Source organism: Myotis lucifugus, unplaced genomic scaffold, assembly GCF_000147115.1.
Source record: "Myotis lucifugus unplaced genomic scaffold, Myoluc2.0 scaffold_3, whole genome shotgun sequence".
NCBI classification, from domain to species: Eukaryota; Metazoa; Chordata; class Mammalia; order Chiroptera; family Vespertilionidae; genus Myotis; species Myotis lucifugus.
This window is the reverse complement of record NW_005871051.1, coordinates 15,876,572-15,997,985: the sequence shown is the minus strand read 5'-3', so window position 1 is coordinate 15,997,985 and position 121,414 is coordinate 15,876,572. Positions and strand designations below refer to the sequence as shown.

Genomic DNA, 121,414 nt, shown 5'->3' with positions numbered 1-121,414 from the left:
TTCTGACTTAATGTCTACAATTTCTTCATTCTCAAATGTCCCCTTGGTCAGAACACATTGCGATATCTGGGGTCTAGGAACGAGCTTTTTTCTTCCCTTTCCAAAGAGCTGAAATAATTCTTGTTCGGCAAAGACTGCTAATGGGATTTGGGTAGTAGAATTCTCTCACTTGTCCTGGCCTCTTGTTATCCTTCCAACTCAGAAAATTACTGAAATACAAGAAACTACAAAATCTGTCTCCAGTATTAAAATAATTAGGAAGCTTCTGTTTAAATCAAATATCTTGGTAGTTATTTTTTCTTATTATTTTGCTTTTTTATAATTTTATTTTAGTTTTTAATTATTTTTACTTTCTCTTTTAAACAATTTTTATTTTATCTTATGAAAAGATAAATAGTACTACAAGATTTATGACAAACAACTGTTCTCATTCTGTTCCTCCACATCTTTCTTTCCACCATCACCTTACCTATACCCTAAAAACTTCCCTTCCTCCCTTCTCAATTCCACTATAATTTTAAATAAAATCGATAATCAGAGTTTATGTTACCCTATTCTTTACATTTTGGATAGTTATTTCTTACCCTTTGAATGCTTATACATATATAGATTACTACTTTTTTTATTCATATGATATATTTTCTCTCTTCAGTCACTGATTTGGGGTTTTAATGTTTTGTTTCTCATTTTCTTTTTTAAAATATGTTTTTATTGATTTCAGAGAGAGGGAGAAGGAGAGATAGAAACGTCAATGATGAGAGAGAATCATTGATCTCATTGATTGGCTGCCCTCTGTGTGCCCCCTACTGGGAATGGGGCCTGCAGCCCGGTACTTACCCTGACCACCGGGAATTGAACCGTGACCTCCTGGTTCATGTGTCCACATTCAGCCACTGAGCCACACTGGCCGGGCTGCATTATCTCTTATTCAGATCTTTTTGTTTTGTCTTCTGTAAATCCATTTTGATCTTTCTTCATATTAGAAACTGTCCTCAAATGTTTGCTGACCCTGGGCTGCCTATTCAGGGTTGGAATCAAGGCACTAAAGATCTGATTGGAAACTGTCCACATGGAGGAGCTTATAGACTGACTGGCATCGCTGTAGGAGATTGGGTTGGAATCCATCTGTTTTATTTGACCTACAGATCATTATCTCCAAAGAGACGAAGTCCAGGGAGAAACTGTCCAGTCTGCCACGTGGAGAGTAAATATGGAGAATGTCACCCTGTCCTCCTGTTTTGGGCACTGCTTCCCCCTTCCCACTGATGCCGGTGGATGAAACTCCCCTGTCCTTTGGGGGAGTGAGGTTCTTGGGGCGCTGCTAAAGGAAACATTTTTAGAAGCCCTCACGGGAGGATGGAATGTGGAATAAGGCTTTACTTGTGTAAAGTTACATTTCTTGGGTTCCAATGTCCCCTGCCCCTTCGCCAGCCTTGGAGGAGGGGCAACTAAGAGTTCAGCAGAGTCAGAAACAGGGCCAGCGTCCAGAATTTCCATTCCATGTTGCAGTGGGGCATAGTTCAGCATTTAGGGCAGATTAAAGTCCATCAGTCCATGTGTGGAGTCCAACAGGGCCCTGCACCATGAGGGCAGAGGGGAGAGCAGCCGCCTGCAGCAGGAGTCCCAAGACGGGGAGAGAGCACACTTTCTTTGTTTGGAAGTTTATGTATTTAGGTTTCCCATGCTTGCAGTGGCCATGGTCATCCTGGCTAGTGAATCACTCCCAGATTTGATTGATGGGCAAGTACTGTCCCATGTCATTCAGATCTTACTGGGCAGGCGTCTATCTGGTCTTCCCTTTCACTCCTTTCCTGTTAAATAATAACTAGGTTATTACAACAGTATCACCACCACCATGGTGAGACTTTTTCCGGGTTCCTGCCTGGTCGAGGTGAGGGAAGGTTGGTCAGTCCTTGGCTTGGTGGAACAGGAGAGAGATTAAAGAGGGTGTCTACTTGTTCCTTATATAGAAACTTCCAGACAGGTCTCAGCCCCACTTTTCCTCCCTCCTTCAGAGATACCTTGTGCCTCAGATTATTGAGCTTTTCAAGGTTTCTTGAATGTAAATCAACTTGCTTCTCATTGGCTTATTCCGCGACCTCAGTTCTCATTTCTCTGTCTCCTTTTCTTCTTCCAAAAATTTTGTTGATATCTCCTATTTGCTGTCTTTGCTCTTTCTTATTCTCTTTATTCTTGTAGCTTATACTTAGTTCTTCAGAGATGTTAAAAAAATATCAGAACAAACTTGATGTTCTGATTATAAGTCCATATTATATTTGCTTATTATTGCTCTTTTAAATGAAATGGGTTTATAATTTGAATTTATAAATATTCATATTATTTTGCTTCAAAATTTAATTGAGCAAAGAAAGTGGAAAAATTAATTGAATGTGTAAGTTGGTAAAGTATCAGGAATCTTTCAAGAATTTTGTATAAACTGACAAAAATGTGACCAATTTGCTGTAAAAAAAAAAAAATAGAGAATAAAGTATCAAGCATCTTTGCCTGACTGGTGTGGCTCAGTCGGTTGGAGCATCCTCTGGTGTGCCAAAAGGTCACAGGTTCAATTCCTGGTCAGGGTACATACCAGGTTGTGGGTTCCATACCTGCTCAGGGCTGTGGAAGAGGCAACCAATCAATGCTTTTCTTTCTCTCTCTTCCCCTCTCTTTTCCTCTCTCCCTAAAATCAATAAAAGCATGTCCTTGGGTGAGGATTAAAACAAATAAAGTATCAAGCATCTTCAAGATGTAAAAAAATTACTGATCACACATAGCTAATAATTGCTTTTAATTTCTGGATTAATCCCCAAATAAGTGGATTCTATAGTTTTCAAATAACGAGTAAAGCAAATTGAAAAATCAACAGAACACTAGGAGTTTCAAAGCATTTCAGAAATAGTGTGTTCCTAATAGTGTGACCATTCAAGACATGTGCAATGCAAGGAAAAATCACCAAGTAATATCAGTTGCTAAGTTTGGAAAAGAATTCATATGTCCTAAATCAATTTTGCTGCAATTTACAACCTAAAGGATAGCTTTACGTGAACTGTTCATATGTTAGACTGGCATGGTTAGATTGTCAGGGTTACAGCAAGAAATAGAATTCAAATTATTTCTATGAAAAGACTTTGGTGAAGACACTGTTAAAGTGGTGTGGACACAGCCACAGGATAAAGAACTATTGAGCTCCAGAGACCAGTAGGGGGGAAGTTTTCTCTCCATTAGGCTGCAGGTCATCATCACTGTCACTTGGAAGGAAGGGAGCTAATTCGAGCTGGAGCCTCAGACAGTAGCCTGGCACAGAGCAGGGCTCCTCCCCATTTCTTCTCAGTCATTATTCCCACCCTATACACCCTCAAAATCAAATCTAATTTAAACTCTACCTAATGAGATCATTAACAACTAAGGAGTAAGACTGTAGGGTTGAGTTTCTTGTTTGTTTATTGTTCTTAGTACCATATCTCCTGGGAAAGAACTAATTTTCACCCCCTTAGGGGTCAATATTGCCCCCCTTTGAGAATGTATGTTCTAGAGCAAGCATGTCAAACTCGTGGCCCGAGGGCCGCATGCCTCCTTTATTTGGCCCCTGTTAGCCTTTGAGTTTGACATGCTTGTTCTAGAGCAGGGGTGGGCAAACTTTTTGACTCGAGGGCCACAATGGGTTCTTAAACTGGACCAGAGGGCAAGAACAAAAGCATGGATGGAGTGTTTGTGTGAACTAATATAAATTCAAAGTAAACATCATTACATAAAAGGGTACGGTCTTTTTTTTTTTTAGTTTTATTCATTTCAAACGGGCCGGATCCGGCCCGCCGGCCGTAGTTTGCCCACGGCTGTTCTAGAGGGAGACAGCTGCCACCAGAACTGTGGACCTGAAGCCAGAAGAAGACTTCACAAGAATCACCCTGACCTCTTTGTCCTCCTGCCTGGACATGCTGGACAGTTCAAAGGTTCAACCCTAGGGTAGAGCAAGGCAGTGAAGGGCAGAGCATGAAGGTCAGGAAAACAAAGAAAATAACTACCAGCTCTTTTTTCCCAATTTCTTAGAATTTATATGGGGGGAAATCTCTTTAGGAAGCCTTGCATGTCATGGTGAAAAACATGCATTTTGTGTCAGGAAGACCTTGATTTAAATACCAGCTTTGTCCCTCTCTCACTGCATAAACTTATGAACCATTTTTAAACTCTGACCCTCAGAGAATAAATGGGGCTATTAATATCTATTTCTGGCAGTTACTTTGAAAATAAACTAAAATAACATTTGCAGAGCACTCAGTAATGTGCCTGGCTGGATAAATAATCACTAAATGTGAATATGCAAGTATTTCTCTTCTGCCATTCCATCCTTTCATTCACTGTGCCCAGTGCTGAGCATACAGAATACACAAGACTTAGACTCTGCCCACCAAGCTTGTGGTCCAGCAGAGTCAGAAGTAACAATCTTCCACATCTGACTCAAGATGCCAAAATACAGTCAGATTGTTTGAAAGAAATTGGTCTACAAAAGAATTGCCCTGCATATCACAGGTGAAACTGATAGCATATCAGTTAGTAAGGTTCTGTGACATCTTCTGAATAAATTAGGCGCATGTCCAAGAAGTCATCCACAAAATCCTTTAGCCACTTGCTTTGCCCATACTTTTGTTCCAGATGGAGATCATTAAGTGACACCACAATTTCTTTAAAGCTGGTGGTTCAGAAAACGCCATTCCAGTTAGTTTTGTCAGCTTTGTATCCTCATCTGTAAGAGCGAACAAATGATAGCACTTCCCTTAGAGCAGTGGTTCTCAACCTTCCTAATGCCGTGACCCTTTAATACAGTTCCTCATGTTGTGGTGACCCCAACCATAAAATTATTTTCGTTGCTACTTCATAACTGTAATTTTGCTACTGTTATGAATCGTAATGTAAATATCTGATATGCAGGATGTATTTTCATTGTTACAAATTGAACATAATTAAAACATAGTGATTAATCACAAAAACAATATGTAATTATTTATTCAATATGTGTTTTCCAATCGTCTTAGGTGACCCCTGTGAAAGTCGTTCGACCCCCAAAGGGGTCTCGACCCACAGGTTGAGAACCACTGCCTTAGAGGGTTGTTGATGGTTGTGTCATAGGCAGTTAGAAAGACATGAGCAGAGCAAGGACAATGGGCCAGGTACAGAAGGTCACCGGGGCAGAAAGCCCTGGGTGCCTACCAAAGGACAATTGTAGGGTGGGGCCTCGCCCCCAGGGTGACCTTTCCTCTCCTAGCCTACTACTGATCATGCAGTTTGGACCCCCTGTCTTTTCCTCCCTAGAGATAACTTCTTAGGTACAGTTGTACCTAAGTTCTTGGCCCAGAAAAGCAGCAAATCCAGACAAACAACACCAAGGCTGACCTGAGGATTAGCTGCATTGGATGATGATTCCCTGCCTTGGTGCTCACCAATCAATCAGTGGAGACCTAGACCCTGAAAGGACACACCTAGAAAGCTGCTGAATATCTACTGAGATCTTCCCCTGAGACCTACCCTAAAATCTCCACCCTTAAAAACCTTAGGACAGCCCTAGCCGGTTTGGCTTAGAGGAGAGTGTCAGCCTGTGGACTGAAGGGTCCTGGGTTTGATTCCAGTAGGGGGTGTGCAGGAGGCAGCTGATCAATGATTCTCTCTCATCACTGATGTTTCTATTTCTCTCTCCCTCTCCCTTCCTCTCTGAAATCAATAAAAATTTAAAAAAATAATGACAAATAAAACACCGTAGGACAGAAGACCCAGTGTGTCCTCCCTCCGGGGGGCACACTCAAGCTTTTCCTTTTCCCTTCCCCTTCCCCTTCCCCTCTGCCCAGGTACCTTACTCACTCCCAAGCTCCTAGGGCCCTTCCATTGCCTCTATAACTTGTTTTTTCAGCCCATTTATTCTATAAATTACTTCTACCTCTATGATTACAAAAACTCAAGGATTAAAAAAAAAAACAGCTAAAAGAAAGTCAGCCTCTTATCTTAAAACAAAGAGGTCTGGAATTCCAAGAAACTCACCCAAGTCCACCCGATGCAAAACGATGATAGGGGTACAATGGGTCCCTGCTGGTACCTAGCACTGGGCTGGGTCTGCAAAGCAGTCCTGGGTGGGTGTCTCTGGAATCCTGCCACACAATCCAAGTCACAATCTGAGTCACGGCACCATAATGTTGTGGGCAGCAGGAAGGGTCTCAGGTTAGACAGGTGAGGTCGGACCAGACCTGGGTTCAGCAACCTCGGTACTTGAGTTCTGGCTAGGAAAGAATTCAGAACCAAGACTCAAACTATAAGAGAACATTTATTTGGAAAATCAATCTTCCCAGGGAAGATCTCAGTAGAATATTCAGCAGCTCTCTAGGTCCTTTCAGGGTCTAGGTCTCCACTGATGGATTGGTGAGCACCAGGCAGGGGTCATCATCCAATGCAGCTAATCCTGGTGTTGTTTGTCTGGATTTACTGCTTTTCTGGGCCAAGAGCTGAGGTACAGCTGAGGCCTAGATGTTATCTCTAGGGAGGGAAGGTCCGGGGGTCCAAACTGCATGATCAGCAGTAGGCTAGGAGAGGAAAGGTCACCTTGAGGGCGAGGTCCCACCCTACAATTGTCCTTTGCTAGGCACCAGGGCTTTCTTCCCTGGTGATCTTCTGTACCTGGCCCATTGTCCTTGCTCTGCTCATGTCTGTCTAACTGCCTACCACAGTTGAATAAAAAAAAATGCATATAAAGCATTTAGTACCATGTCTGGCTCAGAGTAAGCACTTAATATAATCTAGCTATTTAAATATCTTTTTCTTCAGTAACTGAAATCTTTATGACCTTGTGCACTCACTTCAGCTTGCCTTAGTTTTTCATGTTTAAAATGAAATGATTTTAAATGTCCATTTCATCTCAGTCAAATTTTCATACCTAATGAAAAAACATACGAATTTTATCTGGAAAAGGGTTCAGCATTAATTTAATGATAGTTATATTTATACTTTAATTTTATAATTCAGGTGAATTTATCTTTGATTTATTATAACTAAATGATCAACAGAGTCAATAGAAAAAGTATCTGTTGACCACCCATATCACAGTAGTCTATTGTCAGAGTAAAAGTTTATTTATGATAAAACATAAAAGGTTACCATTTCAAAGCATTTGACACAATCTTCATGATTAGCTGTAAAAGGGATAGAAAACAATTTAAATACTGGTAGGGAATCATTTAAGTGTTTTCTTTTAAAATATATTTTTATTGATTTGAGAGAGGAAGGGAGAGGGAGAGAGATGTAAACATCAATGATGAGAGAGAATCACTGATTGGCTGCCTCCTGCACGTCCTCTCCTGGGGATTGAGCTCACCACCAGGACATGAGCCTTGATGGGGAATCGAACTGTGACCTCCTGGTTCATAGGTTGACGCTCAAGCACTGAGCCATTCTGGCTGGGCTAAGTATTTTTTAACGTAACCTTTCAAAACAAACCTTTAAAGCTACCAACATAAAATAAAGCAAAATTGGAAAAAGGCGCAACAACATTAAAAAATAAAATATATCTAAGAAACCGCTACCTACCTTAGAAAGCTGAAATGTTCTAACATAGTTGTGGTTGTGTTCCAGCTACACAGTAGTTAGTTCCATTTTACTGGGTGAATTAGACTCCTTTGCAAAACCTTTTGGGAGTTACTATCCTTTAATGAGAAAGGAGACCCCTGCTAAGAATCAAAGGGCATAGATTAAGACTTTTTAAAGTGCTGCTTAAATAATAAAGTAACTTAAAATATAAACAAAATGCTTATTAAGTAAAAACTGGCTGGCGTTCAAGGCATAATTTAAAGCCCTTATCAAGTATTTTCTCCATGGCGGCAGGTCTAGACAAACTGCTCAGACATTCTACCCATGGGGCTGCCCATGAGGCCTTTATTTTTCGTTCTTGCACCTGTGCTTAATCAGTATCAGTTTTGCAAGCTTGGCTGTTTTCAAGGGAAGAAGACGGGAAGGAGTTCATGCCAAAAAAAAAAAAAAAATCAAGATAAGAAATACAACTATTGTAATGTATCTCTATCCAATCTACACAGAGGAGCCCATGAATTAGAAAAAAGATACTCCAGGTTCTTAAGTCAGAAAGTTCTAAAGGTCACCTAGTCATTGGCCTCCGTAACAGGACTAAAAGAGATTAAGAACAAGATAAAAACCAAAGGTTTCCAGAAAAAAAAAAAAAAAGAAAGAAAGAAAAAAGCCCACTTACCTCAAAATGTAACCCATGGTGTCAAGAAATTATTTCTTTATCAGAAATAATTTTTTTTCAATAGGCAAGGGATTTGGCTGGAAGGAGTATTGTCTATAATGTGTTTAATTATTCTAAAAGAAAACCCCTTTTTTTAAGATGGAAATAATTGCCTTTTAAAACTTATCCCTTATATTGTTTTAATTCGAATCCTTTAAAATTGGCTAGATCTGATCAATTCTTTTTATGCTTAAACATAATCTTCAATTCAAATGAAGTAAGTTCAATTCAGATTTCCATAATTGCTCATGCTCCTCACTAACTTTCTCCAATAACAAAACATCCAAATAATATTCCCCCCGCCCCCGGATACATGTGCTCTTTTTTGCTACTGAAAATTTAAGTTGACTTAAATTCTGGGAAAATTCTATCGCCATGGCAATTTCAAGAAGAAACAACACACAGTCTTAAATGAACATTTGTTCTGTCTCTACCACATACATGCCATCACACCAATACTAGGTTTCGTAAGGAGGTACTAGTGTGGAAGAAACAATCCACTACTGTATTAAAGGCAAACTTCCTCTTAGAAAAGTTAAGAAATTAGGACACCTTGTATGCGCTGCTGCCACCTGGGAGTGTGATCTTGAACAAATTCAGGAGACGGTATAAGTAAAAAAGGATAAAAAAATACTACTTTTAAATCAATTATTTAAAAACGTTATGGAGGTATAATTTACACACCATTAAGTGTACTACTCAATGGTTTTTCATAACTACCAAGTTGTGCAGCCACCACCACAATCTAGTTTTAGAATATTTATTTCCATCACCCCAGTAAGATTCCTAGTGTCCATTTACAATTAATTCCTGTCCCCAGCCCTAGCCCCAGGCATCTATGAATCTTTCTGTTTGGTTACATACCCCTGTCCCTTCAAGATAAGAAAAAGAAGTCTAAGGATATTTCATACAAGCAGAAGCATACTGTTTACTAAAAAACCTACTCTGTCAAAATAGTCTTTAAGATTTTAAAGGAAATACAAGGGAATCTTGGACACGAGGCATGTCTGCTGAGTTAGAACAAAGTGTGGCCTTTAAGTTTTAATTATCTCTCTAGTTAGAGTGAATAGACTTACATAGTTATAAGGGATTTTGATAATGAAAGAATATTGGTCTCAAGCCTTGTTAACTTAACCAAGAATATGTTTCTATGTCCTAAGTTTAAACAAAACAAAAACTTTCAAGTAAAAGAGTAAACTCCCAAGCATTCCTATAAAATTGAGTTAAATATCATTAAGTTTTTGCTTAGGAGACATTAGATATATATACCGTTTCCTTAAACAAATTATATTTCAATGGGGTTGAAATATAAACATTTCTTCTGAAATGTGAGGTGGGCTTTTTTTTCCTTCCCAGTTCGCATGTGTATATTATTCTAATGTATTTTGAGTACAGTAAATATACCAAACTCTCATGTTTTTGGTTGACAACATACTTTTCTAAGCACTTATTTCCTTCCTCCAGAATCTATGTGTATTAAGAAACCTGTGTGTGTTAGCCCCAAGTCTATCTTGCTGACATCTGATTTCCAGGTATTCTTACCTCTGGAAGGAACATTGGCTTCCCAGACATTTATTAAGAATTTACAAGAGGCCCTTTTATATTTGAAAGAGAAAACTGTTCTGTTAAGTGATGATGAGAAATTTATAAAAAACCTTGAACCTAGACAGGACTCCACAGGAAGTTATTTTACACCTCTTGTAGGAAACTGCTATTTGCTGTTTTATTTTGAATTCCCTGCATTAATAAAACAAATGTTAGTTTTGCGTCTTTGATGTGTTAGGTATTTTATAGACCATGGAGTTGGAATTACCCCACGGCAGTTACCGAAGATGGAACTTTTGGGAAAAACAAGCCCTTATAGAAATAAACATATTGTTAGTAGCTTTCATAGGTTTTTCAAAGCAAACGAGAAGTCCGCACTACTAACAAAACTGGAAGGCAACGATTTGAGTTTGGGTCTCTCAGGATTTACTGAAGAAGGTCGTGGACTCCGCCTTTTTGAAAAATTTAAAAAGCAAGTGTGACTTGTGTCTGAAAAAGGACTGATTTGAGGAGTTGCTCAATGCCAGTCCGTGTCCAGCCTCTGAGTTTAGAGGGAAAGCCAGCCCCGGGAGATCTTAAATGGGAACCTTCCACATTCTTGGAGTAGATAATAACTGAAATTTAAAAAATCTGGCGGCGGGGCTGGCTGGGGGAGGGGAATCCTGTGACTTAACTGATGGCTACAAAAAAGAAAATGCCAAATTACAGCAAGGAAGAAACTGTAGGAAGGCAAGGCCGTAAATGGTCTTTTCTTAGCTTTCCGTGATTCATACCAGATCTCTGCTTTGTGTGTAACGGGCATGGAGAACATGAGCAAAGACATGGTCTTGCTCCGGAGCCGGTCAAACTTCCCAGGTTTCAGGTCGACCACGGCTGCTTGCACTTTCAGAGGAAACAGACCCCATGGGGGAGGGGGCGGAGGGGAGGGGGTTGAAAACAAAACCCAAAACCCAAAACTTCTTCCTGCATTTTTTTTCCCAAGCAAACGGCTGCTTTGTCCTTTCCAAAGAAACCTGGGTCCCTGAAGTCCCCCCAGACCAGCCCAGCGCCCCGCGGAACTCCAGGTCCTCAGGGAAGCTCATGAAAGGATGGATGCTCCCCTCTGCCCCGCGGCCAGCACCTCCTCCGAACCGGGCTGGTACAGCGCTTGCGAGGAGAGGGCTTGCACAGGAAGCTCTGAAGGCGAACTCTAGGGAATCCCAAACCGGTGCACATTAAATTAAACCGAAGAAAGGGAACAGGAGAAAAGCCAGCCCCGCCCTGGGACTGCGAAGGCTACTTTCCTACAGCTGCAAGGTGGTGGCCACTTCGTGGTTTTGTCCTCCCCCCAGAATATACTCCAGTGAACAGACTTTTTTTTTTTTTTTAAGAGAAGACGAAATGTCCTCACCCCCCACCCTAATAAGAAAGAAAAGGGAAGCGGAGGGGGGGAGGGAGGAGGACTTGCAACCCCTCCGCTTCACTGAACTCCAGCCCCTCCCTTTCCTCCCGTCTACCCTTTCCCAGTCGCTTCCCATCCCTCCCCCTCGGCCCCCAAAAAGTTGGACGACCGCAAAGGAAACCGAAAAAAGTTCTCTAGCCCCAATCCTGGCGGAGGATCAGCATCTCTTTTGTTCGCGGCGAACCCACAGTCCCCCTGACGTCACCCGGAGCCCCGGCCAATGGGCGCGCGGTCGGCGGCGGCAGCGGCCGCGGGAGGGACTGGGGGAGCCGGGCGGGCCCCTCCTCCCCGACGCCCGGGGCCTCGCGGGGGGCGGGAGGGGACGGTCCCATATAAACCCCCGGCCGTCCAGGCTCGGCCGCTCGCGCCGGCAGCTCCGTACCAGGGCAGGAAAGGGAGCCCCAAGCGCGAGTCGGGACCCGCAGCCACAAGTTCTCTCCATCCTTTCCTTCCCCTCTGTCCCTCTACCCGTCCCCTTCCCCATCCTCTGACCCTTACCTGCCTTAAGGCATCACCCCCCTGGGGGCCCTGGAAGGGATCCCCCGGTAGGTTTCTAAGAGAACTGAACTCGGTGGCAATTGCCTCGTGGAGAGGGCCTCTCCCCGCACCGTCTCAAGATGCTCAGGGGTCCGGGACCCGGGCTGCTGCTTCTGGCCGCCGTGTCCCTGGGGATGGCGGTGCCCTCCGCCGGAACCTGGAGGGGCAAGAGGCAGACTCAGCAAATGATGCTGCCCCCGTCCCCGGTGGCTGTCAGCCAAAACAAGCGTGAGTATGGACTGCGGGCTGGAACCGGCTGGCGCAGGGATGGGACCATAAAACCAACTAAAGTTGGGGATGAAGTTTTCCGCGCGCGCGCGCGCATGGAGAGTGTGCTCCCCTTAATGGGAAACCACTGTGGACGCAGGAGGCATCGGTTTGAGCAGGCTGCGTCTGCGGGCCTAGGATAATACATTGGAGGACAGGGGCTCCTGTGCTCTTATCAGCTCTACACGTTCAGGTCGTTTTCCTGTGAATGCATCAAAACTTACCTTTAAAGAGAAAAATAATGGAAGCCTTTACAGATTCTTTTGGGCTTAGTGTGGTCTTTCTTGTTTTCTGCGTTACTAAATAACTGGTTAAATATGTTCAACATGGGTGGGAAGAAGGTAGCTACATAGCTGTGTTCCTCACTAAATCTGAATGTGAGGTAATTTAGTTTGCATTGCCGAGGGGCCCCTCAGGACACTACTCCAAGAACAGAGATCAGAATTCCTACTCGAGTTTTTCAAAGACACACCCTCCTTTGGCCTCGGCTACAGGAAACTGCTTAAAACTGGCCTCTTGACTTACTACCCAAGAAGATCATGGAAGTTCCTTGCATATTTTAAAATGCAGTTGTAGTTATCTGCGTTTTAAAATGTTTCTTCTTCCTTGATGTCGACCCCTGGCCAGATGGAAATGACATCATTGTATACCATTTAGCTAAGTTAAAAGAAAGTGGGGGGAGGGGAGGGGAGGGGAAGGAATACCTAAATATCTACGTGTACAAACTGGTTGAATCTTTAGATAGCTAGTTTCTACCTCTACATTTTAGTGCAATATTGCTTTTCATTCTCCGCGAGCTCTGAAGATTAACTTATTTTTCTATGTTTGTTGCTTAGGCTTATCAATTTAATTGTGCAAAAAAATTCCCTAATCTGGAAAAAGGGGGGATGCAAATGTAACAACTTTTTTCTTCATTTACAGCTGGTTGCTTTGATAATGGGAATCACTATCAGATAAACCAACAATGGGAACGCACATACCTGGGCAATACCTTGGTTTGTACCTGTTATGGAGGGAGCCGGGGCTTTAATTGCGAGAGCAAACCTGAAGGTAAGTGGTGAGGAGTATCTTGTAACTTGGAGAAGTGGCGTTTGTTGATTAAATTCAGCACTGGTAGTAAAAATGTGTACACCAGTTTTTCAATAGAATGATCTATCATTTCCTCTTTAAAAACATTTAATAACTGCTGATATTTGCTTTTTACATGTTACTTTTGCCTTTGAAACAAGAGAACAAATGTATCCCCAAGTAATTCCTCAAGTCTTTCTGTTTTACTCTCCCAAAGGTTTTGATGAGAAAATAAAAGATTTGTGTATTCTTCCTCCAAAAACACTTATAAAATTTTAATTTATTAGAAAGTAATTTTAAATCTTAATAAGATTATGGGTCAGAAAACACTTTGGGCTTTATAATGTAAAGTGACTTTTTTTTTTGCACAAAACCACTAACCACTTCAAAGTTCTCATTCTTTATGACCATTGATATGTTGCTCTAACTTGCACAGAGCAGCACAGATGACGCTAAAGTGGAAACAGGATTAACAAGTGACTGCTGGTGGGGGTTGGGCTCTTCAAATTGTTTGCTTTTATGTGGACCTTGGTTGGACTCTCTGAGGTAGTACTGCATATGGCTTTCTCCTAGGGCCTGAGAATCCTTTACAATAGAAATTAATTTACAGGCTTTCTCCTAGGGCCTGAGAATCCTTTACAATAGAAATTAATTTACAGAAAATTAGGGAACTTGCCAAAGATCAAAAGTCAGGGCTTTATGAGAGCCTAAGGGATATTCTAGGTCTCCCACTTCCATCTTTAAAAACTTTTTGTGGTACCGTGTTGCTCATAGAGTGGAAAAGCGAGTGCTCCTTTGGATGAGGTTAGTGGAATAGAACGGCTTTTGCATATGTGAGGTTCATGTGCACTTTCCTTCTCCCCTCAGCTGAAGAGACTTGCTTTGACAAGTACACTGGGAACACGTACCGGGTGGGGGACACTTATGAGCGTCCCAAAGACTCCATGATCTGGGACTGTACCTGCATCGGGGCTGGACGAGGAAGAATAAGCTGTACCATTGCAAGTAAGATGATGCTGAAATACCATAAATATGAATTTCTCCATTATTGTCACTTTCTGTTATTAATGACTGGATAGTCCTAATTTTGGGATTTATTCTAGGTGACCAGGTACTGTTATGTTGTCACCCAACTGATTCCTGTGCTTCTGGGAGATGTCTCTAAGCACAGATAGAATCAGTGTGGTTTTAAGTGTGTGTGTGTGTGTGTGTGTGTATGTGTGTGTGTGTACAGTGTAACCAAGTGGATCTCCTGGGTTCCACTCCAGTAAGACGTACTTAGAGAAGTTGCCCATTTTACATTCCTGGGCGTCTTCAAGCCAGACTGATCATGTGATTATCTGCAATGATTGGAAGATGGTCATGAAGAGTGAACCTTCCATTGTGTGGCCTGCTCTTCTTGTTTGCAATGCAGAGACCTCTCACATCCCATACAAACAGTCTGGTTTCTTTGTGACCAATAGTTTATACCCAGGAATTGGATCTCTCTATTCCCAGGGACAATGTGGAATGATTAGCTTAATAGTGTTTCCAAGATACTTTGGGGACTGGGTTGACTCTCATCAATTGTAGTTTAGTTCAGGAGGTCTTTCCAGTATGATTCACTGTGTTATAAATGGATTCTATTAACATAGCATTTGCTTTTTTTGCTTTTTTAAATCCATCCTGTAAGTCACTTTAAAAAGTTATGTCCAAATGAACAAGACAGTCCCTTGTGAATAGGCCCAATCTGCTTTCCCCATACTTAAGTTAGGGTTTATCCAAATGTATTGGCAAATGATAAGAGTCAGTGGTCCATAGTGTTTACAATCTAGTGGGTAGATGTGCCAGCTTGTTTAACAGCCTAGAAAAGTACCTGGTTTTTCACACTTGATATACACACATCTATTTGCTTTCTGCCAAAATTATATGTGTAACCTAGGATAAAACACAGACTCTCCACACTCCCGAAAGCTGAAATACTATACCCAATATGGCTTTTCATTGAATTAGTCTCAGGCTCAGCCTGCTGTGTCTGTATGGAGGTCATGTCTGCCAGCCTTGCTTTTCTGCTTTAGGACCCAATTTCCTGCGATCCCTCTGGGAACTAGGATTTATGACCTCTTTCTTTGCCATTCATTTTTCTCTGTGGTTTCTCATTGTGCTTAAACAAAACATTTGATTGAATGACCCCAAGTCACCAGACCTGTTAACTTTTCCCCTGTCTCTGATGGGAAAGCTGTTCTCTGAATACTAAGTACCTACTGTGGGTAGAACATGAGACTACTTCTTTTTCTTTTTTAATGTTTTTTTTGTCCTACTCTCTTTAATTTTCTTTTTTTTATCTTGAACAGACCGCTGCCACGAAGGGGGTCAGTCCTACAAGATTGGTGACACCTGGAGGAGACCACATGAGACTGGTGGTTACATGTTAGAGTGTGTGTGTCTTGGTAACGGGAAAGGAGAATGGACTTGCAAGCCCATAGGTGTGTGACTATTAGGGACAAATGAGGGGTGGGAATGCATAGTCAAGATGTTGGGTTGAACCAAACTCCACATGAACAAGAGATCTGAATTCCAATGAAAAAAATAATGAAATGGGAACTTTATTGTAAATAATGGAATGTTTTGTAATCCACAGTCTTAAAGAATCAGGTAAAAAAATATCCACTGCATATAAGTCTTGTCTTAATTTTGTTTCAAAAGCAGAAGATAAAGTTGAAAGGTTTAGGAAGAAGTTTCTTTTGTCTAATGTCTAATCTCGGGTTTTCCTTGGTCAAGATATGTTATTTAAAAGAAAAAAAAATGATACTTTTGACATTTTTATTGGCCCCACTGGACTGAAACATAAAATTGTGTGTGCTCTGTCACACCTTAGTAAATTTTATTTTTCAAAATAAAAATTGTTGAGTTTCTTTTGGTCTCAATCCCAAACTTGAAAGTTTCTGTCTATAAGTTTTACTCACAATTGTTCTCTAATTCAGATACTTTTATTTTCCTTTGTGTTGTGTTTTCTTTTTTTTACAGAAATCCAAATTCCAAAGGCTTTCTTGTCATTTTTTTAGGCATTCATAATTGGTCACTCATAATTAGATTGGAATTTTGCATGTTTAGTGTCCTACAGACTGGGTACATACATAGATCCTTTTCACTTAAAATACTGGTGTGAAGAAGAATAATACCAGCTGAAAATATACAGTCCATATACTTATTTGGGGAACGGAATTTCTGCCTGCCAGCCCAACTTGAGCTTTCTTTTGCTTTGGTTACCATGTGCTTAGTTACAGGGCATGGTTTTCTTTTTGAACAGAGTACTACTTAAAACATGTGGCTGGATTTTTGCTTACACAATACACTTTAAATTACAGGGGAGATGGCACAATTTGAAATAGCTTTTTCCCCCTCTTTTTCCTCCACATTTTCCTACAGCTGAGAAATGTTTTGACCACGCTGCTGGGACTTCCTATGTTGTTGGGGAAACCTGGGAAAAGCCCTATCAAGGCTGGATGATGGTGGATTGTACTTGTCTGGGAGAAGGCAGTGGACGCATCACCTGTACCTCTAGAAGTATGTTTTAGATTTGCATGTTAAGATGATTTTCTGGATTCTTAGAAATGTAATGTGATGTCACTTAGAACACACCCAATACATCAATTTGTTTTGTAACTTTTGAATGTCGAGAAAAGTTCTATACTAAATTTATTCTGCTTCTTCCAAGAAGACTAAATTAAAAAAAAAAATCTTTGTTCATTAAAGACTGTCAGCTGCTAGGAACCTTAATATTCATATAAAAGCCAAATGTGTTGTGGGCATGAAGATTGGTTGCAAATGTTTAATCTAAGTTATCACTGAGATATTTTCAAAGTATTAAGAGCAAGGAAGTCATTAAAATAACATAGCAATGCATATTTGAGCATGTGAGTACTATTGACATAGAAGGGAGCAAAGCTCTAAAGTTTTAGGTTTCCTTATGTTTCACATTTAAATAAGGCCTATTCATAGGCAATACTGATGGAAATAAAAATGCTTATCCCATTGGTTAAAATGATGTGTCTATTGTGGGTTAAGGACAGTGTCTCTTGCTCAAAATCCTACATAAGCTTAGTAGTGCTAAAAAAAAAGCTGACTTCTGACAGCTTTACAGCTCCTTCTAGGGCTGCCTGACCTTACTTGTTGCCTTAAGGCAGGGATGGGGAATGTCAACCCAGGGCTGTACTAGGCCTGAGAAATCATTTGGTCTGGCCCTGCCAAGGCATTAGGGTTGAGTTAATTAAATGTTTGACCAAATATAGCAGGCTAATTTTCAAGTTTATAATTTTTTTTTGTTAATCCTCAACTGAGGATATATTTTTCCATTGATTTTTAGAGAGAGTGGGAGGGAGAGAGAGAGAGATAGAGAAAGGAAAAGATCGATTAGTTGCCTCCTGCATAGGCCCCGACCAGGGGAGGGCTGGGGATGGAGCCTGCAACCAAGGCATATGTCCTTGACCAGAATCGAACCCACGACCCTTTAGTCCACAGGCCAATGCTCTAACCACTGGGAAAAACAGGGCAGGGCTTAAGTTGATGATTTTGTATGGCCCAAAATGATGTTATAAATATCCAAGTGGCAGAAAAAAAGGTTTCCCACCCCTGCCTTAGCTGTTCAAAATGTGTTATGTTTTGTTTTGTTTTGAAGCTTCAAACTAATAGCAACTATAGAGTTTATAGAAGCAAAATAGCCATTAACCATGGGTGTTATAAATAATTTTAAAATCAAATCTAAATATTATGACCTATTTCATTTATCTAGCATAAAATGTTTAACTGTCTTAAAATGTTCATCATCCAAATTTAAATTCTTTGCTAACAAAAACTAAATCTCTCATGGAAAGTAATAACGATTATGACCAAATCTTTTCCAAAAACTTGATGGTTCATTAGATCTTTTGCATTTAAAATGTTATTATGATCATCAGACTTCCAAGACCTTGGTGGTAATGTTTTTGGCTTAAGACAAATTAGATGTCTGACTTAAACTCTCATCTGTTATTTAAAACTCTTCTAATCGCAAGTTGGGTAAAGTTTCTCAAAGAAAAGTCATTTGCTTTATGAAATAATTTAAGCCCCTACTTTGTACAAGAGGGTGCAGGGATGAAAAAATGAATTGGATATTAATTCAACTTTCAAAGAGGACTTAGCCAAGTAGGTCAAGGAGATGAGAGAGGCCTAGATAGTCATCTTCTATAAAGCACAATATTAAGACTTCAAGACAAATACTGAAAATAGTGCTATAGAGGTTGAAAGGAAGGTGATCCTTTCAGCTAGGGATTTGGAAAAAAGCTGTAACCAGCCATATCTTCATTCAGATCTCTGTTCTGGTGGTAGATCAATGTGGGTGTATATTTGTGTGAATTTACATCAACTGTCCAATTATTGTTCTCTCACCCAGTGCAGAAAAACACAAACAAATCAAATCCTCTATACTCACATTGCAGCATATGGGCAAAGCCAGATTATAATTGAAACAAACTATCAATCAGATAATTGAACACATAGACTGATGGTAATTTAGTTATAAAACATCCCTTTGCAATCGTAATCTCACTTTTCCATTGTAGAGTTAACACTAAGCAATTCAAAAGAGGTCATTTTATTAGTGATTTTAAATAGGTATGTGTGGGGGGTGGGTGGAGAACATAGTCTGAGAAGTTGGTAACCCCCTGAATTTTTTATATGACAAATGAAGAAAGGGATGCTGCTCTCTTTTTCAGGCTTCTTTGGGGCTTCTCTCCAAGACCATTTGAAACCTACTTGCCTCCCTACTGCTCCTAGTTTTGTAAAGAAAGCCCCCTATTGAAAGGCAGGTCATCTACAGCAATTACTAAGAGAGCCTGAAAAGACAAGGGAGATCAAAAGCCAGAGAATGAATTTGGTCAAAAGAACGATGTGAAAACTCTAAAAATAATAAAATAAAATAATGAATGAATGATGATGACAAAGTGTTTTGGCAAACAGAGAAATGGAACTAGGTTAAATCCCATAGCTCTCTTTCTGCTGGAACAAACGAAATCCCATTGTTTGGAAGTTTTGCTCTTGTGGCACCACAGCAAAATAGAAACATATCATCAAAAAATAACTTACCAAGCTTTATTTATTTTTTATTTTTTTAAAATATATTTTTATTGATTTCAGAGAGGAAGGGAGAGGGAGAGGGAAATAGAAACATCAATGATGAGAGGGAATCATTGATCGGCTGCCTCCTGCACGCCCCCTACTGGGGATTGAGCCCGAAACCCGGGCAAGTGCCCTTGACCGGAATCGAACCTGGGACCCTTCAGTCCTCTATCCACTGAGCTAAACCGGCTAGGGCAACTTATCAAGTTTTAGACTACTGTATATATTTTTAAAGTTTCAGTTGAGCATGTGCAAGCTTGACCTGATTCACATCTTTGAATGCTTTCTTTCTAACACAGACAGATGCAACGATCAGGACACTAGGACATCCTATAGAATCGGAGACACCTGGAGCAAGAAGGACAATCGGGGGAACCTGCTCCAGTGCATCTGCACAGGCAATGGCAGAGGGGAGTGGAAGTGTGAAAGGCACGCGTCCGTGCAGACCACATCCACTGGTGAGGAGCAGAGCGAGCTGGGTGGAAACGGGATAGTGTTACCAAAATTGTTCCTGCAAATCCATCTTTCCCTTGACATGCCATTCAAGGATGATTTGCAGTGTTTGGGCTGGTAAGCTGAGTTCATTTACCGATTGTTAGCTGTTAAAACTTTATTTAATGTTCAGTTTTAAATGTACATGAAGATGAAATAAAAATAGATCTTAGGGGGAAAACACACAACAGATTCACAAAATGTGGAAGGAGGGGCAACTTCTAGAGAACTGTGTGGCGGCCCAGGGCATGTTCTGATGAGCCCACAGCAACGCAGATGGCAAGGGTCCCTGCATAGTGGCAGGGATTTCTCAAAATAGGTCAGAAAGAGAAATGCCCAGATATTTTGAGCTATTTGAAGGACATGGTCAGAAGTGAGCTGGGATGAAGGCAAGTGTGAAGGGTTGTGAAGGCATGGACTATGAGCTTCCTGGATGAGTAAAGAGTTGTTGAAGGTACCCGCTCTGTTAAGTGGCAAAATAACGTCTGTGATTTAGAAATAATAATCCCAGTAGCTCCAGCTGGAAGGTGGAGACCATCTGGCATAGGCTGAATGCAAAAACTAATGCAGAATGGGAGAGCCATTTCTTTCTAGGTTTAGGTCAGAAACAACGTGGATTTCAAGAGTGATCTGTAGGGGACCCTACAGATCTCAACTTCAGAAAAAGAGTTCTTTTCTCTTGTCCAACGTGGTGACTTTTCTTTCTCATGTCCTTAGGATCTGGCACCATCACAGATGTTCGAACAGCCGTTTTCCAGCCTCAGCCTCATCCCCAGCCTCCTCCATATGGTCACTGTATCACAGACAGTGGTGTGATTTACTCAGTAGGGATGCAGTGGCTGAAGACACAAGGAAATAAGCAGATGCTTTGCACTTGCCTGGGCAATGGAGTCAGCTGCCAAGAGACAGGTCTGCCTTATCTTTTAACAGTACTGAAAACTTTCTTATGATTTAGTTTTTGAACGGTAGTACATTCATTTACCAAAAAAATAAAAAATAAAAACCTTAAAAAAATAAAGCAAACAAGACAAGCTTATAATCTTACCACTAGTGATAACAGTCAGGATTAGCATTGATACACTTTCTTCCAGTCTTTTTAATCTATGTATTTTCTTTTCTGTAGTGAGGATTAAGTGCTCTGTACTATCTTTGTTGTTATAAGAGGGTTGCTTTCTGAATTACGAATCATCCATATTATAAATCTCAGGTTTCTGGAGCTCTGTAAACTTCTTTTAACAACATCTAATGCATCTCTTCTGGGCTACAAAAGTGGTAGTTAGTAGCTATAGCAATTATAATTGATGCACTTGACGTTATCCCTAGAATAACCTCATGTATTAATACTTATGCCACCAACAGAGGCATGCATATCCCTCCAGTATCGTTTGAGCAGCACCCTTAATTAACCTGTGTTAATATAGCTTTACAAATGGGGAAACTAAGGCATGACAGCACAGGTGGTAACAGGATCTCAGCAGAGAAACAGGTGTTGTTCTATCCACAAAAAGCATGGCTTTCTGAGGAGTTGTATTTTGGCTGAAACTCACCAGATGATCATCTATATTTATAGCACAAGCTCAGTCTCTAATCCTATATAATAAAAGCCTAATATGCCAGTCGTCCAGCCGTCTGTTCAACCAATCAAAGCATAATATGCTAATGATATGCTAAGGCCGCTCAACTGCTCACTATGACATGCACTGACCACCAGGGGGCAGACGCTCTGACCAGTAGGTTAGCTTGCTGCTGGAGTCGGGCCGATTGGGACTGAGTGAGATGGGCCGGACAGGTCCTGGAGCCCTCCCACGGTCCCTCCCCGTCTGGCCAATGATCATGCATTGGTGGGGTCCCTCGGCCTGGCCTGGACCGTCTTGTAATCCAGGACCCCTTGGGGGATGTTGGAGAGCCGGTTTCAGCCCAATCTCGCAGGCCAGGCCAAGGGGCCCCACTGGTGCATGAATTCGTGCACCAGGCCTCTAGTTTAAGATATAAATAAGCAGCTACCAGTGGCAGATCCATGCAGCTCTATTTACCAAGACCTTTTTTGTTATGCTTGTAGCTGTCACTCAGACTTACGGTGGCAATTCCAACGGGGAGCCATGTGTCTTACCATTCACCTACAACGGCCGGACTTTCTACTCCTGCACCAGCGAAGGGCGACAGGATGGACATCTCTGGTGCAGCACGACTTCCAATTATGAACAAGACCAGAAATATTCTTTCTGTACAGACCAGACTGGTGAGTGTCCCAGGGGAAAACACACGATGAGAAAGAGCCATTTCTCATGCCCTCTTTTTATTAGTCAGCAATGTAGCCATTAATCTTGAGGCTGCATGAGAAGCGTCACTTTTCTACAGTCTGGACCCAAGAGACGTGGAGTAACTTGGCAGTTGAAGATCCTTCCATGATCCCTAGTCCCCTTGGGAAATGACACCAAGGGAAAGGGCCACCAGTTCATTTATTTCTGACACATCGGGCTTATGATGTGATTAAAGATACTGGTATATTAAAACCAGGATGTAATCCCACGGGGCTGAAGAATACGCAGGATGGACGACTGAGTGTTTTCGTTTCTCTTCTGGTTGAAACACTGTTTTATTCAAAGTGATCATTTAAATATTTTTTTGGCTGGGAAAAATGTGAGGGAAAATTGGACTTAAATCTATTTTGAATGTTAAGGTGAACACACTTCAAAAAATGAAGGAAACATAGAACACTATTATCAGGCAGCTTTTATTATGAGATGGACTCTTTATAAATTAGCTGCAGAGACCTGGCTGTCCCTGAACCTTTCTGTAGTCACTCCCCGCTGCCCATTGGAAAGCTCAGTGGTAATGTTTTCTTCCTATTTGTCTATTGTTCTGGGCAGTTTTGGTTCAGACTCGAGGTGGAAATTCCAATGGTGCCTTGTGCCACTTCCCCTTCCTGTACAACAACCACAACTACACCGACTGTACTTCCGAGGGCAGGAGAGACAACATGAAATGGTGTGGGACCACATCGAACTACGACGCTGACCAGAAGTTCGGATTCTGCCCCATGGCTGGTAAGAGGAAGCCCTTGTAGACACTATTTTTGGAGTCAGACAGAATAGTGGCCACTTTACACTACTTTACCCATTAACACTTAATTTTTGAGATCGCAGACAACTTTATGTGGTATAATACATTTATATGAATTATGTAATTATTTATATAATTTTAATATTCCATTGATACAGTTTAATGTCCAAAAACATACAAATACAATAAAAAATACTCTTTAAAATGTCTGTGCATTTAAATTTTGCACAAATTTGTCTTTTGTGTAGAGCACACAACTGAGTAACTTAAAATATATCAAATGTAACTGACTGAGAGTCACAGACCTGACAATATTTATGCATGATTTTGGCTTAACTGGCATAAGCTCTATCATTCATTAAATACTCAAATGACAAAAACTCTATGTTTTCTGACAAGTAGTGATCTTTTTTTAAAAGTAGGGTGGGGCTCTAGTTTGTATGAATAAAAAAAGAGGAACCAGTGCCTTTTGTTTTCAAATTTCAGGGGTCCCACAGATTACATTTGATTTTCCAGTTGTAGAACCAAAAAACCTGTACATTTCATTGTCAAGTTTGATAATGAGGCAACAAAACATAAGAAGAAAAAAACAGCTTACTTTTATTTCTCTTATTTCAATCAAAGAGAATTTAGAAGCAAAACATGCTGGAGCTTACAGTTCAATATTCATACACCTAGTGTCCCTTTGAGTTAGAATAAACTGGAACTAGAAAGTTATGGAGCAGTGGTCAAATCCAGGCTTCTAGAATAATGTAGACCCTTTGTGTGAATGTGTAGGGATCATTGTGGTTTAATGGCCACTTACCCTTCCTGTAAGTATTTCCTGCAACACGCCTCACCTTTGCATTATGCTTTCCTCTCTGGTACTCAAGGCTCTATACGAGCACAGAGCAGCACTGAGATTTCTTCGAGGCACACAAGACTTCTTTCTAAGTGAGAGCTCGTAGGATAACCAAATTAAACTGATAATACTGCATACCTGTTAAGAACTTGTGACCACTTATCACTTGTACATTTCTCATCCGTTTCCAAACAGCCCATGAAGAAATCTGTACGACCAACGAAGGGGTCATGTACCGCGTTGGAGATCAGTGGGATAAACAGCATGACATGGGGCACATGATGAGGTGCACATGTGTGGGGAACGGCCGTGGGGAATGGACCTGTGTCGCCTACTCCCAGCTCCGAGGTATGCTTACTTATGAGTGAAAACATTTGAGGCGATAAAGGGTACAGAGAGCGTGGCTTTGATGTGAAAAGTTGTATTTAACCAAAAGAAGGAGATGTGTAATACCATCCCATTAGTCTACTGTGCTGGATGAGTTTCACATTTTAGACAGCTAAGAAAAGCTGGCCCAGCGATTTGGAAACATTTCCAGGATTTAGGTTCTTAGGCTGAGCCAAAAAGATGACTTCAAAGGCTAGAGCACGATCATTTGACCCTTTAGTATTTAGTTATGCAATTGGATTCATATCTAGAAAAGTTTGAGTAATTTCTGTAAAGAAAAAATACTTTGCTATTCTAAGATCAGATCCAGATTTAAGGAGAAAAATACATAGAGAGGCCGATTTATTTTGCCCAGATAAGATTTTCCCCTTTAGACCCAGGTATAGAATATAGGGATATTGATTTATTAAAACTATTTTAGCCCTAACCGGTTTGGCTCAGTGGATAGAGTGTCGGCCTGTGGACTCAAGGGTCCCAGGTTTAATTCCAGTCAAGGGCATGTACCTTGGTTGCGGGCACATCCCCAGTAGGGGGTGTGCAGAAGGCAGCTGATCGATGTTTCTCTTTCATCGATGTTTCTAACTCTCTATTCCTCTCCCTTCCTCTCTGTAAAAAATCAATAAAATATATTTTTTTAAAAAAACTATTTTAGTTTTTCTATTTCTTTCACTTGAAAAGTAAGATACAGGGAGCACTGTGAGCTAATAAATAGTCCATGTAGCTCGTGTGTTGACATTGGCCTGAACTTGTTCTCTTTTTGTAGAAAACATTTTTGTGTGTTCAACGGGTAACACAACCCAGGAGTAATGAGAATGACATATGATGTTGCAGAGCTGAGAGGGACCCTCCTAGGAAGGCAGGCAGACCAGCTCCTCATTTTACAGATGGAGGAGCTGAGACCTGAAGAGAGAAAGTCATTTTCACAGGATCTCTTAGGGAGTTAGGAACAGAGCTCCCATGTTTTTTTTTTAACTTTATGAATGCCATTTTCTTTTCCAAACCCAAATATCTCCCACCCCCACCATCACACTATACGGGGTGCTGTATATGTCTGTTTAATCTTCCTCCCATTTATCCTAACAAACAGAGATCTAAAAGGGCATTATCAACTAAGCAAGAAATTTTCTGAAAGTAAGACATGCATTTGTTAAAAAATGGGCTTTCCACAAAAAAGTGTATTTTTACCACATTCTTTAGTTTATACGAGATACTTCTTTTGTGTGCAGAAATTGTATTACTGACTAAGCTTTAAAAAATGTTTATTCTCTGCCACTAAAAAAGTTATTTTAATGGGTGGTCTTGATAATTTAGTGGAAGGAACTGTGTGCTTTGAAAAGCATAGCTTTTTTAAATTCCATCATTGAAGCCTAAAAAACGTTCTCCAACCATCCCCCTGTTTCCTAAATAGATCAATGCATTGTGGACGACATCACTTACAATGTGAATGACACATTTCACAAGCGTCACGAAGAGGGGCACATGATGAATTGTACCTGCTTTGGTCAGGGCCGGGGCAGATGGAAGTGCGATCCCATTGGTAAGTAGCCTTGTCTCTCCAGATGGATTTGACCACTGAGAATAGTTGGCAGGTTTCAAATTAAGAGAGCGATTTGATGTTACATGATTGAAATTGGATTCAGACTTTGGTCAGTGGCTATCAACGAGGTTTGCAAAGTCTTCCCTCTAATCATGGACCGTATATAATGTTGATTTTGGTAGTCATCTCTTTTTGCTGAATTTGGTGACAAATACAGATTTATTTTAATTAAATGCAATTTGTTCTTTAGTTCTGAATCATAAAGATAGTCTGTGTTATGAAAGAGAACTGCCCTTTGCTGATGGTGCAATAACATGGGCAAATGATTAGGCCAGTAAATACCTCCCTTCAAGTACTTTATTTTTCTTGGCTGCCCTTTATAATGGAGCTAAGCAAAGAGTGAAGGTTGAGCCTTCAACGAGCTGTGTTACCAGCTTTGAGGTAATCCATTAATACTCCTTTACTAAGAGAGACAGGTTGCTCACTGAGAAAACAAACTGATCAGATACTCGAGTTTGTTCGACCCAAGGTTGCCAAAGCTGGGGGAAAAGCCCGAGAGTTTTCTTAGAAACTGCTCAGCAAGTGTTCACAGTGAAAATCTGGTTCATCGATTCACATGTAAAATTAAATCCTCTAAAGTCTGAGAAAGTATATAAACTGACATACTGCCCTTGCTATTCAAATGGGAAATCAGTTGTATTAATAAGGGTAAACTATATGTCATTTTTTACTCAAAATATTCCGCCTATCCATATATACTGAAATTTAAATCTTCAAATTTTTATTTAGAAATATTGTTCTTTTAGAAGACTAAATATCCCCCTCCCATGGGTACCTTTTTGTTTGTTTGTTTTTTCTACTAATTGTTCTGTACAGTAAAAGATAGGAACAAAGTATTTTTTAAACGACACGTATTTGTAAGAGCAGTTGCCAGTTTCTAGTGAAGCTAAGAATGAATTCTCTAGCACACTGAAATTAAATTTGTAGCTTTAAGTCTTCAAGGCTGCTTAACTTTCACTTGTATATATTTTAGACCAATGCCAAGATTCAGAAACCCGAACATTTTATCAAATTGGAGACTCCTGGGAGAAGTATGGGCATGGGGTCAGGTACCAGTGCTATTGCTATGGTCGCGGCATTGGGGAATGGCATTGCCAACCTTTACAGACCTATGCAGGTGAGTAGTTCAGTTCCTGCAAAGTGAGAACTGTAGGCTGGGCTATAAAAACAGGGCAGCGTCAGTGTTTATTAATATTCTGATGCTTAAGTTAAAATCTCCTTCCTTTTCCATCCTTTTTTTATATCACTGTCTAATAATCAGCTGAATTTTTGACAAAAATGATTTTCCTTTCTCCCCAATCAAGTGAAAGGTGTGGAGGTTTGGAAATGTGCCTGAATGTAATTTTTTTCTTTTTAAAAAATGTTATTTTTATTGATTTCGGAGAGGAAGGGAGAGGGAGAGAGAAATAGAAACATCCATGATGAGAATCATTGATTGGCTGCCTCCTTCACACCCCTACTGGAGATCAAGCCTGCAACTCGGGCATGTGCCCTTACCAGGAATTGAACCGTGACCTCCTGGTTCATAGGCCAACGCTCAACCACTGAGTCACGTCGGCTGGGCTATAATTTGTTTCTTAAAACTGTAGAACATTCTATTAGGTTAAAACATTCTGACTGATTTCATCTCATATCCATAATAGGGACAGAAACCAGTGAGCTGTTCTGAGAGTAAGTTAAGGGGGTTAGCATTTTATGTCATGATTCTTAACAGAGAAGTTGTATAGAGAAGTTTCATGAAATACAATATAGGGTTTGTTTTCATCCTACTTTCCATCTAGGCTTTTTGTCAAAATTTTCAATTTGTTTGATCAGTTTGCATGTGGAACAAAGTCTCCTGGGTCAAGAGTTGAGTAACGAGGTCAATTTTCCACCCACACAGTTCAAATACCCTCAAGTGTTTATTGCTGGGGTTTTTTCAGGTCACAGGGCATTATTAAAATGAACGAATACTGGTTTTGTTCATTCATTTTAGGAAAAGAAAATTTGAATTTAGTTTCCACTGAGTGATTAATGATAATAAAATGTACTGAGTTATGAAAGTCTAATTGCTAGGCATCAGTTATTTGAGCAACTACTGAAGTGCAAAGCCTCCTCCTCCTAGACCTCTGTTACCTTTAGACATAAAACATGGCCTACACTCAGAAATAGAAAGAGATTTCCAGGGTCTCAGAATATACCTGTAACAGGAATTAGAACTAAGTTAACTGAATCCCTCCATCATATGATCAGAAATTCACTGTCCCTGACCACAAGATATGAAACACTCCAGCGAAAGGCAGTGCTCACCAAAGCATGGGTCCCAGCTCTCTCTGTGCTTCTGAAGAGACATATACCACGCTTCACTCATTATTCTTTCATCTGTAAAATGAGGCGATTGTAGCTGATTGCCCTTAACGTTCCTTCCAGACAGACTTAACGTTCTGACTACCACCCACGCAGACACACTCTTCCTATGACCTTTGAAGTGATCCTGCTCTCCCCACACCTTACACACTATCAGGGCTGCCCAGGTGACTTTGCTTTGGGCAGGCTCAGAGCACAGATTGACCTGGCTCTAGATTGTATTTCGTGGTTAATTTGAGTATAGGAATCATTATGGTTTTTTTTTTTTAGTAATTTTTAAAAATTTGGCTGCAGAATTACCGTAGGTTCAGAAAGTACAACTGGGTTTTCTTTTCTTTAATTATGCAGCCGAAGGGTAGAACATTCTAAATGGTAATGCTTTCTACTTTCTATGTGTATGGCTGTTGTTGGTGTGCTGTGACAATCTGTTGAAAGTCATTTCCTCCTCCATGGTTTTGAGGGAACTTCACCTCGCTGCTGGCTGGAAGCATTTTGGTGGACATGTCAGAGATGAAGCTTAGATGGGAAGGAGCCCTTCTGTGTTGCAGTCTTACATGTCCACCTTGTTCCTACTCTTTATTATTCTTTAAATATATTTTTATTGATTTCAGAGAGGAAGGGAGAGGAAGAGATAGAAACATCAATGTTGAGAGAGAATCATTGATCTGCTGCCTCCTGCATGCCCCACACTGGGGAACCAGCCCACAACTTGGGCATATGGCCTGACCGGGAATCAAACCGTGACCTCCTGGTTGATAGGGCGACGCTCAACCACTGAGTAACACTGGCCAGCCTGTTACTACTCTTTAAAAAAGAGTAGAGGTCCAGTCCAGCCCATTGACCATAGGGGCGAGGAGACTGGCATTTCCTCTCAGTACACAGCTTATCCACATGTCTAGTTTGCTCAGTGATTCGTGACTTGCATGTGTGACTCCAGGAATATGGGGGAAGAAAGGAACAGCAGGTTACCAATAGATTGTCTCTGAGCCTTGCCCTGTCTCTTCCTCCGACCAAGGACCTGTTGAGTCGTTTAAACTAATAGAAGATAAGAAGCAGTTGGTGTGTCAATAAACAACTAGGAAGGCACAGAGCTTAGCAAACTAAACAGGAAAAAAGAACTGAGTCGCAAACCCATAAATGTTTAACTTCTCCAGGGTCACCATTACTGGAAATTATTCATTTTGACCTTATTTTAAACTAGTTTTTAAAGTATGATTTGTATCATATCTTTACTTAACTATTTTATTGCTAGGCCAATCCTATTGAGTAAGAGAAGGAATAAAGTTTTCTCCATAGTAATTGTTCAGTTTGGATAATTTTAAAAGTTTTACGGACCTACTAGTTTTGAAAGGATTATCAGAATTTTAAGTTTAAATGGTGGAAATGGTTTTTTGTTTTCCAATCATATGTAGAATAAGGTAGAGTATAGTGATAATAGGAATTTAGTTGACCTTACAGATAGTGGACAGAGGCTCTCTACTTCCTGGACAAGAATGTGCTAAATGCGTGACCTCCCCTTTGTGTTCAGAGCAGTTCCCTTCAAGGGTGCTGTGCCACAAGCCTGACATTGAAAACAGAATTTCAAACCAGTGCTTGTAGTTTTAGAAAGAAAAGAAACTTCTGCCCTCGCTGGTTTGGCTCAGTAGATAGAGTGTTGGCCTGCGGACTGAAGGGTCCCAGGTTTGATTCAGGTCAAAGGCATGTAGCTCGATTACAGGCTCAATCCCTGGTTCCTGGTTGGGGCACATGCAGGAGGAAACCAATCGATGTGTCTTTCTCATCATTGATGTTTCTCTCTCTCCCTCTCCCTTCCTTTCCGAAACCAATAATATATATACCAATAACATATATATAGAAAAGAAACTTCTGTAGGTTTGCTCCATCACTGAGTTGAAAATCACTAAGTCACCTTTACTCTTCCCTCCCTTCTCCTTTATTAGCCTCTTGGTCAGTGGTTCTCAACCTTCCTAATGCCGCGACCCTTTAATACAGTTCCTCATGTTGTGGTGACCCCCAATTTCATTGTTACAAATTGAACATAATTAAAGCATAGTGATTAATCACAAAAACAATATGTAATTATATATGTGTTTTCCGATGGTCTTAGGCGACCCCTATGAAAGAGTCGTTCGACCCCCAAAGGGGTTGCAACCCACAGGTTGAGAACTGCTGCTCTTGGTGGATATGGGCGCATGATTAGGCTTAAAGGTGGGCAGGAAAGTTTATTTCTGTTGCCTTTCTAAAACTTCATCTTAATAGACACTTAATCATCATCAATTTTTTAAAATTAAAGCTTTTTTAGGGCTGTATTAGGTTCATAGCAAAATTGAAAGGGAGATTTCCCTTATGCTCCCTGCCTCCACACATGCATAGTTTATTGTCAATATCCCCACCAGAGTCATGCATTTGCTACGGTCAGTGGACTTAACGTGGACATATCATTGTCACCTAAAGTCCATGGTTTAGGCTAGGGATCATTATGTATTTCCATAGCATCATAAACTTTTCCCCCTCAGAATCATGATTGCCAAACTAAGTAAAACACCTACCAGGTGTCTCTTTATATGAGGAAATTATAGTAGGATTCCTGGGAAGGATCAATATTTAAACAATCTTATGCTAATTATTGTAAATAATGTAAGGACACAATATTCCTATAGTTACTGATTTGCATGGAAGTAGTACTTTAAATCATCACATCTCTAAAACTTTGCTTCAGTGTTTATCTTTCAAAACTCATTTACATTTGTGAGCATCTTTTTTTAAAATATATTTGTATTGATTTCAGAGAGGAAAGGGGAGGGAGAGAGAGATAGAAATATCAATGATGAGAGAGAATCATTGATTGGCTACCTCTTGCACACCCCCTACTGGGGATTGAGCCTGCAACCCAGGCATGTGCCCTTGACCAGAATTGAACCTGGGACCCTTCAGTCCAAAGACTGATGCTTTATCCACTGAGCCAAACTGGCTATGACAAAGATATTTTATTTTTTGATAATCCTCACATAAAGATATTTTTTCCATTGACTTTTAGAGGGAGTGGAAGGGAGAGGAAGTGACAGAGAGAGAAACATCAATGTGAGAGAGACACATCGATTCGTTGCCTCCCACATATGCCCCTACCAGGGCCAGGAATCCAGCCTGCAACTGAGGTACAAGCCCTTGACCAGAATCGAACCCAGGACCCTTCATTCCGAGGGCTGATGCCCTATCCACTGAACCAAACCGGCTAGGGCTATGAGCATCTTCATGAACAGAAAGAGTGACTGAAAGAGGGACATGCTATTGGCTTCTGCCAACTGATTAGAACAAACATGCCATGTTCTGGGAAATACATACTATTTTAGAATGGAAAACTGAGAATTTTGTACATGAATTGTGGAATTCACATGGCTTGGAAATACTTGCAGTAAATGAATTTAAGATTCAAAAAATACTTGTTAGTCTTTAATCAATATTGAATTATTCCCAGTGTGAAAGTAAATATATTATTCTAGAACTTTTGTGTCTACACAGATTTGCAAGTTATATATTTTTTTGGCTAAAGAAAACTTTATTTTCAAAGAGCATTTAAAAGCAGAGATAATTTTGTAATCAACATATTATTTTCTAAGAGCTTTCAGAAAACCTACATCTGTTGATCTGGTGAAGTGTTTTATTAAACGCCCAAATTTTTGCTCTGTTTGACAGAATGGCTGTTAGAAATTCTTAGAAAGGTTATCATAAGGAACTTAACTTTTATTTCTAATAAGTTGAACATTGATTCATGTCATAAGAAGACAAAATTTAGGAAAAAGAGTGTTCTGTTCTGCTAGCGTAAGTTATTCAGCTAATTTATTATTACCCTGAAGTGAGTCTACACTATTAAGACATTAATTACACTTCCCTTATTTTGCTTTACAAACAGAACTAGAACCATACTTTAAATCAATATGTGGAAATACTGAATTTAGTGTATCCTGCAAAATGTCATTTCAGTTGATAGCTGCTCTAGAAAAAAATTTTCTCTTAATAATTTGACCAAACAATAGTATAATTTGTAGAGGGTAATTATTGCATAACAATAACAATTTTCCCCAAAATGATAAGAAGTTTACAGATAGTTTGTGCACTTAAAGATGAGAAATAAAACTGTCTTTAACTAGTACTTGTGTCTATTTGTCTAAGAGTCTACCCTATTTAGGAATGTGTTTGTTTTACATCATGCTGTATGGCCTTTGGAATGCTGTGTCCTTCTTAGGTGGCAGATTCATTCTTGATGAAAGCTTCCACAAACCAGAATTTGCTTCAAGGAAGCTAAATATAATACGTAAACGAAATCTGTAGGTAGTCCGTATTACGTTGTTTGTGTTATGACAGTTCCACAATTTCTTATAATTCTTACTTTGAAAATGGAGAAGAAAGCAAGCTAAGAGGCATTTTTTTTAAATGTATTTTATTTGTCATAAAAAGTTCTAATTGCAGTTCTCATGATAAGCAATAATTTACTATCTAAAAAAGGACTGATGCTCTGTTTCCAATGTCAATATGTGAAAGGTTGATTCCAGATCATTCTTATTTATATTCACATTTACTGATAAGCCAAACTATTTTTAGTGATGCCGTCCATGTGCACTGAATTTTAAGTTGAAGTGAATGAACAGCTAAGATAACCAAATCTCACATTTTCATCTTCAGGTGGGTCTGGTCCTGTCCAGGTAATCATCACAGAGACCCCCAGCCATCCCAACTCTCACCCCATCCAGTGGAATGCACCTGAACCATCCCACATTACCAAGTACATTCTCCGATGGAAACCTGTGAGTACGCCACTCCGAAACTTGGACACTGAGTCTCCTGAAATTGACAAATGCTGAAATTATTTTCCTTCAGATTTTGAGCTGATAGATCTGATTAACTATCCATATGACATTTATATTTATTTTGTGACAAAACAATATGTGATCAATTGACATACAGACTTAGCTTTTCTGATATTTAGAAAAATTTATTTCTTTATGTTAAAAAGATCTTAGCAAGGACTTAGGAATAATCATGCTTAAAATTATCCTTCCCCAACATGGGAAGAGAATTTAAAGTTTTCATACATTTTATAACTGTATCAAAGGATAAAAACGATTGGTGTCATTTTCATCATTTGGAGAAAAACAACAGCTAAGTTAATATCTTTCTCTTTTATTTTACTTTCTAAGTGATCATTTCTTAAAATCTGACTTTTGACCCTCTGAAGTTCTTTAGATAGATTATGCCACATCATCTCTGAATATTCTTCCTTGTGAATATTTGTGTGATTTTTTAATTTTTATTTAAATTTTTAGAAAAATTCTCCAGGCCGTTGGAAGGAGGCCACCATTCCAGGTCACTTAAACTCATACACCATTAAAGGCCTGAGACCTAATGTGGTATATGAGGGGCAGCTCATAAGTGTCCAGCAATACGGCCACAAAGAGGTGACACGCTTTGACTTCACAACCACGAGCTCCGTGACCAGTACGTACCCCAGCCACCCTGTCTGTGCCTCATTGTTTCGGAAGCTTTTCCTCTTGATTCATACTCTTCCAAGGATCACACTCACATTTTAAAAAATTATATTCTAGCCAAACCGGTTTGGCTCAGTAGATAGAGCGTCGGCCTGCGGACTGAAGGGTCCCAGATTCGATTCCGGTCAAGGGCATGTGCCTTGGTTTTGGGCACATCCCCACTGGGAGGTGTGCAGGAGGCAGCTGATCGATGTTTCTCTCTCATCAATGTTTCTAACTCTCTATCCCTCTCCCTTCTTCTCTGTAAAAAATCAATAAAAATAAAAAAAAAAAGAACAGCGGTTCTCAACCTGTGGGTCCACTCACATTTTAAAAAATTATATTCTAGCCCTACTGGGATTAGCTCAGTGGTTGGAGGGTCTGACCGTGGACTGAAGGGTCCCTTGTCAGGGGCACATATCTTGGTTGCAGGCTCGATCCCCGGCCCCAGTCGAGGTGTGTGCAGGACGCAACCAATCAATATTTCTCCTTCACATCGATGCTTTTCTCTCTGTGTGTCTTTCCCCCTCCCTTCCACTCTCTCTGAAAATCAATGGGGAAAAATATTCTCGGATAAGGATTAACAAAATAAAGTTATGTTCTACAGGTGATAGTAGATTTTCTCGATGGCTAAGGCTGTCTCTCCCCTTTCTGTGACTCTAGGCAACACCGTGACGGGAGAGACAACACCCCTTTCTCCTGTCGTGGCCACTTCTGAATCTGTAACTGAAATCACAGCCAGCAGCTTTGTGGTCTCGTGGGTCTCAGCTTCAGACACTGTGTCAGGATTCCGTGTGGAATATGAGCTGAGCGAAGAGGGAGACGAGCCACAGTACCTCGGTAAGCTGAAGTGTTGTGGTGACAGGTTGGGAGTGGGGAGCCCTGCTTAGGAGATGGCGCCCAGGCAGGGGGTCTGTTAGCTTCGGAACTAATTGACAGCTCGGTCTGAACAATACCTTCCAGTATGAGAAAGGGAAATGACCGACCCTTTCTAGGACTGCCCTGGGCTTTTCCTGAGCCAGCTTCACGGCTTCCTGGTCCCTGATGTGAGCTGCATTACGTGTTTGCCCAGGATGAAGACTATGGTAGAAAATGTTAGCTTTGGGGGTGTACAGTAACCTCCTTTGTGCTTTTCAAAAGTCTCATGTTTAGGGGCCTTTTAAAAACTTGATTGTAGAATAATCTATCCACTAAAAAACACACAGATCATAAGTATAGAGCTCAGTGAATTTTTATAAAGTAAATACACCCATCTAACTACACCCACCCCACTCCCCATCACTCCTACCCATACCACTGCTCTGACTTCTAGTTACTTTGCTTACAAGAGGACTATGGCCACACATTTAGGGGTGGATTACAAAAATTATGCATCTCTAGAGAACAAATTTGAAAAAATGAAAAAGTAGGAAGAAAAATTATCCCATTGTGCATTGATAATTATTAAGTATCCATGAGTACATTTCCTTCTAGTCTTCCCGTGCCCCATCATGAATGTATCACTTTTAAAATATTCTTCTCCTGGGCTGTGAAGTCATTTGAGGGACTGGTATCCTTGATTAGTAATCTTTCCTTTTTATTTCAAAGACCTTCCAAGCACGGCCACCTCTGTGAACATCCCTGACCTGCTGCCTGGCCGAAAATACATTGTGAATGTCTATCAGATATCCGAGGAAGGAGAGCAGAGTTTGATCCTGTCTACCTCACAGACCACAGGTACATGTATACCACCTGGTGTCAAATAGTCTTTTTTTGTAAAGCAGACCTATAGCAGTCTTTTCTGACTGTTTTCCTTCTTTTCTTTGTTAGCACCCGATGCCCCTCCTAACCCTGCCGTGGACCAAGTTGATGACACCTCGATTGTTGTTCGCTGGAGCAGACCCCAGGCACCCATCACAGGTCAGCTCAGCTTCCTCTTCTTGGCTGCCATGTTAATCATGATGGCATGAGAAAGGGGTGAGGGAGCAGATTCTGGTCTGAGGACCAGAGTATCACTGTAATCTCCTACATAATTGCTAGCCTAGGGTAGCGGTGTGTGTGTGTGTGTGTGTGTGTGTGTGTGTGTGTGTAATAATTAAGAATGTGATTCTTTTCAAGTCTTCCAGTTCTACTTTCTTTTGGATCATTTCCCCTCAAATCCATTTTATCAACCCCTACACATGCACACACACACACACACACACACACACACACAATCTCTAAAGCCACTTTATTGATTCTTGAAATCAGGCATTCCCATAGTAGAAGGGGGATAATTTTTCTGAAAATCTCACTCTAAGAATTATCCTTAATGAGGTAGCTGAATTGCTTTCGTACTTAGCTCATTTGGTGACTCTACTGTCTCTGAAGTTCCTAACGGCACAGACCGTACTGGGTGGTGCTGTGCTCGGGGTGGCTCCCTAATTGCTTCCATCTAGAGCGTAAAAAGAAGACCCGGTTTAACAGGACATTTATGAAAGCTCTTAGTTCTTCAAGAATATTTATTATTAAAGCGGTTTGCATGGCTGTTCCTATCTCTGTACTAAATGGTTCTTAAAAGGAGTGGCGGCATTGAAAGGGTCGACTTTCTGAGAACCACTGCTTCTTAGCTAACGGAGCTTACTTTTCCTTCATGGATCTGTAGGATACAGAATCGTGTATTCACCCTCAGTTGAAGGCAGTAGCACAGAACTCAATCTTCCTGACACTGCCAACTCCGTCACCCTCAGTGACCTGCAGCCTGGCGTTCAGTATAACATCACCATCTATGCTGTGGAGGAAAATCAAGAAAGTACTCCTGTCTTCATCCAACAGGAAACCACTGGCGTCCCTCGTCCAGGTAACTTAGAGACACTTCCCATGCTATCTTATCTCCTAGGATTTAACAAGGTAACAGCTTTAACCTTCATTTTGGTAGAGCAGCAATTTTTATCTCATGGCATACATAAACTAATTACTAAAATTCTGCACACCAGAAAATATCTTTTTTGTTAATCTGGCCAAAAAAAAAAAAATAGGTATAATTTTGATTTATTCACACCGGACAGCTATTGTTGTATTGGCTGGTGTCATTTTTTTATTTGACAGTCTAAGGGAAAAGGAGGTCAGTGCCGCTGCCTAAATAGTCAGGTATTGCATGTTTTAAAAATTCTTGTGGCACACAATTGGAAATCGCTGTATTAGAGGAACAGAGCCATCCTTGAATTGTGTTCATTCTGTTAGCCTGCTTGGGAGGACCAGGAGTGTAAGAAGAGAGAATAATTGTCTCGGGCGGGGGCGGGGGGGGGGGGGTTATCTCTGTCAGCAGTTCCTATATGTTAGTAATCATAGATTAGTGTATTCCTAAATTTAGGAAGTTTGGCTGAAATGTCCTTATTATAAAACAACATCAAAGCTGGCTATTGACTTTCCTGATTAAAAAAACTGACACCATGAAGCCTTTGTATTTTTCCCTAGTAACTTAGGGGGTCGGTTCATCTATTGCTCTTAGTATCATACAGTGATTCAGTAAAATGAAAATTACCACATATTTTTCTGTTATCTCAGGTGTTTTGTTTTTTTCTGTATGTTCATTGTAAACCCCTTAGTAAGACACTTCATGTGCTGGAACCTCACCTGCTTACTGACATATTTGAAATAAAACCTTCAAATGTCAGATGAAAGCAGTAGGACTGAACCATGAAAATATAAGCAAAAAAAGCATAGCCTCTGGCTAAGAGATGAAGCTTAGTGTTGCTCTGGGATGAGAGGCCCTTGAGTTGCCTCATGCAACTCAGGAAACTGGCTTTTTAAAAATAATCTTCAGCCGGAATTGTGAATGACCAGTTGGTTCTTGTCTGTCAGATAAAGTTCCTCCTCCCCGGGACCTGCAGTTCGTGGAAGTGACGGACGTGAAGGTCACCATCATGTGGACACCCCCTGATAGTGCAGTGACCGGTTACCGCGTGGACGTGATCCCCGTCCACCTGCCCGGAGAGCACGGACAGCAGCTGCCCATCAGCAGGAACACCTTTGCAGAAATCATGGGGCTGACCCCCGGGGTCACGTATCACTTCAAAGTCTTTGCCGTGAACCACGGCAGGGAGAGCAAGCCTCTAGTAGGAGAACAGACAACCAGTAAGTCCTGCTCCCGACCTCACCTCCACCTCAGTCTCCACTCTCACTGCCAACCTAGGATGTGTGTGCACATACCATATACTCCTCCATCTACAGTTAGAAAGAGGAAAATGCTCAGCCAATAAGGGACATCAGAGTGGACAGAAAGCACATTGAACTCCAAAACAAAACTCACCAAATGGTAATCCATTTCCCAAATACATGTACCAGTGAAATGGCACTAAGAGAGGGGAACTTACGAGAACCTAATTTTCTTGGTAATGGAGGTATGGATTGAAAATTTGAGTGCATTTTTGTGTAAGTAAATATATCTAGATCCAGCTCCACATGTAACCTAAAACTTTTGTAGTAGAGTTGTTTACAAATAATATCTATAAGTCTGCTTCTGTTCTGTTTATTTTGTTTTTTTAGATTTCACATGTAAGTGAAATCATCTGGCATTTGTGTTTGTCTGACTTATTTCATTCAGTGCAGTAACCTCTAGATCCATCCATGTTGTTGCAGATGGCAAGGTGTCATTCTTTTATTATAGCTAAGTCATACTACATTTTATATGTGCACCACTTCTTTATCCACTCATCTTTTGATGGAGACTTAGGGTGCTTCCATATGTTGGCTATTGTAAATAATGCAGCTATGAACATATGGTGCATATGTCTTTGATTTAGTGTGTTGGGTTTCTTCAGATAAATACCCAGTAATTGCTAAAACAGTTAGTGCTTTTTAGGCATCAGGTCCTCTGCTCAGTTCTTTAGGAGCTTTATTACCCTATTTAATCCTAGTGTTGACATAATGAGGAAGGTCTTATTGTTACCCTTTTTGGGTACATGAAGAAATTGAGGCTTAGAAAAAAATTCGGTAGCTTGTGAGGTCTCGGGTCTAGGAAGGGATGGAGCTGGATGGACAGGTTCATGCTTCCAATTATTACACCTAACTACTTTGTAGACATTTCCTGCCTCTTAAAAGTATTTTAAATCACTGCAGGTTAACTGCTACTTATCATACTCAAGAAGAGAACTCACAACTTACTAGTATGTGATTCTTCCTGTTAGCACAAACTCATCAGTATCCTGCCATGATTTGGAAGTTCTGAGTCTATGTTATAATTATCGTCTAACTAGAATCCTGTGAAAATTTACTTTTACTTCCCCATCAAAGGACTATTCATTTACTAAATGCAGAACATACTGTTTTTGTTCCATGTGGAGCTTTCTTCTTGCCCTGGTTTTATTGGGCTTATTCCTCTTAACTTGTTTGGCTCAGCAAATTGTTGTGTTTACAAGTGTTGTGTGTCTTTTTTTTAATGCCATCTCTATAATGTTAGTATCATTCCGGAGGGTAATGAGGAAGTCATGCTGGAAAATTAGACTTTCCACACAATCACAGCCACGTAAAAAAGGTCAGCAATTTCTCATGACTGACACAGAATTTTACAAAGTATGTAGCACTCACTCTCTTAATGGCTCAGTATTTCCAAGGTTTTGATGTATATTGTTTCAACCTTAAGAAAACTTTAGAAAGTTCAAACTATAGAATTTCAGTATGATAATTACTGAGGTTCAGATATGTCTTGATGTGCTTTATCCTTTTCTTCTAGAATTGGATGCTCCCACTAACCTCCAGTTTATGAATGAAACTGACTCGACTGTCATCGTGACCTGGACTCCGCCTCGGGCCCGGATTGCCGGGTACCGACTGACCGTGGGCCTGACCCGGGGAGGCCAACCCAAGCAGTTCAATGTGGGGCCCTCCGCCACGCAGTACCCACTGAGGAATCTGCAGCCTGGGTCCGAGTACACGGCCACCCTCGTGGCTGTGAAAGGCAACCAGCAGAGCCCCAAAGCCACTGGAGTCTTTACCACTCGTAAGCCCAAATTCAGTGTCTTTTCTTAGTGATACCATTGGTTCTCACCTACAGTTACAGTCTCTGTTCTTCATCCATTTTTTAAAAAAGCTAACTCAAAAAACTTAGTGCAAGATTTAAATAAGAAATAAATTTTTAATATATTTTTTATTTTTTTTATAGATTTTAGAGAGAGAGGAAGGGAGAGGGAGAGAGAAACATCAACGTGAGAGAGAAACATTGGTTGCCTCCCGCATGCACCCCGACTACATATTGAACCTGCAACCTGGGCATGTGCCGTATCTGGGAATCAAACTGGTGACCTTTTAGTGCACAGGACGATGCTCAACCAACTGAGCCACACCGGCCAGGGCAAGAAATAAATTTAAAATATTTTTTTTTAAGATTTAAAGTAGTGCTACTCATCACGTGGTCCATGAACCAGCTGCTGGTCCTTGAACTGTTTGTGACTGGACAGTAAGGAGCTTGTGCCGGAATGTAAATCGTCAAGCACACTGTTGAGTCCAGTTGACAATTTTTTTGAGGCAAAATTTTCTTGACGAGAGAAACAATGCGTTAAGTTACATATGTTGCCAGGCTCCTTATTTGCTCCAGGACTAACATGGAGTAACATGGTTTAAAGCACCCACTTATTTGAAAATTGAATTCTATTGTAGTAAGTGAATTTACCAAATACTAGTTAAGGCAAGAGAAGATCAGCACCTATGTCTACATGCTACTACTTTGGGTATTGAATGACAGCAGTAAGTGTAGGATAAAAATATCTACCGAGTGAACAATCACCAACAGAACAAAAGCAAGGAAATGATTTCTTTGCAAGTGTTGCTGCAGCAGATTAAAGTGCTCCTGCAGAACAGAATAGCTTTTTTAAAAAAGAATTTAATCTTTCTTAAATTTCTCTTGAAATTCCACAGAAGGAAAAATTCTGACAGTAATTTTTGGTCTGTCCTTTAGGTCAATTTTACAGAAAAGTGGCCTTAAATCTCTTTCATTTCACAATGAAAGCCTGTCTTCATAAACTGACTTCTACTAAACACATTCTCATTCAAACTACAAAGAATTATGAGAGCCCTTATTTCTAGCTGAGCATTATTTATTTTTAACTTGACATTTTGAATTATAAGAGCACCTAACATAACACTTTTTTTAGCATATATATATACAACTATGAACTAGTTTGCCATTTTCATAAAGCTCTCAACAAATTTTCTCTGACTAAAAATATAGATGTTAAAAAGCATTCAAAAGTGAATATAAGTTTAGTTCAAAAGCAACTATGGAATTTACCTCCCAAAGAAATTGTCTATAAATATTTCCCTATAGGAATTTATAATTTACCAAAAATTTACTTCCATTTAAATTTAGTGTATGGAGTTTGGCTAGTGAAGGCTTCTACTTAAGTAATTGCTATTCATCAGCAAGTAAAATCCGCTTTTTATTTGTAAGTTTGCCTTACAATTTTGCTATTTTATATTACATGTTACTGAGATACCCTAAAATCTATTAACATGAAACCAGTGTCTTGATATTCTTATAACTATAGGTTTCATATAGATGTCCTTCACTGCAATGCATAAAGGGCTCAGTAGATGTAGTCTTTTACTGACTACATATGATTCCACAATTATATAAGTATATCAGTAAATGTAGAATTAAATAGTTATCATTTTTACTCCTACACATAAGATGCATTTCATGTGGTCTCTTTCATTGGATAGGGTGCCGATAAAAGAAAAAGGATTTTTAATGATACTAACAATAATTGAGTGGGGTAGGATGGGTCAAGATGGGCTATTTTAAACCTGTTAGGAGACTTTGATATATAGGACGTGTTATTTTTTGCTCTGCACAATATATTTACATATTGTCAAGATTAATTTTACTAGCTAGAGGTTACCATAGTACCTTGTACATAGTATATTTTTTAAAAAGTATTTAATAAATGATTGGCTGAGGAAAGAATGATGAAAACAGCTCAAACAAGCTTAGTTTTTTTTTAAAAAACTCACGTAAGCAGGGAGTTTTACAACTTCTGTTGAACTTCCAGTACTCTCTGCGGCTATAAACATCAGCAGGGCTTGCAAATTTTTGAAATTGCTTTAAATTTCTGTAACTTTGTACTGTCTTACTAAGCTGAACCTTGGGAATAACTTTGCTAGGTTTTGCTAATTTTTTAAGAGCAACTGTTGGGGTGGGGAAGGTGTTTCTGGGGTAGGGGGGGGGAATTCCGTTTACTCCTTTATAAATCCGGTAAATTCATTCCTTTAACAGCCAGGCTGTTCTTCACCTAACAAGACCTGCCAGAACCATGGCTCCGACTTACAGTCACATCCTTTGTCTGACATCAGTTTGTAGGTTTGTGGTTTGGAGACTTTCCTGTAATGGTCTTCCCAGGCTGAGCGCATCATCTCCAACCCGAGGAGCTTCTTGCTGGCTGGCTCAGGCGATAGGAAATTCCCAGTCGTAAAGCCCAAGGCAGTTGAGGAGAATGTAATTTGAAAAAGTTGTGGCTTTCACAGATGTTCAGTGAAAGAAGCTGACTGCTGACCGAATCGTTTCTTGTGGCCATTAACCTAGTCACACGGGGCCGGCTGTGGCATTTCGGCCAAGTCAGCAGCAGCTTAAGTGGGGTAAGATTTAAGAGACACTGGAAAGGGACCACGGGTCACTCACCCTAGTTTCCCGCCCCCTCCCCTCCCCAAATGCCATCAAAATGATAGCATACTTCAGAAACAGCTCGCTATATGTAGTGAGCCGTTAGAATAGTCACTGCAGAGTGGCCCACACACAATTTATTTCCCCCTACACACAATATTTTTAAAAGATACTTTTAAAAAAATCGCACATTAAAATCCAAACTGGAAAAATAAAAAAGAAGAAAAAATTGTAATAGCGGGTCTGAATTCCCACATGACAAAGGCAAAATAATTGACTGAAGCTGAGTGGAGACGGGCACTTCTCAGTCCCCGTATAGGCGTGTAGTTCTGGAGGGAAACACTTGGCCTCGCCAGCCCTTCATAATTTAGTATAAAGTCATTTAATAGCTTTTATTCCTCCAGTAGGCACAGGATTTGGCTGGGCGGTAAAGAGGCAGCAACTGTAAACTAGCACCCAAACACGGGACCAGGACCATTAACACACTTAAAATCCTCGAATTTGACTCACTTGCTCAGATGTCTTGGTTTCTGAGGCCTCACCCTTCCCAGAGCAGCCAGTTATCATCTGTTCAGCCCATTCTACTTTAGAAATCTGAATTTATAAGAAGATCTCTAGGACTATTACAAATGTCTGTCTTAACTTTCTGTCCTCCTCTTTTCCTTCTTTCTTTTTTTTCTTTTTTTTTTAAAGTAATACTTTCACTAAGAGAAATAACAGTGGTTTCAGAATGCTAGACTATGTGAGTAAGCTTCTGTGATAATCCCTGATTCCAGTGGCAGAATATTGAATATCTGCAGTATTGTTATTCTGAATGCTCACATACTAGTATTTAAGGACTCTTTAGAATTTATAAGTGTATCCATGGTGGCCAGTTTTGTTTAACTTTCTAATGGCATCCTTACTGCAACCAAAAATAATTAGCCATCCTCAGGGAGTAATTCAGCGCAAAGCTGTTTTTAGATCACCATCTAAAATTTAACATTGTTCTCAAATTAGTGATTAACCAGTTAACTGCCATGCATCCAAAATGGAAACCATCCCCATTTCTTCCATATGTGCTGGGATATTTACAAATTGAAGTTACCATAATTTTCTTTACAAACCCAGAGATGTCACTAATAAGTCTGATTTTAAAATTGGGTGAGCAGAGTTGATATGTGAGGTTTGCGGCTATAGACGCTTATGGTGTACAAAGAGTTAAGAGCCAGAAGGATAATTAGTTGGTAGTGACCAGTTTTACATACTAAAACTATCGGGAAATTTATTGTCCTCAAACTTAAATCCTAACTATGATGAAAAGACATAAACCTGCCTTGCAGCCAGAGCTCAGATGATCTGGGTAATTCATGGAAGACTGGGAAGCCCTGACCTACTCCAGATCCTCACCCAGTGAAGGGGCAGGTGTTGTTTTCTGGATCCACCTGCTGATTAAACTGAGGTTCTGGATAAAAATACTGACTATCTGCATTCTGTGCAACCGCCCGTGAGTCCAAGGTTTTGACATGTGCATTGATCCCATTTCACAGTGCAGCCCAGGGGCTCCATCCCACCTTACAACACAGAGGTGACTGAGACCACCATTGTGATTACATGGACGCCTGCTCCCAGGATGGGTTTTAAGGTAAATCATAGATGTTCTCATCTCTTGTGATACAGCCCTGAGGTGCCCCATGTTTCTGGATGCAGCAGAAGTCAAGATGTTCAAAAGTCAGGAGATCTGGTTTTGTTTGTTTGTTTTTGATATGTATATATATAACATAGATAGATAGATAGATAGATAGATAGATAGATAGATAGATAGATATACATATATATTTATTTATTTATTTCAGAGAGGAAGGGAGAGGGAATGAGAGATAGAAACATCATGATGAGAGAGAGTCACTGATTGGCTGCCTCCTACACTGGAGATCAAGCCCGCAACCTAGGCATGTGCCCTGAACGGAAATTGAACCTTGACCTCCTGGTTCATAGGTCGATGCTCAACCACTGAGCCACTTTGGCAGGGTTTTGTTACCTGCTTCTGTTCAGACCTCTCTGACCACATTGTCAGGGCATAACAATATTTGTGTCTCACTGGCTAGAAAGATGGACGAAGGCAGAGAAAGTGCTTTGCAAAAGATAAAACATTAGCATGTAACTGTCACTGCTGTTATCTTATTTTCTCTATCCTTTCCCCCAGGGAACTACATTTAAAAATATAAAGGAAACTCCATTTGATGTTGCTCTAAATGGGTGTCAACAAGTTCATGAAAGCCCATTTAGAGAGACCAATTAAACTCAGAGTCATTTAAAAATCACATTATTATCCAATCGGTTTCATCTCAATTTGTTCTAAGCCCCTGTGGGTGAATCACTTAATAGAAGTTAAGATTAAGGTCTTCCCTGTAGATATACTAGTATGGATTCATGTTCTCTAAAGTGATAATATTAGGGGAGTGATGAATACAAATGAGTTGTTCAAAATAATTCTTTTTTTTTTTGCATTTTTATAGAGAGAAATATTTATTGGAAATCAAGACTAACTCCCCGTGGTTATTTGTTTAAGAAAATACACCAAAGTTTATTTCTTCTTTGAGCTGTACAAATGGTCATATTGATGATTAAGCTACTAAAATTTAGAGAAACCCTTTTTGAAGATTGCCAGCTTACCTTATAAATTTCCCTTAATAATGTCATGCTGACTTTCAGAAGCCTTATAACATACAAAGGATGTCTCTAGAGTTGAACATCGATGACACAATATTACTCAGGTTTTTGAAAGAAACTCTTAAAAGGATTTCAAATTATGGGCACATTTGTTTTAACTCTCCTTTTGTAACGTAAGATCCTGCAGTTGAAGCTCTGAACCTACTTCTATAAAAGGAGTGTTACAGGGGCTGGTACCCTAACTGGCAACTAAATGGTAATAACTCATTAAAGCAAGAGCTAGGGGATTCCTTCCAGTGAAAGAAAATAGTAATGAACTGCTGTGTGGCCCAAAACCCCTGTGTGTGTACTTACGGTTTGTACCGGGAGATGATTTATCTAGAAAAATAGTAGGTAATAACATTTTCCTGGAGCCTTTTATTACAACCACCTTTGTGCAGTTTAGAGGACACCGCCCCCACCCCAGCCCCCCAGTACAGAGAATCCCCAGCTAAAGTATTTTAACTAAGATAAGGCTCCAACTCATTCCCCAGTAAAAGCACATTGTGCCATTCCTGAGTTCACAGTCTATGAAACGTAACCACAACCTCTCGGAAGACACCCAGCTCTGGAAAGATTTGTTCTTGGTGTTTATTTTGCTTTTCTTCTTCTAGCTGGGGGTACGACCAAGCCAGGGAGGGGAAGCCCCGCGAGAAGTGACTTCAGAATCAGGAAGCATTGTTGTGTCTGGCCTGACTCCAGGTGTGGAGTACGTGTACACCATCTCAGTCACCAGAAACGGGCAAGAGACAGGCACACCCATTGTCAACAAAGTGGTGACACGTAAGAGGAGTTCTTTGCTCTTTTTTCTTTTAAGTGTTTAAAACTGTTCCACTTTCAAAGAATAGCTGACATCAATATCCCTCACCCCCTTTATTGTAGAGAGAGGGAGGAAGGCAGAGGGATAGAGATAGAAACATCAATGAGAGAGAAACATCATTGATCGGCTGCCTCCTGCATGTCTCCTACTGAGGATTGAGCCTGCAACCTGGGCATGTGTCCTGACTGGCAATCAAACTGGTGACCTGGTTCATAGGTGACACTCAACCACTGAGCCACACCCGCCAGGCCAATATCACTTTTTACATTATTAGCTGTTGCTAAATTTCGAGTAGCAAGTTCAATTCATGCCATATAGTCCATGGCATCAGAAGTGTTCTTTCCATGTCAAGAGTATTTATGAACTGGTAAGATGGAAAGGATTTCAATAGTATTGCAAAATCATTGATCATAAAAAAATTCTGTCAGAGAATTGCTTTCCACCTTGGTTTCATAGTACAGCTTCTATATTTTTACTGATTCTTTCAAAAAGAGAGAATGGAAGGAAGAAAGGAAACATAAGGAGGGAGGGAAGCATTCCATAGGTCAAGTGTTTTGTGTTAGCTTTAACTTTTAATTTTCAATTATTTTTCTAGCTTTATCTCCCCCAACAAACTTGCACCTGGATGCCAACCCTGACACTGGAGTGCTGACAGTCTCCTGGGAGAGAAGCACCACCCCTGGTAAGCCTTCGAGGTATCAGAGGGCACGTGTAAGCAATACCTTTCCAAGACAAGGGTTGTGGAAACTGGTCCTTTCAGAGAAATGCAGGTTGAAAATGATAAGTACCTATCCCTCCATAAAAAGCACGGGAGGACATGAGTATGCATCATAGAGTGACAGGGCGGGTGTTTTACTGCATGTTTACTTAAATCACAGGAAAGAGAACAAGGCAGGTGCCTACTGAGCTCTCTAGGGAGTCATGAGGGCTGTAGAAAAGCATTCTGGAAGGTGGCTTTTGCCCAGTGGCATTCAAAATCGCCAAGCAAATAGTTGAAATCATACTGCATAATTTTTCTTTTATGAGTTATCACAGGTTCAAGTTTATTATTCAGTGAACTTTCGCATATATTTTGTCATGAGTTGCACCACAAAAATCTAAGGGTGATGTAAGGTAGAAACGATCCACTTTGCAGAATGAAAAATTGAGACTAAGAAAAAACTGACCTACCCATGGTCACAAATTATAAATGTTACAAAATTGGGATTGTAACTAAAGTTTTCCAGACCCTTTCTCACACCCAGCATCACATATTTGGAACCTAATTGTTTGTGTGTTTTTTTATGTATAGTCAGTACCAAGGAATTGCTTTCATGGAGTTCCATGACTATTCTTAAAACTTTGAATGTAACTTTTGTTTAAACTCCTTAATCACATATATTGAAATTTATCGTGAAATAGTTTTAGCTATAGTAATGTTCAAGTAGCATGATGTATGTACTGTGACTATGACAGGAGAGATTTTAGATATTCCTGACCTTTGCCAAGCCCATGTGAAAGTCTCTTTAAAAATGAAAAATGTTACCCAAAATGTAATTGTATTAGTTAATATTGGGTATATTAAGAGAATCACTATTGAGATATCGGGATAGTCATAAATGAGAAAATTCTAAATTAAACAAAAACAGAAGTTCCAACTCACATTGATTTCACCCCTCTATTATACTTGTTACTTTAAGGGCCATATTTAGTTTAATATTTCACTAATTCTGATTTTAGAAATAGTTCTTACATTTGCTTAGGCATACAACTAAGAGAATTATCTCTGATTATCTGATCAATGTGTACAATCACACAGAATAAAACTAGCTCAACCTATCTTTTTTAATCTCCCTCTGAAATAGAGTGATTTTGGTGAAGTTTTCATTATCTGTGGAAACTTTGTTTCAGCCAAAGTGATGCTATTTCCAGCCAAGTGACTGAATTTGAAACTAAGTTGGCAAATTTCATGCATGTCAAAAGCTAGGTCCTTAATATTTAGTCTTAATGGATGTCCTTGCCTGCCTGTCTAGATGGTCACTAGCAAATGCAATGACCTCCGCATGTATTTCCCATCTGGTTGGATTTCCTTGTCTATACTTTTGTTTTCATCCTGTTTCTAATGGCAAAATATGCCATCATTTCCTTGCCCTTTATTAACTTTTACCTAAATATACTTTCTCATTTACTTTAGTCTGTCCCTATAGATCGCTAGTCATCACTGTTTTAATTTGTTGTTTTTTTTTATCTGACCATAAAGACGTTTTATTTTATTTATTTATTTTTTAATATATTTTATTGATTTTTTTACAGAGAGGAAGGGACAGAGATAGAGAGCTAGAAACATCGATGAGAGAGAAACATCGATAAGCTGCCTCCTGCACATCTCCCAATGGGGATGTGCCCGCAACCCAGATACATGCCCTTGACCGGAATCGAACCCGGGACCCTTCAGTCCGCAGGCCGACGCTCTATCCACTGAGCCAAACCGGTTTCGGCCCACTGTTTTAATTTGAATCTCTCCTCCCCCTCAACCCTCTTACTACCTAACTTCTATGATTCCTGAAATCTTCATCAATTAATATTCTTTCTCTAGAATAAGTAGAGTCACTTCTTTCTCCCACTTTTTCTCCTTTTTTATTCCCTTCCTGTAAATTCCATAGTTAGACTTTGTATGTTAGGAGAGCCCGCTTTGGGGAATGTGCTTAGGGTTGAGAGTCATTTCATACTAAGCAGGTAAAATGGAATATTCCTCAGGTGTCATGCAGATGATCCAGTAAGGACAATCAGGGTACAGGGTACAGTGGCAGAAGGATCATGGAATTTTGAGGCAGGAAAGCCTTTGGTAATCACTTTCCCATTCCAAGATTTTCTTTAAACCAAGGATATTATTGCCTGCCTCAAAGGGTTGTTATAAGCACTAAGGACAGTAAATCCTTAATAAATGCCAGGTCCTTTCCCCATTCTCCTTTGTGGGTTCATCATTGGATTCTGGTTTAAAATGCTCTGGGTTGCAAATCCTTCCGGCAGTCACTAACTTACTCCTTTCTGTTTGCTGCAGACATCAGTGGTTATAGAATCACCACCACCCCAACGAAAGGCCAGCAGGGATATTCTTTGGAAGAAGTGGTCCATGCAGATCAGAGTTCCTGCATTTTTGAAAACCTGAGTCCTGGCCTGGAGTACAATGTCAGTGTTTACACTGTCAAAGATGACAAGGAAAGTGTCCCTATCTCTGATACCATCATCCCAGGTAATGGAAAAATAAGCTGTTATCCTCAGAATGGCAGCTGCAGTAAGAGTGGGGATTAACATCTTAATCCCCAAGTGGTTGAGTGTGTCAGATAGAGGTGGGATTGAATGCTGACCTCCCAACCGAACTCTTCAAAACCGAGAAGTCAAAGCAACAATTTGGACAAATGCTTGCTGTTAACACTGCTCACTGCCTGCTTCACTGGGAAGCTGTCTGTTGCGATGAGTATGTAATGGAGTGGCAACCGTGGCATTAACTCTGTCTGCTCACGTGGAAATATTACTAAAATGGTGTCACGTGTCTGTACTCAGTACTGACAGGCTAAAAGTAATATGGTAAATGCATCCCCTCAGTCCATTTGTGCCTGGTCTCACAGTCAGCTGCTGGCTGTTAAATAGTACCTGTCTCCATATGTAAGCACTGAAATAGCACCTGATAGACACATCCAATTCTTTCTGTTTCAAATCCTTCTTTTTTTAAAAATTGGGAAAAAAAAAGAAAAAGAAAAAGAAAGACCACACCTTCAGGGCATTCTTTCTTGTGGATTGAAACACAGACCTGAAAAGACCTATCCAGGGATAGGCTTGTTGTTTGTCCAAAATGGGACTGTGACAGATGAAAGCAGACAGATTGTGTTCCCCTTCGCGCATTTTGGTAGAATGCTTTTAGTCGTGCTAATTAAATAACTTTGATTATGAATTAAACACAATATTGGCACTGGCCTTGGACTCAGGCCTATCTGTCTTCCACCTGACTCTGCTTTTAGATGGCACATTTCACACCATATATTCATAATGTGTTAATATTATGGCCATATCTTGTCATGAGTTTTTGTATGGGGAGAAAATGAAAAAACTCATCAATCAAATTTTTAAACAAATCTTCCTGCAAGCTTTATTTTCCTACTAAAAAAATTTTGGATTTTTAAGACAACATTGCTGATACTACAGGTATTATGTCCAGATCCTACGGATGGTTTTGACATCCTAAACAGGCCTATAATTTTTAGGAGCCTGAGAAGTTCCAATTGTACTGTTTAGAGACATTTTCAAAATGCAAGAGAATCCCTAAGATTAGTGTAATTTGTTTGATTCTCACAGGGAAGCAAACTATTCAGGATGCTCAGAAATATTTCAGATAATTTGGAACAGACTGCATATTACCATCATTGCTTTAACATTCCGTCAATTTTACTACTAGTAACCTGATGTACACTGCTTTATTTTTTCCTCTTTTTTGCCTCTATTTTCCTTTTGCCCCCCTCCCTCCCCCTTTTGCTTTGTAACTCAATAGAGGTGCCCCAACTCACTGACCTAAGCTTTGTTGATATAACCGATTCAAGCATCGGCCTGCGGTGGACCCCGTTAAACTCTTCCACCATTATTGGGTACCGCATCACAGTAGTTGCGGCAGGAGAAGGTATCCCCATATTTGAAGATTTTGTGGACTCCTCAGTAGGATACTACACAGTTACAGGGCTGGAGCCGGGCATTGACTATGACATCAGCGTTATCACTCTCATTAATGGCGGAGAGAGTGCCCCTACTACACTGACACAGCAAACGGGTGAATGTTGAAAACTTCTGTGTTTGAGACACGGATGGTGTTGCATGCTGCCACCAGTCACTGGTTAAATATGGATGTTTTCATGGGAAAGCCAGCAATTTGCCAAAGATTAAGAGAAGGTGGTTTGGGGAGTAAGGAATCCAATGCAGATGCTAAACTGATTGGGTGAAGACATAATCAAGCAGTCTTAAGTAGACTTTCATTCAAAGCACAAATATATAAAGCTAACAAAATGTAGATATCTGATCTACAAATACAAAATGGCAAAGATTAATTGAATTTGCAGACCTGTGATTTTTTTAAATGATCTAACATGAATGCCAAATTGTATCATGAGCACCAGTTATTAATAAGAAAGTACTTCCAAAATGTGCTTCCTTTTACTCTTTGAGCAACTCTACCATGTTCCTTCTTTGTAGCTGACTAAAAACCCATTGAAATTTAGGTAGAGTGGAAAGGGGTTGTTTTGAGGTAGAAAAACAAAACAAAACTTTGGCACACTCTAAGTTCTATTGCTGTGGCGAGGTAAAGAAACTCCTCTTTAACCTCAGTCTGGGACGAGCATGCAACATTATAAACGTTCTCTGCCCTGCATGGTAGGGAAGATGCTGAGAACCAATGTGCATGAACCCTCTTCACTCGTAGGTAGTAGTCACGGAATGGAATTGTAGCTCTCGTCCTCTCGTGTCAGGGGGACATCTAGGACCCTGTCTTCTTTTTGTCTGTGTGCATGTGTTTCTTTGGAAAGTACCGCTATGTTTCTCTTTGCTGTGTGGCAACTTGAGCCTCTTCAGCCTGGGATAAAATAATCTTCAGTGATGTTAATAATGTACTTAAAAGCAACATATTTGGATGTCAATTAAAATTATTGTTTAAGATATATTGATGGCAGAAAGGTTAAAGGGGCCTAACAGTATGAGGTGTAGTGTTTTATTTTTAACAGTACAATTGACCCTTAAACAATATGGGGATTAGGAGCACTGACTGCCACGCAGTTGAAAATCTATGTATAACTTTTGATACCCCCAAAACTTTATTACTAATAGCCTACTGTTGACTGGAAACCTTACTGATAACATAAACAGTCAATTAACACATATTTTGTATGTTATACAAATTATATACTATATTCTTACAGTTAAGTACGCTAGAGAAGAGAAAATGTTAAGAAAATTATAAAGAACAGAAAATACATTTACAGTATTTTTAAAAATCCAGACAGACCCACACAGTTCAAACCTGTTTTGTTCAAGGGTCAACTATAGTTTACTCTCATTTAGATTAGATTTAGATTAGACTATGCATGATGATGACTTGTTTCCTTTATGCATGAAATATTGTTTTTACCTTTCCAGCTATTTCTGTTACCTTTCATTTTAAAATGATCTTAATTCAGTCTTCCTTCTTATTTGAAACCAGCTGTCCCTCCTCCCACTGACCTGCGATTCACCAATGTTGGTCCAGACACTATTCGTGTCACGTGGGCCCCGCCTCCATCCATTGAATTGACCAACTTCCTGGTGCGCTACTCACCTGTGAAAAATGAGGAGGATGTTGCAGAGTTGTCCATTTCTCCATCAGACAACGCAGTGGTCTTGACAAGTAAGAGGTCAAATGTATTTGTTCAATTACCAAGCATAAGGAAAGAATTCTGAGTTCTCAGGTGGGAGCAAATAAGATCAAAACAGCTACAATAGAAGCACAAACTAAACTCCAAATCTGACCTGAGGCTTTGTAAATTTTGAAAGATGTCATGTTTATTGTTATTTTAATACATCTTTCATATCTACAACTTTAAAAAAATCATAGTGGAAAACACCAGCAATGAAGTTCAAAGACTTCAAACACGCTCTGCTTCCAAATAAGCACATTAAAATAATGTATGTCAAGAGAAATTACATGACTAAATTTGAATGTTTGGAGAGAAAATGAAAATTGAGAATAATGTCACTGTATCTATTTTTTTATCTGTTTTTTTCCCAAGTGTCAGCAGGCAATCTGTTTAGCATCTGAAAACATGGAAACAGTGACTGGTTACTCAGGATAGATCAGGATGGTCTTTGAAGAAAGAGCCAGTTTGATTTGTACTTCAGAAAGAATCTGTTGGCGGGATTTTTCTTAAGGCTGAGGACTTAGAAAACAACTGACATGAAAATAAACAACAACAACCATTTATGGAAATTGCCTCTTTCCAGTTCCTACTCTTTTGAAATAGATATCGTTTATTAAAGAAAATATAAGTGGGCTGCAACATGGTGCTGTGTTTCAAGTCAATGTTGTTTTTCAGCATTTTCACTGTACTAGTTAAAAGACATACATAAGAACAGCCAAAGTTAAGACATAAGAGAGAAATAGTTCATATTTAGGTCCATTACCAAACGGTGGTCTAAAAACATTCTCTATGTTTCAGACATAGTATGACCATAGTTTTGGTTTCTCATTTTGTGGCTGAGGGCAAGAGCACCCCTGTATCTACCTATCAGCGGGAAGGTTGTTTCGCTCTGGAGCACCCTGTGATCAGTAGCTATAACTTCACCCAATGCAGAAGCCCTGCTTCAGGACCACCATCTGCCCCCATCATAGCCACAGATCTGTCACATGTCCATCCTGTGTTCTAAGACCTCATTCTAGATCCTACTCTAGATCTCAAGGTAGCCATTTCCCCCTAGAGCAGCAGTCGCCAACCGGTGGTCCGTGGACCTCTGGTGGTCCGTGAATTCCAAAAGGTTGACAACTGCTGGTTTAAAGAAACCTTTGGAGCAGCGGTCGCCAACCAGTGGTCTGTGAGGTCCGTAAGGTTGGCTACGGCTGCCCTTGAGTAGCCACTATATCCCATTTTACAGATGAAGCAATGGAGGTGCCCAGTGTTTAAGTAAATTGCCCCTGGCCAAGCAGAAAGGAGGAAAGTGGAGTCCAAGCTCCACCAGGGACCTCTGCAGAAAGGCTGAAGGGAAGATGATATGAGGGGAATGGGGATTTTTGAGTAGGAGGTCAATGGTTAGAAACCTTACTCTGTACCTTTATTCCTCAAAATAAGAAGATATCCAGGAATGTATATTTAAATTTTTTAAGTGTCTGCTCTGACCTTAATATGGCAGAACCAATCACTTTCCCTTTGGGGTATGACTCTTCCAGTAAAGGTTAATTGTTAAGCCCATGGGTCATGGTCTGGGTCAACTCCTGTAGGATCCTGGGCAAGTATGTCAAAGGAGATAACTTTATGCCTCAGTTTTCTTATTTGTAAAGTGGGAATAATTGTAAACCAATCTTTTGGAGGTAATGGATTTGTTCTTTAGTGTGGTGATGGTTTCACAAGTGTATACATATGTCAGAGCCTGTCAAACTATACATTTAAAATATATGCAGTTTATTATATGGCCATACAGCTGCTTTTAAAAACTAGAAGACTGCCTCACTGGGTTATTCTGAGGAGTAAATGATAATCCACAGTGCCAAGGTCATTGTCAGCACATGACCCCAACAGATGTACTATTAAGTGGGTGATAGAAATATTACTATGCTACAGCAACTCCATCTTGTTGCAGATCGGACTGAGTCACACTCATAGAGGTGGAACAGAGGCCAGGGTTTAGAGATGCTACAGAGCAAGGTGACCTTCCTTATCACCCAGTTGCAGCCCATCTCCGGGTAGTCACCCACATTCACTTAGGAATAAGTAGGCTGTAGGACCAGACTCTTGGATATTTTGTAAGGTGAAATAGTCCCAGGGGTGCTTAGGTTTTTGATGCTTTCAAGGACAGTTTTAAAGTAAGTCCCACTTGCCTCTTCAGATCTCCTGCCTGGCACAGAATATTTGGTCAGCGTCTCCAGTGTTTATGAACAACACGAGAGCATACCTCTCAGAGGAAGACAGAGAACAGGTGAGTCATGTTGGCAATATGCTTATCAAGTAGCGTTCACCTACTAATTTTAAATAACAAAAATGGAATCCTCCTTCTAAAAATACGTCTCCATCTGCTGTGGTGGTGATGGTGGTGCTCGTAGCCTTGTCATTACTTTGTGATCACTGGTCTTGAAAATTAAAAGATGCCTTATTCAACTATTACCCTGACTTCCTGTCACTAAGATTCTACTCTCTGTTTCCAGAGAAGACTGAGATTAGTCCAGAAACTTTGTTGTCTATCTTTTTAAAAATTCTTCCAGGAAGAATATCTCATAATGTCTATTATTTAGGGATGATAAACATTCCTTCTCTTTAGGGAGCTCTGTCTAATGGCTGACCCAACACTGTCATTGTCATATTTTCCCTCTTTTACTAAGCCAACAAGTTTATCTCTTTTTTTCTACTTTATTAAATCTTCATTTACTATAAAAACGAAGTTGAATTGAATCCCATAACGTGATGTCCTTTCTTAAAGGTATTTCTTTTAATTTTTCCCTTTAAAAAAGTGCAATGCAATATATCCACTAATTTATTCATTACAGTCCACTTGCTTCCAAAAAGGTGTTGTGATATCTCAATTTGGTTTGAGTATGTTATCGAATAGAATAAGTAAATGTTTTAACTGAAACAGAAATTTGTTAGACGTCCCAGAGAGGTTACATGATTTGAATTTGAGATGAACTCCAAATTCTCTCTGGTTTTTCTGCACTGCACTAAATTACGATTCATGAGGAATTACTTGCATTGTAACTTGTCTAGAATAATGTCTTAGTTTCAGAAACTTTCATATTAGGCATCATCATCATCTATTGACATTTCAGTTCCCTCTTCAGGGTAGAAAGCTTCTTTGAGAGCCAAACACTTAACTCAAGAGTGGGAAGACCTTCTCACTTTCAGAGATACACTTATAGGATAGAAACACAGACTACTGAACACTGAAACATTTAAAAATATCAATTCCTAGAATATCTTAAACACCTTTTCTTCAATAGCATGTAGAAACCTCCTGTAATGATACTTGGAATGCTTAGCAAAAGAACAAAGAAAAGAATGCTTGAGTTGGCCATTTTGAACTGAGTCAGTTTATGATTTTGAAGTTTATATGTGGTTTAGAATCAGTCCATGATAACCTGAGTTTATGGCAATTCCTTGTGTTAATGAAAAAAACAAACAGAAACATCAGATGTATGTTACTTTCTACTATTTTCTCACTTCCTAATCTGGTGGTGTTCCCCCCCCCCACCCCTCTCTTTTTCCCCTGGGAAAAACAGGTCTTGATTCCCCAACTGGCATTGACTTTTCTGAAATCACTGCCAACTCTTTCACGGTGCATTGGATTGCTCCTCGAGCCACCATCACTGGCTACAGGATTCGCCATCATCCTGAACATGCTGGTGGAAGACCTCGAGAAGATCGAGTGCCCCCGACTCGGAATTCCATCACCCTCACCAACCTCAATCCGGGCACAGAATATGTGGTCAGCATTGTTGCACTCAATGGCAGAGAGGAAAGTCCCTCATTGGTTGGTCAGCAATCAACAGGTAACTTGTTTTCTAGTCTTCAACGAAATTCAGAGGACTTTCCTATGCAAGTGGTATCTTCTGTGAAATAGGTTGGTGTTGTCTGAGTCATCATCTCTTAAAAATTAGTTCATGGTTATGGACATAGGGAAGTGACAGAATATATGGAGAAAAATCTCCATCTTAGAGTATATGAGAGAAGATACTTTATTTATTCTAAGAAATGTTTCACCTGATTTAGGTATTTATGCATTTTTAATAATGGCAGTCTTATTTAAAATACAGAAAACACTCTTTCAAAGTTCTCTTAAAATCATGATTATTTTAATGTAATAGTGTCAAAGTTCTTGATAGATGCTGAAGTACTTAAGGGAGTATTATCATGATATTTGTACCCTAGTCTCAAATAGATTAACAAAAAGACAGGGGGAGGGGTGCAAATGTTACCAATTGTCAAATACCTAAAGGAAGGGGATATGGATGTTCCTTATATTATTTTTGTGGCTTTTTTGTTATTTTAAAATTTTTCAGAAAAGAAAGTTAAGGGGGAAAAAACCATTCAATAAATTTGAAATAATCATTTTTATCAGAATTTGAATGGACTCTTTAACCCCTTACCTTGCTCATAATTTTTAATTTTGTTAATTTTGTATATTATTTACACTGTTATATAAAAAACTCACAATTATCTGGAAAATGAGCAAAGAGTGAATCTGGGCATTGTGTGAAAGTTACAGACGTGAGAACTTTCCCTTGCTTTTTCTAGTGTCTGATGTTCCAAGGGACCTGGAAATTATTGCCACGAACCCCACCAGCCTACTGATCAGCTGGGAAGCTCCCGCTGTCACAGTGAGATATTACAGGATCACCTATGGAGAAACAGGTGCGTTAGTCAAATGCTATTTCACCCTCTAATCAAGTCAGATCCTGTTGTGGGTAATCTGAAAGCCCAACGGTGAACACATAATCAAAGAAAGCTTGGCAAGTTCATTCAATGGAGCCTCGTCTTTTCCAAGAATATGTGGAAAATATGCATGAAATAATTGATAGCAAAATCAAGATAAGAAGTTGTTTGTATAGTCCTAAAAGGGGAATAGTAGAATTGAGGAAGAAAGGATTGCAAGTTCACATACCTATTATCAGCAGTGAAATGATAAGCGATTTGTATTTTTCTTTTTACTTGTATTTTCAAAATTTTATTTTACATGAATATATTCTATTAAAATTTTGAAAAAAGAACACAGCTTATGCAATCCTGGGTTGAGGACTTACCTTCTTCTCCCTTCTCATGTTAATCTACAATTCTGACTTTTTTGTTCAAGCCCTATTAAGAGCACCTTTTTAAAGGGTCACTTGCAGGCTGCTCTCAATACGTTAATGCAGTAACTCAGCAATCCCCAAGTATCTCTCAGCCACTCACACTTTTACTAACTTCTTTTCAAACAGGAGGACACAGCCCCGTCCAGGAGTTCACTGTGCCTGGGAGCAAGTCTACAGCAGAAATCAAGGGCCTTAAACCTGGAGTAGATTACACCATCACTGTGTATGCTGTCACAGGCCGGGGGGACAGCCCGGCAAGCAGCAAGCCAGTTTCCATTGATTACCGGACAGGTATTGATGCCTCTGGGATGAAGAACACCTACTGCCAACAGTTTTAAACCAAATATACAAGGAAATATCCACAAGGTTTGTTAATTGATGTATTCCACATGCCTACAATAGAGGCAGCCATAGAAGGTGTTTAATAAATATTTTTTAATGAATGAATGAATGAGCTGATATGGTAAGAAGGTAAACACCTAAGTTAGAATGTAGTTTTTGTGTGAATGAAGCAGCCATCTTGAAAATAGGTAATGGTATCAAGATGCTTACCTCACCTCCCAAAAGTTATCTCTGTTTCTACAGAAGAAAAACTTGGGAGCCGTTAATCATAGTAAGAGATTGTCCTATATGTAGCAGAACTGGAGACAAGGACTTGTCCAGTCTTGTTTCATGGGCTGTGGCTTTATTGGTTTCTCCTCTTTTTTTTTTTTTTTGTAGAAATTGACAAACCATCACAGATGCATGTCACCGATGTTCAGGACAATAGCATCAGTGTCAGGTGGCTGCCGTCAAGCTCCCCTGTCACTGGCTACAGAGTGACCACTGTTCCCAAAAATGGCCTGGGACCAACAAAAACGAAAACTGCAGGTCCAGGTAAGAATTGCAGCATCTCACCTGCACCAGAAAAAAACAGGAGGCCCACTTTATGTTAAAGTTTCCCCATTTGTGAATTCAGGGCTCACGATTGTTACTCCCTCCACAATAGAATTTTTCGAATAAGTGCATTTCTGTTTTTCCATGCAAAGTCCTGCTTAATGGTGTGGACATCTTAAATTATGAGATCCACCTTTGTGGTTTTGTTCACTGTGCACACCAAGAGAGAGATTGGCTTAACTGATTTTTTAAATATCCTTTTAGCCCCTGTTTTTGTTTTTATATAAAATACTTATGAAATGAAGATCTTAAGGCAATATTGTTTTTTTCAAATATGAGTGAAAGTTTATTTAGAAAGTCACCGAGGTAGAAAAAGTGAGCCAGCTGGGCCGTGTGGGCTCAGGAAACAAGTTACAGATGCAAAAAAAGGGCCTTTGGAGCTTAGGGGAGAGAGAAGCAAAGGTATTCGCCATCAAGCAAGAAGGGGGGGCGGAGGAGTGCAGACATTCTACAGAGAGAGGGGGGGGCGCCTTAAGGCAATATCTTAAAGTCAAGTTAATTTATTTTTTTTTCTTTTTTTCAAAATTGTTATCATTCATTGTTGGGGGTATCATATTACATTTTGGAGCTTATTCTTTAGTGTGACTGTACTCCAATATGATCATTTGTATGAGCAATGAACACATTTATCCAAGAGGAAATCCATGTCTGACTCCTCTATATTTTCCTGATAAGTCTACCAATGAAAATCTAGGCCACCACACATTTTCTACTGAAATCTGAATGCCCGTTGGATGACATTACAGTGGAATGACATAGATGCTGCATTTGCTTTTCACTCCCTTTGCAGATCAAACAGAAATGACCATCGAAGGCCTGCAGCCCACAGTGGAGTATGAGGTCAGTGTCTACGCTCAGAGTCAAAACGGAGAGAGTCAGCCTCTGGTCCAGACGGCCGTCACCAGTACGTAACCCGTGCTCATCTTCCATTTTCAAAGTCAGATCTTGTTCTTAGGCACCTGAATGCCCTCTGCATGTCATTTGCGGTTATACATGGGGAAAGCCAGCCGGTTGGTCAGTTTCTATGTTGAATTGAGCCCTTTACAAGCATATGTTTTCCTCCCAGTTCCAAGCAATGAACATATAGGGAAAGAAGTTGTGGAACCACCATAGTTGGTTGCTGTGCTTTAAGCTTCTTTTGCTTAAATGGCCTCAGCAAAAGCTTATTTGCCTATTGCACATCTACAGAATATTTTGCCAGGACCATCTTTTCTACAACTGGATGGTAAAGTTGATTGAAGTCTTTCTCATGAAGCTTGTATGTTTGGAGCATTTGCAGGACTGTGGCTGCACCAGAGTTATTAAAGAAGGATTATAAAAATCTAAATCTAGCATTGAAAATCAATTTTATCATTCCCAAAGGTGTAGAAAATCCAGGTCTGTGAGACTGACATCACATTGCAAAAATAAATTACGGTACAAAATCTTAAAATCAATGCAAATAAGTCCTCTTTGAGAGGACACTTTGCAAGGTGTCTACACATCTCGTGTACACCTGTCTTAATAAATAATGTGACATTAAATATTTTCAAAATCAAAAATACTTTAACAGGATCAAGTAATTTTCTCTGTAATAGTTGGGTTGATTGGAATTTAATTCATCAAAGAGAATGGTATCTGCAAAACTGCTTTGCATGTTATAAAAAAAATGCTTATTTCACAACTTGCTTTTCACATAACCTCTTACCATTAATTTGCCTAACAGACATTGATCGCCCTAAAGGACTGGCATTCACTGATGTGGATGTCGATTCCATCAAAATTGCTTGGGAAAGCCCACAGGGGCAAGTTTCCAGGTACAGGGTGACCTACTCGAGCCCTGAGGATGGAATCCATGAGCTATTCCCTGATGGTGAAGAAGACACTGCAGAGCTGAAAGGCCTCAGGCCTGGTTCTGAGTACACAGTCAGTGTGATTGCCTTGCACGGTGATATGGAGAGCCAGCCCTTGATTGGAACCCAGTCCACAGGTATATCGTTAATTGCACCACTGGGTGCTCATGGGAGCAGAGGCTTTATGCCCTGCTTAATGAATTTATCAGACTATTGATTTCCATGGAAGGGGGTAAAAAAACAGTTGCCTCTGTTAGGAAAGGCCCTCTTTACGAGGAATTGTACTAAACAGTGAAGTTTAGGTGATCTTTAAATCAAGTCTAATACACGGACATTTTGGAGTAACTTGGCTCATCAACAAGGCCATAAAATGAGACATTTGAAGATAATTCTAAAATTCTGGATTATTTTCTGAGCTATGCCTCCCTGTGGCTATACTCACTGTGTATAAAGAAAAGGAGTTTGACATCCAAGAGCTTACTCTACAAAAGGAACCCAAAATGAGCCATTTCATAGCAGCATAATTCTGAGAACACATGGGTAAGACCTTCCTTCTCTGGTGAGATAATCGTGTGCCTGGTGTATAATTTGCTTAAAGGATTGAGAATCAGACACATAGGGCACATGCTTTCCACAATACTTTATCTTCTTGTGCTTTGTTTCTGAAGCACAGGGGAATGCTGAGATATGTCCTTGTGACAGCATAAACCCTGCAGGTGACAATCTGTGTTATTGCTCTTTGCTTCTCTTTGCTGCTTCTGTTATGATCCAATTTTCTTATGCTGCACCACAGAGAATACTTCAAATTTAGCAGTGATATCTGCCACAGGGTCCAAATAAAGCGAATCAAAACATAATTCTAACTTTGGGGGTATGGAATACTCTGGGAAATGGATTTCCATACAAGGATAATTTATATCGGAAAAGGGCTATTGCTCATCTTTCCGTACAAATGGAAAATCAATCTCAATGGCCTAAATCAGTCATTCTGACTTTTCAAAAAAATTTTTAAGGGAAAGCAAAAACATCTTCTAAAACCTAAAGTCTTTCAGAATTCTGACATTTACCTGTGTTTCCAGTGATGCTGAACATTGGTGGATATAAAACATGCTTTCAGCAAACATTTTCTTCATTTTGCATCCCTTCTTTTGTTGTACTTTCTCGTACTGAATCTTTGATCAGGGAAATCACCTAACCCAAACCAAGCACAATCTACTTCTTGGAATTCACTTTATTGTCCGTTTTCCCCATTTCCTATAAGATAACCTCTAACCAATGACCCTCCTGACAGCCATTCCTGCACCAACCAACCTGAAGTTCATTCAGGTTACACCAACGAGCCTGACTGCCCAGTGGACAGCCCCCAATGTTCAGCTCACTGGATATCGGGTGCGGGTGACTCCCAAGGAGAAGACGGGACCAATGAAAGAAATCAACCTTGCTCCCGATAGCTCATCTGTGGTTGTATCAGGACTCATGGTAAGAAATGCTCTTTTTCATTGAAATAAAGAAGTAGGCCATCTCTAACACAGTTTAAGGTGGTAGAAATATAATATTATAGTAAATCTAATGATATTCTTGGCCCCTGCCATCAAATACTTTTATTGTGATTTTGTATCAATTTTATAAATAGCTTTGGATTTTGCACAGTTCTTTAAATGTATTCTGTTCACTTTAAAAGGGTATGTGTGGGTGCAGGGGGAAATTTATATACAGGTTGAACGCATGTATCTTCTTAGTTATTATACATTTTCTGCGCTCTGTTACTTTGGCAGGGAATATTCTCCAGCTTGCACCAACCCAGCCTGACCCTACCTTCATAAAAACACTTTTAGTCCTTCTGGACTTGTGTGCAAAAAACTAACCAGTAACCTAGGAAATTGATATATATTTAACATAAGTCCAATTCCAGAAGAAACTATAGAAAGAGGGTTCAGAGATAGAGTCGTCTCTTTGCTTCTCTATGATCAGAAAAATTCACAGTTTATATCTGTCTGTTCAAAAAGAAACAGGCTAATATCCATTTTCCTCATTTTGTATCAGCTTAGGATAAGTATATCAGTTATGGCTTACTTGGGCTTTACCCCTAAGGGCATTTTAAAATTCATATCATTTAAATTTGTTGTTGATCACCTGTAGTGTAGGAAGGAAATTTAGGAACGTATAGTGCTGTAGGTTTTGCTAGTTTATTTATTTTTCTCTTATAACTATGGCACCTTTCTAATGCAGCAGTGAAAGTCCCCGGGCTTCCGATTGCTGAAGCTTACCGTGCCCTTCTTTCTAGGTGGCCACCAAATATGAAGTGAGTGTCTACGCTCTTAAGGACACTTTGACGAGCAGACCAGCTCAAGGAGTTGTCACTACCTTGGAGAGTGAGTGATCAAACTTTTAAGTATCAAAAAACATTCTGTATAAACAAAAATTAAAGAATGCTAAATGGCTTTCTAGATCACTAAGTTAACAATGGAGTGATTCCCAATCTGGGAATTGATTAGCTCGCCCATCTTTTTGACTTAACTCCTGGCGCCTTTGGTGTTATGAACGAAGACTAGTTTATGCTCTACTTGTTGGAATTTGTTTCCATAGAGTTAAGTTTGGGGAAGACATGCTGCTTTGTACTGTATCTTAACAGTACAGTAGTATTGGGCCAAGTTGGGCCCAGATTCTTGTTTTCTGCCATATCAATGAACTCCCGATATACTCTTTCAGAAATCATATAAAGGGTCAATGTTTTCTTGTCTATAAAATAGGGATGACATTGCATCTGTTGAGAGAGAAAAAATATGAAGCCCTATGGAAATGACACAATACTAGCATTGCATATATATATATCATTGCTGGCTGGCAATTATTCTAACTCCTGCTACACATATTTTACATTTTAATAAATTAATAACTTTCACCTTTATTGAGGGATTTGTAGATGCTATAAACCAGCTTTCGGAACCACTAGTAGTATCTCTTACAAGCTTTTCAGTTCTTCCGAAAAGAAAAGGTGAATATTTTTATATTTCTAATTATTGTCAACCTTTGTTTCTGGATGCCATAGGAGAAATGCTCTACACTGTCATGTGTAGAAATGGATGTATTTGTTGTATAATAAGGAAACATTTAAAATATCAAAACCTTACCCATATGAGCACTAACCTCAGGGCTATGATCCCATGCAGATGTCAGCCCTCCAAGAAGGGCCCGTGTGACAGATGCTACTGAGACCACCATCACCATTAGCTGGAGAACCAAGACTGAGACGATCACCGGCTTCCAAGTTGATGCCGTACCAGGAAATGGCCAGACTCCAGTTCAGAGAATGATCAGCCCCGATGTCAGAAGCTACACCATCACAGGTCAGGGCACTCGCTGTGCGGACCACACTTGCTCACTGCTGCTCACAACATCCATTAGTTCATTAGTTATTCCAGCACTTACACTGATTAAATTATTTCCAAAGCTTTATGATAACCCAGCTCTGTTCCTTAAAAACTTATTTTTAAACAATAATCAGAATTGGTTTGTCCTGTGAATGCCTGATTTTATCTAATGTTTGCCAGAGAAATGGCATAAGTTCCATTCATCATTTTGATTTTTAATCATGGTACCCTTTCTTATATTAAAAAATTGTAACATAATGCTTATAACTAAAATAAACTAAAATGGTTCAACATTAACATCGATGATATAGCATGATTAAATTTAAAAAATCAAACAACACTACTTTATAAAGATCAAAGTTGTTGTCAGAGAATTTTCAATATCCAGGTTAATTCAGCTCTCTTTGAGATTTAAAATTCTGATTCCAGTTACCAAAGACCATCTAATTATGATAAAGAGAAGACACTCAATAGGTACTCACCCCTCATTCTCTAAGAGTATAGCATTTTTATATTCTCAAATTTATTTTAGCCAGTGTCTTGGTATGCATCAGTGATTTTTTTTTTGAGATAGGTTGCTCATTAACAGTTATTACCCATACCATGCTCTAACTGTATTGTTCAAATATAAACCACTTCTGTCGTTCATATAAACATGCAAGGGTAGAGGAACCATGAAAATTGCAGATGAGTTGAAACTTCCTAGTGAATCAAGATCAGATAAAAATTGTCGCTTCACAAATCCCAGGTTTACAACCCGGCACTGACTACAAGATCTACTTGTATACCCTGAATGACAACGCCCGGAGCTCCCCAGTCGTCATCGACGCCTCCACGGGTAACTATACTTTCTACTGAAGAAATGCCACTGACTTGTCTATGATCAGTCATGTGAACTTAAGAAACAAAAATGAGGCTGTTATTTTTGTATTATAGATCACAGTGGATCCCTTATACAGTTTACAGAACTCCCAGATTCTCTCCAGTCTGTTATTAAGGGCTGGAAAAGAGTGTGGGAGTAATTTTCTTGGTTATTCATTTTCTTAGAGACTTCATTTTGATTTCTTTTAGCCATCGATGCACCATCCAACCTGCATTTCCTGGCCACCACACCCAACTCCTTGCTGGTAGCATGGCAGCCACCCCGAGCCAAGATTACTGGTTACATCATCAAGTATGAGAAGCCTGGGTCCCCTCCCAGAGAAGTGGTCCCTCGGCCCCGCCCTGGTGTCACAGAGGCTACTATTACTGGTATTGCTGCTTCCACGCTGTCATTCTCTCCTTACTCCCTAGGACAGAAAGTGCCTAGCAGACTCCAACTGTGTCTTCGATGCTACACCACGAGAACAAGAAGCCCAAAGAGCATTCTCTGTGTAGGAGCTGTAGAGCTCAATACATCCCAAAAGGCATGAGTCCATGTGAAGGAAGTAATTTCAATACTGACCTAATGGCTTACCATCTTTTTATTTGCTCTGCGTTTGCCAGATACTTGTCAGTCCTAGAAAAATACATTGTTCAAGGCAAGCTAGCTCATTTAAGCTTCTTCTCTCTCAACTCCCTCAAAATCAGATGATCTTGCAGGACTTGTCAGGGTACCACCTGCCCTCGCCCCTCATCCACTTTCACAGAACAGGTCTCGAGGCAAAGTGATTCCCAGCTACCCTTATTGGAGAGAATGCCTGGCCTGGGAACTAGGAGTTGTCCGTTTCAGTAGGAAAGATCAGAAGCCTCTGGTATTATTTTTCTCCAAGAGATTATATTTTCAAACTGTGTATAAGGTATTGTCTGGACTTTCAAATCCTATGGAACACAAAGGTACCAGAAACAGACACTGTATTTTTAAGAAACTTTGGGGCCAGGAAAACAGAATCTGATATGGGAGGTGTTGAATTGGATACTTCCTCTAGGGACCCCCCAAAGATTGCTCATTCTCTCCTGCAGAGCCCTTACCTGTCCTCTGACTTTGCATTGATCCTGTTGCTGAGGGCCATCTGGTTATTAGGCCTAAGCACATTCATGGATACAATCTGCAACGATCTCTCCCAAATGCTTACTCCACAATGCGGATAGATTTTTTGCAATTCAAAAATGAAAATAAGATCACATGCTAAAAGAATGCCCAGAAAAATTTAGCATGAAAGTGCTTATTCGGCTGTCAAGTTTGATAGTGAGAGCACTGTTTAGTGGCCATCGCATGCACAGTGTTTGGGTGTTTATAGAAGGAAAGGAAGTCAATTTTACCTTCCCAAGAGGACAGTGGGCGGAGGACAGAGGATGCTTGCTCCCCAGGGGTGATTTCCGGCCAGATCCATTTCCACTTGACAAGCTGAGCCCACAGATGTAACATGATGATCTGTCCTCCTTCAGGTTTGGAACCAGGAACTGAGTACACAATCCAAGTCATTGCCCTTAAGAACAACCAGAAGAGTGAGCCTCTGATCGGGAGAAAAAAGACAGGTAAAGAAAGAGTGCCTTCTGGGTAACCTGGAGACGGTCAAGGGAAAACTAATTACAAATGTTTAATTTTGCCGTGAAAAGGTTCTCCGGGTTCGGATGCGTTTCTCACAGAACCTTTTTTTTCTAACAGCGCAGCATATATGTTGTGCTCTTTGATAGCAGGGATAACCTAACATAATCTGTTAGTTCAGTTTTATTCTTTTCTTAGCCAGTCAAAATAAAGCCTTTTATTCACCTTTAAAAATTTCAAAACAGATCTGGAAATGTACAAGTGAAATGGCTACAGTTGCTATTTGTCTCTACCTTGTGTTTAAGTTAAAAATGTTTAAGAAAAAATGTTGGGAGAAAATTCCCTATTTGTCTTTATTACGTGATTTCTGAAACTTGCAGCCAACGAAATGTCTTACTTTTTCACCCGGTTTCAGTTTAATTTGAAGAAAGTGCTATATTTATGCTTATGGAAATTTAAAAATGAATATATATGCATTTTAACCTATTTCTACCATTTCAAACCATTGACCCAAACCTCTGGAATTCTCATACTTCAAATGCTGATATAATTAGCGTGGATTCTAGTCTTTAAACTCAATTCTCAAATGAAAAAACAAAAGGGGGGAAAGGCTGCACATTTAAATTCCATTAGGCTTAATTTGAGCAGAGGCAGCTTCTATGGGGCTCAGCGGTCTGAAGCTTTGTATGATAAATTCATACTAACACTTTTTTCCATTTTAAACTCTAAAGCTGGGGTGGGGAACGTTTTGTCTGCCAAGGGCCATATATAACATCATTCGAGGGCCATACAAAATTATCAACTTAAAAAATTGGCCTGTTATATTTGGTCAAACATTTAATTAACTCACCCCTATTGCCTTGGCAGGGCCAGACCAAATGATTCCACGGGCCTTACACGGCCCACGGGCCGGATGTTCCCCACCCCTGCTCTAAAGGAATCTTTGGGAGGAAAAATCATTAAGATTTCTTTCTGGAAAAAGTGTTTTGTGATCTAAGAACTGCTAATTTTCCAGGGGCTTTGATCAAATCAATAAACAGTCATTGTTGCCTGAGTTGATAATGACTACTGCTGGTACTTCGGGGAGCTTATTAACAAGCTTTGCTTTTTTGGCTCTAACCTCTCTTGGCTAGATGAGCTTCCCCAACTGGTAACCCTTCCACACCCCAATCTTCATGGACCAGAGATCTTGGATGTTCCCTCCACAGCTCAAAAGACCCCTTTCATCACCAATCCTGGGTCTGAAAACGGTATTCAGCTTCCTGGCACTTCGGGTCAGCAGCCCAGTGTTGGGCAACAAATGATCTTTGAGGAGCATGGTTTTAGGCGGACCACACCGCCCACAACGGCCACCCCTGTAAGGCATAGGCCAGGACCGTATCCGCCGAATGTAAATGAGGAGATCCAAATTGGTCATGTCCCCAGGGGAGACGTAGACCATCACCTCTACCCTCACGTTCTGGGACTCAAACCAAATGCTTCTACAGGACAAGAGGCTCTCTCTCAGACAACCATCTCTTGGACCCCATTCCAGGAAAGCTCTGAGTATATAATTTCATGTCATCCAGTTGGCATTGATGAAGAACCCTTACAGGTATTTAATGAATTTTTATCTTTACTCCTGACTGGGAAGCTGGGAAAGGAGCAAGCTAGACAACAGAAGTGAGCAAAGCTCCCATATCAAGTGGCTAACATTTTCAGGATCTCTTAGGTGACTCAATTAGCCCTGATTTTTTTTTTCTTTTTAATCTCAATGTGGTACTACTTTGGGTAGGGGTTGGGGGGAGTGTCATTAGTTATTATTTAGCAGAAAGAATGAAATCCTCTCTATTTTCCTCACTGATTTGAGGCTCCTTGGTAATACAAAGAAATAATCCTAGAAAAGAGAGAAATATTCTGCCTGAATTTAAATTTGTGCCCATAAGGGCTGAAATACCATCCTATGGTTTGTCCTTGAAGAATCCCATTATCTACAATAGGTCTGAGGAGAAAGAACTTAGGTGAAGCTGTGCATATCAGCTGTTGTAAGTGATTGATTCTCTAACTAAAACTTCTGTTCTTTAATTTGTCTTGCTGGTATCAATTTTATTGTGTTCTTAGTTTTAGAAAGTGGCAGAATTTTAAAAACTGACTACAGCGGTGGCAGATTTATGAGCTTAGACACTTGAGTTGGAGGATTTTCCAAAGTGTCTTAAGGATTCTAGTGGGGGTCGGGTGCCACCTCTTGTGGGATGAATAAATCTCCCTACAGTGCCCACCTTCTATGTAAAGGGGGCAAGGCCAGGGTTTCCCGGGCTCGTGCAGACCTGCGGCTGCAGCAGCTGGAACGGAGACTGTCTCTAGAATTATTGAGGGCCCCAGGTAACGGTGGAGCACATGGGGTAGATTTTTGGCAGGAAAATCTGGCAGGTAGAAGTGTTGGCTATTCACCCCAAGTTCCATTTCTCTCGTCTGTTTGGGACCTTTAGCCCCTCTGCTTTATTGGGGTCCCTTTGTTTTGTTTACACAGTGAGGGTTATTGATAAGAGCATAGGGAAAGTCATGGATTCCTCTCTCTAATGCTTTCTCCCCTACTTTGGATGTGCTAATAATGGTAGTTCCGAGTTCCTGGAACTTCTGCTAGTGCCACCCTGACGGGTCTCACCAGAGGGACCACCTACAACATCATTGTGGAAGCACTGAAGGACCAGAAGAGGCACAAGGTTCGGGAGGAGGTTGTCACTGTGGGCAACTCGGGTATGTGAATGCCTGTGCTGCTCAGGCCAGACTCCCCTCTGGGGGATGCTTTCTCCACTGACTGTTCCGTTGTTGCTGTTTTCCTTGAGCTTTGGGAAATAATGTTACATCATGAAGTAAATGAGCAACTTTAAATTGAATTACAGTGGAACCTCGTTTCTCGAACTGAATTCGTTTCCCCCATTGGAAATAATATCAATTGAATGAATGCGTTCCAGACCCCCAAATGATTCCCTGTTTTAACCCTTCTTATATACAGTACACGTCTAATGTACTGTCTATAAATAAACACTTTAAAAACAAAAAGGACATGAAATGAAAATTTCACAGAAAGGAAAAGAAATGTACAGTAGGAAAGTGAAAATTAAACAATAATTATAAGCAACAAAAGCAAAAAAAGCACGAGAATATTCATAGCACAATATCCTGAGATTTTAACAGTGGTAAACTGACTCAAATTCGCACATTCTCTCCTTTGTCACTTGGGAGATGCGTGACTGATCCTACAGGCATCAGTATGAAAGGGTGGTCAGGTTGAGAAGTGAATTGTTCGATATGGGAGACATTCGAGAAACTAGGTTTCACTGTATTTTCCTAGTATCTTTGTAAAACGCATACGTATTAGATCCACAAACGGGGACGTAATGATAGACCTGGCACAAGCTCAGATCCTTCGTCTGACACTCTTGAGTCCTTGCCAGCGAGTGCCTTTCTGAGTTGATACAGGGCACAGGTCCCCTGACCTCTCTGCCCAGACCGTCTCCATGTCACCATGTTGGAATCCTCTGGAGTGATTTTTAAGTACTTACTGAAACCCATGAAAGGAAATTCCCCATCCCTGGACATTAGGGGCAGCTGGTGTTTGTTCCTCATGTAAAATGCTACCAACACAGCCCATTTCTGTCCCAAGGGCTCCCTTATTCCAATGTTATCTCCATTTTTTTTCTGATGACATAGATCCAAAACCTCTGTGGAGGCTAAGTGGTCCTTGACTCTCTGCAGCACCCAGGAAGTCCTTTTAAACCAGTAGTGTGTCTGTCCCTTGGCTCTTCAACCTGCAGTAGCTGAAGATTCTCCAGGAAACATAAGATAGGGAGTAATCAAAACCCTGAGTCCTAAATCTTCCAGCCAGAGGGTGTCCTACCAGCAGGGAGACTAAATCCTTCCCCTGCTCAGGACTGGCTTTATTTCTAGGGTCAGTTGACTTAGTTTCAGCCTCCTTCCTCATCTGACGGTGCTATTTACATGTATGAACGCATGTGAATGAAGCAGTTGCATATCTGGCAGAGGAGGGGGGACGGGGTGTTATTTTGTGCTAGTTGTAGTATATATCCATGGTAACACATACCCTTTGCCTCGTGTGGTTTTACTAGTAGAATGCCACTTGGAAGACCTTTGTGCTTTTCCACATTTTTTTTTTTTAAAGATTCCATCTCCCTAACTTTAGTCAGGTGGAATTTTAACGCCTGGTTATTTTTAGGAGGCTGAGTGAAACCCCTCATAGTTATAAGTTCCTTCTATTTTTCTTTCCGCCTCCGTATTCCCAGCAGTGGTATTCTGCATTCTAGCCAGGTTCTCCTGGCTTTGAAACAGACTTCTTAGCCTCCCCAAACTATTTTTTTTCCAAGGTGTTGCCTTTTAAACTATTAGGCACTTCAAATATCTATGGCTTTTGATTTTTGCATTGTAAACAGTGAGATTGCATACACAGTGAGATGCAAAGACACAGAAGTTAACTTATCTAATTTTTAAAATAATTTGAAACATGCTTTGTTTGCATAAATTACTTTACAATAAGGTTTCCCCAAACACAAAGATCTAGATCTTAGGCAACGTGAAGACACCCCATTACCAATTTCTAAGTCATTCTTATCCCATTGCTTCCTCTTATCTGGAACAATTGAGTTTATTGATAAAGTAAAGCAGTCCTACAGTTAATAGCGATAATGTGCAAAATGTCAAAGTTTAGCACTATTTTGCAAAACTTGCAAAAATAAAGGTGAAGATCACATTATAATGGACTATTGCAGTAAAAACAAAAGATGCTCTCTAGAGATTATTCTTTATTTGGTGAGCACATCCTAAGTGTTGGTAATGGACCAGTACTTTGACTTCATGATCTCACGTGACCATCACAAGATCCAGAGCAGGTAGAGATGTTTTGAGTATTATCCCCATATTACAGATGACTATAATATAATAACTAGCTTAAGGGCATCAGGTCCTGATGGAGAGGTGTTTCCAGTCTTTGCATCTTAACTCGCTTAAATTGAGTCCAGATCTGTTCCACGTTCTATAGACTAGATTTACCAGAAATGAATTTTTAGAACTGATGAAAAAAATGAAAGATGGGTTTACTTTAAGATGCCTTTTCAAGTGTCCACTGGCAACATTTGAGCGTTGTTTATTAGAGCAGCTGTTGCCCTGATAGACAGGTGAGTGCTTCTTATTGCTACTGGGGCTTTTGTTTCAGATTCAATCATTATGTGGAATAATCAGTTTTCTTCTTATCCTCCAAAACTGCCAATAAGATGTCTTTTTTATTGCTTTTCCTCCTTTTCTTCATGTAGTTGACGCACCTACGGATGACTCGTGCTTCGACCCCTACACGGTTTCCCATTATGCCGTTGGAGATGAGTGGGAGCGGTTTTCTGAATCTGGCTTTAAACTCTCCTGCCAGTGCTTAGGCTTTGGCAGTGGTCATTTCAGATGTGACTCGTCTAGTGAGTAGCTTGCTTGTCCATCCACTTGTCGCCCTGTCTCTTCCAGCCCCACGCATCCGCACAGTGTGCCAGGGAATCATGTTTGGCAGACCCAGGCTCTTCCAAACATGAAGCAAACAGGGGGAGACTGCTTGACTCGAAGTAACATTTTGCATCATAGAAAAATGATGGGAAATTTTACTTGTGGAATATTGCTTATTTCAAGGGTAGTATGCCAATACGACAATGAAAATAAAATTTGTGGTGGTGGTATGATTAAACTCTTCTGTGAAGATACATGAGCTAAGTCAAATTCTTTGGAGCCAGGTCAAATGAGAGATAAAAGAAACCCCAAGGTTTTTTTAACCTTTAGTGTTGAGTGAGCTCAGAGGTAAATATGTTCACAAATACTCTTTCTTTTTTTTAAAAAAAATATTTTTATTTATTTCAGAGATGATGAGAGAGAATCATTGATTGGCTGACTCCTCCACGCCCCCCACTGGGGATGGAGCCTGCAACCCGGGCATGTGCCCTTGACCAGAATCGAACCTGGGACCCTTCAGTCCACAGGCCAATGCTCTGTCCACTGAGCCAAACCATCTAGGGCAGTGGTCGGCAAACTGCGGCTCGCGAGCCACATGTGGCTCTTTGGCCCTTTGAATGTGGCTCTTCCACAAAATACCGACTTCTGCGCATGGGCCACGAAGTTTCAATCGCACTGTACACGCGCACCCTCATGTGGTATTTTGTGGAAGAGCCACACTCAAGGGGCCAAAGAGCCGCATGTGGCTTTGCGAGCCGCAGTTTGCCTACCACTGACTAGGGCAACACTATCTCAACACAAACCAAACAAACTCGTATCAGAGTATATACACACACATTCTCTCATATCACACAAACAGATGCATACCAAGTAGTTTGAATCTTTCTAAGTAATGCAGGGAGTACAGATAATGTGTAGATAATTAAGAATCTTCGATTAAAATTTATTTAATTTTCAACTTATAAAGAAATGGTAATATATGAATTATGTTTTAGTTAAAATGATCTGAGGAATTATTATATTTTGAGACTCAGTAGTAGAATTTATTAACCTTTTATTTATGCTTTGTTTTTAGGGGATTTATTATTGATAATTGGTTCATTTTTGTTGGTGTTCATCATTATGCCTTATAAACAAACCTTGTATAGACATATATCCAGAAATCATATTTGGAGAAATAAAACATAATAGATTTTTTTCCAAAGTATTTTACTTAATTTGTGTACATGAAATGGTTTAATTCAGACTGAAGCATAAAATGACTAATTTTTTCACTGCAGACGACTATGCTTGACCATCTGAAAATGGAAAGAGCAACAGAGGTGTCATCATGTTTAGGAGTTGCCATAGTTTTTAAAGTATATTTTATTGATTTTTAGAGAGGAAGAGAGAGATAGAAATATCAATGATGAGAGGGAATCATTGATTGGCTGCCTCCCGCATGCCCCCCACTGGGAACCGAGCCCGCAACCCAGGCATGTGCCCTTGGCTGGAACCAAACCTGGGACCCTTCAGTCCAGAGGCTGATGCTCTATCCATTGAGCCAAACCAGCCAGGGCAGAGTTGGCATTTTTAACATTTGGCATCAATTAGGCAGTTTTTCATTTATGCAACTGAACTATTTTTAAGTTTATATATTTATTGTCTATATAAACGTTAGGTCCAATTTTGGGAGCAGAGCTATAATTTGATTTATGTGGCTCAAATGACACATTTTTTGCCTCAAATGACGTATTCTTTGCTTAGATGTCTTAACTGTTGATTAACTTAGAGTGTAAAGAATGACATTGATAGAATGGAAGTAATATATTGTTTTACAAACTTCTGAAATGTTTTGTTTCAGTATGAACTGTGGGGATGAAAAAGTTAGCTTCTATGTGTAGTAGTAAAGATATATAACTGTTACCTCTCCTTAAAACCAGTCTTATTATTAGGGATAGTAACCAATGCTTTATCATTTTGTTTGCTTTTGTTTTTTTGATACACAGATTTATTCTTTTTCTCTTCTCATTTACAAGACACCCATTGTGGCATATAGAAACCTGCTGATCTTTGTGGGGGTTTTTTGGTTAATGGAGCTACTTTGTATCCAGGATCTCTGCAAATCCAAAGTGATTTTCTACTCCTAAAATACTCAAATCCTACTTTAGTTTTACCTTAATAATGAGAATTCAAATGAAGGTCACTGACTGTTCTTGTGATGTGATAATGGTAGAATACATTGAATCTTAAAAGAGCCTAGAAAATGTTAAATGGTAAAGATAATATTTTAAAATCCAGCTCCCCCGCCCCCCAAAAAAATGGTTTGTCTTAGGCATGATGACCTTTAACCTTCCTTACCATTCCTTCCAGATGCGTGTGTGACATGTCCCAGTGCAGTCACTGTCTTGTGAGTCAGAACCCGCCACTAACTCTTTGCCTGCCCCCCTGCCCCACAGAGTGGTGCCACGACAATGGTGTAAACTACAAGATTGGAGAGAAGTGGGACCGGCAGGGAGAAAACGGCCAGATGATGAGCTGCACGTGTCTTGGAAACGGAAAAGGAGAATTCAAGTGTGATCCTCGTACGTTGCCACAGATCATTTTTAGGGTCTTGTCAAGCTTTCCCACACTCATTACTGAGCTGCCTCTCTCATTCATGGGCACGAGTGGAGTTGTTCAGCCTCCCTGAGGAATGGACAGTGGGTTTATTCATCTTGTGATTTGGGAAGGCAGAGACAAGCTTCAAAAATGAGCCATGATTTAATGTTATTACAGGCACTTGAGCACTTTTCCATCCTGAGCATTTTGACCATAAACTGCAGTGAAAAGTTATCAGAAAGCTTTATGGGTCTTTAGCCTCAACTTTTAAAATACAATCTCCATCTTCTCAGTTTATTAGATCAAGTTTTTGGAAATGCTGCCCTATGGTCCGCACAGCAGTTTCTCTATTACGAATAATTCCCATAAACGTGGTATTTTGGTTGTGATGATGCAAATTTAGGTGGGAACAGAAGCCACCCCCACACCAGGGTCCCGTCTGTCTGACTGCTCTCAGTCTTACACGCACTTCTGACTTGTGTCTTCATGTAGATGAGACAACGTGCTACGATGATGGGAAGACGTACCACGTCGGAGAACAGTGGCAGAAGGAATATCTCGGTGCTATTTGCTCCTGCACATGCTTTGGGGGCCAGCGGGTAAGGCTCTCTGCAACTTAGATAAGATCAGGAGAAGATGATTCAGGATTGAGCTTCTTGTGTGCATGCTGTACGTACGAGTGTGGCAGTACCCCCTATGAAATGTTGAAGCACCTCATTTCCTGTTGGCACATAGCTGCCTGGGTGATACCCTTTCCAGTCCTCCCCTTTTGTGGCAGCCTCAGCCCCTCCCACACCCAGTATCCTCAGGCTGTTCTCTCTTCTTTGGCACCTAACCTATTAAGGTTGGGTAGCACGCGGCCTCCAGCTCCAATCTAAAGAACAGGCGCCCCTTTGGCATTGTTGTTAAGTATGTTGAATAACACCCCAGATCTAAGACAGTGCCCCTTCCTTCACCTTTTCTCTTGAGTAATCAGCCTAAGTATATTCTACAAAGGTTATAAATTCATGAAATCATCATCAAAGTGTCCTTTGTGACTAAACTGTTTATATTTTGCCAATGAAGAGCTGACATTCTTTTATAACCCACGCGCTAAACCTGTGATGTGCTGCTCTTCTCGTAACCCCATCTGACCGCACGCCTCTGCTCTCAGGGCTGGCGCTGTGACAACTGCCGCAGACCAGGCGCTGAACCCGGTCACGAAGGCGCTACTGGTCACTCCTACAACCAGTATCCTCCGAGATACCATCAGAACTCAAACACTGTGAGTACATTTGCATGAGCATTTCTCCCCTAAGTGCAATCGGTCACATAGTAGGGATTCTCTTTCCATGGGTACTTTTCTTTTGAATGAACCTATTTTAAAAACAAAACAAAAATAACCTTTAAATAACTTGAGTACTGTATCCTATAACATAATTTTGGTTCTAATGGATAACCTCTTGAATATTACCTTTTACTCAGTTTATTGAGTTTGTTGCTAGGTTCTCTTTTTTTAAAATATATTTTTAATGATTTCAGAGAGGAAGAGAGAGATAGAAATATCAATGATGAGAGAGAATCATTGATCAGCTGCCTCCTGCACATACCCCACTGGGGATCAAGATCACAACCCGAGCATGTGCCCTGACCGGGAATCGAACCATGACCTCCTGGTTCATAGGTTGACACTCAACCACTGAGCCACACCAGTCAGGCTATTGCTAGGTTCTTAAAGCTAGAAATATTCTATCTGGAAGTAATTGCCATAGAAGGCCCCCCTCTTTTTTCTGTACACTTTGCAGTATTTGCTGCTAATTTTTCTTTGTCTTCCATCTTAACAGAATGTCAACTGCCCAATTGAGTGCTTCATGCCTTTAGATGTACAGGCTGACAGAGAAGATTCCCGGGAGTAATATTTCCAGCCCAGAAAACCACGCGTGGATCTCTGCCACGGCCCATCCCAACTGGAGCGACATTAGCAGACCCCATCCTAGAGTGTTTGTTTCTTTCTTAAGCCCTTTGCTCTGGAGAGTAACTTCTCCAGCTTCAGCTCAGCCCACAGCTTCTCCAAGCATCACCCTGGGAGTGTTTTGAAACTTTTCTAGTAAAAGGGGGCAGTTCCTTGCTTGTACTGCTCCAAAATGTTCAACACCGCTCAGTATTTTTAATGAGATGATTCTAACTTGTGACTTGGTTTGGGATCCGCAGGGAAGCGCATGCACCAACCCAGATGCAGAATGTACTGAAATGATATTACCAAAACTTTAAGTGGGAAAGTTACCCAAACACTTCTGCTTCCACTTAACCGTCTGGCCCGCGATATTGTAGGAACGGCATGTCCCTGTTACTGTGACATTTTAAATATCCACAGTGCTCACTTTTTCCAAATGATTCTAGTAATTACCTAGAAATATTTTTCTCTTACCTGTTATTTATCAATTTTCCCCCAGTATTTTTATATGGAAAAAAAATTGCATTGAAGACACTTAGTATGCAGTTGATAAGAGGAATTTGGTTTAATAATGGTTGGTGATTATTTTTTATACTGTACATGCCAAAGCTTTACTACTGTGGAAAGACAACAGTTTAATAAAAGATTTACATTCCACAACTTGAACGTCATGGCTTCTCTTTTATAGAAAGACGTTTTGGGGAACATAATTCTTATGGATGTTCTTTTTCTTTTCAGTTCAGCAACATTTAAAAACCTTTGTGTTCAGTTCTCTGATTCTTGGTGATTTCAGTGCAAGAGTTTCTAAATCGCTACAAAAGCACAGATTCATTCTTGTCATTTCATCTCCTCAGCAGTGGAGAAACTTTTGTATTTTCCACTTTACCGCATTTAAGTGGATGTAAATATTCATCCAACTTGCGAGCTAGTTCTTCAGAAGTAAAGTCGAAACAACCTCTAGTTGCTCTTTTCTAATTATAATTCTTCCCTCCCCAGAGATTACCTGCAAGGGGAGTGCAAAGGTGACAGATGCAGAAGCTACTTGAATAGTACAGCATGAAGGAGTTTTGTCCTAGGGAAACCCTGTGGTGTAATTACCTCAATCCAATTTGTCTGCATTTGTGTCAGCCACAGTTTTAGGGTCCCCCAGCTGAACAAAGTTTGCTTAGTTGTGGTCTGCAAAAGCCATTTCCTTTTCAGTTTAACTTTGGGGAAACAACAAAACTCTGAGATTAAACCTGGCACTCAGACTAATAGTGGCACTGGGAATAGTTGATTATTAATTAGTAAAATATTAACACATAAAAGACATGAAAATACATTTTATATGCTACTATGCAATGTAGGAAAATATTTTAATGAATAATCTGGCAATGAATATTAAGACTCTATAGAAAGAGATTTCCTCAGGTTTCTTTGTTTTAAAAAGCAAATTTACATTTGAGTTGATTTTGTTTATAAATGCTTTGATGGTTAGCATCTCATTGGGGTTAGGTTTTATGGTCTTATTTTATAAAGAATACTAGTGTCCCGGTACACGGATTTATGGACATTGAAAGGAAACTAATTAGAAGAAATATTTTCATATTGCTATTCACCCTTTATAATAAATAGAGTATCAACCAAATTCACCACCAACAATGACAGGTTGAAACAAACACATGTGATTGGTGGCAGCAAGAGCTTTATATGTATCGCACATGTCTGAGTCAACTTAGCCTTTTATATATATAGATAAACTTGCTTAATTAGACCTGCTTTCTGATTTAACTTTTTCCAGCCCAGTGAAGCAACCCAACTTCTCTTTCAGGTAATTGTCAGCAACACAGCAGTAAATATCAACACGAAGCAGATTATTATTGTAGATCACGCAGGGAGAACAAAGGGTAAAGTATTTAACTGCAGCAGTTTGACTACATTCTGCACAGTGAGAAAACCTGAAGTCATTTTCAAGTTCCACCATTTCTTACTTCTTTTCAGTCGGGTCAAGTTTCTAAACTTTCTAAATCTCCATTTTCCAGCTAATGAAAAGAAAATAGGATTCTACTGAACTGAGTCACCTATTTACCTACTCCAGGATGGACCTCTGTGAGGATCAAATGAGATGGGGCATGTGAAAACGCTTCACAAACATTTGGTTAAAATGTAAAATATCTGCACCTGGCTATAAAGCAAGTAGGGTTCCTGGGCTGAAGAAACTCTAAGGAGGCTAGTCGCTAGGGAGAGGAAGCCAGGTGTTGCTACGTGACGTCAACCGTTTCCAGGCTGGGCTGGGCTGTGGGCCGCATTTTGCGCCATGGGGTCTTGGCAGCGTCGGCTGTGATTTGGTGGGGTATCACTCTGGGGTGGTGGTGGGGCCTGGTTTGTTGGCGCCAGGTCCATGGTGCTGTTGATTTTTAAATGGCCAGTGCGCATCATGGTAGCTCCTGCATTGAGCGTCTGCCCCATAGTGGTCAGTGTGCGTCATAGCTACTGGTTGGTCAGATGGATGAACACTTAGCCTTTTATATATATAGATAGACTAGAGGTCTGGTGCACGAAATTTGTGCACGGGGGGAGGGGGAGGGGACGGGGTGTCCCTCAGCCCAGCCTGCACACTCTTGCCATCTGGGATCTCTAAGGGGATGTCTGTCTGCTGGTTTTCTTCTGACTATTTTTAAGATGTTCTCTGCCTTTGGTTTTTTTGGTTTCCCTCTAATGCACCCAGGTATTAATTTTCTCCTTGCAGTCCTTGCAGTCTGGGACCCCTTGCTCCTTACTGCCCGCCTGCTCACTCCTTACCGCTCAGTTAACTGCTCCTTAGCGGCAGGCTCCTTACCACTCAGCTTGCTGCTGCTTAGCGCTGCTGCAGAGGTGGGAGAGGCTCCCACTGCGCTCACCAGCCATGAGTCCGGCTTCTGACTGAATGGCACTCCCCATGTGGGAGCACACTGACCACCAGGGGAAGCTCCTGTGTTGAACGTCTGCCCCCTGATGGTCAGTGCTCATCATGGCGACCAGTAGTTCTGGTTGTTCCACCATAACGGTCGCTGGGCTTTTATTATATAGACTAGAAGCCCATTGCACAAAGATTCACACAATAGGCCTTCCTTCCCCTGGCTGCTGGCACCGGTTTTCCTCTGGCACCTGGTACCCAGGCCTTTGGTCCGGCTGCAGCAGAGAAGCCAAGCCTCGAGGCTAGGCTTCTCCTCTCTGGCTGCAGTGAGGCTTGGCTTCTCCACTATGGCCCCAGCAGAGAAGCCAGGCCTCTTCAGTCTTCAGTCTTCAGTCTTCACTCCTGCCAGAGCCTTCACTCTTCGCTCCTCGCCTACATATGCAAATTAACCACCATCTTTGTTGGGTTAATTTGCATAGTTGCTCTGATTGGCTGGTGGGTGTAGTGGAGTGACACTAATTTGCATGTTTCTTTTTATTAGTGTACTTCCATTGGAAATTCTATACTATTTCTAGTTGTACATAACTCTTAAAGTGATTAAGAAACATCATATCCACACATTTAAGTGCTGAAGTCGCTTCCCATTCAGTAAATTCCTCTTACTGTGGTAGAGAAAGTGGCAGGCTACAACTGAAAAAACATTTTCAGGGGATACGTTCCAACCATTAAAAAAAAACAAAACAAAAGAAAACACCCACTCTTGGGATGTCTCAGTTTGGGAACATTTAAACATTATCATAAAGGCTAATAAAGCAGAAGCAGCACAAAGACAACCTGGCACTGCCATTGGGTTTTCAGACTGAAAAAGTTCTTTTTTTTTTTTGAAAAAGTTCTTTTTAGAGCATATGTGGTGCTCATGCTATTATCACTGCCGCATGGTCCATTCCATGTCCTCGTTAAAAGATCCCATTGGGATTGCAAACAAAAATCTATATAAATTACAAAGAGAATATTTTAAGTAATAAAAGTGCCAGAGAATCAATGCTTCAGTTGAAAGCCCAAAATGGGAAACTTTTTAAATAACAATCCTCAGTAGAATGCAGGTAAGATATTAAAACATGTTTTACATTTCCTTGAATTCCTATGTAGTGTTTAGAGACAGGTTTTTTAACAATCTCAGGAGGCAACTTCATCTCTAACATAGCGCTGAGTGGAGCTTCCAAAGACTTGCAATTAGTATTATTTGGAGGCTGAGGAAGGTGCCTAGTGTGGGGTGGTGGTCAGCATCCTGCACCTGCTAGGGCTGGCATCACCTTTCCTCCAGGCTACCTCCCACAGCAGGCTCCCCTTGCAAACAATATGTCAAAGGCTAAGGGATTACCCCTTGGCCATCTCTCTTTGCATCAGGGTACCTTGGAACCAGCCAAAGGGAACATTGCCTCTGCCAGGAAACTGCTGGGCAGGACTTCACAATAAGACCTGCTGATATGTATAATCCAGCATCAGCTGTAAGATGCTGACCCAAGAGCAGAAAAGCTGTACGGTATTTCACTCCAAAACGTGCTACTTTGGTGGAGAAATTGGAACCCTCATACGTTGCTGAGGGGGAATGTAAAATGCTGCAGCTGCTGTGAAAAAGTGTTGTGGTTCTTCAGAAAGTTAACCCCTATTTCCATAGGGCCCTGCAATGCTACCCTAGGTATACAGCCAGAACTGAAGCATGTTCACATACAAACTTGTACAAAAATGTTCATAGCACCATTATTCATTGTAGCCCCAAAGTGGAACCAACCCAAATGTCCATCAATGGATGAACGAGTAAACAGAATGTGGTCTATTCATTCACTGGAGGATTATTTGATCATAAAAAGAGAAGTACTCACACATTCTACAACACGAACCTTAGGAACACTGTGCTAAGTGAAAGAAGTCAGGCACATATCACATGATTCCATTTATATGAAATGTCCAGAATAGGCAAACCAATAGAAAGAGAATGTAGATTGTTATCAGGGGCTGAGGAATAGAGAGTAACTGCTACTGGGGATGGAGATTCTTTGTGGGATAATGAAAATGTTCTGCAACTAGATAGTGTGATGGCAGGACTAGATAATGTGAATATACTTACAATCACTGGCTTGTACACTGTAAAATGGTTAAAATGGTAAAAGTTATGTTTCATAAATTTTATTTTAGTAAAAAAAAATGCCATATTAATTCCAGAAAAGTCTTAATATATCCTTTTGTTTATTGGTAAAAAGTGGAGTGTGGGAAAAAGAGTAGGTGTTAGGGTGTAGGAACTCAGAAATATTTTGGCTACCTATTCGGAAACTGAAATAAACTCTTCCATAAATATACACTTACTACTTTTTATGGAAATTTCCATACATTAATATCCTCCAGTACCTTCCATGCCATCATATACACAAAAGCATTATGAAAATAATCAGCATCTTTTATAAACAGCATTTCCTTTTTTAAAAAATATATTTTTTATTGATTTCAGAGAGGAAGGGAGGGGAAAGATAGAAACATCAATGATGAGAGAGAATCTTTGATCTGCTGCTTCCTGCACGCCCCCTTCTGGGGATTGAGCATGCAACCCAGGCATGTGCCATTGACTGAAATGGAACCTGAGACCCTTCAGTCTGCAGGCTGATGTTCTATCCACTGAGCCAAACCAGCTAGGGCTAGACAGCATTTCTTAAGTTCCAGGTGGTGTTCCAAGTGCTCTTATTATCTATTTACCCCTCAGAGCAACCATTAAGAGGTGGGTACTGTCAGCACCATTACTCCACAATAGTGAAGGAAAGGCTGAGTGAATTAGCCAGGTTAGTAGCAGAGCTGGGACTTGACCCTGACAAATATCCAGGACATTTATTCTGAAAAGGGAGCTACTCTCTTTTCCAGGAACAAATCTTCCCCCAGGTTATAGATGAAAAACAAATTTGAAGAGGTTAACCATAAACCCAAGCTCACCCAGCAGTGAGTGGCAAAACAAGGTAGTGATTATCTCAAAGAGCTTGAGACAGTTTGGTGGAGAATAAGATGGGGCCACAATCTAGAACGGGCATGGGGGGAGGGGTGCTATTGGAGAAAGTATTTTTCTTGACCTGGTTGTTGATGACACAGGTGTTTGTTTAAAAATTATTCCTTGCCTGGACGGTGTCGCTCAGTGGTTGAGCATCAACCCATCAACTAAGTCACTGGTTTGATTCCCGATCAGGGCACATGCCTGGGTTGCGGGCTCGATCTCCAGGAGGGGCTGTGCAGGAGGCAGCCAATCAATGATGTTTCCCTCATCACTTTTTCTCTCTAGCCCTCTCCCTTCCTCTCTCTCTAAAAATCAATAAAAACATATTTTTTTAAAAAAATATTCCTTGAACTGTAGCTGTTTTATTCTCTTTCCATAGGCATGATTTATTACAATCTACTGTGCCTAGCAGACCACACTGCATAGTTTCTACAAGAGAGATAAACTCAGGGGATACTGCAAGAGATATGTGAAGTAAGTGAACAGAAACGTTATCTTTTAAAAAATAGCTAAGAAACAATTTATCTCCCTAACCCAGAATTGAAAGCTTAGGGTTCCTTATGGGAGTTTTGAGGGGGGTGGAGGAGAGGGGAGGGACAAAGTTGTGAAAGTGGGCACAAGTTCTTAACTTATTAGGAGAAAAATGAGCTATCATTTCAAATTTCAAATCCAAATGTATCAATAATTGACTGACAAGAATATGAATGAACTGAATGTCTTTATGACCTACCCTCAGAGGTCACACTTTCTTATACATTATTTTATTGGTCACATCACACAAGCCAGCCTTGGCTCAATGTGGGAGGGTACTATACACAGGCTACATTAGTCAATATATTAATGACCTTAAAAAAAAAGCTGCAGAAATTTTAATTGGGGAGGAGGTAGGTTAAAGACATGGCAGAAGGTGGGACTCCTCTGTTTAAGGCAGTGGTTCTCAACCTTGGCTGCACATTAGAATCACTTGGGAATCTTTTTAAAATCCTGATTTCTGGGCTTCATCCTCCGGAAATTCTGTTTCTTTGTTATGGGGTGGGGCCACAACATTAGTAACTAAGAAACAGAATTTCCAGAGGATGAGGCCCAGAAATCAGGATTTTAAAAAGATTCCCAGGTGATTCTAATGTGCAGCCAAGGTTGAGAACCACTGGTTTAAGGGGAAAGATGACAAAAGCTTTTAGCTGGTCTCAGGTGTAACAGGTTATAGTCAGGACCACATGTGCAGGACGTAAATGCACGATTACATCATGACGCAGGGATGCGCTGCCCTCCCGCCGCGCTGGACTGCTCCGTGGGAATCCCGAAGTGGAGGGTGGTCTGCTTCTGGGCGCTAAGCAGTCGTTATATTTTTTATGCAGCTGCAGAGGGGACATTGCTGAAGTGACGGGAAACATTTCACTTCTCACGGAGGGAAAAGTAAGTACCAGCATTATCCGTCCGTATATACTATATGGGGTCAACAGAAGACAATTCTCTTCCTAGGTTTTGGTCCCCAGGGACAATCTGCTGTGCTTAGAAGGCAGAAACCCACGCCTTTTATAACTGTGATGAACAGAAACTGAGTAGGATTGTGGCATCTAGTCAGTGCTGCTCGGTTTCTCTGGCTCATGTGATGGTTCTTAGAAGTTTCTCACAAATAATGTTTTGGGATGTGCTGAGCTCCAGGAGGTTGGGATATTCCCATATTTCTTACACACAAATGTTTGTGTGTAATGTTTATCATGCGCAAGAGCCTAGATCATTTTCCTCCCCCGAATTATCAGAGAAAGTTTGTTTAGAGGTAATAGAAGCGAGCCAGCTGGGCTGCGTAGGCTCAGAAAACTAGTTACAGAGGCAGAAGAAGGGCCCTTGGAGCTTAGGAGAAAGACAAAGGTAACACACCTGGGGGAGGAGGAGGGAGACGGGAAAGGCACAGCTGTGTCCCTGAGAGGGAGAGCACGCCTCAAGAACCTATATCTTTATTTTTTAAAATATACTTTATTGATTTTTTACAGAGAAGGGAGAGGGATAGAGAGTTAGAAACATCGATGAGAGAAACATCGATCAGCTGCCTCCCTAACACTCCCTACTAGGGATGTGCCTGCAACCAAGGTACATGCCCTTGACTGGAATCAAACCCGGGACCCTTCAGTCCGCAGGCCGACGCTCTATCCACTGAGCCAAACTGGTCAGGGCAAGAACCTATATCTTTAGGAAAAATTACATACAACTACTGGACACCATGAATCCAAGGTTATTATTCAGATTTATTCTTATTTTTTCCAAAGTATTTTCAAAATTGCCCACGATTTTTCACCCACATAAACAAACTTAAAGCGCGTGTGATGAAATTAGTGGTGAAAGAGCCGAAGACTCGTGTGAGCGAGGACTATTCCCAGTTCATCGCAGGCCTCAATCACAACCTTGTCAGCAGCAGAACCGGACGGAGCAGCAATATACACCACGCCACTCTGGGGTGGGAGAGGCACAATTTTATGTTAAAACGCACAAAAATGAAAATTCGAATTACCAAAGCATAAGCTAAGAATGACTCACACTGCAGACTGATTCACTCAGACAAAAGACAGAAATAACAGGACCAGTTAGTCATTCATCACATGGAGAAGTCAAACAGTTCTCTATCCTGACATAGCACATAGAATACATAACTCACAGAACTTACAATCAGAAGCAGAGTTTCTGCAACTTTCTACATAGTGATCAATTCTCTGCACCACACACGCACGCCACACTTACCCTTTTAGCTCTGTCCACATTGTCCCTGAAAGGAAAGAAGGCATCCGAGCTGACGGACACTTCACTAAGCTTGTCCACCCATTCCTTCTTCTCGGCCTCGGTCAGCAATTCAGGGACTTCCTCAAACAGAGCCTTCCACTTTACCAGATCTTCATCCTGTGTGTGGGGGGAAGAGAGAGAGGGAAGTTCTGACATCCTCTTTAGGGCTATCTGACGCCACGATGCTGGAGAGCCCTTGGGCATTTCTCCCAGGACTTCATTATAAATAGTGGCATTTACATTCAGGCTCATATTTCTAGAATCTCTATTTTTTTTTAATGCTTTAACATTTCATTAAGGAAGAAAACTGATTCTAAGTGTAGCAAATAAAGACCATCCCATTTACATTCTACATCAGTTTATTCCAAATATATTTTGTTCTTTAATCTCTGCTCAAGTTAAATCTACCAATTTATATTCCTGTATCAAAGCAAGACTAACAATACATTTACACAATTAGCCTCAGTATATAGTCTTCTTGACAAATCAAAACACAATTCATAATATTCATATTTTAAGAAGGTGCTTCCAATTTGGGTGGTTTTTTTTTGGGGGGGAGGGGCGGCTTAAAGCACATACTTTTATTCCTGTTCACATATAAAGACCTTTCTAGGAAAATTAGAAGGGTTTTGCTTGGTAATATCAAACAGAAAAGCACACAATTAAAATAAAAAGGGAAAGTTGTTTCAAGTACTTCAGTCACAAGGCACACTCAGCAGCCTCGCTCTTCAATGACACTCACTATGCCGGATTCCTGACCCTGAATGAACACCTCTGTGTAGTACTCACCCTTCAGAAAACCACTGAGATTTTGATTACAGGACCTTTCTCTTGTCTTCCATCCAATATGTCTTAAGCACTTGCTAATATCCAGAAACTGGACTAACTCCTATTCTTTTGGCAGGCTACCTGATTCTTGCAATTTTTAATGTTCCCATACACCTTCTTCAGAACAAAAAATATTAAAGAGCATGAAATATAACAAAAGCATGAGTTGTTAATGGTGCTTGGAGGAAATATGGGTGCAGGAGAGACATGCTGGTTATCTGCTATCAGGCAATTTGTATGTAATGTTGAACATACACCTAACATGTAGTGTCATGCGTGGCACTGTGACTGACACCTTAAGATGCATGAAAATCAGTCCATCCTGTCAAAAACTTACCATCAACAGGGGAAATACAAACACACAAAACTAAACCAATGGTTATAATTTGAAAAGACAGAGAATATTTGTGGTGTCAAAAAGGGATGAAGAAAGTTAAATGAGAAAGAGGACAATGAGGAATTGGTAACCAGTTTAGAGTAACAATTTTAAGTAATACAGAATTTCAAAATAATAGCATTTTCTCTTTGTAGGGATGAAGATAAAAGTCACACAGAAAAGAGTGAACATACTAACACACCCCACTCATAGCCCAACGAGAAGCCTTGTATGTACCTCGCCGATGGTCCCAGTAACATACTGATCGATGGCGTTGGAGATTTCTGCTCTCTTCACTCCGGTTTTGAACTTCATCGAGAGCACTCGTGGGTGATGCCGGAGCCACCAGAAGTTCGCCTTATCTCCTGCCAGGCGTGTGCAGTGGATCCGAGACTGCTGTCCTGCTCCAATGCCAATCACCTGTAGTACATGGACATCGCCATGAATGCCTCTTCCAACCACACATCTGTCTCAAAGCATCTTTTGTGCAGATTCCCCCAAACCCAGCTATTAATTTCGTGAAGAAAAAAGCAGGCCAAAATAAGAGACATGCAAATACGTGAGGGTAAGAGGTTTATGACTACTATTTATACAGTTTACCTCTTCATATTCTGTAAGTTTCTACAACTCCTGGACATATGTAGTGAAGCATGATCTTACTGGAACTTATTAGAACCTGAGGAGACAGTAGCCACAACTCCCAGGTTTCTGTCATTGGAGACTAGCAATCTTTTAAAAGTCTGACTTTGAGAGGGTCTTCCTGGGCACACACTAATGAATATCCACCCTCCCCCTCCCCTTATGGGCCAAACGAATGCCAAGAGAAGAGGTGAAGACAGTGAGAAGAAAAAATAAGGGCTGGTGGGTAGCATCACCATTTTTTACTCCTCTTCTACTAATGGTGGGGAGGGTGAATAAGCCAGTTTTGTAGCAGCTGTTCTAGTCCCACTAATCCGAAATGTGCCAACCCATTCTAGGCTTGAACCGTCCACCAACTTACTCAAGAAATTCTGACAAACCCAGGAGAGAAAAATTTGGCAAATATTCCCCTTCAAGTTGGTCTAGCACCACAGGCAGGCGGACTTTTGAGTATCATTTTGTAAAACCACAGCCCCTCGGGTGAGTGTCACGGCTCTGTTACCTGCCCGTTCTTGGCGTAGCACACGGAGTTGGACTGAGTGTACTTCACAGCAACGGTGGCCACGATGAGGTCTCGGAGCGCAGATTCCGGCAACTGAACAGACACAGGATGGTAAGTGGCACCAGGCTTCGTAAACTTCATTTAACTTTAAGCATCTTATTTGGCACTTATTGTGATAGATTTACAATGTGGTTAAACTATTCAGGCTAAGCACTAGCATGAAAAGATCAATATTGAACATATTTGTCATGGAACTTAGCACAACGCCTAATGCATCACAGATTCAAACTGACACCGCTTTGCAACAGCTTTGGCTTAAGCCTGTTTACATTGTCACACACAAGATTAAGAAATACCATATCCACTCCAACACTAACAAATACTATTTTCTCTACCATAGTACCAGCAAATACCTGGAGGCATGATAACATTTATATTCAGAAAAAGACATTCAGAATAATTTTCAGATATTACAAACAACTGTGATGCCCACACACAGCCAAGGCTGTTTGGGGAAAGTCAAATTAGGATCATGTTCTGCTTTATCTAGCATAGCCTCAGTAGAAATATTAAAAAATGCATTGTGAACTACCAGTTCCAATATAACACAAATATTATAGCCTCAAAGTCACTATCTTTAACATAGCAGGGAAATACAAACTGAAAAGGATGATGATCTATGTTGGTATGCTAAGTGGGTAAAGGACCTAAGCAGCAGCTAACTGATAAATTAGCTAACTGAAAAACTGAAGAATCAGACTTCATCAAAATTCAGAACTTCTGCTCTGCAAAAGATGCAGCCTGGAGAGGATAAAAAGACAAGCTACAGACTAGGAAATAATTGCAAACCACACACCAACAAAGAACTAGTGTCTAAATATATAAACACCTGTCAAAACTCACCCACAATAAGAATCTAATTAGAAAATGTTGACAAAAGACACAGAGACATTTCAGCACAAAGGATATATAGATGGCAAATAAACCCATGAAAAAAAAATCCAACATTCGTTATTAGGAAATGCTAATTAAAATGAGACAATGCCACACACCTATCTAAAAAAAAAGCTGGTAACAATGCAGAGAAATGGGACCACTCATACACTGCAGGTGTAAAATGTAAAACTCCCAGAACTCCCAGGAAAAGTTTGGCAGTTTCTTAAAAAACTAAACATGCAGCCCGGCTGGTGTGGTTCAGTGGTCGAATGCCAACCCAGAAACCTGGGGTCAATCTCTAGGAGGAGGCGTGCAGGAGGCAGCCAATCAATAGTGTTTCTTGCTTCTGTCTCCCTCTTCCTTCCTCTCTCTAAAAATCAATAAAAAACACATTAAAAAAACTAAACATGCAGCTACGATACTATCCAGCACCCAGAAATTACAACAGAAATAAAAACATGTTAACACAAAAACCTGTTCATGAATGTACAATGAACAAAAGTGACAGAAAAGGGAGAACAGATGAGTCGTTGCCCACGGTTCAGAAGGGGTGGAGTGAGGAGTGTGGCTCCATAGAGCAACAAGAGGGATCCTTGGAGATGGAAATGCACGGTCTTGACTGCATCGAAGTCAATACCACAGCTGTGACACTGTCCTATAGTTTTGCAAGACTCTATCATTAGGGAAATGGGGTACAAGGTACTTGGGAACCTGTAAAACTGAATGAGAATCTATAATTTTTTACTCTCAAAATTAAAAACTTAATTAAAAATCATTTTTAGCATTTTTTAAGAATGTGTAATTCTATGGTGCTAATAATGTAATATATCCTCTCCTATCTGTGCCTGCTGTCTGAGTCACTGGCTGTACTTCCATTCCTGTTTCTAAGAAATAGTCAGTGCCGGCCTCCTAGATGTCCACCTTCAAGTATAACCTGGTGTTCTGGGTTAGGATGAAGGAATAGGAAACGTCAAGGAAGGGGTGCAGGTGAGGGGCCCCAAAGATGTCAAAAAAGTTAAAGAAGTATTTTAAAACATGGAAGAGGAAGTAATTCAGGGATGTTCATTAATATTTAACACCTGTGCTAGCTAGTTTGGCAGTGGATAGAGCATTGCCTTGTGGACTGAAGGGTCCCAGGTTTGATTCTGGTCAAGGGAATATGCCTGGGTTGCAGGCTCAATCCCAAGTACGGGGTGTGCAGGAGGCAGCCAATCAATGATTTTCTCATCGATGTTTCTATTTTCCTCTCCCATCCATCAACCTAAAAGCCTAAGTTGGTAGCTATGATGTGCAATGACCACCTGGGGGCAGACACTCACACAGGAGCTGCCGAGCAACAGCAGCTTTGCAGAGTGCCCTCTCATACTCTGGGATCCCTCGGGGGATGTTGGACTGCTGGTTTCGGCCCGATCCCCGCAGGCCAGGCCAAGGGACCCCAACTGCCAGAGGGACCCTGCTCATTCTGTCGACACCCTTCGAGCCCTGGCACTGCCCCAGATGCAGCTGGCAGAGGACAGACCGTGGGAGGTTGGCTCCAGGGTGTGTCTGGCCTGCCTTGCCCAGTCCTGCCCCACTAGCCACCTTCTAATTAGTTTACTTTCAATGTGCACAAATCCATGCACCATGCCTTTAGAATCCTATCTAATAAGACAAACATGGTAATTGACCGTACCTTCGCTACACCTCCCATTGGCTAATCAGCGAGATATGCAAGTTAACCGCCAACAAAGATGGTGGCTAATTTGCATATTGCAGGCATGGTGGGACAATGCAAGCCACCATCCAGGGGAATGCCACTCAGCCAGAAGCTGGCTCATGGCTGGCCAGCACAGAGGTGGTGGCAGGAGCCTCTCCCACCTCTGTGGTAGCACTAAGAATGTCCAACTAACAGTTTAGGCCTGATCCCTTGGGGGCCTAAGCCTTTAGTCGGACATCCCCTGAGGGCTCCCTGGCTGCCAGGATGTCTATCGGGCTCCCTGGCAGCCAGGATGTCTGTCTGACTGCAAGCTTAGGCCTGATCCCCTGGCGAGTGGGCCTGGACTGCAAATGGGCGCAGGCCGGGCTGAGGTACCCCCCGCCCCTGCCCCGAGTGCACGAATTTTTGTGCCCCCCCTCCCCCCCCGCTGAGTGCACCAGGCCTCTAGTATATAATAATCTCCCACTTCTTTTACTTCTGTGGCTCTCTCAGGACTGAAACCACTCTAGACCTAATCGTGCAATCTGATGATTTAAAGGCTGGAATGTTAACAAAAACCTGTTTTTTTAATTGGTTAAAGGTGTTTTTTTTTTAATTCTTTATTGTTGAAAGTATTACATATGTCCCCTTTTCCCACCATTGTCCTCTCCCAGCCTACCCCTGCCCCGCAGGCCCAGCCTTCATTGCCCGCCTCCCTGTGTCCATTGGTTATGTTTATATGCATACAAGTTCTTTCATTGATCTCTTACCCACAACTCCCCTCCCACCCGCAGGCCTCCCCTGTGAGATTTGATGGTCTGTTAGATTGTCTCTAGATCAGTTTATGTTGCTCATTAATTCTCTGACTGGGTTATTTTGCTTAGCATAATGCTCTTGAGGTCCATCCATGATGTTGTAAATGGTAAGTTCTTTCTTTTTTACAACAGCATAGTATTCCATTATGTAGATGTACCAGTTTTTAATACACTCATCTGCTGATGGGCACTTACGTTGTTTCCAAATCTTAGCTATGGTGAATTGTGCTATGAACATAGGAGTGCATATGTTCTTTCTGATTGGTGTTTCTGAAATCTTGGGATATATTCCTAGAAGTGGGATTACTAGGTTAAATGGGAGTTCCATTTTTAATTTTCTGAGGAAACTCCATACTGTTTTACACAGTGATTGCACCAGTCTGGATTCCCACCAGGTGTGTACAAGGCATCCTTGCCAGCACTTGTCCTTAGTTGATTTGTTGATGGTCGCCATTCTGACTCATGTGAGGTGGTACCTCATTGTCGTTTTTATTTGCATTTCTCGGATAATTAGTGCCTTTGAGCATTTTTTCATATACCTCTTGGCCTACTGTATGTCCACATTAGAGAGGTGTCTATTTTAGGCACTTGGCTCATTTTTTGATTAGATTATCTTCCTTTAGTTAAATTGTATGAGTTCCCTATAAATTTTGGAGATTCAACCCTTCTCAGACATCACATTGGCAAACATGTTCTCCCATGTACTGCCTCTTTAGTTGATGGGTTTTTTTTGCTGTGCTGAAGTTTATTTTGATGTATTCCCTTTTGTTTATTTTCTCTTTAGTTTCCATTGCCCTAGATGTGTCGGTGAACATATTGTTAGGAGCTGTATCTGATATTTTGCTGCCTATGCATTCTTCTAAGATTTTTATGGTTTCCTGTCTTACGTTAAAGTCCTTTATCCATTTTGAGTTTATTTTTGTTTATGGTGTAAGTTGATGGTTTATTTTCAGTTATTTGCATGTATCTGTCCAATTTTCCCAACACCATTTATTGAAGAGACTGAGTTGACTCCATTGTATGTGCTCACATCCTTTCTCAAATATTGAGCATAATGGTTTGGGTTGATTTCTGGGTTCTCTGTTTTGTTCCATTGGTCTGTCTGTTCTTGTGCCAGTACCAGGCAGTTTTGAGAACATGGGCTTTGTAATGTAACTTGATATCTGGTATTGTGATCCCTCCAACTTTGTTCTTCTTTCTCAGGATTGCTGTGGCTATCTGGGGGTCTTTTTTTATTCCCGATGAATTTTTGGAGTTTGTTCTAGGTCTGTGAAATATGCTGTTGGTATTTTAATGGGGATTGTGATGAATCTATAGATTGCTTTGTGTAGTGTGGACATTTTAATGATGTTGATTCTACAAATCCATGAACACGGTATATCCTTCCATTTGTTTATATCTTCCTCTATCCCTTTTATCAATGTCCTGTATTTTCCAAATATAGGTCTTCTACCTCCTTGAAAATGTCCCGTGTGCACTTAAGAAGAATGTATATTCCAATGCTTTGTAGTGAAATGTTCTGAATATGTCAATTCCATCTGATTTAGTGAGTCATTTAGGATTGCTGTTTGATTTTTTTTTCTTCAAGATTTATCCAGTGATGTCAACGATTAAAGTACCCTACTATGATTATATTGTTGTCAATCTCCCCCTTGATATCTTCCAGGAGTTTTTTATGTATTCTGGTACATATATGTATTGGGTACATATATGTTTACCAGAGTTATATCCTCTTGTATCAATCCCTTTAGTATTATGAAGTGGCCTTCCTTATCTCTTGTTAGAGACTTCACTTTGAGGTCTATTTTGTCAGTTATAAGTATTGCTATACCAGCTTTTTTTTTTCATTTCCATTTGCCTGAAAAAATTTTTTCCCATTGTTCAACTTTCAGTCTGTGTGAATCCTTTGTTGTGAGGTGGGTCTCTTATAGACAGCATACATATGGATCATGTTTTCATATCCATTCAGCCACCCTGTCTTTTGATTGGAGCATTTAATCCATTTACGTTTTAGGTTATTATTGATAGGTACTAGTTTTGTTGCCATTTTTATTCTTTCTGCCTGTGTCCCTTCTTCCCTTTCTATTTTTCCTTCTTACAACAGTCCCTTTAGCATTTCTTGCATTGCTGGCTTGGTGGCAATAAACTCCCTGAGCCTATTTTTGTCTGCGAAGCTCCTGATTTCACCTTCAATTATGAATGATAGCCTTGCTGGATAGAGTATTCTTGGATTCAGTCCATTGCTTTGCATCACTTTGTATACTTCTTTCCATTCCCTTCTGGCCAGATATGTTTCTGTTGAGAAATCATTTGATAGTCTAATGGGAGATCCCTTGTAGGTAACTTTCTGACTCTCTCTTGCAGCTCTTAAGATTCTTTCTTTGTCGTTAATGTTTGCCATTGTGATTATGATATGTCTTGGTGTGGGTCTTTTTGGTTTCATGTTGTTTGGAACTCTCTGTGCTTGTGTGACTTTTTTCTTCCCCAAGTGAGGGAAGTTTTCTGTCATTATTTCTTCAAATAGGTTTTCTATCCCTTGCTCTTCTTCTTGTGCTTCTGGCACCCCGATTATGCGTATGTTGTTTCGTTTCATGTTGTCCCAAAGCTCCCTTATACTCTCCTCCTGCTTTTTAATGTTTTTTTCCAATTGCTGTTCAGCTTGGGTGTTTTTTTCTACCCTGTCTTCTAACTTGCTGATTCGGTCCTTTGCTTTTACTGGTCTACTGTTGGAACCTTTTAATGTGTTCTTTATTGCAATGATATCATTCTTTATTTCCTCTTCATTCTTACATAGGACGGTGAGTTTCTCATCTAGATGGTTGAGCATCTTTAAAAACATTACTCTGAATTCTTTTTCTGTCATATTGCTTGCCTCCATTTCATTTACAAAAACCTGCTTTAAGAGAAGGGAGGGAAACATAAAGGAGGATAAAACCACCATTCTCATCCTTAAGTTCCCAAATTTCTATTAAAAATGGAGATGAAATAAGTAGAGAAGAATTTAGATAAATGAGTAATTAAAATCATACCCTCCATCTTTGTAAATAAAAACACACACACATCCAAGCTAGCACAACCAGAGGCACACAACCTATCAAGTACTGCTAAATTAATTAGACCAATAAAACTACAAGAAAAACTTTACAAAGTCACAGTTTTAGTAGTTTGGCACAAATGTCAACATGGGTACCATGGAATCTAGGTCAATACCCTTTCTGTATTTCTAAAGATATATTAGCCAAATAGGTTAATAAAGTAATAAAAGGGTCCCACTTTATTGTAAGCTGCTTAAAGTTACACTGCTGCAAAATACTGTTTCCATGTGAAATTGCAATTCCTCACAGCCTTGGCCAAGAAAAAAATTGGAAGGGCTGAAAGATATTTGTATGCAAAATGCCTACAAGTTACTTTACTTCAAAGCACCATTAATTTTCAAAGTTAAAAATGAAAGAATAGCACTAGCTGGTTTGGTATAGTGGATAGAGCGTTGGCTTGCGGACTGAAGGGTCTAGGGTTAGATTCTGGTCAAGGGCACATGCCTGGGTTCCAGGCTCGATTCCCTGTAGGAAGCGAGCATGAGGCAGCTGATGGATGATTCTCTATCATCCTTTATGTTTCTATTTCCCCCCCTCTCCATTCCTCTCTGAAATCAATAAATATATATTAAAAAAAGAATACCCAATAAATCAACAAAGATCATGTCTTAATCACCATATAGTTACTCACAGAACTTCCCCAATAGAGTTTAAAGCTAATTTTCAGCAATTCTCTTTAGTCTCAAGAATCAGACCTGGGAATAGATTATAGCGCCACATTTCTATTACAGTGAGTGGGAGACTAATCCTCTTCTAAAAACAAACAGAAAAGCTAAACACAGAGCTAGTAAAATAGCAAGCAAAGACAGGCAAAATCTCAGAGACAGAGGGAGAAAGGAGTGTGACCATCTATGCTATTTCCCTCAAGGCACTTTCCAAGATGCAGGCAACAAACTCAGAGGTGAATAAGCCGAGCAAGCTTTGGAGTCTTACAGGACTAAAAGGCAAAAATGGAGTTCAGTGTATATCAGAGAAGAGTGGTACTAGTAGACACAGAACAGGGGTGAATCATCAACAGACCAGTCCTTACAAAAACTAAAGCCCAAATTCAAATTAGCTCCATTCCTACCAGAATAAAGATGATCCACTTCCATTTGATCTGCCTTCCAGAAGCATAAGTCTACCCTCTGAAGAAAAAATAATGCCATCTAAAACCTCAAAATATCTCTATAGTCTGATTATAAGCAATAACCAGCAGTCATTCAAAAATGCCAGGCACAGGGGCAGACAAGACCAGAAAATAAGAGTGACACATCTGAAGTACTGAAAAAAAAGTACAGCCAACATCAGACCCAGCAAAAAAAATCCTTCAAAACTGGAGGCCCAATTAAGAGATTTAAAGCTCATCTATTCACTTATTGTGTAACCTCGGGCAAACTTCTTAACAGTCTTCTATGTCACAGTTTTTGACCTTTATAATAGAGATGATAGTAGCTCCCTCCCCACCTCCATGGAGTGCTCTTGTACTCAATGATATAATACATAGTTACAAAACAAAACAAAACACACCATTATCATCCCAGGAATATGTCCTCCTAAAAGATGACTAAGAGCGTAAGAACAAAAACTTGTCTACACAAAAACACTGATCACAGCACTAAAAATGAAAACCACCTAAATATCCACATAGTATGTCTATAAATGAATTGCTCTGTGGCCTTTCAGATGGAGATGTGGATATGTTTACTGACACAGAAACACATTTGTAGCTTAGTGCATTTAAAAAGGCAAGTTACAGAACAGAATTATAGAAGACATGACTCCATTTATGTATAAATGAAGTCAAATCTCTATGTACATATTCATGGAAGCTTCTAATATGGTCTTTTATTCATTTTTTAAGCTCTCAAGATTACCTGATGACTCAAAGATACACTAGCATTTGCATATCAATCAATTTTAAATATGGGCCTTAATAAATGCATAAGCTTATAAATATTAAAACACGACCTACAGAATTACTAACATTCAGTTCAGATATTTTCATACTTACATCTTTATTCTTGGTAACAACATTGCTAAATAATGACCTGTCGATGACTCCATTATTTCTCTTCTGGCTTAAACAAAGACCAAAGAGAGTCCGAACTTCATTTTCATCTGGATTGTAAGATTGGTCCATCTGAATACAAATATGAAGAGTTAAAAGTAATATACCTACATCCCTCAAAAATCTTCATTTCATTTATATCCAAAGGATTTCTTTGTAAGCAAGGTTATGTGTGTTTTTTTCCTATTTTAGCATACATAGCATCATTTCAGTATAGGTATGAAAGGCCAGGCACTAATGATTTGTGCCAAAAATTTTATAGGTTTTACAACTCTGTAGGGTATTGGGGGTTTGCATTTTTATATAACAGAACCAATAATTCCAGTGAGTGCATTTTTGATTGCATTAACTAAAAGCACTATTTATACAACACTTTGGAAAGATTAGCAGATAAAACAAAATTTGCTAACAAACAGGCAGTGGCACAAAAAATTCTAATTTTCTGAAAATCTATTATAAAATACCCAACACTTGAATTGTAAGTTAAAAAGAAGTTAAAAGGGGAAAAACAGGACTGATAGTCGGCTGTCTTTGCTAATTGAAAGGGGCTATGTCATTTATTGCTCTTTCCTAAATCTTGAGCAAAAGATAATAAAATGTGGGAATAATCTGTGTAAGACCAGTCTGTCCATAGATATTTTTCTAAACTTGACATTATTTCTTCACTTATCCTTTGGATGATCTTTTACTTAAAAAACACTAATATGTAGCTCTAGTAGGTTTGGCTCAGTGGATAGAGCATTGGCCTGGGGACCGAAGAGTCGCAGGTTTGATTCCAGTTAAGGGCAGGTACCTCTGTTGCAGGCTCCGCCCTAGCCCCGGCCCTGGTTGGGGTGCCTGTAGGAGGCAGCCAATCCATGTGCTTATCTCACATTGATATGTCTCTCTGTCTTTCCCTCTCTCTAAAAATCAATGAGAGAATATCCTCGGGTGAGGATATATAAAAAAAAAGCACTAGCAAATCCTCTTGTTAATTATGCTTAATTTGCATTTTCCTGGATTCTAAAATGATCCTTTTTTCTTTCTAATATTGGGCTGTGCCCTCTTATTAGCGGATGTCAAAAGAAACCTGTCATTAGTCAGGTAGAGGAATTACATTGTTCCAGGGCTGTCATTATGTGTCCATATGCAAACAGGCAAATTCTCAAATACTGTGGAAGCTCCAGAAGCCTTTTCACACCTCTGAATATGAAACTATCAGGTGCTGTAGAGGTCATGCGGACGAGCTCAGGGTTTGGAGAACATTCTCCGTGTTACTACACATAACTGCTAATAGCCATGTGTACTTAATACTCTTAATTAACAACGCAGGACACGATTTAGAAATTGGAGAACACAATAGCAACTAACTGAATGGTTGAATTTGTTATCAAGGAGCTTGGACAAAAAAGTATGCATATTTAAAGTGGTATCTTTCCTTAAAAAGCTGATGTGGAATCTATGGTGAATGACACAATTATTGGCATTTTACAATGAAGGATAAGTACTTAACAACTTCCATATATGGAGTTGAGATTCTACAGACTTTCTGACATCAATAGTTCCTGAAAAACAGCATCATGAATTTTTACTTTGAATTCCATGAACTCTTTGCCTTACCATTGTAAAATAAAACTATGGGCTAGTTTCCCTAATACTTAAGAGCTTGCAAAAATCAGTTAAGAAAAGAAATCTCAACAACCTATTAGAAAAATAAGCAGAGTATGGCAGACAGTTCATGAGAAGAAAATGAAAATGCTCTTAAATGTGAAAAGATGTTTACCCCATGCAGAATGAGAAATTAAAACTGCAGTGAGATGCCGTTTTCATCTATCTTACTGCTGAGAAGAAAAAGTTTAAGAACACAGTGGTGGCAATGCATTGAGAAATAGGGAACCTTACACATCCTCATTAAGACAAAATTCTCCTCCTACAATATCTAGGAGGAGAAGCATCAAACTTAACAGCACTTATGTAATTTCTCTTAAGACTCTTCCCTGGGTTGTTATTCATTGCAGGGATTGTGTAGCAGCTAAAGAATGCTAACGGTGTAGATAAGACACACAGACCTAGGACAAAATTCCAAGATGGCGAAGCATTGTGTTTTGCTAAACATGTATTTCAGGAAAAATCAGCAAGAAATTTTAAATGTTAGTTGCTCCTAAAAAAGGTAACCATGGCAGAGGGAAGGTTGGGAGACTTTTCTTCAAATGGCCTGTAATAACTTTTGAATAGAAAACCATGTAAATACACTATTTGAACCGCTTAGAAATTTATTATTAAGAATAAGGAAGGTACCCTCATCTTAAACCCAGTAATAGTTTAAAAAAAAAGGGGGAGGGGGGCAGGATTCAGGAGTGTCAGCATAAAGGACAGATTAAATGTGGGGGGAAAGAGACACAAAATGAAAGACCAAATTATTGTTTTAGACATGAAATTCACTAACCTGAAGAACACAGTAGTTCCCATTTTTCTTTTTAGAGAGTATTTTCAAAGCTTCTTCTTCATATCCTGGGGCAATAATACCATCAGATACCTATAAATAAATATTTTCTGTTTTAAAAAATTATAAAACACCTAATCAAATAATGCTGCTGCATATTCTCGTTTCTACCTCCAACAGATAATGCTAATCCAGCAGGCCCTCAAATAAGGTCATTTTGTGGATGAGACGCCACAAATTGCATTTAAATCATTAATTGGTCTCATCTTTTTGCTTAAAGTCACAGAACCTATCTACAACCTTAAGTGAGGACATACTTACTGTACTAGATTGGGAGAGATAAGCCTATGTTAGAACATAACGTTCTATAGCTGAACTCATCTCATCTGCTGTCCTTTCAAAGTTTTTGGTTGTTATTTCCATTTTAACTAATATGTGAATGATTTGCTCTAATACCCTAAGGAAGAAAAACGATTTCTTACTATTCTGCTTATGGGGTGGTGTTTTGCATTAGAAGAGCATGTTCTGGTTGGAGAGGACAGTGGTCATGGAAAGAATCCCATGAATATTGTCAAGCCACATGTCTCTTTAGCCTTCACTTCTGCCTTTTCCCCCCCTCTTTAAGCTATTTGAGCTATCTTTTTTTTTCTTTTCTGTCTGTCTCCTCATTCCCAGTGCCACCCTCACTTTCCTGGAATACTTGTTTGGTACTCAGATTAGCTTTTCAGAGTAGTTTATAATCTTTCCCATTATACAATCTCTTTTGTTATAGACTCATGGAGCTTTACAGTAAAGTTCATTATTGCATCGCCACCCAAGATGGCATCCTCTGCTCTTCAGAAAAAATAACTTTGGAATTAAGATAACAACTATTAGAAAATTTAAAAAACTGAATAAGTTAATTAAAACTTAACAGCCAAATATGTATTTGAAACATTAATTCACTAAATTTAGAAATTATAATTCAGTCAAGATTTGTGTTCTACATAAAATATGAACATTCTAAATGATAAATTAATTTATAGTTATAAATATAACTATTAAAGGTTATGGTTTCATTAAACACTGAACAAATAAAAGCTTGACTCAGTCATGCATGGATGAGGATACAGGAATGCCCACTAACCTCTCTGGAGATAATTTTGGCAGTAGGGACATCACATATATCAGACAGGGCAACAAAGTCACCAAATGAAGACATCCTATCGGCCCCTGAAAATAAAAATTATGATAGTGTTTTTTAAAGTTTTGTGGCCACATGGTTTCTCATGTGACCACTGAACTATGTAGTTCTAACCAGCCATTGACACAACATCGACAAAGGGACGTGGCCCTGTTCCAATCAAACCATTTACAAAAAAACAGGTGGCGGGCTAGATCCTGTCCATGAGCCATAGTTGGCTAACCCCTGCTATAGAAGGTAAACGATAACATCAGGTTTCTTGATAATCTCCCATAAATGTTATAATAACATTCACAGGTTATTAAACTCACAAATTAAATATGTATGAAACATAATTCTAACCAAATTCAGTATAGCTGAAATAACCATGCGATTTTAGTCATATATTAAGCAATTCAAATGCATTCAACAGCCTAATCTGAAATTACATGCATCAGATTCCAATTATGTTTCCATTTATTACATTAAAATGCTAACACACTTTTATAAACAAATTTATTCCGAGGCACTCATACAATCATTCAGAAGTATAAATAAAAAACAAAGATAATTTAAAATCTTATAATGAAAAAGAGTTATTACTATTTTATTCTATTTCGGATAAAATATTGCTTTTTCTGTTAAAAAAACACACAAACAAACCAAAACACCACAAAACCCCCGTTATTCTTCTGACCTCTTGCTCGTGCATATGCAGTGGCTATGGGTGTGAGGGTTTCATACATGTCATAGACCATGCACACTTTGGCCTCATCTTCACTAAGGGGAACTCCAACAGCAGCGCCTGATAGAGAAAACCGTAAAATAAGCCAAAAACTTCAAGTTATTACTTGTCAACTTGTAAATGAAGACAACATTTTTTCTTAACATTGTCTACGCAGCGTAATTTCTAGCACCTGTGCCAAATTAAACAAAAATCTGTTTGGCCAGATAATTAAACATAAAGAATAGTCGTAGGGAAGGTGAGGAGAGAATCTCCCCTCTCTAGCCTCTGACAAGAGCCACGTGCCTGAGGTTGGCCAGCACCAGGCATGTGTATGAAGCTGGTTTACTTCATTGCTGACTCTCTCCGTCCTGCTTCATACCATATGACGTTCGCTTCTTTCCGGCTCATGTCACTCTAACATTGAGTCACCATCGGAGGATGAATTTATGTGTTGGACTGTCAACAGATCTGGTGATGTTGACTTAAGTGTAAAAAAGCAGAAAAGTATCTCACACAATGGCTATAACATTACAGATAAAGTTTCCTAAGAGTAACTTCTTTAGGCCACTCAGTTCCATCTTCCAACACGTGGGAAACTATTTAGTCATACTGCATTAAGTCATTTTACTTTTTTCTTTTTTAAAACTTCATGTTCCCACTACCAAAACAACTAATTCCTAATCTTCCCATCTCACAATGATGTATGTTTGTATATATTTTTGTATGCTATTTTATTATCAGATTTTATGATGTTACTATATTGAAAGTATTAACGGGCTTGAGAAAAAAAATGGCTTCAGACTTCACAGAATGTCTACATTCCCATAGGAACTCACCAGTTCTTATTACAATGAGAAAGAAGTGCATTTGGAACAGTTCCCGCATGCAGTGCTTTACCTGCTGGGCTGACATGCTTGAAAGAGGCAGCAGCTGGAATGCCTAAGGCTTCTTTGAGTTCCTTCACCAGCTGCCAGGCATTCAAAGCATCACACAAGTTTATAAATCCAGGGGCTCCATTGAGAACTACATAAAAAATGTACCAACATTACCACCTCGGTCAATAGGTCAGACATGTGTACATTTCTTAAAGCATGTATCAAAACTGCAGATATGTTTTAAGGGAAGAGGCAAACAGATCTACACAAACATATATAAGAACTTGATGAGAAAAGTTAAAACACACATGCACATGTGCACACATATGACCAAATCCAGCCAATGTAGAAATAAACCAAGAGCGATCCAGAGCCCAGCTGGCGTGGCTCAGTGGGTGAGTGTCGACCTATGAACCAGGTCATGGTTCGATTCCCGGTCAACATGCCTGGGTTGTAGGCACCTAGGTTATAGGCTCAATCCCTAGGGTGGGGCATGCAGGAGGAAGCCGGCCAACGATTCTCTCTCATTATTGATATGTCTCTCTCCCTCCCCCTCCTCCCCCCCTTCCTCTCTGAGATCAATAAAAATAAATTTTTTAAAAACAGCAATCCAGGAAGGGAGATAGAATGACAACACTAGTGATAACTAGGGATCCATTTCAGTATAGAACTAAGATTAATCAAGTATGGCAATTACAGAGACAGTATAAAATTTAAGTTACAAGTTTTGTTGATTTAAGACATAATATCACAAACCAAAGTGCCAAGAGCTGTGAAAGGAGGGAAAAGTATATTTTTTTCTTCATTTACATCCAACTCAGTAGGTTCTGCCTAAACTGGAAACACAGTTAAAAAGACTGCCATTCAGAGCTCTGCATTTTCTTAACAAAGGCAGGATTTCTTAGAAGTTAATACCTCTTATGAATAAACATTTTTAAGTTCAGCACACTTTAAAAAATTGTGGGCCATTAATTAAAATCTATTGTATTAATAATTGCATTTCCTTTGTGTTATCTTAGGTACTAAATACTTTTAAATGTAAAACTTTGCCAGATATTTACTGAGGCCTGGCCAGCATGGCTCAGTGGTTGAGCATCGACCTATGAACCAGGAGGTCACGGTTCGATTCCCAGTCAGGGCACATACTCATTATGGGTTCAATTCCCAGTGTGGGGCATGCAGAAGGCAGCTGATCAATGATTCTCTCTCATCACTGGTGCTTCTATCCCTCTCTCTCTGAAATAAATAAATACACACACACACCACACACATATATTTACTGAGTACCTACTGCAATATTAGGCATTGTCCTAGGTACTTGAGATATTAGCTATGAATAAAATAGCCCCCCCCATCTCTCCCCAAATTCACTGTCTTCATGGAGCTTATAGGAGAGGTATAGGAGAAACAAAATAGGCAATAAATAGTAAATAATAAGAGAAAATATTAGGTATTTATTTTTTATTTCTTTTTAAACTTTTTAAAAAACATTTTTATTGATTTCAGAGAGGAAGGGAGAGATGGAAAAATCAATCATGAGAGAGAATCATTGATCGGCTGCCTCCTGCATGCCCCCTACTGCGGATATCAAGACTGTGACCCCGACATGTGCCCTGACCAGGAATTGAACTGTGACTTCGGGTTCATTAAGTCGATGCTCAACCACTAAGCCATGCTGGTCGGGCAAAAATATTAGGTATTTATACAAATGAGTTGAAAACATGGGCACACAAAAACCTATACTTGAATTTTTTTAGCAGCTTATATTCATAACTGTCAAAAATTATCCTTTCATTTTTTATGTCCTTCAGTAAGTGAATGGAAAAACCAACTATGGTACATCTATATACAATGGAATATATTTAGTGGTAAGAAATGAGCTCTCCAACCACAAAAGGACATGGAGAAACCTTAATGCATACTGCTGAGTGAAAGAAGCCAGTGCGAAAAGGCAGGATAGTGTATGATTCCAACATTATAACATTCTGGAAACAATAAAACTATGGAGACAGTAAAAACATCTGTGGTTGCAGGTGTGAGAGGAGTGGAATGCAGGGAATTTTTAGGTGGTGAAACTATTCTGGGTGATATTATTGAGGTGACTACATGACATGCATTTACCAAAATCCACGGAATATAGAACAAAGAGTAAACCCTAATAATGTAAATTATGGACACAGCAAACGATGCACCCGAACATTCAGCCTTTACCTGTGATGGGAAGCTTGGGCTGCAGTGTGTATAACTGGGCTGGAGTTTGATGAGGGTTCATTCCGTACCGCAAGGGCATCTGAGATATTCCTTTACTATACTGTCTCCTGAAGTAATCTGAAATTGCTTCATCATATTGTGCAGTGTGAGTGAAAGCCTACAAAAAGTGGAACTTTGGTGAATCCACATGCAGCATTTCCCAAAATGGTTTTATTTTAGCATATAGTTAACTACACCCCAAATAATACTAAACAGCACTGTGAATTATTCCCTTTCCAATTCTCTGCTGATCTTTTTAAGGGAATCTCTCTCTAATATTTGGTGTCTTTATTTATAACAAAAAGGAAGCCGCTCCCTCCAAGCAGGCCCTGGTGGATGGTACAAACTAGTAAGAACTGAGTACCGTTTGGTTTTGCAAACAAGGCACCATGGAAAAGTGCACTCTCACCTTCAAGGCCAACTGGCGCCTGGTCTCCAAGGAGGTGTCTTTGCTGTCGGAGCTCTGCATCTCTGTGGACACGGCGGCGTAGTCCTCCGGCTTGCACACTACGGTCACTCGAGCGTGGTTTTTGGCTGCTGCTCTCAACAGGGTTACCCCACCTTTCAAAAACAAAATAGGATTTGTATTTTCACATCGGTTTAACCTCTTTGCAATACGGTTACTGTACACACACTTCTACTTAATTCTTGACTTAAACAATAAGGGAAGAAGACAACCCAAGTGAATCCCTACACAAAGAAATAGCTTCACCCCAGCCAGCATGGCTCGGTGGTTGAGTGTCAACCTATGAACCGGGTCATGGTTCGATTTGCGGTCAAGGGCACATGCCCAGGTTGTGGGCTTGATGCCCAGTATGAAGTGTGCAGGAGGCAGCTGATCAATGATTTTCTCTTAACATTAATGTTTCTAGCTCTCTCTCCCACTCCCTTGCTCTCTAAAATCAATAAAAGTATATTTAAAAAAAGAAATAGCTGCGAAAATATAGATAAATTAGAGTCCTCCCAGAGTACAATCTGGGAGCAGTAACTATTTCCTACTCCCTCAGTAGTGAATTTCAAAACAAAATCTTGCTTAATTAAATTTTAGTTAAAATTTAAATAAACCTCTCCTCTGTCAGTCTTCAAATAATGGTTTTCCCAACTTACCAATATCAATTTGCTCAACAGCCTTTTCAACTGTTACATCCGGAGAAGCCACTGTCTTCACAAAGGGATACAGATTACAAACCACAACTCTAAAAGAAGAACATACCTGTCCTTAAAATTCAACTTACATGGCAGCTACGTAGAAAAAATAAGTCAGTCGCTGTTAATACACAACCAAAACCCAAAAAGATCTAACGCGTGAACTGTGAGCCTGACAGGTTAGAAGTCTAAAGTTATGTTGAAGAGTCAAATCTCCCATGTGACTGAGCATAGGTTAACAGAAGTAGCTTAAGAGCAGATGCTCTCAATACACATTGTTGCTGCCTGGATAAACCTAGCTGCCCATTTCACTATCAAACCATCAAAAAACTTTAAAAATCTTAACAGAAATGTAAAATACAAGGCTACAGAGAATATCCTCATATTGGGATGTAATCATTCAATTTTAGATTCTATTTCCAATGGATTATGTACAATGATAAAAAATGATGGATCAGTCTAAGGGTAAAATATTTGTTTTTTCTTCAGAGAGGTCATATACAAAAGGTGAAAGGATTAAGAAGTACAGATTGGTCGTCACAAAATAGTCATGGGGATATAAAAGGGAATACATCATTAATATTCTAATAACTATGTATGGTGTCAGATGGGTATAAGATTTATTGGAATGATCACTCAGTAAGTTATATAAAGGAAAAACAATGGAAGGCCAAAAGAACAATTTAAAATACAGAACTGATCTAAAATGAACAACTAGTGAAGCAGTTCCACTCCTATGGCTGCAATTTGAGGAGTTCTGTTGCAGGTACCCCAGTGAAATAAGTTCAACTAGAAAAACTAATTAAAAAAAGAGGAGGGGAACATTTCCCAGACAAAATGTCACAAGAAAAAGACCAGTATCTCTTACAAATACTTACACAAAAGTCTTCAACAAAATATCAGCAAACTGAATCCAGCAAAATATTAAAAGAGGTATACACCATAGCCAAGTATGGCTTAGCTTAGGAGTGTATGGTTTGTTTAACATCTAAAAATCAGCTAATATAACATAAAGGACAAAAACCACTTGATCATTTAAATAGATGCACTAATAGCATTTGTCAAAACTGAACACTCATTCATGATAACACTCAACAAATTAAGAGAACTTGCTTAACATGATAAACGGTATTTAAGAAACACCCATTGCTAACTTTATACTTAAAGGTGAATGACTGAATGCTTTCCTCTAAGCTCAGGAACAAGACAAGAATGTCCACCCTTACCACTTCCATTTAACAGTGTACTGGAGATTCTAGCCAGGTCAATTCTCAGAGAACATGGAATAAAAGGCATCAAGACTAAGGGAAGAAGTAAAGCTATCTTAGCAAGTGACATGACCTTATAAATAGAAAATACTAAGAAATCCACACACAAAAAAACCCCATTAGCATTAATGAGTTCAGCAAGGTTGCAGGATATCTGAACAATCTGAAAGTGAAATCAAGAAAACAATTCTACTTATAATATTATCTACTTATAAAACAAAAAAAATTAAGAATACATTTAACAAAAGTAAGATTTGTGTATGAAGCAGTACAAAACATTATTGGAAATCTAAATAAATGAAACGACATCCCATGTTTATGGACTGAAAGATTTAATATTGCCAAGATGGCAATATTATCCAAATTGATCTACAGATTCAACACAATCCCACTTCAACTTCCTTCTTTTGAAGAAATGGACAAGTTGAGATTCATATGGAAATGCAAGGGACCATGAATAGCCAAAACAAACTTGAAAAGGAAAAAAAAGAACGAAGTTGGAGGATTCACACTTCTCAATTTCAAAATTTATCACAAAGCTACAGTAATGGTATAGTGCTGGCATAACAACAGAGATATAGATCAAGTGTTCCAAGATCATTCAATAGGAAAAGAATAGTCTTTTCAACAAGTGATGCTGGGACAAATGGGTAGCCACATACAAAAGAATACAGTTGCACCCCTACCTCACACCTCTACATAAAAACTAACTTTCAGAGAATCAAAGAAAAAAGTATAATACCCCCCAAAAAACTCTACAAAGGACACCACAAAGTGAAAACAGCCCATGGAATGGGATAACTTAATAATAAAAAGAGAAATAAGTCAATTAAAAAATGGGCAAAGGATCTGAACAGACATTTCTCCAAAGATATACACATAGCCAATAAGCACATGAAAAGATACTCAACATCATTAGGAAATGCAAATCATAATGACAATGAGATACAACATCACATCCACTAGGATGGACAGATCAAAATAATACATAACAAATATTTTACGTGAGGATGTGGAGAAATTAGGGTCCTTGTACAATGCTGTAGGATATTATGTACAACTAGAGGCCCGGTGCATAACATTCGTGCACTGGGGGAGGAGGGGGGGGTGTCCCTCAGCCTGGCTGAGCCCTCTTGCAGTCCAGGACCCCTCGCTCCTTACGGCCTACCTGCAGCAGAGGCCCCTGCCACCGCCAGCTGTGAGCCGCAAGCCTGGCTTCTGGCTGAGTGGCACTCCCCCTGTGGAAACGCACTGACCACCAAGGGGCAGCTCCTGCATGGAGTGTCTGCCCCCTGGTGGTCAGTGCACATCATAGCGAACCGTCATTCTGCCATTCGGTCAATTTGCATATTAGGGTTTTTATTATATAGGATGATCTAGCACTTTGAAAACAATGTGGCAGTTTCTTAAAAGTTTAAACATAGAGTTACCATAAAACCAAGGAATTCAACTTGTCGGTATATACCCAAGAGAAATGAAAATAGCCTATAAAAAAAAAGCTTGTACATGAACGTTCATAACTGCATTATTCTTAACATGCAAAAAATAGAAACAATCCAAATGCTCATCAACTAATGAACTGATAAATGAGGTATATTCATACAATGAATTACTTTACAGCAAAAACTAATTACTGATAGTGCTTTCTAATAAAATTGATCAGTGATGCTTTCAAGGAAATATCTTGATCAAAAGAAGGAAAATAAAAAAATAGTATAAACCATGTAGCTTTACATTTGAGTTGGAGCTGCCATCCCATAGGAACTGCCCTTTTGGGGGACACTCAATATTGTGACTACTGAACTGATGACTTCCGACTGAAAATTAAAAACATTGTTTAGACTTAGTGTCACTATGTCAGCTTATCTCCACCAACAGAAATGCCTTCCTTCTACTGATATAATTTTCCCCTTCCCTTTCTCATAAATGCCTTTTGCCTTTGTCTCCTAATCAAAATACTTTTTAGGTTTCTGCCTGAATCAGTGCTTTCAGGAATAGCTTTTTTAAAAAAAAAAAACTCAAATAAGTGCTTGTTGCCTCTTAAAAAACAAACAAAAAAACCCCCCAAAGTACTGACGTTATAACATGCAAAGAAGGTAATCCCAAAGGACCACATATTGTAGGATTCCACTGATCTGACATGTTCGGTACAGGTAAATCCATACAGACAAAAATATACTGGTGGTTGCCTAGTGCTAGAGGATGTTTGGAGAAATGAAGAATAAATGCTAATGGCAATTTTTTGGGGTTTTTTTTTGAGGGAAGCGATAAGTATGTTCTAATATTAACTGTGGTGATGGCTGTACAACTCTGAATATAAAAAAACTACTGAGTTGTATATTTTAAATTGGGAAATTGTATGGTATGTGAATTGTATCCAAATAAAGCTGTTTATATATTTAAAAAAAACAGTGAATAACTTTATACAAATAATTAAGTTGCTTATATGTATGAAAATTTACATCATAACTTCCTAAAAAAGCAAAGGTTGTTTTTAATTTAAGTACCCATTTTGGTAATATATACTTGGCAAAACCAAAATGCTAGCACGTACAACATGACACAGAAGGTACTCAATAAATGTTTATAGTCAACAATTATAAAACTAAACCTAATGGCATCTTTTCTTTATTTTGTATTGGTTTTGGGTGTGCAGCTTAGTTATTAGACAATCTTAAGCTTTAAGTGTTCCCCTCGATAAAAAGGGGCATCAGGTTTGGCATACTCTTCATCTTTGTTCCTGTATTAAAAATTCAACTTTGAATTTACCTTATAAGATTGAAATCAAGTCTGGCCATGTCAGCATTATCTTCTGGGATATTACGAGCCAAGATTCCTAATTTAACAAAGTTAAAATATTAGTTCAAAAAACAAGCCAGAATAAGGCACTTCTTTCTAATATAGTCCCTCAATCAAGTTGAAATTTCTAATATAGCCTAGTTAAGAATACCAAACACATAGTTAAAATGAGATTAGTGGGTATATTTAAAAATCTCTTTTTGCCCAGCCAGTGTTGCTGAGCACCGACCTATAAACCAGGAGGTCATGGTTTGATTCTGTCAGGGCACGTGCCAGGGTTTTGAACTTGATTTCCCAGTAAGGGGCATGCAGGAGGCAGCTGATCAATGATTCTCTCTCATCATTTGTTTCTCTTTCTTCCTCTCCCTTCCTCAATAAAAATATATTTTTAAAAAGTATTTTTTATCAGTTCCTGATTCCTCTTTTCTTTTTTAAAAATTTTTATTGAATTTATTGGGGTGACATCGGTTAATAAAATTATATAGGTTTCAAGTCCACAGTTCTACAATATATCAATTACTTATTGTATTGTTTTTCATCACCCCAAGTCAAGTCTCCTTCCATCAGCATTTATGCCCACTTCTTTTCTCTTAACAAAATGTAAAAGGAATTTTCCCATAACTGTTGCCAGTTTCATTATGTGCTCCAATAAGTAAATGGCTTGTCTTAATTTTTAGCCTTACAGCCTTTTATTCTGCCATATTTTACTGTAACTGGTAAGTTAGCAATAAACTTGTTTTTCACTATTTTTGAATGATATGCAATTCGTTGTCTCAGATGAAAGAACAAAGTATTTTGAAGAATTCTTTTGAAAGTCAGTTATATGGTCATGCTGTATGCTAAGTTTGAATAATGAAAAAATCTTTTCACTCATAAGATCAAAATATTTTCATTAACTCCAGCGGGAACTATCACTAAGTTAATTCTCAGGTTAGCACTAACAGCAAGCAAAAGAAAACAATCTGAATTCATCACATAAAAAGCAAACTAGATTTTAAACAAGTTCTAATGTATTATGAACTTTAGCAGCAAATGTTGACGCAATTGCTATAACCTACAGATTTTTTCCCTTTTCCGTTTATTCTATAAAGTAATCAACTAAACCATCCTGAAAACCACTAATTATTTTAAATTGAAAATACCCACTACATACCGGCATGGACTGCAGGGTGCAAGGTTTTCACACGGCCCCCTAACATTTCGGGAAACCCCGTCAGCTCAGAGACATCTCTGAAAATAAACAGAATATTTCTCCTCTTTCTACTTATCTGTCACTCACATTTCACACTATTCCACAGCTTCTTCTATCATTAAGTCTACTGTTTTCATTTTGAGAAATTTCTCAGCACCGGAATTTTCAAAATTCTGAGTAGATTAAGGAGGGCCATTTGCAAATGACTGAATTTTCCCAAGAACTCCCAGTTCCAATATAAACAGAGTTGGTGACATTATGATTTCCAATTTAAAATTCACTTTCCCAGAGTCCTGCCCAGTAGCTCAGTTGGTGAGAGCATCCTCCAAATGTGCCGAGGTTGTGGGTTCAATCCCTGGTCAGGGCACATACAAGAAGCAACCAATGAATAAGTAAGTGGAACAACAAATCGATGTTTCTCTCCCTCTTCCTCCCCCCTTTCCTCTCTCTTTCAAATCAATAAATTAAAAAATTAAATAGAAAAACATTTTTTTAAAAATTCCCTATATTTCCTGGTCTATTGGTTGTCATCCAGTGAACCGAAAGGCTGACCATTCTACTCCTGGTCAGGACACATGCCTGGGTTGCAGGCTCGATCCCCTGGAGGCAGGGGGCAGCCGAGTGATTTTTCACTTTCCCTCTAAAAATCAATAAAAATGCTTTCAAAAAATTCCCTCTCCCAGACTTTAAAAAATAAAATCCAGGTTCTCCAACTGAGGATAATTGTTAAAAAAAGAAAAGGCAGATCTATACTGAGTTGGTGTAGGGATTACATGAGTTAATATATATTTAAAAGTGTCAACAGTCAGCCACACTTTAATAGGAAACATATTGACATTCCCAAATTTTAAAAAAAGACATCACCACAATGGGGCTAAACAGGAATAGGTAGAGGTACAGATAGATAAAACAAGACTAAAGAGTTGGTAAATATTTAAACTGGAGGATAGGTATGCAACACGAGGGCTCATACTTTTCTCTCTTTTTATGTCTGAAATGTCTCCATAATATGAAGTTTGATGGAGGGGGAAAAGGGGATACAGAGAGGACCTTGCTTAACTTGAAGGGTCCAACTACAAACAACCCAACATGGGACAATGGAAAGAACAGTTCAGACTTTGGATTCTCACCGCCCCACCTCCCACGATTCTTAGGGGTTGTGGTGCAGACATCAGAGTGGTGCTGCAAAAAGACTTTGGAACACATACAGTAAGGCATGTTTTGCCATATGAACTTAGTGAATTTAGGGAAGCTGTGTACTGTCCACTTAGGGCAGGATTACAAGATGAAAAAGGTAATCCTTGACCTCTCCATGGATCTAGAGGTCAAGTAGCAACATCTCCAACATGACAAAAAAAAGCAGACAGGCCTTTCACTCCTTCGCTAAAATTTATTTCAGGATGGGGATGGCCTTCCTCCGAATTCTCACATCAGTTTATTAAAGCCTTTTTCATTTTCTACATTTTCAGTGGTTACTCCCTCTCCCGCTAGAATGCCAGCTCCTTGATGTCAAGAACTGCAGCCTGATTTTTCTTTTGCTTATTATTCCTTCTCCCCATCACTTCGGTGGGTTAATGAATAGATGTGGATGAAGGAATGAATGAATGATAGATTTTATGACTTCATATGGTTACCAAAGATGCTAGCAGCGGTTCTCAACCTGTGGGTCGCAACCCCTTTGGCGGTGGATAAGACCATCCTGCATATCAGATATTTACATTACGATTCATAACAGTAGCAACATTACAGTTATGAAGTAGCAACGAAAATACTTTTATGGTTGGGTCACAACATGAGGAACTGTATCTAAAAGGCCAGAAGGCCCTAGCCGGCTTGGCTCAGTGGATACAGCATCAGCCTTCAGACTGAAGGGTCCCGGGTTCGATTCCGGTCAAGGACACATGCCTGGGTTGCAGGCTCAATCCCCCGCGGGGGGTGTGCCGATCAATGATTCTCTCTCATCATTGATGTTTCTATCTCTCTCTCCTCCCTTCCTCTCTGAAATAATAATAAAGGGCCAGAAGGTTGAGAACCACTGTAAGGGAAGGGAGGCAGGCTTGAATCTTGATGTCAACAGTTTACTAAAGAGCCAGTCAAAACAGATTATGCAAATTATAAACTCTGTGGTGCAAAACAGCCCGCCTCTTATAAGTGGCTTGGAAGGGGGGCCCTGAAATGAGGACATCCGGGGTTCTAACCCCTAGATCCGCTCCTTACTTAACTCTGTAAACTTGACAGCACTTTCCTCTTCTATGAAGGGGTCAGCAGCGCACCAGCCTCACAGCACTGGAGGAGCGAGTGAATAGCGGGTTGTACCCACAGCGCCCGGCAGGCATTACTTTCTGATGGGACTTAACCTACACACTAAGTTGTGCCTTACCTGACGGCCAGACCCGCATCCCTGAGAGCTTTCGCGGTCCCTCCAGAAGCGACCAGACTCAAACCCACAGAAGTTAGGTTCCTGGCAAAATCCACGAGGCCGGTTTTGTCAGAAACACTGAATAAGGCTGAAAAAGAAGACGTGTTTTCCTTCCCAGTCGCTGTACAGGACAGCATGTTCTTCAGAGCCGTAGGATGGGGTGCGTTTGGGGAACGGCAGTCACGGATCTCAAGCTACCATCACCTCCGCCCACGCAAACCCCGGCCCAGACTCCGGGCCTCATTCTGATCCCAGGCAGCCGCACAACGGCGGGCCGGGGCCTCCAGGCCTGCAGCGCAGCCGGCCCCCCAGCGCCCGCCACCGCGGGGCGAGGGCGCATCGGGGCGCGGGCTGCGCTGCGCCCGTCACCGAGGACGCGCGAGGGGCTCACCGAGCTGGCCGGGTGCCATGGTGCACGCTCGGGGGTCCGGGGCGAGCAGGGCGGCAGGGCAGACACCACGTGTAAAGGGAGGTGGAGCGGCTGGAGGCTTTCGATCCGGAAGAGAGGGAGGCGGGACCCGCGGGCACCAGATGGGTCACCTGACCCGCCGCCCCGCCCCGCCCCGCCCTGCTCATTGTAGGACCTGAAATCGGAGCCTGCGGGCTGGAGGGAAGGCGGGCTTTTAAATTTACACTTAAAAGATTCCGTTCCCAACCTCACCCCGCGGCCTGTCTTGTCCCCGCCCTCAGGAGCCACCGCCCGTTGCCCCTGGCAGCCTGTCCCCAGAGGCTGGAAGGTCGATGAAAGCATCGAAAGCACTGGTGCAGAACGTAAGGGCAATCCTGGGAAAAGTGCATGCGGTGGCAAAGGTAGACAGCATCTCGGCAATCACCTACCATCCTCCCGTTTCAGTAAGTCAAAAAAATAAAATAAACGGAAGACCTAACGATTAAAGATTAAGTGATTGACTCCACAGTTCCCATAGAGGCAAAACAAAGTGGACGTTCATTTGAGCTTTTGATTCCACATTATAAGATAGCTTGAAATCTGCATCTCCTTGCAAATCAGTAAATATTGAGTCAAACCAGAGAGGAATAATAATGATTTATTTTTAATTCATTAAAAATGGGAAAACTGTGGCTCAATGGTTGAGCATCGACCTATGAACCAAGAGATCACTGTTGGATTCCTGGTCAGGGCACATGCTGGGCTTGTGGGCTTAACCCCTAGTAGAGGGCATGCAGAAGGCAGCCTATCAATGATTCTTTCTCATCATTGATGTTTCCCTCTCCCCCTCTCCCTTCCTCTCTGAAATCAATAAAAATATATTTTAAAAATTAGGAAAACTGAATATATTAATTTATCTTTGAAAATAACAATTTGCATATATATACATATATACGTATATACTATTGTCTACAGAAACCTTTTAAATTACTCTTTATTAGAATTATATTACAAAAAGAATGCTACTGCCTGTCTTTTATTCTTCATCTGGGGCTCACAGCTGCATAAAGAAGTCTATTTTCTCATTACCTTGAAGGAAAAAAGTTCTATGGAAAGTAACCTCACAGGGTGATCTGATCATAAATTCCTAACTGGGCAGGTCTTAGTGGGTAGTCATGCCCCAGTCAAATAAAAGGTTTATCTTTGCCTTAAGCAAGCCCTGTCCATTGTTTTTGTGCATCTAGGTTAGCACACCTTTGAAATACCAGAAATAATACCCCTCTAAGTTATTAACTCTCAAGAGAGCACAAGATTTTAACTATCCTGTACTCCATCAATTTTCAATCAGTGTGCCCCAAGAATTTTTAAAATGTAACGCCTGAGCCCTGACCGGTTTGGCTCGGTGGATAGAGCATTGACCTGCGGACTCAAGGTCCCAGGTTTGATTCCAGTCAAGGGCATGTAGGGGGTCTGCAGGAGGCAGCTAGCTGATCGATGTTTCTCTCTCATCGATGTTTCTAACTTTCTATCCCTCTCCCTTCCTCTCTGTAAAAAATCAATAAGATATATTTTTTAAAAAATGTAGCGCCTGATTATTGAGTCAGGCGCACTGACCTCTTTCCCCTTAGATTGCCAAATTAAAAAATGACAACAGCCAACACCACGGTAGCCATCAGTGTGAGTGGATCAAAATTATACCTTTTTTTTTTTTTTTTTTTTTTTTTTGTCAGATGGGCCAAAATATAATATACTTTTGCAGAATTTTAGTAATTAGTTTCTGTGTGCTATGAGATGAAAAAGGTTGAAAATCCACTGCTGTAATCCAATCCCCTGCTTGCTTTCTCCAATCTCCCTTAGGTATCCTCCTCCTTCATGTAAAGTGCCTAAAAGAAGCCACAGAACTGTTGTTAATGTAAAAACCATTGAAACCTGTAAAGAATTGTTGTGAGCTCATTTGAGCCAAACTGTTGACATGCCGGGAAGTAGAACCTCAAGGAATTGAGAATGGCGGGTTACATCTGTATTTATACATTGCAATCAAAGGAGGGGAACGTAGGTGGGTTACATGGAATTCATTGGTGATAGATTAAGGAGGTGGGAGAAAGCAAAGCAGGGAAACCTCTGGGATAGGGTATAAAGTGAAATGATAGACCTGTGCTTCTTTTATATAGATGAAAACAGGATAGTTTTAGATAATTAACAGTTGGCAATTAACTTGATAACAGTAACAATGAGGGAATGTCCTGGTGCCATTTGTTGTGCCCTGAGGGATCTGGAAAAAAGGGAAGTTATAAGTTACCCAGTCATTTCACTGTTATGTTATCTTAGAGGCAAAAAGACAAATGGGCTCAGTAAAGATCTAAGTTGATCTTTGTCAGAGAAAAATACTGGCCTAGGTCATGACTACCCACCATAACCTGTTTGTAGTTAAATATTTAATTTTCAGAACATCTTTTGTGGTTATTTTAGGTCTTTGAGTTTGTAGAACTGCCATGCAGGCCTTCTCTGAACTAGTCAGGTTAACATATGGCCCTTTTGTCCACACTGTGTTCTCAGAAGCATTTGAGGTCTTGCTCCCTTGCATAGTTCATCAGTTTGGCTCAAGTAAACTCTTATAAAAATTATCTACAAGTTTGGACATTTCTTATATTGACAAGATTTTTATAAAAAAAATAGGTAGCAAAGAAAAAATAAAATAATGCTGAGATTTAGTAATAAGAGAAGAATAAACAGTATTAGACACTCAGCATCTGTCCTGCATGTGAATTTCAAATTTTCAAAATTTTTCTTTTTTTTAATCCTCACCTGAGAATATTTTTCCATTGATGTTTAGAAAGAGTGGAAGAGAGAGGGAAAGACAGAGAGAAATATCGATGTGAGAGAAATACATCGATTGGTTGCTTCCTGCACAACCAGGGCCCAGGTCAGGCCGGGGAGGAGCCTACAACCGAGGTACATGCCCTTGGCTAGAATTGAAACCAGAACTCTTCGTTCCGCAGGCCGACGCTCTACCCACCGAGCCAAACAGGCTAGGGCTGTCCATTTTAAATTTAGAAATAAAACAGTTGAGTATATACATAGATTTTAAAGTATTTGACTTAGTATCTGGAAAAGTAAATTTTCATATAATAGGATTTTCATAAACTTTTATCTGAATTTTTAAAGGAAATAATTTGTATGTGAAATAGGAATTTTGGGGATGAAATAGGAGGTTTAGGGAATTTTTAAAAATTAAAGGGGTCCATGGAAAAAGCACAGGCTACCGAGCTGCAAACAAGTTACATTTCCATAAGACAGGGGAACTGGGGGAGGCAGAAGTTACATTTCCATAAGACAAGGGAACTGGGAGTAATCAAAGGTCTATATTTATAGAATAAAGGAGGGCCTCACATGTCCCCTGTGAGGTTTGACCTTTGAGCTCAGGAGTTGCTATAGTGACCAAATCAAAGGGGATTAGTGGCCAATCAGAGGGGATATTGAAGCACAAATAGTTCAGCCTTTATAAACTGGGGACAAAGGAACTCAGTGGAACTCTTTCCCCCTCCCTATGTGGGAGTTTGTACTTGTTCTTCAATAAATTTCCACCTTTGCTATACCATCTTCCCTCCATGGTTTCATTGTGGTTTCATTCTTCGACTCCTACAGACAAAGAATTTCAGGGAAGCCATCCTGCCCAGGGGAACACCGTGTGTTCCAGTCCAAAATTTTCATATCATATGGAATTATATTTCTTTTTGTAACTTTTAAAATAAAATGTGTTAGACTGACTTCTACCAATGTGTAATACTCACTACAAGTATATAGCTGTAGCAATGCCCATGTACCATTATAAATATATAGCTAACAATTATATATCACTAAATGCTGCACACTGTTCTCTACACTTTATGAAGATGAACTCATTTAATCAGGTGTAGTTTCTCAGAATTTATACATAAAAATCAAAGCTTTAATATTATATAACTGTATTTTCAGAACTTGAAACAATACCTTAAGTGTTTGGAGATAAAAGGTCAGCGTACAAGGTTAAACTAAAATCTTCAGTTAACACTGGGAAGAGTTCCACATAAAAATCAATAGCAAAAGAAAAATATTTTCGATCACTTGGAACAATAAGAGCATAATGAAATACTTCAAAACTTTCTTGAAGCAAAACATGTGTATCTCTTAAAGAGTAGGAAAAAACTCTCCATATGTTCAGTTAGAAGATGAAGCACAGTTGTCATCTGTCATATGTCTCCTTCCCCCAGAAAAATCTAGTTTAAGATTAAGATTAAATGTCAGACCCAAGAGATCGTACACGGCATCTATTTATTATTGAATCTGCATAACAAAAGATTTCCAAGCAGCAGAATTATTTCAGAAAAGCATCAGTATAATTTATTATCACTTTTTGTCATTAAATGTCAACTATAAATAAATATAATTTTTAAGTTTAAGTTTTGTGAAACCCAAACTATAATCTATTTAGGCTTTTTGATGCTGGGTTTTCAATGAACATTTAAGAACATCTCCTTTATTTGTTTTTTTTGGAAGCACCATTGATTCAACATGGATATAATAGCAAAGAGAGTACAGGGCACAGATAGGTCCTTGAAATAATATTTTTAAAAAAGCATAATTTTTGTTCTCAAGAAAATTTTTTTAACTTGTCTAAAAGTGAAAATAATCTAGATAAAGCTATTTTTAAATAAAATTATTAGTTTTCATTTTTAAGGATAATGCAAACTAGAAAGGGCTCAGAGGATTTATGTGTAACAATATAAATGTGAGTGAACAGAGTGCTCATGGCATAAACTCATGTATAGGCTTGCTTCTCCCCATCCCCTCCCCAAATTCATACTTGTGAAGGTGGGAAGGGCAAGGGGACAGGAAGGAATAAAAGGAGAGTACTCAGGATGTTTAAGCTTAATAAGGGCAGAGAAGTTCAAGGAAGTGCAATTGCAGAAGAATACTTAAACCATTTTCTGTTTAGATTATTCTCTATAAATATTCTTTATTCAATGAGTTCCTGCAGTTGTTCCACACAAAACATTAAGTATATCAAAGGAAAAGCATCTCCTCAAAGAGTCAGGAAAGCAAAGACGATTTATTTCTAGACAGTGCTCCCAGGAGAAGATGCCACCACTAGGGAGCAGCAGAGGTTGTCCCTTGGGTCATCAGCATCAACACAGAATCTCAAAGATAACCAACTACATTTGTAGATAACCAACTATTTATGCTTTCCACTTAATGAGTTGCTCTTCTCATTTATTTTCATTATAATGCAATGAGGGAAATTCTATTCTTACCCCCATTTTTCAGATGCAGAATGTGAAGACCTGTAGAAGCTCAAGGTCACAGTGCTAGGACGTGGTAGAGTTGGAATTGTGTTTCCCCACTCCAAAGTCTGTGCTCAGTCTAATACATATTGAGAGAGCTAAGAATAAAAGACACTCTCTGGGAGCATAAATTGCAGCCTAAAAGGAGCAATCTCTGAATTTTTCAATTCTAAGGTAAACCATTGGTATTTATTTATTTATTTATTTATTTATTTATTTATTTCCTCATCCGAGGATATTTTTCCATTCATTTTTAGGAGAGTAGAAGAGAGAGGGAAAGACAGAGAGAAACACCCATTGATATGAGAGAAACACATTGATTGGTTGCCTCCTGCACGAGCTCCAACCAGGACCCAGGCTGGAGAGGTGCAACCTGCAACCAAGGTACATGCCCTTGACCGGAATCAAATTTTTTATTGTTGAGTAGGAGAGGGATAACATTCCATATTAATTTTAAGTTGGATTCCAATTTTATAAAATGATAATATGAAAAAGAAAGTGTATTATAAACTTCAGGAAATATTGTATACAAATAATCCAAGTTTATATGTGGGTCTGTGTTCATATTTATGTTTGTGTTGATAATCTTTTAAAGAAAGCGGTACAGTGGTCTGTACTCTTCTTATTCTTGGTCTCGTCTTTCTAACTCTCCCTCTTCGTATTTCATACTAAAGTGCATTTATCTTATACCTTACTGCCTTAGGGCCAGTTCTCATTTGAAATCTTAAAGTGATGTTTACCAGATGATCCCTGATTCACTAGCAAAGTTAAGGAAGGACCCTATGGTTTCCTTCCCTTTTCTAAAGCATTATTTTTTCCTTTAAAACAACAACAACAACAAAAAACAATACCCCATTTCAGATCAGGTAATAGTGGTGATTAGTGTTAAAAGAGAAGATATTTTGCCGGAGCAGGAATTCGCAACATCGCTCAATAACACTGTGGAGGTGATACACTCTCCATCCTTATGCTGCATCCTTAAGAAGGACCACCTCTTTCTTGTCTTAATGTATTTCCACCTGCCAAGTTGCCACACGTAGGAAATACGATCGCTTTGGACTAGGGCTTTTGCAGGGCTGAGAAACCATGGGTTAATATCAAAATGAAGGAACTCGATTAGATCATTTGAAAGATTTACTCATTCAACAAGCATTTATGGAATACCCACTATGTCACTTGCACTGGGTTGGCATTGGGAACATTAAGATAAGCAAATAGTTTTCAGACAAAAAAAAAAAAAACAAAAACCCAAAAACTTTTCAATGACACCTGGTAAAATCAAGATAGTGCCAACATTAAATGCAAAATGTGTCAGTAACATGGCAGAAAATCCTTCCTCCCAGCTTCCTTATGTAAGGAACTGAGAGTGAAATACTGTTTAACAAATAGTTCATTATCAATCCTCTTGGTGGTACACAGGAAGTTACTGTGCAGAAAATCATGGAAATTGATGAAAAGGTTTGTGGTACTCAGCCTCCAAAATAGTCCCCAATGATGCCTACCTTCCAATCTTCCCACCTTTGCATGGCCCCATCTCACACTGTAGCAGGGCTGGTCTCTGTGGCCTAAACACACTGCAGAGGTGACGGGACAGCTTCCACCTCAGACCCTTGCTTTTCCTGCCTCTTGGTCACTAGATTGGAAGCAGCAGCCATGTTGGGAGCAGCCCTATGGCGAGGCTGAGTGGCCAGGCACTGAAGTGGTGTCTCCTTCTCCAGCCGCAGTCCTGCCTTCAGAGGTCCACAGCCTCAGCTGACAGACAGTCTGACTATATCTTCCCAGAGGCCCTCAGCCGGCACCCAGGTACCCTGCTGCTGGAAACTGTGAGGTAATACGTGCTTATGGTTTTAAGCTGCTATTTCTGGGTATAAGGTGCTATTCTGTGTGGCAGTACCTTCCTAGGCCCAAGATGGAGCTGCCCTGCCCCGAGTGCCACGTCAGAACATTGAAACTCAGATAATGTTCGTGTCCCCTGTCTCCGTAAAAGCCCTGCTTGACCAGAAACACAATATAGCCAGTCAGCTGATCCCCCCACTTGTCATTTTGTTATCAGGGAGTTGATGAAACCTCGGTTCTTATCTTCTTGAAGGAAAGATTTCAATCAATAGACAAAGTGTAGCAAAGTAAGTATGAATTTATTGACCACAACAAAGATATACTTAGGGCAGTGAAACAAGGAAGGGCATAGAAGAAGCCACAGGAGAGCCCAGGCTGGGTTGCCCTAGCTCACTGGGAAGTCAGAGAACAGGTTGCCTTGGAGACCGGTCCAGGCCCCTGATGAGCTGCCACTGCCCATTGCTATCCTGGTTGTAAGTCTTGTGGTGTCTCTTAGAGGGAAGAAGGGGGAAGGGAATGGCCTGGCGTGCTTTCCTGGCAGAGAGTCTGCACTGGGTCCTTCATCCTGTGAATATTTCTCTCTCTCTTGCAGGTGGAAATCTTAGGGGAGGTCTCAGGGGAGGGTCTCAATAGGATACTCGGCAGCTTTCCAGGTGTGCTCTTTCAGGGTCTGGTCTCCACTGATTGGTTGGTGTTGGGCAGGTCATTAGTCAATGCAGCTGGTCCTTGGAGGCGAGGTTCTTGTTTTCCCAGGTTGCCCCTTGCTAGGCATCGGGACTTTCTGCCTTGGTGAGTTTCTGTACCTGGTCCATCATCCTTGCTCTGCTCATGTCTGTCTGTCTGTAACAATTTTTCATAACATTGATGAGAAAAACAAATTGCTTTCTGGTGGGTCACTATCTGTGGAGTTTGCACGTTCTCCTCACATCGGTGTCGGTTTTCTCCGGGGTCTTGGGATTCCTCCATGTCCCAAAGAAGTGCCTGTGAGGTGAATGGCTGTCTGCATAGTCCCTGTCGGGGAGAGAGAGAGAGAGAGAGAGAGAGAGAGAGAGAGAGAGAGAGAGAGAGAGAGAGAGAGAGAAGTGTGTGTGTAGAGGACATCATGTGAGGGGGGTGGGGTGTCCCGAAAACTCTGAACTGGAATAAGTGTACTGGAAGAGATTTATCTGACTTGTTTTAATTAATCTTTCTTAAATATATGCATAACTCACATTTACTTCAATGTTTAATATTAGAAGTGTTTAGAGCCTTTATTTAGAAGTTGACTGATGTTTTTGTGACCAGAAATGTGTTGTGGGACCTTAACTCTTGTTTACATCAATTTACATCAATTGGTATAATTGGTTTCCTTACATTGTTGTTTTCAAGAACCTATGGACCACGTTAACCAGGGCCTTCTCATTCTTTCTCTGCCTCAAACAAGGTTGACTCTGAGGCCTCGGCCAATCGCATAGTTCCTATTTGTCTTTTCCTTGTTCTTTATTCTCTAGCCCAGTGGTAGGCAAACTCATTAGTCAACAGAGCCAAATATCAACAGTACAACGATTGAAATTTCTTTTGAGAGCCAAATTTTTAAAACTTAAACTATATAGGTAGGTACATTGTTATTAACTTAATTAGGGTACTCCTAAGGCTTAGGAAGAGCCACACTCAAGGGGCCAAAGAGCTGCATGTGGCTCGTGAGCCGCAGTTTACCGACCATGGCTCTAGCAGGGGTGGGCAAACTTTTTGACTCGAGGGCCACAATGGGTTCTTAAACTGGACCGGAGGGCCGGAACAAAAGCATGGATGGAGTGTTTGTGTGAACTAATATAAATTCAAAGTAAACATCATTACATAAAAGGGTACGGTCTTTTTTTTCTTTTAGTTTTATTCATTTCAAACGGCCGGATCCGGCCCTCGGGCCGTAGTTTGCCCACGGCTGCTCTAGCCTATAGAAGCTCCCTGCCTCCTGCCCCATGTGCAGTTCCCCAAAAGGAGACTGCCCGCTTCAGGACGTGTTAAAGTTTGTATGTCACCTAAATTGTCTTTGAAAAATCATTTTTTTAACAGCTTTTGATGACAAGGAATGGGATTTGAAGCTGACTACTAATGGCTGAGTGGATAACTAGACCTACAGGCGTTCACTCTTCCTGTCATGGTTCCCGAGGGCTGTGGGTAAGTCACTCTCGGATTTGAGATCTGCTCCAATATACGCAGCTCTCCGAGACAAACAAACTTTACCTA

General features: G+C 40.1%; 2 protein-coding genes across 14 annotated transcripts; one reads left to right on the top strand and one right to left on the bottom strand.

Moving 5' to 3' along the window:
* The first annotated feature begins 11,610 nt into the window (after positions 1-11,610).
* On the top strand, positions 11,611-76,449 carry FN1 (fibronectin 1). Of its 11 annotated transcripts, none has more exons than XM_023761030.1 (46): positions 11,612-12,026; positions 12,987-13,115; positions 14,001-14,138; positions 15,467-15,598; positions 16,542-16,679; positions 19,568-19,726; positions 20,478-20,669; positions 21,820-21,999; positions 22,631-22,807; positions 23,860-24,012; positions 25,460-25,588; positions 26,622-26,765; positions 32,675-32,796; positions 33,316-33,487; positions 34,180-34,356; positions 35,104-35,232; positions 35,326-35,415; positions 36,140-36,334; positions 37,339-37,611; positions 39,209-39,475; positions 43,660-43,754; positions 45,436-45,604; positions 46,237-46,323; positions 48,682-48,873; positions 50,167-50,439; positions 51,859-52,041; positions 54,231-54,320; positions 55,615-55,884; positions 56,630-56,746; positions 57,310-57,474; positions 57,904-58,059; positions 58,910-59,023; positions 59,825-60,088; positions 61,243-61,430; positions 62,236-62,323; positions 63,122-63,298; positions 64,071-64,160; positions 64,394-64,573; positions 65,690-65,779; positions 66,998-67,383; positions 68,387-68,525; positions 71,096-71,248; positions 73,709-73,834; positions 74,343-74,449; positions 75,004-75,114; positions 75,674-76,449. In XM_023761030.1, the coding sequence occupies exons 1-46, from the start codon at positions 11,879-11,881 to the stop codon at positions 75,743-75,745; spliced, it is 7,326 nt and encodes a 2,441-aa protein (XP_023616798.1). In that variant the 5' UTR covers positions 11,612-11,878; the 3' UTR covers positions 75,746-76,449. The 11 variants fall into 11 exon arrangements, 8 of the variants coding, with proteins under 8 accessions (XP_023616798.1, XP_014317947.1, XP_023616800.1 ...); XM_014462461.2 differs by having other exon boundaries at positions 66,923-67,383; XM_023761032.1 differs by lacking the exon at positions 26,622-26,765 and having other exon boundaries at positions 66,923-67,383.
* A 7,469-nt stretch (positions 76,450-83,918) lies between these two features.
* On the bottom strand, positions 83,919-112,156 carry ATIC (5-aminoimidazole-4-carboxamide ribonucleotide formyltransferase/IMP cyclohydrolase). Of its 3 annotated transcripts, XM_006082489.3 has the most exons (16): positions 112,035-112,156; positions 111,605-111,731; positions 109,186-109,262; positions 108,003-108,069; positions 103,927-104,015; positions 103,229-103,380; positions 102,781-102,937; positions 100,592-100,717; positions 99,665-99,772; positions 98,932-99,017; positions 97,809-97,898; positions 95,327-95,455; positions 86,813-86,905; positions 85,909-86,091; positions 84,429-84,584; positions 83,919-84,142 (listed from the first exon to the last, which is right to left on the bottom strand). In XM_006082489.3, the coding sequence occupies exons 1-16, from the start codon at positions 112,051-112,053 to the stop codon at positions 84,023-84,025; spliced, it is 1,779 nt and encodes a 592-aa protein (XP_006082551.1). In that variant the 5' UTR covers positions 112,054-112,156; the 3' UTR covers positions 83,919-84,022. The 3 variants fall into 3 exon arrangements, with proteins under 3 accessions (XP_006082551.1, XP_006082550.1, XP_023616787.1); XM_006082488.3 differs by lacking the exon at positions 112,035-112,156 and having other exon boundaries at positions 111,605-111,795; XM_023761019.1 differs by lacking the exons at positions 102,781-102,937; positions 103,927-104,015.
* Between the last annotated feature and the right edge of the window lie 9,258 nt (positions 112,157-121,414).

Excerpts from the sequence above, each read along its gene's own strand:
- FN1 (XM_014462461.2), top strand. The coding sequence starts at position 11,879 with ATGCTCAGGGGTCCGGGACCCGGGCTGCTGCTTCTGGCCGCCGTGTCC. Across the intron at positions 20,670-21,819 it reads AGTCAGCTGCCAAGAGACAG|CTGTCACTCAGACTTACGGT; the intron begins GTCTGCCTTATC and ends TTATGCTTGTAG. Across the intron at positions 63,299-64,070 it reads CAGAAGCTACACCATCACAG|GTTTACAACCCGGCACTGAC; the intron begins GTCAGGGCACTC and ends CACAAATCCCAG.
- ATIC (XM_006082488.3), bottom strand. The coding sequence starts at position 111,780 with ATGCTGTCCTGTACAGCGACTGGGAAGGAAAACACGTCTTCTTTTTCA. Across the intron at positions 95,456-97,808 it reads GGAACTACTGTGTTCTTCAG|ATGGACCAATCTTACAATCC; the intron begins GTTAGTGAATTT and ends ATTTGTATTCAG. Across the intron at positions 84,143-84,428 it reads ATGTGGACAGAGCTAAAAGG|AGTGGCGTGGTGTATATTGC; the intron begins GTAAGTGTGGCG and ends CTCCCACCCCAG.